The following is a 121,896-nucleotide window of genomic DNA, read 5'->3' as shown; positions in this document are numbered from 1 at the left end:
CTCTCTCACACACACACACACACACACACACACACACACACACACACATATACACACACAAAGACAAAGGAAGGGAGTGAAGACGAACATCTATCCACACACACACCCAGGGGTTAAATAAAGAGATGGGGGAGATAGGGGCGCTGCACGGGCCGGTCACATCATACCTTTAAAATCCCGAAGGCGCGGTCATGACGTCACCCATGTAAGAGAGAGAGAGAGAGAGAGAGAGAGAGAGAGAGAAACACCCCCAGCACCTCTTCTGCGGTACCAGTTTACCAATTAAGGCTCTCCCGGTGGAGGACCGAGAGAGAGAGAGAGAGAGAGAGAGAGAGAGATCGAGGACACGCAGAGGTAGAAAAGAGCAAAAGAGCGGAGGAACTATCTCTTTCTTTACTTAACGCCACCAGCACAACCAATACACCCATTTCCCCCCACCGGGACTGCGCGTGGGGAGGGAGGTCCGGGACCTCAGTGCAGCAGCACACACATACACATACACAAACACACACACAGTAACTGCGGGCTGCTGCGCGCACTGACTGAGCGGACCGGAGAGACACACGCACACTTGAAGATCACAGGCTACAACACACACGTAAGTTTTGTCCCGCTGTGGACGTGTCGGTGTCGGTGTCGGTGTGTGTGTGTGTGTGTGTGTGTGTGAGTGATGCTGCTTGACTTGTCACTGCGGGAGGTTTTTCTTTCAGATGGGTTTTACACCGAAGTCTTCTTCTAAGTTGAGTCGGGGTGGTTGCGGTCCCGGTTGCGCGCTGTGAATGTGAATGAATGAGGTTTTCTGTCATGTATAATACCGTATGACAGCCCCGTCAGTCCGTGTGGACCGGAGGGAGCGGGGTGACGGAGACCAGCGGTGTACCGGAGGGTCCGCTGCTCTCACCGGGTGGGCTGCTGCGTCGCGGTGCGCCACGCCACGCCACGCCACGCCTCACGCACCACTAACTTTTCTAATGTCTCGGAAGCTTCGCCGCTGGGTTCGTGGCTTCGGAGTGGTCACACATATATCGGTGCAATTAGTGAGACAGTCTGACACCGCGGGGGTCAGTCGGGACGTCACGGTAGAGGATGTAAACCTGGATGTATGGCTGGAGCTCATCCGTCCATCTCACTTCATCCCTACATGTACAGTTTGTTCGTGGGGCATCGCGCACGAGCACGCTGTTCCGCGTGCGCAGCGGCAGCAGTGGACTATAGCATCTCTCCGGTGTAACAATTAGGGGCTCCGCACCAAATAAGGTAATACACGGACACTGACTGCACTGGAGGCTTTTTTTCTTTTTACCGGGGGGGCAGAGTGGTGGCCGCTTGCGCCCTCCGCCGCCGGGAGCGGGTCTCACACCGCAAGTTCAGAGCGTTTGAACATATTCAGTCGGAGCTCTTCACTCATAAAAGTATGACAGGGGCTTCACTTGCTGTCGTTGTTAACGCTCTGCTTCATGTAGAGGACAAGCAGAGACTTTTAGACCCTCGCATCCTCCCATTTATAAAGATTTTACTTTTTACACGTTGTACTACATGTTTCTGATGGATCAGATGAGGAGCTGAAGTTGGGTGTGATGTTGCATTTTGGGGTGTGAACACTTTTTTCAGGAAGCAGAGCACATGTGGCACCTTGCCAGAGATGATTTAACACTTTTAAATGAAGACTTGACTTGTTGGAATCTCGAAAGAAGCAACTGATGACAAACTGTGTTTTTCCATATGTTGCTCTGTCAGACTAATAGGGCAACATCCTGCTCAGTGATGTATTATGATGTAAAATAATGACCCTGCTCGATGCTTTTTGTTGTTTTGTGGTGAGGACAGGCCTGAGAGGCAGTTCAAAGTCACATTCTTGGTCTTCATAGAATCAGATATTTCTTTATCCAAGAATGATTTATGTTTGCTATTTGCGACAGTAGCATCAGTCTCTAGTGAACTGTAGGGTGGAAATATAAAGTATAGGAGAGAATAATGTAACAATACAAATAAACTGTTTTGCTTATAAGAGTGCAGAAAATGTGACGTCCATGGTCCATCTCTGTTTCACCTGAGGCGAGAATAAACCAGAAAATATAGAAAAAGGTGCCAAGAATATATTTGGAAAATATATGTGACTAATTTCATAAAGAAACCAGGAACCATATGTATGGTCTAAAACAACGTTTTAATGCATACAGTATGTTGCTTATTTTCACCTAATAATTGTTCCACAAAAATCTACATCTTTGTGTTTTTACACCCATATGGCACACATTTGCCATGTCTGGGTGGGGTGTGATATATTTTGCCAATTGCTACATTATCAGAAGATGTCAATCTTCCAAAATATACGGTGAAATATTTTTCCCCAGTAGAGCGTTAAGAGCAACTTTCGAGCATAATCTCTTGTCTGAGGGTTTGTGCGTATTGTGGCTAATTCTGAAATGCAATATTATTGGTGTTCATGTGACTGGACCAATTGTTGCATCAGGTGAAAAAATAAGATGAGCTTTATTACTGTCATGAACCAGTAAAGCTGTCTCTAGTGGAAGTAGTAATGGTATCTTACCACTACATTCCTCATCATCTGCCCCCCTCCAAAGTTTCTCCTCTCTTTTAAATTTCTCTTTGGTGATGAGCCTGAAAGACTGGAATGTGCCTCCTTTATTCTCAAAGTGAACGTAACCAGTTGTTTCCAACCTTTTCTGGCAGGTGATTTCATACTGAGGTCATAACATTCCTGTACACCCTTCATCTAAAACACAGTTGAGAAAAATGTGGCTTTTCAGATTGCAGGCTTTGGATGTTTCAGCCAAACGTTTGAGAGAGAGTTATTGCAGCTTCTTGGTTTCATAACACCGTGATAATAAAGAGGCGGTGAGAGCCAGGAAGAGGGTGCTGGCATAGAAACTGTGCGATGTAAACTCGTAGACCAAACCTGTCCTTATTTGACTCCTCTTGGCCTACCTTCACCCAACAAGTGTCACCAAAACACACACACACACACACACACACACACACACACACACAGATGACAATAAGGGAAAAACCATAACTTCACTGTAATCTGTGCGTGTGACTCGCTGTCCCGCCACACCACTCTATAAGTGCATGTGTCATGTGGTTAGCAGCGTTCATCTAACTTCCTTTGGTGAGGTTAGCTCTGCTCGGCTTGCAGCTAATGATGAGAAGCTGCTGGCATTGCAGGCTGGTACAGTAATAATGGTACTATCACTGATCTCAACAATTAACTAAACTGCTCTAACTGTGTCTAATCTAATATCTGATATACACCACACTGGCTCTTTATCTCTCAGGCTGCACTCATTTTCTCATCACTTCATTCGCACCTGACACAGAAACACTGAAGCAACAGTAGTTGCCCTTAACTCTGCACTCCACCCTCCAGGTCTCTTGTAGTTCTTGTGATCCAGGAAATGAAGCTTATGCTGCTGTTGCACTCATTGTAAGCTTTGGCTAAAGGCCTGACGTGTAAACTAGATGTGAAATAACAGTGCAGGATTTAGGTCTGTTCCTCAGCTCACCCTCGGATTTGGCTCAGTTTCCCAAAACCGTAACAGCAGTGAGGTCTTCTTTCAGTACTGGCATAGTTGTTTTTGCTCCGTCTTACAGTAGCAACCTTTTGATCCCATATGTACCTCTTCGTAACCTGAGGTTCTCCATGGCGACCGTACTGAATGTAGGCTTAAGGCTTTGGAGCAGCTTTTAAATCTCATTTGAAAACCTACTTTTATATTACATTATATTGTTAGGTGATCTTTATGTGCTTTAGAGTATTTTCTATCAGTGATGGAAGAAGTATTCAGATCCTTGTGTAAAAGTTGAAATACCATAGTTTAAAAATACTCCTCTACAGGTAAAAGTCCAGCATTCAAAATGTTATTTGAGTAAAAATACAGAAGTTTTATCAGCAAAATGTACTTAAAGTGTCAAAAGTAAAAGTATTCATTATCTAGAAACACTCCTTTCAGATAATATATAGTGTTAGTGGTTATCATTACTTAATGTCGTAATTTGTCTATGTGCAACCAGTTTTAGGAACTTGATACACTACTGGGTAGTTTAATAGTAACGCACCATACTATAAGCATCATATTTTATAAGCTCCTAATGTGTTTTGCATGTAAAAAAACAAAAAAATAAATAAATGTAGTAAAAAGTACAATATTTCCCTCTGAAATGGAGTGGAGAACAAAAATACTGAAGTACCACAAACTTGTTCTGAAATACCGTACTTGAGAAATGTACTTAGTTACTTTCCTCCTCTGGCTTTTATTTCCCTGTATATAAATACAGATTACTATTACTGTTGAGGTACAGACAGGAAAATATCCAGAATGAGTCCAAATTACAGACAAAGAGGAAGTTGATACATTTAGAAAAGCAAAACTGCCAAGAGGTCATGAGAAGAGTGTGATTTCCAAAACACTGAAGAGAGAAAATGTAGCCCAGGAGCCAATTGAAAGAAGAGAAAACTGAACAATGTCATACCATAAATGCTAACTAGAGGGCACCAAATGACAAGCCAGAGAGATCAGTTTGATCTTCAGATCCTGAGACATTGTAATGTGTCTTTCTGTCCCCGCCCCGTGTTTTGTCTCCTGTTTATTTGGTGAATTCCATTGAAACAATAGGCCGCTATGCAGTGAATATTTGCCCAGTTCTCTCAGCTCTCACTTACTTCCAGGCAACACTTTATTGTGCTTTCTGAAGTTCAGTATGTGCTGAACCTACGGTTGATCCCTCAAAGCTTTCCTGTTTCTGTGTATCCATTCACTTAAGGCTTTCCTTTGTCTGTGTCTCCTGTGCCTCACTTCTCTCTTTCAATTACTTCTGCTGCTGTTAATCTGCCCTCCGACACAATCAGTATCCACTGCCATCATAAGTTTTATATTTTAATTACAGCCAAAGCCTGTAAACTGGCGTGACAAGTTTATATGTAATGAAAGTTGTGAAATGGAGCAAATTACGCAGCTAGGGGGACCAGAGCTACTTAAAACTATCTAAATCTATTGTTCTATTGTTTTAAATGGCCCAGTGAATAAAACGCATGCTGGTACCAGTGTGTGTGTGTGTGTGTGTGTGTATGTGCATGTGTGTGTTACATTAATAGGGCTCTTTTATTGGGGTATTATTAAGGCTGGGGGCTCCAGGGTTGTTATGGGGGAGAGGGGCATTCTTCAGATTCTCCCTTCACCAGACACACACAAACACACACACAAAGGCAAAGAAGTACTGATGGCTCCTGGCCACACTGTGGCTTCTGGCACTGAGCTCCTTATTTAGTCAAGAAAGCTGCAGAGTCACATCTCTCCCTCTGTCTCTACAGCCACTGCTGCTCTATTACTCACAGAAAGAAAATGTGTCGAAAGACATTTACTTGTATGTGTTTTGTTGATTTTTGGAAATGAATAAGTCATATTAAAGGGGCACGCCAGTGATTTAGTATTGTACTTTCACAAAGTTGGGGGATTTATAAATAAGAGATTTAAAAAAACAATGGTCAAAATGGAAGCAGAAGAGATTGAGATATCCTGACTTTTAGTCGCTAGTGTGAGCCGATCTTAAAAAATGTTGGATCCTACAATTCCCATAATGCAACTCAACTCAATAGACCAGCCTGTTAAATGCTCTCATCTTCCAACTCCATGCCACATGCTGCAACGAGAGGGAGGGCGGAGGCCACTCTCATGAACACACACGGCTCTTTGCTGTCGGAGTTTATGATGTTTCAACTTTTTCGACTTGCTGCTGTTGCTCGTCGTGTGACCACGGCAACAGCGGAAACTACAGAAATGGAAACGATAAAGGAGCTGATATTAGTGTCCGAGTTCCCTGAATGATTCACCTCTTCAACAGACAGATCAGTGACGAGAAACGGAACAACTGATAAACTGAACATCATGTGTAAAATTGTGCCCCTTTGATTGCTTTATTAGAACATGTTTCCCAGGAGGCTTTCTGTTGTATGAAAATAGAACAGAAATGACAAGACGTCTGCATTATAACATTTTCCACCTCATCCCCTCTTTATCTCCTTTCTGTCCTCCTTATGTGACGAAAAAAAACAATGAAAAAAAACAATGAAAATACGTTTCTAATGCACTGAGGAGAGATGTCTTTTTAACACAAATGCTGAAGCTATCCTCAAAGAGCTTGTAGTGGAAATGAAGAAAAATATCAAATTAACCAGCACATTGTTATATTTTGAGAAACTGCCGGCTGCTATAAAACACTCAGTCTGTCATTAGTACATCATATAGTGCATACTTGGTGTGTGATCTCATCCGGCTGTTTGGTCAGTACAGTGAAGACAAATAGAGGAGGTGGGTAAGGCTGGTGTCTAGACACTCAATGTCTGGCTGATCTGCACTGTAACCCTCTTTAAAGATAAGGCTGCACACACAGTGATGTCACACAAACATGCACACAGATGAAGGCAGAAATTTACCACAAATAAGCACACAGTCCATGCCTGCAGTCACGAACAACTGCACACAGAAGGAAAGTTGAACAAAGCTGCAATGCAGACCAACAGACACAAACAAACATAACTCTGTGACCTTATGAGGAGTCACTGACGCTCATATCCCTCTGGATATCTCAAATATTTACTTCACTGCCGCAGGGGACCCATGAACATGAGCTCATATGCTCACAGGGACCCTGAACGTGGGCCCTTCAACTCAGTTTGTTTCTCCAGCGCAGAAAACGACTCCCTTCTCATCCATATAGCCATAGCGTCATTGTGACAAATGATGGGAGGAAGGAGGAGGAAGGAGGAAGACTGTCCCCATATAATCAGGGAGAGACCAGGGCTGAGAATGAGGCTTGTGTTTTGGAAAGTAAAGCCGATCACTGCAGCTTCCTTATCTGTTAGACAAACAGAGAAAAGCCTAAAACACACTTTAACTATTGAGGTGAGTCAGGGGCAAGAAAACCCATTTTCTCTACTTAGTATTTCTATTTCAAATATCTGTAAAGTTGGATTCATCAGACCAATGTCTTGTATCTGGACAATGTTACGGTCATGTTATTTATTGGGAAATGTGTTGACTGTACTTTTCCCTCTGGTGTCTCTCCCCCACAGCTTTAGTTAGTCTTAAACTAATGGCTGCCATCTTTTACGAGTTCAGAAGTGAGTCAGTTTATTCTTAAATTGGGAGTCCTGGACATGAAGAAGTGCATCACCAGTTTCCTCCAAAATGACTCCCTTTTCTGCCATAACCGCCTACTTTCTATGCAAAATCTCTACCTCCGGGCTATAAGTCACTCTCTCATGTTCACTCCTTTCTTTCTTTCCCTTTTCTCTCAAACAGAGACGAGCTACAAATTGAGAGAGAGAGAGAGAGAAAAAAAAAGAGGGAGCGGCCACGCAGAGTTGAGCAGACTCCACCCAGAAAAAAAAAAAGCCAGCGAACCGAGAGACAGCCGAGACCATAAAAATGAGTGGTTCACACCCCCGGCTCCACCAGAGCGCCGCGCCCGCTCCCAACGCTCTCTCCACGGACAAGGACGCAGAAATGCCCGCCACGGAGAAGGACCTGGCCGAGGATGCGCCGTGGAAGAAGATCCAGCAGAACACCTTCACCCGCTGGTGTAACGAGCACCTGAAATGCGTCAACAAGAGGATCGGCAACTTGCAGACGGACCTCAGCGACGGGCTGCGGCTCATCGGGCTCCTGGAGGTCCTGTCCCAGAAGAAGATGTTCAGAAAGTACAACCAGAGGCCCACCTTCCGCCAGATGCAGCTGGAGAACGTGTCGGTGGCTCTGGAGTTCCTGGACAAAGAGAACATAAAGCTGGTGTCCATAGGTGAGTCAGATAAGTCTGTGCACACCGCAGAAACAGTGCTGAGTGTAATGAATGAGTGCCAGTGTGCCCGCTTTGGTCTAGAAACTCCTCTAACTCATCTCCACCTCCATTCAGGTGGCCTCTCCTCTCTTCTAAGTGGTTGTTTGATGTTCTTGAAGAATTTGGTGCTAAGCATCTAAATCTATTGCTAAGCAACCGATAGAAAGGACTGTAAGATAGATGGTGATAATTAAAAGAACAGTGCATGTGAGCATGCCTGCAGGGTCGAAGAAAGTTGAGCAAGTTGCTGCCCAGAAGGGAAAAAAAGTGTCACCTTGTAAAGAAAGAGTGGTGAAAACACACTTGAGTCCTCCTTTTCCTGTGAACGAGTGTTGAGGAAGTCTACAGGAAAGTTGCCGGTGCTGGTCACATTACCGAGCGTGTTTTCAGTGAGAAAGCAGGCGTTTCCCTGCATGGTGTCCAGGGGCACAGAGCTTTTGTCTCCGGCTGTCTAGATTTGATGGTTGTTTTGGGGGGGGGGGGGGGGGGTCTGACTGTGCAGAGGGGCCCCAGGCTTTCTGTGTTCCCCTGCCGCTTGAGCCGGGCTGGGCCGGTGCGAGCCAAACTCTGTGGGCCGGGGTGTAATTCAGGCCTAGTGGGATGGGAGAGCTGAACACACACACACACACACACACACACACACACACACACACACACAGGGAGGGAGGGAGGGAGACACACAGGGCTATTGTCTGTGCTCATGTCGTGCAGTGGGCTGGGACTGGGTCTCCGCAGCATTAGACAGGACTTGGCTCACGCTTGGTGACATAAAACTGGGTTTAATGGGCTTTGCCTACATGCAGCTGCTTGCCTGCTCACGACACGGGTGATTTTGCAGTTGTTTATCAGAATGCAAGTGAATTAAAGTCATTTTCTGCTGATACAAAACTAGCAGAATGCAGCCATCTGGTGTTGTGCTTTCTAACATCTCAAAGAGGCTCAAGGGTCCTTGATGGACTTGGTCCCAAATTGAATCTCGTTAAATCAATCCATAGTTGAGATTGCATAAGAATGACTAATCCTATCAGATGTTACACCCTCCCACACCTGGAGTTAAGACAGACAAGGCACCTTTGTCAACAGAGAGTCTGTGGTCGGAAGGAAAGGAAGAGGTTTGTGACTCTGAGTCTGTGTGAATCAGACATGAGTGAGTCCCTGTCATCCCCTGCAGGGGGAACGTCTGGCTCACTTCATGGTCTCCACACGCATGTTGCTGCTTCCCGCTGCAGCCAACAGGTGAGGTGATGGCACTGTTTGAACCTCATGTCAAATCTACAGCACCCCAAACTTCATCTTAGCTGGCAGGAAGAGGCGGAGCTGCTGTGGACAAATCACATCGCCAGTAGAGATTGTGTTTATCAAGGCTGTGGTTGGCGATATAAGATAACCATCAATGCAAACGGAGTTCTAAGAGTCCCCAAGTTCACATGCAATGTGCCTCAGAAATGTTTTCTTTTCTATTTTAGGAGGTTCATTTTTCGGACACAGAACTCTCACTCATTCCTAAAGGAGATTCCTTTTCCCTGCATTTTTCTGATCTTGATGCCAGCGATTAAACTGTGCTCTGGTGGTATTCAGGGCGCAGTACCCGGCACCAGAGAGCCATCCGAGTCAGCACTGTCTGTCTGTCTGTCTGTCTGTCCCTACAGCTGACTCACCCTCATCCTGGCAGTTCCTCTTGAGTCACTTAATCTGAAGATGAGAGAGGAGCCCGCTCTCCTCTTTTACTTCCTCCTTTCATTGCAGAAAGTGGGCACACCCAGCCAGCAACCCTCACCACAAATTACCAAAGTGCTCAGCATGATGCACGACGTCCCTCCCTCTGTCGTTGCTCTGAAGCTGTCTCTCTCTTTTCTTTCTCTCTTTTCTTTCACCAGTTTATTCACCAAACTTTATTTTCACAACACTTTCGGCCCTTTGGGTCATTTTACTAATTGATGACTTCTCAGTTTTTTTTTCTGTTGTATCTTGATGTCCACACCTCTTTCATTTCTCATTTCACTTATTCTGAGCTCGCTTGCTAAAAATGGACATGTATTGATAAGCAACAGCGCCCAGTTGTAACACTGTACACTGTCATCAAGACTTACTTAAGACAAGCCAGTAATTTGCTCCACCCGAAAAGCAATCAAGGCCACAGTAGTGGAGTGTGGAACTGGACTAGGGCTGCAAATAATAATCGTTAATCAATCATGGATTAGTCATTTATGCTATAAAATGTCTGGAAAGATTAAAAAGTAGCCAAAGATTCTAAGAGCCTGAGGCGACATCTTCACATTGCATTTTTATCCCGATGAACAGCCCAAAACCCAAACTTATTCAGTTTACAATGAGATAGAGTTGTGGTTTTATTGGCAGTTGTGTGCCAGGCTCAGTGACTTCCTGGAAGTTACTGCACCCACCAAAGAAATAGTCCCCGACGTAAAACCCCCAGTAAAACCACAACTTGTCTTTTTTTACACTGAGGTTTTTGTACGGATTAAACAAACAAGATATAACATGTTAATTCTGCTGGTAGGTGGATTTTGTTCAGACAGAGCCAGGCTAGTTGATCCCCCTATTTCCAGTCTTTATGCTAAGCTAAGCTAACCATCTCCTGGCTGTAGCTTCATATTTACTGCAAAGGCATGAGATTGGTATCAATCTTCTCATCTAATTCTCGACAAGAAAGTGAATACGTTTCCCAAAAAGTCAAACTATTGTTTTAAACGATTAATCACTTATCAAATTAGTTGGCAATTCAATTTCTATTGATTGACTAATGGATTAAGCAACTAATTGTTTCAGCCCTAAACTGGACTACAGAGCTACTGTAGCAGGAAGGTCACTTCACACGACACTTGCCAAACTCTTGTTTGTTTTATTTGAGAATCTCAACAGTTAACAGTACATCCAGCCACAGTGGCAGTCTCCCAGCACAGACTGCAGTTTAGTGTTCACTGTAATGAGGTTTCAACCCAACAGGTAATCTCTCTTTCTGCAGTTTTCACAAAACCCCACATGATCTGGCAGCGGCAGCAGACACATGATTGCTGATAAATCCAGAGGAAATGTATTCAGTCAGTCAAAGAGTGGCAAGGCTGCCATCTAGCAGGCAGTGGAGTGAATGAGGGGAGAGACACTGACTGTAGCACTGCTCAAACAGCTCAGGCTCTCAGTTATGTCTCGTACTGTCAAGTCAACTCTCCATCTGATTTGCATGGTTCTGTATAGTTGTGTGTTTAGTTAGAGGATGTTTTTACATTCATCTAATCTTTAAATCTTGAGTTCTGTGACAATTTGCTCTTATTGTGCATGTGAAGAGAGATAGCTAATGAGCATATTCCACTGTGCTCATCACACCCATGTTTGAACAAGCTCGATCATTTCACCTGGCATCATCCTGTTTATGCATCTGTGAGATGAAGCTTTAACACACACGAGCTGTTAAGCAGATTGAGACTCGGAGACTGTTTTTATTAATTTAATAATGTGCTCTTTGTGCAGACGTTTGCTCCAGTCTGTCAGCAGCCCAGCCCAGATTTAAAAAAATACTTATTTTATCTGTACTTGACTGAGCCTGTGTGGAGTTTGTTGAAATAGTAAGAAGTCCTCCAGACATCCACACGGGCAGGATGTGAAAGAAACCGAGCTGTGGTGTAACTTTGTACCTGGCTGCTCTCCTGTCTTTGCCTTGGAGCAGAGACAGGTTGAGACAGACACCTGTGTGGCAACAACCAGGGTGTCTCCTCCTGTCACATTGTTACATAATAATGAGATATATACTATATTATTGATAAAGGGAGATCAGCGGGCTTAGAGCAGAAGTTATCTTTGTAACCTTTTAAAGGAAATAATATATAATATATAATCATACAATTGAAAAATGTAATTCCTAAGCAATAAAACATACAATTGCAGAACCCATTCATTTCCCATTTCTGCTACAGTTCTAGCAGTGTAGATATTGCTAACAGTTATAACCTTTCTATACTTGTGCTATGGCTAGCCTATTTTTTTATTTTTAGCACAGATTAGCATTACAATGCAGTAAAACAAGAAATTAAGACATCATGTTTATTGGAATGTTTACCAGTGACATACTAAGAGTAGTCGAAGCAAAGACGAGGAATACAGTTTGCAGACTAACTCTGTAAATCAGCAACACAGAAAAATCTACCTAATGTTAGCCAACATTTTAGCCACCATTAGCTACCAGTAAACCCGACTGTATTGAAGTGAGCAAGGGTTTACAGTCACATATAATGAAGGATTATCTTGCCAGGTGTGCTGGGACAACCACAGCATGACACTACTGGTCTGTGAGGAAAAAGTGTCAATTAAGAGAAATAGGTGACTCAGCTGTGAATAACCCAATTTGGGGTAGCAGGTGTCTGATTCACTATGACTGTTCCTACCTGCATTGGATTTTTAGATGTGGACAGGTAGACAGAGCGGGTCAGTCTCCCTCTGGATGACACCATCTGCACATGGACATGATGTTCAGTGTTTTTGTTTAAATACATACAACCGGCCGTAGCTTAAAAGTGAGGGAGGCTGCTGCTAATCGCTCGCTGTCTGAAAGCACGTTAAGGGTTAGATCTCCGGTCCATCCACACGTCACTGTTTGGCTTGTTCAGCACGATCTATGTAATGGATGAATGAATGAAAGTGAAGGAAGTACTTGACAGAGTCACTACATCACATTGACACAAAAATCTTGTAAATTAAATATTGCTGTAAAGTTGTCCTTGTTATTCATTTGCAATATTGCTCACAATGACCAAATAAAACCAGGGATGTTAAAGAGACTGAGCTTGGTATAAATGGTATGTCAAAGTCTCTTGTAGCTGATACATTTCAAAAGTCTTACTCTGTACAGCATATCATCATATCACCAAACCCCTATTCATAGCAAGCTGTAATTAAAGCTGCTGCAGTCAATATTTTATATTAACAATGGATCAAATGACTGCGTGTAAAATGAAAAATGTCACTCGTAAAGACAAACCCAAGAAGAATTATCTGTAGCTCTGCAGTTTCCCTCAGCTCCATTGTTTTAACTCATTGTTTTGGTTTCACTGCCTGCAACTTGCAACTATTTTGTTGTTTCCAGCCAAAGTGGAGCATTTTGCAACTTAACAGCCAGACATTGCCCTCAGCAGTTGGTGGAGACATAAAACAGAGTTAAAAGGAGAGTAGACTTTGGACTTGCATTCGTCAGGTTGCTAGAAACACGACTCCAAATGCTAATTTCGCTACATTTTTGTCAATAAGCCACTGTTTGCTAACATGTTCACCATATCAGCTTCATAAGGTAATAATATGTGAGTGATGTGTTTGTTTGTGCTTCCCCTAAGCGGCCAAAACATCAGCTAATGCAGGTTTGAAATGTCCCTGAGTAATTACAGCAACAATGCTAACGCAACTCCCAAGACTCAACAACTGCAGCGTCAGCAATTGGATAATGAGGGAGCACTTTATAGACCCACTGGGAAACCTACATAGCCTGTGTACAGAGTACTTGCTTGTGTTAGGGATGTCCTGCAGCATCACATTTCATCTTCCGTTTCCAGAAACAAGATAAAAGTGAGAGAGTCACTGCAGTTGGGTAGGGCAGAGAGGAATGTTGGCCGGAGAGTGAGATAACGGAGAGTTTAGCCACTCGGTTAGGTCAAAATGGATCACTTCCTGCCAGCTCATTATCATTAGCATAACTTCCTGTCTGCACAGGCGAAAGGGGACTGGTCAAGTGGATACTGAGGATTAGCAGAGTGCACATTCCCATTCAGTACAGTGGTATTCAGGCTATTGCATTACATCAGAGTTGGAAACATGCCCCAGCACCCCATGCCTCATGTTCAGACCGAACAAGCAGACATAAAGCAACATATTCTTTAACTAACTTCCATCTACAGTTGTTAAGTGAGATATTTGAACAAATTGGCCCTTTGCATATAAACTGCAATGACACTGTTGCCTGTAATGTAATCTTTTTTTATATATAAAATGTCCAGAAAACTGCAGTGGACTATGTCAGTTTGAGTTTTTTTGCTGTGTGTTTTGCTTACTGTCATTATGTTACAAGATTTGACCTACAAACAGATACAGCCTCCCGTGCCAGAAACGCATCTGAAGGGAATCTACTTTTCCAGACCTGAATCATTTTTGCCAAGGCCAAGAACTATCAATTACTTGTAAACCCAAACTCTGCTCTTATGGTTGATTTTAGTTCTCAGATGTTTCCAGGAAACAAACAGTTGATTAAAGCCGCATGGTATTTATTAAACCTCCTCATTCATCATTTCATGTGGTGCCCGTGTCCTCCTCTCACCTCTTCAGCCTCTGTCTCAGCCTGTCCCTACTTGCTGCTCCCTGTTCTCTTCATGTTTTTTATTTTTCCTTCTTTGCCTATCCCCCTCAAACATCATTTTTCTCTCAGCCTATCTGGTCTCCTCACTCAAGTGAACATATCTCAGCCCATCCTCAGCGGGTGCTGTTGTCAGAGCGGGCTTTAAAAATGTCCCACACAGCACTTTTCCCTTCCTTTTTTTTTCTCCTCTCTTTTCTTTCTTGGCCCACCACCCCCTCTGACTCCCTTCCCTTCCCCTCCCCTGTCCTGTCCTCCCTCCTCCCTATGTCTGTAACCAGAGCCCAGGGAATGGGAGGCTGCCAAGATCCAGTTTGCTTCTGCCCTTTTAAGGCTAAAAAACCAGGAGGAACTTTTTCCAGCGGAGGGAGTGAAGAGAAGGAGAGCGGAGGGAGGGAGGGAGGATGACTGGAAGCAGTAGAAAGGAAAAGGAGGAAGTGTAGTAGCCCCAGTGTGGCTTGTTGCATGGAGTTAGAAGGGGGAAGGAGGAGAGGTGGGAGGGAGGGAGGGAGGGAGGGAGGGAGGGAAAGAAGAGAGCTCCAGGTCAATGATTTTCAGCTTTTGGATGTTTGAGTCTACAAGCTGAATACATGTCACAGTTCTAAAGCAAATATTTCTGATAAGTTATTTTATTGGGTTTCATGTCCCATAGTTCATCTTCAGTGTGTGTGTGTGTGTGTGTGTGTGTGTGTGTGATATGAGCAGTGAGGAATGTGTGACATTTCCTCAGAGTGTTCTGTCTGACTGGGTTTAGGTCACTCCAATCACTCCCCCTTTTCCAGGCATGGCTTGTTCTGTGTGCGTGTGCGTGTGTGTGTGCGCGTGTGTGTGTGCGTGTGTGTGTGTGCGTGTGTGTGTGGGGGGGCACCATTGTTCTGCTAGCCCTAGCACACTTTGACTATCTTAATGTATGAGAAGTTGGCCAAAAGTAAATTTGTTCAATATGTATGTAGTCTGTGCTGTACATTAAACATAACACGCTTAAAGCAAATGTTGTGTGGAGAGTGTTAAGTGCTCGGTGGGCTACCATAAAATGAATTCCATTACAATTGCTAGTTAGCTCACTAGACTTAATGTTCAAGACCTAATGTAGAGTAATTTATTCCAATTACTGAAATGAAAATGTACAAACTGTACATGTGAACATACTTTTTTAATATCAGCCATCAAAATCTATTTTTGGTAACACATCAGGTTACAGTTACATATATTAATTAGTATTAAAATGCATACAGCCCAACTGATATGTAAACTTTGAAGCTATGACACTTGAGAGTTTTTAAAATGCCAAAAAACACGGATACAGATATATTTGCAAAAAGCTAATATATCTGCCTGGCCCACTTATCAGTCTAGTTCTGAAGTATACAGTAAAGCACAAGCACTTGCACTGCCACATTTTGCAGTGTAATCAGTTAATTCAGTGGAATCGCCGCAATCAGTGGATTGGCTCACGGGTGTGAAGTAAATCTGTGTCAAAATTCCCCTGACAGTCCTGCGATTGTTTTTATTCTATTCTATTCTTATGTATCATATATGAATAAATATAAGGATACTGTGAGCGATGGACAGGGAAGGCAGACACCTCAGGACTATCTAGACCTGCTGTGCTGTTTCGTCCTGCGTCTTACAAGATCTCAGGATTAATCTGCTCCAGATGTTGCAGTTCAACCTGAATATTGTGCAGAGCCTTTCCTCCTGCTGTCGCTCTCCTCTACCCCCCCCCCCTCCCTGAGATGCTGGGATCAGGTCAGGCTGTGGGTCAGGGGTTGCGATGATGCCATAGCGTTGTCACTGGGGGGGCTGCAGCAACGAGCCAAACAGATGAGTCATGGGAGTTTTTGGGGCAAAAGGAGCATCAACCACAGACACGCTCTCTCTCTCTCTCTCTCTCTCTCTCTCTCTCTCTCTCTCTCTCTCTCTCTCTCTCTCTCTCTCTCATACAAAGGGGGAGGGGGCTTGTGAGTCAGCAGAGAGGGAGTCTGCGGCAGTCTGTGTCCGTATATGGGCTCCGTCAGGCTTGGTGCACTGTGGTCTGCCGGGAATGCTGGCAGATTCCTTGCATGTTTAGTGGCTTTGTGTGTGAGAGGCATGAATCAAAGAGCAACACATATACAGACAGATCAGAAAGTATGAGGGAATTTATGTCCTAACAGCACCTGTGAGTAGGACAGGCTGTCCACACTTAGATGATGCTCTGTCCTGGACAGCATTGATTATTGTTGACCTTTGTGTACATCCAAAAAACAGTGAGGCACTGAAACTGATATAGTTACAGTACATTGTATTGGTGGTGCTTGTGATGGCAGTTTTCTGCAATTTTTGACTTTGTATAGGTAAATGATTATTCAATTAACTGAAACAAACCTGCTCTTGTTCTTGTAATGTTGTGGTCCTGTTTTAGTGTGTTTGTAGGCCGCTACATGTGACACACCCCTACCTTATCTGATCTACATTCCTGTTGCAAGTACCAACCCGTGGGACACATACGCACCATTCACACCCTCCAATCTGTACAAATGACAGTTTATAGCTGTCAGTTTTATCTCTGTCTTCAGGCAACATTTCTCTCTCTTGTTCCCCTCTCTGTCTCTTGCTTCTCCTTCTTCTTTCCTACAGTTCCCGAGTGGACTGAGTTGCCCCTCGGTTGCTATAACGATCCGGTTCCCTCAAAGTTCCCATGGTGATGGGTCATCCAAACAGGGCCTGTCGTCTGACCCATGCTCTGCTTTATCACCATGTATTTTTCCACTGGGAGCAGCTGACATGTCATGTATCGCAGGGTTAGCAGCTTGCGAGCACATCTCTCAGTTGTAACATGAATTCAGATGAGCAGCCGACTGAGATGTCCCAGTTTAGTTCTGCATGTTTTGAACTCCTCTAATTTAAATTATTATTAAATGATTTGATGTGAAGCATGCATGTGTTTCTGTGCATTACATTTGCTTTTTGTCATGTCTTAACAGCCTTCATTTCCTGACTGGCTTGCTGCTCTGCCCCTCATCTATGTCATGCATGAAACCCCCCCCCCTAACTCATACCAACCTGTCCTCAAACTCTGGCCGCAGCTCTTGGCTTTCAGACCCTCCTACCGCAGACCTTAAATATTCAGCCTTTTCAGTAGCCCCAGCCCCCAACTGCAGCCCCTGCACTCTTATAGAAAAACATCTAAGGAAAAAAAAAGAATCATCCAAGACCTCATTGTTGTTGAGGTTGAGCTGCTGCTACCAACAATTATTCTCGTCTAGACAACAATAACAAAACAAATTAAGTTGACAGCGCCGGGATCAGAATAGGCGGAACCTCTCCTGTTTGTTATGCTGTGTTTTCAGCCTCATTCTCTCTGTCTTCATGCTTTCTGCAGCCCTTATTAGAGTGTTGAAAAATCGGAAATCACACTCTGATCAAACTTCCCACTGGACACCGCTGTCAGACATGGGATTCACACACCTCCAAAACTTTAACTTTTCAGACACCCTGCAGAGAGCCTAAGTCATGTCAGGCCTTGTACGTGCACCCTTCAGCACCTCGCGTCAAATCCTAACAAGAACCAGAGCGTTAACCCCCTTTTTTCCTCCCTAACTATGTTCCAATCGCACACAAACACACTGCTCCACCCTTTCCTCAAGGCTGGACCTGAGCTATCGTCCCTCCTGATCAACTGCTTCTTGTGCAACATGTGTGTGCACGCTGGAGTGTTTATGTCGGGTTGTGTGTGTGGTTAACTTACTCATGCTAGCTTCTGGTTGCATCACTTTCTCCTCTGCTTGCAGCGGAGTGTGTGGTTCTGTCTGACAAATGCCTCAAATGTAACGTAGAACAACCAGACATGTTACTAGAAGCACTGTTGTGTCATTCTGTTGCAATATGAACTGGTGTGTAAGTGAAGAAATCTATAATGAATTATCCAAAACCTTTTCCTACAACACGATTCATGTTAATATATAAGGAGGATTGTGGCTGTTCTCATGAATTTATTATATTTTGTAATAAAGTTGCTCATATTTCTGTTCAGATGTTCCGATGTGAACGTTTATATAACTCAATATGATTCATCTGGAAAATTTCCTCTATACTACAATCATGATACTCTTTCTTTCACACTTGGTCTCCCCGTCTGATCACCTAGATTGGTCTCAGATGGAGAAGGTTTTTCTACCTTTTTAAAGTTTCATGTCATTATTAGAATGTTTATAAGTTAAAGTAGAGACATTTAAGTTTATTTGTATAGCAGCTTTCAAAAACAAAGGCAATTCAGAGTTCTTTACACATTGCAAAAATGCATTAGGGAAACGTATAAATAAAATCTATTAAAATAGAATAAATTGAGATAACATAAAGTAAAATACAAATAGATGAGAAATAATAGATCATAGTTATTGTGCAGTTACAGTGCAGTAATGATGTTCCCCCAAATTCAGTAAAGGGAGTAAAAGTGCAGTAAAGAATCAATTAATCAATCACAAGCATGCTGTTTGTTTGAGGTGGTAAAATGCTGATTTAGTTTTTGTCTTGATGTGCTGCTGAAGCTCTTAAGTTTGAGTCTTTCCTCCTTGCTGCCAAATACGACTTCTGTCTTGTCTTTATTTCATTTGGTGAGACGGCTAAGTAAATCAGGGCGTCGTCTGCATAGCTGTGATGTGGCCGAGTGGGAGCATTTACAGGTTGAATGGTAGTGGCTCAAGAATCGAACCCTGTGGGACACCACATGATGCTTTTGAGATATGATATGAACCAATTGAGGACTGAACCAGATAATCCAACCCGTATTTCCAGTCATTACACTAAGACCAAGCAGCACCAGAACTGATGTTTTACCTGAATCAGTATTCAGATGAGTGTCATTTAATATGTTTATCTGTCCAGTCTCAGTGCTGTGATGTGGTCTGAAGCCAGATTAAAATCTTTACAAAAGGTAGTAAAGTACCATGTGGGAAGTCAACATAAACTACCGCTATCTCTCCCCAGACCAGACTAGTGATTTCTAGGTATGCATCCCACTCCTCCTTAAAGACGTAGTCATGCATTAGATAGCAGATAGCAGAGACACTCCTGAGGGAAATTTGACATCTGAAGCAGATATCATTACATATCCTCACTCACACTGAGGTTTAAGTAGAAGAGCCCTAGAAGAGTCCTTCCTGTAGTCAACTGGTTTTAAGGCTTTTCTTCTCCTCTCTACATTCTTTATGGTCATTTTGAGCTGACTTTTGAACGAGGGCTGCATCTTAAAGTCATCTTTTATCAGTCATTTTCAAATGACCTTCGATGCATGTTAAAAAAAACATTGTATTATTGTATTAAAATACCTTTAAATAACAAGATTCTGTCTGGATGCCAGTTTTTCAGGTTTGCATCAATGTTTAAACATGGTTACATTACTTCATATCTGCCCCTTCTCTCTCTTCCTCTGAACTCCAGACTCTAAAGCCATCGTGGATGGGAACCTGAAGCTGATCCTTGGTCTGATCTGGACCCTGATCCTGCACTACTCCATCTCCATGCCCATGTGGGACGAGGATGAGGAGGGGGATGACGGAAAGCAGAAGACGCCCAAGCAGAGGCTGCTGGGATGGATCCAGAACAAACTGCCCGAGCTTCCCATCACCAACTTTCACAGGGACTGGCAGACTGGCCGGGCCCTGGGTGCCCTGGTCGACAGCTGTGCTCCAGGTGAGGGAAAGTGTTTGTGATGTGTGTGTTTGGGAACATCTTTGTGTTCCTGTGTCTTGGAGAGGGAGAGGGTGGGGTAATGTTTTGTGTGTTTCTGGGTGTGCATGTGTTTCCCCCACAGAAAGGGTCTGAAATTAACACCAGCCAAGTACTGAATGCAAGAAACATTTATCTCTGGAGGATAAGAGCTGAGTTAGGGTCACATGAAACACTGGCAGTATTGTTAGATTGTTAGTATGTCTTTACCATCATAACTGTCTGCATACAACGGTGATTGACAGCTGCAGATCTGAGGTCAGGTCAGGGAAAGCTTAAGTGCGTAATTCTCATCTGTGCGAGAGTTAAAGCTGAGGACGGGTGGTGATGAGCTGAACAGAGTGGAGAGGAGGGGGAGTCCTGAACCTTCCCATTATGGCCTTGTTAAATTAGGAAAGTGGGGAGAGAGGAGGAGACAGAGGGGAAGAGGGATGTAGGTGAAGGAAAGTGAGGCATGAAGGAGGTTTCTGTTCACATGCTCAGGATGTTTGGCATACCTGTGGATCACCAACGGCCTCAAGCCGGAGATAAGGACTCAACAGAAGCTTTTATTTCCCTCCAGCAAAAGATTTCCAACAGTGTCCAAAAATAACAACCCTCAGAGATGAGGGTCAATTATGAACAAGTAAATAAAAAACTGCTGACACATTTTGCCAGGATACGCCCGTATGATAATGAAGGAACACCATGACATCTAATGCGTGAATTCAAGGGCAGACATCTTGATGAGCCACAGAGACAGATGTTCAACCCCTCACTTGATTACTGTGGCAGATTCACCTTCAAATAAAGATATGGCGTGTTTTGCATTCTCCCTTTATCTGCAGGATGTCACCAAGGCTGTAACTTTGGAGTCAACATGTAGGTCATAATTAGACAGACAGATTGGCTGTAACACAAGAAGCTCTCCATTTCTTTGAGTAGTGAAGTTCACGTTTACTTTAGTGTCCCTTGATCCAACTGAAATACTGTTTCACTATTTTATACTGAAAGCATTTCACTTCCTGACACGCCTTTTGATAATAATCGATTTATGTAGTTCTTGATGCTCCCTCTTATGCATTCACTTAGCAAGACAAAATGTGTGACTAAGATTGTAAGAGCCTGCAAATATATATGTATGTGTGTGTGTGTGTGTGTGTGTGTGTGTGTGTGTGTGTGTGTGTGTGTGTGTGTGTGTGTGTGCGTGCGTGTGTTCAAAAAGCGGCATCTCCTTTCTTTTGCTAGGCAATAATACAGAATATTATCATCCTGTGATTATTGTTGTGATGTGTTTCTACTTAGATATATTAAATGATGAGTTATTGCTTCCTGTAGTAAATCCAACTTACCTCCTTTCTGTCCCTCAGGTCTGTGTCCTGACTGGGACCAGTGGGATCAGACCAAACCAGTGGACAACGCCCGTGAGGCCATGCAGCAAGCTGACGACTGGCTGGGCATCCCACAGGTAAAATAAATACCATTACAGTGGACCAATAAGCTTCCTTTTGAAATAAGACGTTCTTCCTCTCACAAATTAAAAGTTCATAAGCAAAAACACTGAGGAATGCTGCTCAGCCTTACTGGGTCTTGTATGACCAAAAGCTTATGGTGGCTAATGTTAGCTAGTGTCGGCAGACTTTGGATATATATTAACATACTGCAACAATGCCAATGCCATTCAACACAACATCAACTCATTATCCCTATCCCTAAAAAAACGAGATTTGAAAGTGAAATCATCAAACGTAGTTTTGCTGCGCTGGGTGGCTCTGGTGAATGTCTGAGTTGGCATGATCTGCACAGCGCTGGCAGCTGGCACAGCATAGCGTGCTGACAGTTGGCTCTGTGGTCACCGCTGTTTCCGCCTTCAGCTCTGCTTCTGCTAAGAAACTGGCTTTTGTCCGTCCCCCTGTTGTCTTGTGGGTTGTAAAATCAGACAGTAAGTGTGTCTGTATGAGTGGGTGCCTGCTGATTTGCGTGTGAGTTTGTCTCAGGTGCTTTCTGAGCCAAGGAAGAGGTTGGTATGTGGTTTTGATCACTAAATCACAACACTACTCAGTTGATATTTGTGGGTAAAAGTCTCCATGGCAACTAATCGAGCACTACTTCAGGCTGTACAGCTGTACCCTCCCTTCTCTTTCATCAGAAAATATGCTAACAAGGAAAAAACTGCCCTTTTCTTTTGGAAAACATTGTTCTTCTTGTCTTGGTCTCTTAGGTGATAACCCCTGAAGAGATTGTTGACCCCAATGTGGACGAACATTCAGTCATGACCTACCTGTCCCAGTTCCCCAAGGCTAAACTGAAGCCTGGCGCACCTCTGCGACCCAAACTCAACCCCAAGAAGGCCCGTGCCTATGGGCCAGGTACACACACACACACACACACACACACATCTGCAGCTAGGAAACAAATGCAATTGTATTGAGCTGAGCAGCTGGATCAGTTTAGAGCCGGGGAGGATTCACGTGTTTAAAGCCATGGACCCAGAACCTGTGAGCTAGTCCAAGAGGTTGGACTAGGAATGTAAGCTCATCATTGACTGTAGATTGTTCTGGATACTTCCTTAAATGTGACATAGATGTTAAATAGCATGCATACCTATAGCCCTTTCGTCTCAATCCGGGGTCCTACATGATATATGCACTGGATATTTTTTGATGTATTGTCCCAACTCTCCTGCCACCTCTCTGAAGGTGTCGAGCCGGTTGGTAATGTTGTGATGAAGAAGGCCGTGTTCACCGTCGAGACCATCAGTGCAGGGATGGGAGAGGTGCTGGTTTACGTGGAGGACCCTGCAGGACACAGAGAGGAGGTGAGACACTGGTGATGTTGGGGTGTTTGGTCCTTGTGAGATACTGTCTTTTAACTTTTTTTTCAGTCACCATGGCATACTAACCTTTTACAAATTTCCTCCAGGCTAAAGTGACAGCCAACAACGACAAGAACCGCACCTACTCTGTCTTCTACATCCCCAAAGTCACAGGCATGCACAAGGTAAGCTAAGTTATTTTTAATGCATAAGGCTGATCTTAAATGACTGATAAGACTCTCTCAGGGGCCATGTGGACTGTTTACAGTGTCGGCCAGGGATGCTGGAATTCAGAGCTGGAAACTGAGTACATTTACTTTGAGATACTTGTACTGTATTTCCATTGTATGCTACTTTATACTTCTACTCCACTACATTTATCTGACAGCTGAGTTGCTAGTTTCTTTGTTTTTATATGACAAATAATCTGCAAAGTATGCATATATGATGGATTGTTCTATGAAAAAAGTTTTATTTTCTCCTAAAAAGTGAAAAAGCCTGCCAGTGTTATGTGAATGTTTCAACCTGATTTCAATGCAAATTAACTTGTTTCAAGAATTTTCTGAGATCAACTTTTTTTGTGATTGTAGTGCCGACCTGCCCTATTCTGTCTCGTTTCGAGATATAGATGCTCGTTAGTCAAACATTTAAATAAAAAACAGGTTGAGATATTCTCACTGCACACTGCAGAATACGTTTTATAGGATCCTGGTTTTTGCAGGTCTACTCCACGACGGCTCCACTTCAACCAGCTACAGCCAACATGCTGCTCACAAATTAATTCATCAGTAATAATAATTCTATCACATATATGACATGATTGGCATAACAAGTACTGTAACAGAAATTCGATGGCAAAAAGCCAAAGAAAACTGAAAACTGAAAACAATTGGTTTCACTTCTCTTTTTCTAGTCTGCTCCCTCTCTCTCTCTCGCTGTCTCACAGGTGCACACTTTCAATTTCTCCCTTTCTCCTAGGGGAGTCAATGAAATGACGTTTACACATCAACAGCTGGAAAACAAACATATTAATCATAAACTGAGAAGTTTTGATTTTGATTGACTGAAACAGCCTCCTGCAGCACGATCCACTGTCACAACAATCCCACCTTTAGTTAATAAGTGTTAAACGTCTCCTGACAGCTCGTCATTGGATACAAAAACATTTTCTAACAATACTGCCTGCAGTAGTTTTGAGGAAACTGAATTTAATGCTGCAGATTCCCTGTAAGGGGAACACAATTTTCACTCTCTCCTTTCTGCTTTGTAGGTGACAGTGCTGTTTGCAGGACAGCACATCTCTAAGAGCCCCTTCGAGGTGGAGATCGGCATGGCTCAGGGAGACTCCAGCAAGGCCACGGCCCAGGGACCAGGCCTCGAGCCCTCAGGAAACATCGCCAACAAAGCCACCTACTTTGACGTCTACACAGCAGGTAATAACACAGGCAGTGTGAGAGAGGTTTGGTTTCTTTGCTATCATCAAGTTAGAAAGTCTGCATGCATATGTTTTATCGTGTGTCTTAACTTAACGTTTTTTCCTGTATCCCATCCTCTCCCTGCTGTATTTCTCAGGTGCTGGTGTTGGCGAGGTGGAGGTGATTATCATGGACCCTGCCGGCAAGAAGAACACGGTGACTTGCACCATCGAGGACAAGGGCAACAGTAGCTACCGCTGCACCTACAAACCCACCATGGAGGGCCCGCACACCATCTACGTCACCTTCGCCGGTGGTCCGATCAGCAAGAGTCCCTTCACGGTCACCGTCGGAGAGGGTAAGAGTTATAGATTTGATTCCTTAGCAGCGCTTGTGCTATTACAGTATCACTAAGTAACCCTGTTTATAAGTTTAATCACTGAAATGACATGACTGGAAGTCCAAGATCTCAGCCTCTAATCAGCTATAAGTCCACTGTGAATCTGTAAAGGCAACAACCATGTTTTAATCCTTAAATATTATTTTTAATATTTGATATTATTTTTAATATTTTGCTGTCTTTTCCTGCCACTGTACTGGATGGTGTCCTCTCTCTTCTCTCTTCCCCTCCCTCCTTCCCATCTTCTCTCTGATAGAGGCCTGGTGGTATCTGTCCTCTTTCTGGAACGGCCTCTTCCTTCTGCTGTCATTTCCTGTTTCCTGGGATCTCTCTTGGGTACCCACTGTGTGTGTGTGCGTGTGTGTGTGTGAGATTGCATGGATGAGTGGGTGAGCTGTGTGTCCATGTAGATATCTGACTGCATTATCCTTTACTCTGTATGTGTGTTTTTGTGGAATTGCATGTCTTTACTTGTGACTGATTTCCCTCTGTGGACTTGCTTTATATGTGTGGTGTGTGTGTCATCTGCCTGTGGAGCTCTTAACTCAAAATGACTCCACGAGGAAATACACTACTAACAAATCCACAAACATATTCTCAGATTTCTGTGAAACATCACCACCATTAAGCTGTAGTCTGTATTTGCTCAGGAAACGTATGCCTCATTTCTTCCAGCTCACTAGTGGTCTTAAGTTTACACAATGACACAATTCACAAAGAATTGTATTTGAATTGCATGACCAGCATTGTTTGAAATATAGCTTTTGGCACAATGATTCATGTTTTCCAGGAATGAAAACAACAGATATGGGGAATGTAATTTGCCTCTCTGAGAGATAACACAACCTTAAAGATGCATTGGCCGTGTCCATGAAGCCCAGAAGACTTGTGTTAAAAGCAGAATGAGAAAGAAGAAATAAGAAAATATTGGTGAAAACATTTTGGTACCACTTTCTAACAAGGCACCCTTCATAAAGGCCTTATATGTGTCTAACTAATGGCTTTATTAATGGTTAATAGATCATTTCAAAATGCTTCATAAGAACTAATTTTAGGTTGCCAGGTTGTAAAAAGTGCAATTGTTTCTCTTTTTCATTTGCTGTTCTAAATTTTGGTAATCCATTAAAGTGATCCTACATAACTTGCATAACGTTACGGGATGATGGGAAATGCTAAATGCTAATGCTAAAATGTAGTTTGACAGTAGCACAAGTAAAGAAAAGTCATGAAGTCACAGAACTGACTCACTGATGTCAGATATCTATCTAAAGTTTACTAATATTTGCTAACATTAGCCACCATAAGCTACTGGTCATACCAGACTAGTAGTAATACTACAATAATAAATAAAGCGGTAGCATCAAAACATCGTATTTCTTCTTTCAAATATGTATAACTTAGCTTTAATGCTCATTTACTTTAATAAGTCAAGTCAATTTTGTTTACACGGCCCAACATCACAAATCACTATTTACCTCAAGGGGCTTTACAATGAAGTCTTCAGTCAAAAATGTTAATAAGTCATAGTTTAATCATCAGGTCTGCACTTGTAAGTGTTAGTAAGTTGTTAATAAGTCCACATCATCTGCTCTTTTCTAGACAGAAGTGGTCAAAGGGTCAAATTAGTCAAATTAGTTTTTTACTTCTTCTAAATGGCTTATAGCTGATCTATAAAGCATTAGTAAATCATTTATTAACCATTACTTTTAACCTAGAAGCTCTTTATAAGAAGTGCCTTATAATATAGGACAATATAGGGGCTTACTACCAAGGGTAATAACCTGAAACTAATCAGAAACAATTTTAACCACCAATGTGTTATATGATACGAATGTTTCTCTATTTGTAATGAATTATCATTTGTTATAGTGGTTCTGCCAAGTATACCAGACCTGCATGAGTTGCAAAATAGATTTTGAAATAATAAAATATAAAGCGTGCCAAGTAGTCCGCTCCCTGGAAAATATCTTTAGCCCCTTTCAGTAGCCTCTGTTCCTGTGGGGTTTCCTTTGCTTCCTGCAGGGCATCCAACTGTGACTCAGCAGCTCCTATTTTATACACTTGTAATCAGGAGATATGAAGGAAACTCCACTTCCTGTGTGAGGATAAAGGTTCACTTCCTTTGCTGTGGTCTATGAATTCACTCTGCAGGATAAGATAGTTGGATAAGAGGCACAGGAGGGGTGTGCAGGGCCGGAGGAAGGCGGGAAAGGACAATTGAAAAGCACTTAAAGCTTTCCAGCAACCCTTCATCCTTCTTGAAAATGATGGATGTACCATTCAGATGGAAATAGTTTTGGTTTCATATCATTCACCCCGCACCTCATTCCTCTTCTCCCCACTGAAACCACCACTGAACTCACATGTGGTCATGATGTTGGAGTCTCTTTCATTGTGTGCGTCTCTCCACAGCATGTAACCCCAGCCTCTGCAAAGCTAAGGGTCGTGGTCTGCAGCCAAAGGGCCTGAGGGTGAAGGAGACTGCAGACTTTAAGGTTTACACCAAAGGAGCCGGCACCGGAGAGCTCAAAGTCTCCATCAAGGGGCCCAGTGAGTAACACTGCAAACACCAGTCTTGTTTTTACTATTGCCAGCAGATTTATCAACTCCGGCTATGGTAACACATCACATTAGTAGAGGTCTGATGTGCTGCAAGTAGATTGTAAACCCATTTGAAGCATTGATTAACTTGTGAATACAATCCTCAGATAGAAAATGATACTAGATTTAATACTTGCCCATTAATGCTGAACTTACCAATATTTTTATATTAACAATGGCTCGGGCCACTTTTTGTAATGTGAGAGGAGCTGCTTGTAGTGACGAACCCACAGAGTTATTGTTTTGGTTTCATGGCGCTCAACTTTACTGTTTGTTGTGACCGCTCTCATCAGCCTTGTTTCCAGCAGCAGCAAGACGCTGTAACAAAAAACTCTAAAAATCCACTGCATGCTACCTGCCCAGCACTTAACTACAGACAAAGTTAGCTACTAACTGTTTAAAAGGTTTTTTTTGAGGAGTTAGAGACCAGAAGTAGAGCTAAAAGGAAAGTGAATATTTACAAGAGGAATGCTAATTTTCCCTGTTTGTACTTCATATGTAAATAAGACACTGTTTGTCATAACCAAGATGTTAGTCATATCCATTGCCAACTGTTTTCAATGTAAAGTAGCTGTAGCCTGTTCAGTAAGGTGCTAGAGGTTATATTTAACAAATTTACCTCAAAGGGCTTTACAGTCTGTACATGTATGACATCCTCTGTCCATAGACCCTCAGTTCAGATGAGGAAAAACTCCCAAAAGAAACTTTTCATTAAGTGGTAAAAGGTTGTGATTAAAGCTTGTTACATTGCCCCCAAGTGGCCAAAAACTCAATTATTGTAGGTTTAGGCCTCCATAAATTTAGTTTCAATAAAGCTTGAAATGATTCTTATGCTTAGAATATAGTTATGATGCCTTCCAAACTGTTGTTTTCTAACTTGGCTCCTAAAATTAGCAGTTAAGAAAAGTGACTTTAACGTACATCACTGTATTTACAGAGGGTCTCGAGGAGCCGTGTAAAAGGAAAGATCTTGGAGATGGTGTGTATGGATTTGATTATTACCCCACCACACCTGGAACGTATACCATCACCATCACCTGGGGAGGACAGCACATCCCCCGCAGGTACACACACTCACACGGAAAGGAATACTACTTTTGGACTACATTGACTCGTCATTGTGACTGATCGCTCTCTGCTCCGTTTAGTCCCATTGAGGTCAAGATTGGCGCTGAGGCCGGCCAGCAGAAGGTGAGGGCCTGGGGTCCAGGGCTGGATTGTGGTGTTGTTGGCAAATCTGCTGACTTTGTGGTGGAGGCTGTTGGAGACAACGTTGGTACACTGGGTGAGTAGGCCAGAGAGACGACAGGGATAACACGCGCAGTGAAATAATCCTGAAAGTATGTTGTAAGTTCCTCACTGACAGCTCTTCTAAGCTTGCTGTGTTTGTTTGTTTTTCCCGTGTTCAGGTTTCTCTGTGGAAGGTCCATCTCAGGCCAAGATTGAATGTGACGACAAGGGCGATGGATCCTGTGACGTGCGCTACTGGCCCACAGAGGCTGGAGAGTATGCCGTGCATGTGCTCTGCAACAACGAAGACATCCAACACTCTCCCTTCATGGCTGAGATTGTCAACCCACCGGCCAAAGACTTCTACCCCGACAAGGTATGCACACACCCAGAGACACATATTGTGCATCTGCAACAGAATTTAAAACTGATATCAGTTATTTATTTTAATGTTGAAATCATTTTTGTGTTAGCCCTTTAAATGTAGGACTGTATTCCTAAAGCTCCATGAATATCTTTATTCCAGGTTAAGGCGTTTGGGCCAGGCCTTCAAAGCAGTGGTCTGGCTGTTGGAAAGCCCACCGAGTTCACAGTCGATGCCAAGCAAGGAGGAAAAGCTCCTCTGAAGATTGCGGCACAGGTAGGGCTGTGTGTGTTTCAGCATATGACCAGAAATTTACTGCACGTGTAGGATCATTTCAGCCCCTCAAACACTTCTGTTTTCGTGTTAAACACACCTTTTGATCTATTCCACTTTCAAGTATTGTCTTATTCAACTCTTTGGTTTTCCACATCTGCACAGGATGGCGAAGGTACTCCTGTGGACGTACAGGTTAAGGATAATGGCAACGGCACATACGCCTGTACTTACACCCCACGTAAACCCGTAAAACACACTGCCATGGTCTCCTGGGGAGGAGTCAACATCCCAGACAGCCCGTTCAGGGTGAGTACACATACACAGACACACATTTAGGACATTTTATCAAAGAAAAGTCTCTTTAGCTGTTGTGTTTTTGACCACAGATGAACATTGGAGCAGGCTGTCATCCCAACAAGGTGAAGGTGTCAGGACCTGGGGTGGCCAAGACCGGCCTCAAGGCCTTCGAGCCAACATACTTCACCGTCGACTGCGCAGAGGCTGGTCAAGGTAAAGCGACATATAAGTGTTGCATCCTTTCACACAGTATTTTTCTTTTTATATAAACCATAAAAGTAGCTTTGACAAGAGATCTGTACTCTGTTTAAATCTGCAATAGTCAATATTCGTTAATCAGCAATGGATAAAATGAAATGAAATGTGAAAGCGGTCAAACCACAGATAATTATCACTCTGCTTTACAGAGAATTTTAGCGCCTTTCAGCTCATTGTTTTGTTTTTTTGGATCACAAATTCAGCTCCCGTTTTCTTTATAGTGTATTTATTTTTTGTTTTTTCCCCTTAACTCATTGGTTTAGACAATAGAGGCTGCATTGAATGGCTGTGGAGCAACAGCTGAAATCGTTGATGTGTTATGATGACTTTTGTCTCCTGTCCTCAGGTGACATCAGTATAGGTATCAAGTGTGCCCCCGGAGTGGTGGGACCCGCAGAGGCTGACATCGACTTTGACATCATTAGGAACGACAACGACACATTCACTGTCAAATACACTCCTCCTGGAGCCGGCAGCTACACCATCATGGTCCTGTTTGCTGACCAGGTGAGTGTGAATCATGCATCGTTTGTAGCGTGAATGAGAGACCGTGTGTAGGACTGAGTGTGTTCTGTGTGTTTTAAAATGCGTGTGCTTGAACACAGTATTGCTTCTGTTTGTTGTTCAGGCTATTCCAATGACACCCATCAGGATCAAAGTGGATCCTTCCCATGATGCCAGCAAAGTTAAGGCAGAGGGACCAGGACTCAGCCGCAGTGGTAAGACACACCTGTTCAGTGTGAAATATTTCCCTTTTTTATTTATCTCCATGTTTAAATCTGCAACTTCCTCTTTCCATTGTCTGTTAAGCTATGGTGGTGATCACAGCTCATGCCAACTACCCAGTTTTTCTATTTATTGCAATCAAACCTAAAAGCTTATTTCCTGTGAGACAGAGAATTTTCCAGAATGACTCAACAGGCACTAGATGAAACTGGATTAAAACAGTAACTGTAAAAGTGTTGGAGTTTGAGAAATAGAAATTAATATGACGATGTTGATTATTATTTTAGCCCAGACTCACATTAACTCTGATTGATCCTCTTCCTCTCTCTCAGGTGTTGAATTAAACAAGCCCACTCATTTCACCGTGAACACTAAAGGAGCAGGAAAGGCCAACCTGGACTGCAACTTCAGTGCCCCAATCAAAGGAGAGGCTGTCAAGGACTTTGAAATCATCAACAACCATGACAACACACACACTGTGAAATACACACCTGTGCAGCAGGTAATATGGGAGAAGCACTCTCACATACCAACAAGCAGATGCACATTTTGATATGGAGACACATCTCAGCATTATTCTGTCCACCCTTTCCTACATAATAATTTGTGTGATCACATCTATGTCTCTCCTCCCCTTCCTGCCCCAGGGTCCTCTGGGAGTTGCCGTGACCTACGGTGGCGATAACATTCCCAAGAGCCCCTTCAACGTTGGTGTGGCCCCCACACTGGACCTCAGCAAGGTCAACGTAAAGGGCCTGGGAGACAGTACGTACTCTCCTGTCGTCGCTCTTGTACCTTCGCACCTTTTGATTTCAACCCTCGCATGTACCATCATTTTGTGTTTCACATGCACTACATAACCAGAGCTGAATGGGCTCTCTGTTCATCTGTCATTTGTTCGTGAAGTGTGTGTGCATGTTGTTACTTTTGACCTGTAGCATTGCTCTTATGTATGGAAGCTCATTTCTGCCAGGAAAAAAAGAAAATAGATGAAAAGTTACACATGATAGATAATAATTATGAGATGTTAAGTCATAAGTTTGACACTATATCAACCATATAATGGAGTATCTGAAATAGTCTTTTTCCAACTTTCCAACTGTACTTTAATCTACAGCGCTCTCATTGCTTTGTGTGTCATTGTAGAGATGACTGTCGGCAAAGACCAGGAAGTGACTGTCAAATCAAAGGGTGCTGGCGGTCAGGGCAAGGTCGCAGCCAAGGTGACCGCACCATCAGGGAAGCCAGTGGCCAGCAAGGTATGACACATGATTTATTTTCTTCTGAAAAAAATCTTTAGAAGCTAAGAGTCCCAGTCCAGACCATATGTGGTCCTCTCAGAATAATGTATTAAATTGAATCAATCAAATAAGTCTTGCATCTCTAACATGCATACATGCTGTTAATATATATTTGTTTTAAATAGTAAAATCCTGTTCATATTTCTTGCTCCAGGTTGAGCCCGGGCTGAGCCCAGAGACCAGTCAGGTGAAGTTCATCCCCCGGGAGGCGGGGCCATACCAGGTTGAACTGACCTATGATGGAGCGCCGATCCCTGGATCACCCTTCAGCCCCACAGCTTATCCTGCCTCAGATCCCTCCAAGGTTAGCCAGTTACTGACAGACCGCATTGTTACACATCTATAGAAGGAAAAATATATGAATAAAATGTATAACATGTATATAATTAATTATTCACCTCTGTCCCTTCTCGCCTCTCTCCTCAGGTACGCTGCTCTGGCCCAGGCTTGGAGCGTGCCAAGGTCGGGGAGAAAGGGGAGTTCATTGTGGACTGTACCAACGCCGGCCCGGCTGAGCTGACCATCGAGATCATCTCAGACAGCGGCACTGAGGCCGAGGTTCACATCCAGGACAACGGAGACGGGACCTACACCATCACCTACATCCCTCTCTACCCCGGCTCGTACACTCTCACCATCCGCTATGGTGGCCAGGATGTGCCCAACTTCCCCGCTCGGCTCAACGTGGAGCCTGCGGTCGACGCCAGTGGAGTCCGTGTGTTTGGACCAGGAGTGGAGGGCAAAGGTAAAATAACCTGCTGCAGAAGATTAAAACAGATGTGGTTTTATGTTCACACATTTGTTATTTTGTGTTTTGGGATGTATTTATTTTTCAGTGATCTGAGGCAAAGACGATATTTGTTATAATTTTGCATATCCTGTATTATCCGGTTGTTAGCATTCTGCAATAAACATTATAGTTTTATATAATGTAATTAGGGATTCATCGGGTTAGTATCAGGTCTGATACTGACCTTTATAAAGCAGACCAGGTATCAGCCAGATGTGACTGCAATCAACATTAGAATATAGTTTCTTTGTCAGTGTCATTGTAAAATACAGTGTTTCTGCTTACGTTTATTCAGTCAAAGTGAGCTGCCTGTACAAGCTGCAAACACTTCACCAACATGCTGTATGTTCCCTGTGTTTTTAGGTGTTTTCCGCGAGGCGACCACAGACTTCACTGTGGATGCTCGTGCTCTCACACAGACCGGAGGGGACCACATCAAAACCCTCATCAGCAACCCATCTGGCAGCCGTACGGACGCCCTGATCACCGACCTCAGAGATGGAACCTACAGTGTAGAGTACACTCCCTATGAGGAGGGTGAGTTCAAACGTAGCTATGTGTGCAGAATTTGTGGGTTTGTTATTGGATTCTCCAATACATGAGTTTGAAGCTGTCCTTGTATTGTGTGTATGCTTCAGGCCCACACAGCGTGGAGGTTTGCTATGAAGGCTCTCCAGTACCTAAGAGTCCATTCCGTGTTGCCGTCACTGAAGGCTGTGATCCAGCTCGTGTTCGCGTGCATGGTCCTGGCCTCAAAGGCGGTATCACCAACAAGCCCAACAAGTTCACAGTGGAAACCCGGTAAGTGAGACAAAAAACATTTGCTTGGAAGAGTTCAAATGTCACTGAAGCATTTCCTGCTTGTATTTTTAATATCCACCATCTCCACTCTGCAGAGGAGCAGGTACTGGTGGTCTTGGTCTGGCAATGGAGGGTCCGTCAGAGGCCAAAATGTCCTGCACTGATAACAAGGATGGCAGCTGCAGTGTGGAGTACATCCCATACGAGCCTGGCACATACAACCTCAACGTCACCTACGGAGGACAGCCCATTAAAGGTACTTAACTGTTACAGAATCCGTGTTGGAAAACATTTCCATATTAGTGTCATGGTGTTTAACATATTCTATGCTGTATTTATTAAGAATTTAAAGTGAGTTAATTTAGATCTGATCTGGTTGCATTTCTGTACGGGAATTCTGTGAATACACTTCTGTTCGATTATCTGTAAGTCAGTTCAGATAGAGAGACGATGAGAGAGGAAAGTGTGGAGGGCTTTATGATTTATGTTTTGTTTTTATAAAACTTCAGTATCTCAGCTTAGGGCGCCTTAGAATACATTTTTCTAACTTTTCTGACGTCTTGTCTGTGCAGGTAGTCCATTCTCTGTGCCAGTCAGCGACACAGTGGACAGTACCAAGGTGAAGTGCCAGGGTCCAGGCCTGGGCAACAATGTGAGGGCCAACATTCCTCAGGCGTTCACAGTGGACGCCTCCAAAGCTGGAGTGGCCCCACTGCAGGTCCGCGTACAAGGACCCAAAGGTAAGCGTGTGTTCTAATGTTTCTAATGTATCTCTATTCATGATTAAAGCCTGTGGTTTGTGATTTGAGTCACACTTAGTATTTAACTTCTCTCTCTTTCTACCTATTTGTGTGTGTGTGTGTGTCTGTGTGTGTGTTTAGGTGTGGTGGAGCCCGTGGAAGTGGTGGATAATGGAGACCAGACTCACACAGTCAACTATGTTCCCACCAGAGAGGGACCCTATTCCATCAATGTGTTGTATGCTGATGAGGAGATCCCACGCAGGTAACGGAGCAAACAAAAGCATTTCAACACTCACAGATTCTGTGTACAATCAACACTTTCAACACAATCAACGTCTGAATATTTGTTCCTCTCCTCTCTCCCTCTTGTCAGCCCCTACAAGGTGAAGGTGCTCCCCACCCACGATGCCAGTAAGGTGCGTGCCAGTGGACCCGGCCTCAACACCACCGGGGTTCCCGCCTCTCTGCCCGTCGAGTTCACCATTGATGCCAAAGACGCTGGAGAGGGACTGCTGGCAGTGCAGATCACTGTGAGTGCTCACATGTGATGCACATAATAAAAAAATATATATATATTTTGGCAACTGTTTTAAAGCTTTGGTACCCCCCCCCCCCCCCCCCCACAAAGGACCCAGAGGGGAAGCCTAAGAAGGCCAACATCCGTGACAACCATGACGGGACCTACCTGGTATCCTATGTGCCGGACATGACAGGCAGATACACCATCCTCATTAAGTACGGAGGGGATGAGATCCCATACTCACCCTACCGTATCAGGGCCCTGCCCACCGGAGACGCCAGCAAGTGCACTGTCACAGGTATGTGCAGGACAGTAAGACTGTACACACATTTGTTCTCATATAGTGGGGACATTGGGAAAAATTATCTCGCCCACAAGTCTTACTCGTACACAGTTTTTACCTTGAAGAAGTAGCAGTACTCTGACCTATTTAGATTTACTTCGATTTTTCATGTTGTTTCTTCCTGCTTCTGTTTACCTCATTTTACAGTAAACTTGCAACAAGGGCAGCTCAGAAGATGGTTCCTATTTTGTAACAGAACATGTTTCAGTTTGACATATTAGGTAATGCACATAGTTACATGAGAAGATTGATCCCACTCTTACATCTGTCCATTAAATATGAAGCCAGGAGATGGTTAGCTTAGCTTAGCATAAAGACTGGAAGCAAGGGGACACAGCTTGCCATTATATCTTTTTTAAATAATCCGTATGAAAACCACTATAGCATGTCAATCAGTGAGCTTTAGAAGTGCTGATAGATGGATTTAGTTTCCTTTTGGACAGAGCCAGGCAATCTGGTTCCACTTTATGCTAAGCTAAGTGGCTACTGGCTGTAGCTTCACATTAATTTAGCCTCAGACAGGAGAGTGGTATCAATTTTCTCACTAACTCTCAGGAAGAGAGTGAATAAGTGTATATCCTAAAATGTCAAACTACTCCTTCAAAATTAACACAGATTTATTCTGATTTTAATTTTTTTGGAAAAGTGAAAACTAATGTTATGATTCATCCAAATGAATTTTGATGATGTGATTCACAGTAATCACAAACCACAATCTTCCTTTCTAACTCACATCTGTAGGTGTGAAAGATGATAAATAAGTTGTGAGAAATATCGACCATTTATGATTTCATCTCTCAGCGTTCCTGCTGCTTATATCTCATTTTTCATGCATTGTTGTGTTGTGTTCCTCACGCTGTGCTCCTCAGTTACACCCCCCTCCTCACCCAAGTCCTCGCTGTGTACACACATACACATACACACACACACACACACACACGCACACACACACACACACACACACCTCCCCTCCCTGCTTTACACTCCACCATCACCGTTTGTTTTCATTCAAGTGTTTGGAGCACAGTTATTGCCTCCCACCACCCCCACCCCCACCTGACTGTCTTTTATTTGTCACTTTTTTTTCTCTCGCTCCCGTGCTTCTCACCGTTTCTTTTATCAGTCTCAATCGGCGGTCACGGTTTAGGTAAGCCTACTGAACCACTTTGTAAGGTGGAAGAACTTCTCTACCTTTTCTTTCTTTTCTGTCGGCATGGAGGATAGTGGCACCAGCTTTCAACAGGATATCCCATTCTCTATCTCTCTCGCTTTTTCCACTTCTTATTCTCTTATATCTCTCTCTCATACCTTTTTCTCCTCCCATCTTCTTTTTCCGGTTCTGCTCTCATAACTGTTTAAGTTTCCCTCTCACATTTTTTTATTGGACAGACTAATGGACTAACAGAGTAAGTTAGATGGCATGGTGGAATGGCAAATTGGCTAATCTTGCTTTCAGTTCTACATGGAAACTGTATGATAATAACATATGAGTCATTGGTAACAACATATAGTAGTAACATTACAACTTTAACCTGGTCTCATGGTTGTGGAATGTGCATGCTGAATATTGTGTGTGTGAATGAAGAGTGTGCTATGGATAAAAGATCATTAACAAATATTACATCTCACCACTGACCCTTTCTTCTGAATCCTTAAGGAGCCGGTGTTGGCCCAACTATCCAGATTGGCGAACAGACAGTCATCACAGTGGACGCCAAGGCCGCTGGGAAAGGAAAGGTGACATGCAGTGTGTGCACGCCCGAGGGAGCGGAGCTCGACGTGGACGTCGTTGAAAACGAGGACGGCACGTTCGACATCTTCTACACGGCACCGCAGCCTGGCGAGTATGTCATCTGCGTTCGTTTCGGAGGGGAGCACATCCCCAACAGTCCCTTCCAAGTCACGGTGAGTGATATGCATTTTAACCTTTTATTTATACAGGGTAGCTTGGCTGAGCATACATGCTCTCGATGAACAAAACAAAAAAACTGATAATAAACAAGGAGCATGATCAGTCAAAGCAATCACAGGCAGACAGAAAACAATTATTAAGAAGCATCTTGAAGCTACAGAGAAGTGTTTTGAGTCTTGAAGTTGATTGACTATTCCCTGAGACTGCTGCAGGCGAAAGCAAAGGCACTTTATCATATAAATGCAGTGGTTAGTGTCATAATTATCACCAGTAATGAACCTGAGGGCAGAGTGGAGGCAACAATCAACAACCCTTTTCCTGCAGCTCAACGGAGAATAGCCTCTTCCTCTACAGCAAGCTTCTGTCGAGGTTTACCAACAAGGTCTTCTATGTGATATTTAAATGTAAAACTAACCAAGGCAGATGTATAGAGATTTGTATTCTGTGATCCTCTCAATATTATGCCCAGAATGTGAGATATGCATATCATTGTAATCTGTATCTCTCAAACTGGAGAATAGCATGAATTTAGTTTTAGTTTTAAATACTAATTTAAGAAGAATAAGTTCATTTTGAAGTGCATTAAAAGAAAGTTGTACTTTATCAGTGGTCAGAATCAGCAACGGCAGTATAAAACGATATCATCTGCATAAAGATGAATTTTACACTCTGACACAGAGGAGACAGTCTCATTTATATAAACGATGAACAGAAGTTTTTTGCATCAAATCCAAGGCTTTGAGGGCAAGTCCAGCAGCTAAGATCATAGATCCTAAGCTGTGGAAGCTGAGTCTGAATCAAGATCCAGTCTCCAGTCTACAGCTCTGGTGAACAGGACAGGGTCCAGAATGGATCCCTGCAGCACACCCTTAGTCACTGGGTACTGAGCAGCGATTCCAGGATTTTTGACAGCTTGGATATACTAGGATAACAAACAGAGCAACCAACGCACACTTAGCTCTGTTTGGTGTAAAAGTGAGAGATGCTGCATGGACCAAAGATCCTTGACGCTGTTTCTCCCTACAGAAGCTTCGTGATTGGGTCCTGTTGACGCCAGACATTTTCTAAATCACCCTGACTACTGTTTTATTCCCCTCCAATCCCTTCCATCTTTTTTACCCTCTCCATCCCCTACACCACCCCTACCTACCCCCTTCACCACCTCCCACCCCCCTCAGGCACTGGAAGGAGCCCCGTCAGACCAGCTCATGCAGCAGAGCCAAATGCCCCAGTACTACGCTCAACAGCCCTGGGTACCTAAAACATATGCCTCCAGCCTCTCTCATCCCTCTCAACTCAATTTTTGTTCAGCTTCCTGTATTCTCCCTTTTCTCTCAACTACATCATCATACGTGGCCTCCGTTCATCCGCCTGCATCAGTGTCTGCTGTCTCTTATTGCAGGTGTTTCATCTCTGAGGGGGCTTTTTCTCTCATTTCAATCCCTCCACCTCATAAACAGGATTCCTTAAACACATGGGCCGTGTAACAGAGCTCCACAATTAAATAAAAAAAGAACATGAATATTCTTCAACACAGGAACTATTTCCTTTGCAATTTGGGAATTAAATATTTCCATAAATCACTGTGCAGCCCATCTGTTCAGCTCCATGTCAACTCGCTTAGGAGACAAAAGCAGCCATTTTGAGAATCATCAATGTGGGCATAGCAGCTGCGCCACATTTTACAAAATGGCTAACTGTGCATCTTCATCCTCCCTTTGACCTACCAGTGTTTTTGTGCTCATTGCATTCTCTTTCGCAGTTTGTGTCGGTGTCATCATCCTGACCATGATCACCATTGTCATCTCCAATCATTTCACCTCATGATTGTCTCATCCCATTTTGTTTGTTGGTGTTTGGAAGCTTTTACCCCTCTGTCCTGCGCTGTGTTGATTTGCATCTGTGACGTATCCTGTTACTGTAACCACACCCGTCACCACTCACCTCTGCCCTCTGTCTCCCAGGCAACAGACAGACCAATGGGAATGAATGGTCTGGACGTGGCAGGGCTGAGACCGTTTGACCTGGTCATCCCGTTCACCATCCAGAAGGGAGAGATAACCGGTAACATGAACAAGTTACCCCCCCCCATTCTTTAGTGATGATTTCTGTGTTGCATGTGCCTCACTGTATGTTTCTGTCCTCTGCTGAAGGTGAGGTCCGAATGCCATCGGGCAAGGTGGCCAAGCCTGACATCACAGACAACAAGGATGGCACTGTTACTGTCAAGTACGCTCCCACTGAGGCCGGCCTGCACGAGATGGACATCAAATACGATGGCATCCACATCCCTGGTACAACTTACCTCTGAAGTGTTTTTGCAACCTCTGAGGTGCATGAAAAGTTTTGTTCTCTCATTCTCTCCCTCTCTTGTCGTCATTCACAGGAAGTCCCTTACAGTTCTACGTGGACTACATGAACAGTGGTAATGTCAGCGCCTATGGCCCTGGCCTCATCCATGGGACTGTCAACAAGCCTGCTGTCTTCACTGTTAACACTAAAGATGCTGGAGAGGGTACGTAGCGGACATATGGGAGTATACACCTGACTGTATGCAGCAGCTTGTGTAGAAATGTGTTGAGTCCATGGAGATACACAGGGACTAACGTAATCGCACAAAACACTGTCTGTTCATATCATGTCCCTCTAGGTGGTCTGTCTCTGGCCATCGAGGGTCCATCCAAGGCAGACATCAGCTGTCTGGACAACCAGGATGGGACCTGCACTGTGTCCTACCTCCCCGTCCTGCCGGGAGACTACAGCATCCTGGTCAAATACAATGACAAGCACATCCCCGGCAGCCCCTTCTCTGCAAGGATTACTGGTAATATCATCTTCTCTCAAATCCTCAATTATAAGGCTTATTTATTACCATTGAAGGCCATCGTGTGGCTGAAATTATCCTATTGGCTTGGATCCTTTTGTAACAACTCGAAAATAAATAAAACTTTAACCAGAATCAGAAATACCCCGGGGGGAAATTTTACAGTACTGGTGCTCCCATTCAAGATTAGAAAGCAGCATAAATTTAGAAATAAAAGTATGTACAAAATATAAAAATAAGAAATAGAAAATAAAAAATATACACATAAACTAATACCTGGTCTCATGGAAACCCAAAAGAAGAGGGACACGGAGACATTGCGCATGACCTGGGGGAAAAATGTAGAGTGAAAATGAAATTACAATTACATTGTCTTCTCTCCTCTGAGAGTGATTATGTCGTCAGCATGCGTCCTAACTGGCCTGTCACTGCTGTGTCTTCAGGTGATGACTCCATGAGGATGTCCCATCTGAAGGTGGGCTCGGCCGCAGACATCCCGCTGGACATTGGCGAGCTTGACCTCAGCCAGCTGACTGCCTCCCTCACCACGCCGTCAGGCCGCGAGGAGCCATGCCTGCTGAAGATGCTGCGTAACGGACATGTTGGTGAGTGTGTGTCTGATGTGAGCAAGGACAAGTGGACGTAAAAGATGGGTTATCTTTTTAATCCTTGTTTTAACCCCCCACCCCACCCCTCCGTGTCTGTCACAGGCATCTCATTTGTTCCTAAGGAGATCGGAGAGCATCTGGTGAACATCAAGAAGAATGGTCGCCATATTCCCAGCAGCCCCATTGCTGTTATGATCAACCAATCAGAGATCGGTGATGCCAGCCGCGTGCGTGTGAGTGGCCAGGGCCTGAGCGAGGCCAGGACCTTTGAGCCTGCTGAGTTCATCATTGACACTCGTGATGCAGGTACACACTTTGATAAAGATGTGGTTGTTGTTTGTTACGTTTTATTTTCAGCCATCCAGATTTAATATTTATTACCACTCCCTCGTGTTTCTTCCATGCAGGCTATGGCGGCCTGAGCCTGTCCATTGAGGGGCCTAGTAAAGTGGACATCAACACTGAGGACCAGGAGGACGGCACCTGTAAGGTCACCTACTGCCCCACTGAACCAGGAAATTACATCATCAACATCAAGTTCGCTGACCAACATGTGCCAGGTGCTTACCTTAAAACAGCCAGGCATTACAGAGCAGAGCGATGTTCTGAATTACTAATCTGAATCAATCATTCGTGTGTGTGTGTATGTGTGTGTGCACAGGGAGTGCATTCACGGTGAAGGTAACAGGGGAGGGCAGGATGAAGGAGAGCATCACCAGGAAGAGGAGAGCAGCATCAGTCGCCAACGTTGGCAGCCAGTGCGACCTCAGCCTCAAGATCCCAGGTGACTATAACAGGAAACTAATCTGATAATGATCTCTCTGTGGTCATGGTAGAAATCAAACTCCACATTATGACACAGTTGGCGTGCCTTGTTAGATGTGTAACTTTAATACTGCACATAACTTTTTTGCTTTTAGAATAGTTTGGAAAACCCTGGTGTGGGTGGGACCTTAAAGCGAGACCATGTAGCTTTTGGAAAAAGAAATAACACATTATTCCTCTCTCAAAATAAAAATATAAAATATGTACAGATGTGCAGATTTATGTACAGAATTATGTAGTGCTGTCTGATAGCAGTAGGAATGAACGGCCTGCGGTAGCGCTCCTTCGTACACCGTGGGTGTAACAGTCTGCTGCTGAAGGAGCTGCTCAGGGCCCCCACAGTCTCGTGCAGGGGGTGATAAATGAAATAAAGGGATACTTTACGTCCCATTATCATAAAAGTTACATGGTCTCACTTTATGCATGTGTGTTTTCAATGATTCAAACATCTGTCTGTCTGTCCCTTCAGAGATCAGCATAGCTGACATGACCGCTGAGGTGACCAGCCCGTCTGGCCAGGTCCACAAGGCTGACATTATGGAGGGAGAGAACAACACCTACTGCATTCGCTTCGTTCCCACTGAGACAGGGGTGCACACCGTGTGTGTGAAATACAACGGCGTGCACGTGCCTGGCAGCCCGTTCCAGTTTACAGTCGGCCCACTGGGAGAGGGCGGGTCTCATAAGGTTCGTGCTGGAGGGCCTGGCCTGGAGAGAGCAGAGGCTGGAGTACCAGGTTGGTGTGGTGGCTGGATTATCAGTGTTTGTGTGTGTGTGCTGTGATATGTAATTTTACACAGTGTACCTGACTCTGTTTTGGCCCCTGTGTTGTGTGTAGCTGAGTTCAGTATCTGGACGAGGGAGGCTGGAGCCGGAGGTCTAAGTATTGCTGTGGAGGGGCCGAGCAAGGCTGAAATCGCCTTCGAGGACCGCAAGGACGGCTCCAGTGGAGTGTCCTACATCGTGCAGGAGCCTGGTGAGAGAAGAGACAGGGGAAGGTGTATGAATAGACTAGAATTAAGCTGCAGATCAGTTTTATGCATCCAGTGAATGTCTTTTCTTTAATGCTTTGTTTTTTGTTTTGTTCCACTCCATATAGTTATACTCCATATAATTTTTGGCATGAATGTTGTTTTTTATGAAGAAATTGAATCTATATATGCATGTCGTGGTCCCTGTTTAGGGTTTGTGTGACTGCTTTAGTGACTTTCTGACTTGAAATCCATTCCATTGTAGGAGACTACGAGGTGTCGATCCGTTTCAACGACGAGCACATACCTGACAGCCCCTTCATCGTTCCCGTGGCCTCACCGTCAGACGACGCACGTCGCCTCACTGTTGCCAGTCTTCAGGTGAGGCTCTGAGACACACACACATCCGTGTGCACACACACCAGGCCACAGGACACTGCCTACTATGCAGCAGCAGCAGCTTGTAGTTTTACTTTTTGTACTAATACAAGAGACAGTTCAGTGATCGTGGTTTTAGATAATAGACAATCCACTCACAAGGACTTTGATAGTGTGGACTCGGTAACCAAAGCAGATGACACAGTCATATTCACCAATGTGTAAAGTAACACAGTTTAATAGTTTGTTTTAAGTTAAATATATATTGAGTGTTTTAGCAGCCAATGTGGTTAGGGGTGTATACGATAAGAGTTCAGAGGTACAGGCATAGGATCAGCAGCTGCTGCTGTATTGTTGGGCAGTGCAAGGGCTTCTGGGATACTAGAGGACTGTGTGTGTTTCTCGTGCCTCATTCTAAAGGCTCCCAACAGCCTCCCACCTCTAAAAGTGAGACGGGGCGCTAAAGGGTTAAAGAGGTCTGACATGGGCTGTTTCTCCTCTGTCTCTCTTCCCACTCTTCACAAGTACATACAACACTGCTGAAGACTATTTCCGACAGAAAAAAAAAAAAAAATAGATGAAAAGTTCTGCAGGATAAAAATAAAAATCCTCATTGTCTTTTCACCTATGTTTTATCTTGTTCTGGTGGAAATGGGCTTCCATACAACACTGATTTTCATACATTAATCTCTGTATCGCTGCATGCACACCGACCCTCACACAGGCACAGATGTGCTCACACTTGTACATAAACTGACAGATAAACCATCGACCCTCCACACTGGCTCGTTCTCTCAAAACACATGTCACTTTTTCGTTCTCTGTTCTCTTCAGTTTACACAAACACGTGCTTTCTCTGCCTGTTCACTGCACAGCCCTCCTCTTTAGCCTTGTTAGCGACCTCCAGGTAAGGTAAATGGTAGCATAAGTTATCTGAATATGATACTGTGGTCATCATAATGCTATTGAGTAAGCCAGTCTAGAGTAACAGTTTGTTGATTGTCGTGGTCGGTATAGTTATTAGTATGGTGTTAATTAATGGTGATCCAGTGTTGAGTGTGTGAGTATGTGTTGTCGAGCAGGAGTCGGGTTTGAAGGTGAACCAGCCAGCGTCATTTGCCGTCAGCCTGAACGGGGCGAAGGGTGTCATTGACGCAAAGGTCCACAGCCCATCTGGAGCTTTGGAGGAATGTTGCGTCACTGAGATTGACCAAGGTAACCCCAGGGATGACAACCAAACCCATCTAAACGCCTTCAGACTGCTCACACTGAAATTATGTCTCATTTTGGGGAGGCTTTTTGAAGTTTTCATGAGCTTTACCTTTCCCCTCCCCTCTGTTTGTCTAGATAAGTACGCTGTCCGGTTCATCCCCAGAGAGAACGGTCTCTATCTAATTGATGTGAAGTTCAACGGAAGTCACATCCCTGGTAGTCCGTTTAAGATCCGTGTTGGAGAGACGGGCCAGGCTGGAGACCCTGGGATGGTGTCCGCCTATGGAGCAGGACTGGAGGGAGGCACCACAGGTAACACACTGCCCCTCTACACGATAGAAGTAAATAGAGTTTTTTCCCTGTCCTACTAAACGGCTCTCTGCGTCGTCACCTCAACCCTCCCTGTTCTATCTTGTTTCCATCCAGGAACTGCATGTGAATTTGTTGTGAACACAAGCAAAGCCGGCCCTGGTGCTTTGGCTGTGACCATCGACGGGCCCTCCAAGGTGAAGATGGACTGTGTGGAGTGCCCTGAGGGCTACAGGGTCACGTACACCCCGATGGCTCCTGGCAACTATCTCATCTCCATCAAATACGGCGGCCCTTACCACATCGTCGGAAGCCCCTTCAAGGCCAAGATCACTGGTGAGGAAGGTCTTTGTTTTTCAGACAGACAAAATGTAAAATTGAAAGATTAAAAACTGAATGTAAATACCTCCAAGATTCATTTACACTCTCTTCCCCATCTTCCAGGTTCCAAGCTCGTGTCCAGCCACAGTATGCACGAAACCTCCTCTGTCATGGTCGACCCAGTGACCCGTGCCATCAGCTGTTCTCAGCAGGCGGCTCCCACCCAGTCAGATGCCAGCAAGGTCGTAGCCAAGGGCGTAGGCCTGACCAAGGGCTTCATCGGTCAGAAAAACAGCTTCAGCGTTGACTGTAGCAAAGCAGGTGTGTATGACTGTGATGTTAATAACTTATTTTTTTAGTTGTTCTTTTGTTCCTTTAGAGCAAAACAAAAATGGCATGACATGAATACATTTATTTAGCACAGAATAGAATTTTGTTTGCTCATATAAAGTTGCTCTTTGATCATTTCAAAATGTAGTTTATGTGCTTGCAAAAGTTATTTTTCTGTGCTCACAATGTCACATCGCATGCTAAGAATTGAGAATATAATGCCACATAAGCACCATGTTTTAAATCTTCTCAGTGGTCTCATTTATTTACAGTCGGTATACTAATCTAATAGTAATAATAATATATCTCGTCCTCGTCTGTTCTCTGTCCACAGGTCGTAACATGCTCCTGGTTGGTGTGGATGGTCCCAAGGTCCCCTGTGAGGAGATCCTAGTGAAACATTTGGGCAACCGCTTGTACAACGTCAGCTACCAGCTCAAAGACAAGGGAGAGTACATCCTGGTGGTCAAGTGGGGAGACGAACACATCCCTGGCAGCCCCTACCACATCACTGTCTAAAGCTCCAGCTCCGCAATCAGAAACTTAAACCACTGTTTAAAACAACTGAAATTCTATCTAGAGTCTAACCGATCATTGTTTACAGCTCCAAGTCCCTCCCATCTTTCAAATTAAGATTTCTGGCTTTTTTTTTGTTGCATCTTATTTTATAACTATTTAACCAACTACAAAACTAACTCCCACATCAGTGTTTACCCTCAGCCAGATTTCTGTGTTTTCCACAAGTTTTTAAAACCAACAACTTCACTGTAACCCAGTCCAGAATCTCCCAAAGATGAATGCATAGACACAAGAATATTCCTCTCTTTATGGTCATTCGCTCCGTTTCCTGTTTTCATTCTTCTGCTACAATCACATCAATCAGTAAATTTAGGGAGGAGAAAGATGCACCTTTTTTTATTACTGTAAGCCAACAGTCAATTGTGCCTTTTAGGGTTTTTACATTTCAGGACACAAGTGGACATTAGTAGATTTGTCCGAACATGTGTAGAGTGATAGGCTAGCATAGCGTAGTGTAGCAGCAGTCGATTTTGGCCCCGCTGAGTCCAGCATTTGGATGGAAGGTTACTGTTTACACTGGAGGAGCTACTCTTACATACATAAATAAAGGATTCAGTTTTATTTGAGCTTTTATATGAACAATCACAGGACTTGAACCAGATAGTATCAGAAATAATGTGCCATCCTGACCTTTGGTTCATATGTAAGAATGTGTAAAAGAGCTCTTTGGCGTAAGACCTTTAATTGTTCGTATAAAAGTCAGATGAACGGCTTGTCTGTTACTTATAACAACCAATGCTCAGCAATGACCCAGTCCACTCCAGCATGTGGTGTTCATGATGCTCTTTAACTAACCCAGTCGTTTTACCTGCTGCTAGTGTGATCCAATTTTAGGCACTGCTGTTCTTAAAGCCGCAATATGGATTAGAGTAGGGGAATAATTACAAAAGATTAAAGACACAACGACACACGTGAACCGGGGAGGAGAAAGACACATTTCACAGTAGCGTACTCGTGGTTTGTCTTGCACGTGCTCTCTTGACACCGCTGCTGGGGAAACGACGTGTTTTGTGTGTTTTTTTTAATGTGTGATGCCAACATGTGCTCTGCATGTTCATTAGGTTGTGAGACTCTTAGGATACAGAAAGCCTCTGATTCAGAATAACATCAACATGACACGTGGTGTGTTTGTGGTGGTTCACCTTTTGAGTATGGAACTTTTTTTTTTTTCATTTAAATTAAAAAAAAAAAGTCTTTAAAAAGGGAAGTTTCTAAAGCTGTGCTGGACAGAGGGGCCGGAGATAATGTTGTGGTTTGTCACGTCCTGAAAACACGATGACCAAAAAACAAAAGAGAACAGATGTTGCTTTGTTTTCCGCTCAGTGTTTGTATCTCACCCCCTTCAGCTGCCACCCCCCCCCCCCCCCCCCCTTATCCTTCCAGCTCGCTTTGTGCATAATCTATCTTTCAGAACAAAAAAAAATGAATCCTGTCCTAAATAAAAAAAGGCTTTAAAAGTGTTTGTAAGACAGTATTTTGATACACAATAAAGTTGTCTAAGTATTTTTCTGTCAATCTAATGGCTGTTTGTTTTGTGTCTTTAAACTTTTAAAACTGGTTCTCATTGAATGAATGGCTGAATTAAGATTCTAAACCATAGATTAATCAAAATGAATTGATAGTCTAACAGGGACTCGGTGTGCCTGTGGCGCTCTATACTGAGTTTATAATAAGCCATAAAAACCACATTTCTTAACCCTTCGTCAGTGTTTTTATCTAAATGTGAAGATTATTGTTCTCATCAGCCGCTTTAATGAAGCACAGAGTACGCATGGAGGTAATGTTAAGTGTATATCCACAGATGTTTCCAGTGAGTGGAAAATGTGTACATTATGGAGTCTGCAGCCAACGCCCTTCCTGGAAAACTCCAACTCCTTATTAGGCCTGCTTGGCTTTCTACCTCCAGAGGCCGCTGCAGGAGAGGGAGTCTCACTGAGAGTGTTGCATAATAACTTCACAACATTGCTTATGCAGAGCTTTGAACAGGCTTACCTTTTTTTTGTAATGAAACCGTTTGTTAAAATGATGTAATTGAAACCAACTTGTCTTGTATTAAGTCTAAATGCTGCTCAAACAGCCTCAGAAAGAAACCATATGTAGTAACAAATACATTTTAAGAAGAATACAAACAATAATTTGAGGTTTTACATAAATTGTCAGTGGATGGCTCTTTATCATTATCAATTTTAGTAGTTATACAAGGAAAAGAACAGGAGTACATACAAGGAGTGTCGATGACCATAGATGTAGATTATTTTCTTTTTTTGTTCACGTAGTGCTTCAAAATAATGACTCATCTCGTGTTTTTGGTGTTTTTCATGAATAAAAAACTCTGTAAATCAATCTTAGTCCCACACAGCATTTCAAACACGCTCTACATCCATCCTTGAATGTTTCACATGAATACATCCATAAAATAAATATATAATTGTTTCTTGTTGGATAAATGACATGTATGACGGATTATCTTGTGCGCACAAGTTATTATAATTAACTTGTCCACAAGATCAAAAACTATCACCTTGCGGGACTTTAGTGGCTCTGTATTTTTCTAACTTTGGTGGTGACAAAATATTTGTTTTTAAAGAACCTTATTCATTTTGTGTCAAGTGACATTTCTTTGCATTGATACCATTTAACATAGTATCTGCCTTTATCATCAACTGTACATCAGATTACTTGATGTCCTTTTTCACTTGTCACAGTTTAAACAGCACAACTAATGACATTAATGACGGCTCTGTTCTATTGAAGTGTCCCAGTAAGTCACGACAGAGAGACAGTGTGTGACAACATGAACGACACAAAGTCCCTGAAACTGAAGCAGCTAAATGGAATTCAGCCCTCATTCATTTCATTGTACCTCTGTTCTTTTGCTGCCTTTTCGTGACAGTATTACGTTAACACCACATATATTCTTTTGCAGATATACCACATTTCTTTAATAATTCAGTATAAGTCAGCATTGACCTTCTTTATCAAGCAACAGAACCGTATTTTCACCAGTAGACAGGCCGTAGTGCAATCTGTAGGTGTGCCAAGTTCCGCCGTCCAAATATCCAGAAGTTACACCCACTCCTCTGCTCCAGCCTGCTCACTCTGCTCCTGCCTGTTAGCCACATTTTCATTTTCAACCGCCAACTCGTCTGTCTTATTCAAAGGTAAGTGAGATACTTACTTACTTACTTATTCTTCTTTAAAACCGGCACATCCACCATTCACCTTTTTCCTTTATTCGCTTGCGTTGATTGCTCGCGCGAGATTAAGAAAAAAGCCGCGAAGTCCGTTTCACTTCGCTACTCTGCGAGGCTCTGAGTAGGCATTATGGAGACACAATAAAAGTGTTGTATGTACAGCATGTAAGAATAAAAATAACAATAAAAAAAGCCCGGAGCTTTTTGCTTTAACGTTCTCGTGTTGCCTTTACTGTCAGTCAGTGTAAACCCGGAGCTTTTTGCGTTTTCCTGCTGGATTACAAACTGGCGGGCAGTTTAACGATCCTCCTCCATTTTCTCCCTCTCCATGCTCCATCTATCTATCTATCTATCTATCTATCTATCTATCTGTCTGTCTGTCTGTCTATCTATCTTTATATATCTGTCTCTCTGTCTATCTATCTGTCTGTCTGTCTATCTATCTATCTATCTATCTGTCTGTCTGTCTATCTATCTTTATATATCTGTCTGTCTGTCTGTCTGTCTATCTGTCTGTCTGTCTATCTATCTTTATATATTTGTCTGTCTGTCTGTCTGTCTATCTGCAGATGTCTTTGAGTGGGAAAAGTGATGAGGAGATCGGCAAGTTGCTTGCTGTGTATGGCATCAAACATGGGCCCATAGTCGGTAAGACAAAATGCACACATTCATTATTTCATTCATTATTATTGTAAGTCATCACTGAGCTCATACCTTCATCCACTTCATCAAGTTTGAACAGTTGTAGGTATAAGAGTGAGAACTGTAATCGTAACAATAAAATAACTGTAATAGAGAGCAAGAAAAGTACAAAACTATCTATGTATATATAGAAATAAATAGATTGACCATGTTTTTATTTGTTCTACTAGTTCTTTACATTTTACTTTGCTTGGGCCTCCCTTTGTAAATACTCTGAGTAATAATCTGTCTTATCCTTTATTTTAGGAGGTATTTCACCTTAATGAGAGAAAAAAAAACATAATACATAATTTCATAATACGGCAGTTCATTTTAACAGTTGTTCATTTTAACAAGCACATTTCTCCATAGTCCCTCCAACACTTAGATGATGCAGACAAGTCATGTTTTGTATATTATTTATGTACTGTGGTTGTGATATTGAAGCTCAGTTCATGTGCTGGTGTGAATATAGACTCTACTCGAGGGCTGTATGAGAAGAAGCTTGAAAAGGCCATGAAGAGCGACACTGCAGTGAGACCCTCTCCTGATAAGACCTTCTACAGAGAGGAAGGTAGGATGCTGTCCAGTCTGCTGCTGTGTTCATTTGTGGGTCTATGAATGTCCTACAGCAGTGGTCCTGACCCCCATCAGGGGTCGCATATATATACATATATATATATATATATATGTATTTGATTAATTTGTATGAAGACAACAACTAAATTTGAGATTATTTATTTATTATAAAGCCAGGCTGGTTGGACTATTAAAACCATTGTATGAAAGTGAAATTAAAACCAAAGCAGTTTCAGACAAACATTTATACAAATTGCTAGTTTTCCTGCAGGTATTACGTTCACTATTTAGGTTAATTGTAGTGTTAATTGTTCTGTGCTGTTATTGTTTATTATGCAATCGATATAATGAATTATACATAAAGATATTTCAAAACAAAAAAATAAATGATTATCCTCTGGCCTGTATAATAAAAATGAATGCAATGGTAAGTAAAAAGACACATGTACACTGTACAAGTACCGTGCGCAATGATAAAGTCAACCACAAGGTGACTAGTCTTGATTTGTGTAGCGTTTTCAATCGTCCATGGTGCTCATGCGTACATTGTGGTCCTGTGGACCAGAAGCGAAGTCTGCTCAAAATGCAGGACTCCAATTAGCCAGGACAGGACTGTTGCTGTGGCTGGCCTGTCAGAGGTTATAGAGACTGTCAGAGGCCTTGAGCAGTCACAGATTTGGTTTTGGTTGGTTTTGTTTTGTTGTTCGTTATGTGAAAAGGGGAGTTTGTTCAGGTGCAATTAATTGTTTATTAAAAGTCGTTTAATGAAATCCAGAACCTGACTCTGATCTGTTTATTAACTACAATGAATTGACATTTTTAAATGACTATATAGCATGAAACATGTGCTTTGTCAAATCGGTTGAATCAGGACTGTAAAGCTTACTTGAACCTACTGTATTACAAAATATTGAACATAATGCCAAACCATGGAGAAACCACATAAGCCACATTACAAAGAAATTAAACGTGGTCATGGCTTGACTTATTGCATACACAGTGTTAGAGTCTGAAATAAAGTTTCATACCCTTTGAAGTGGTCGATGAAAAATATATGAGTTATGTCCACTTGAATACCTTGATAAGTTATGTACAGATCATGTAAATCAATCAGTGAATCATTGAAATGATTAATTTTTGCTCTGACTGAAGTGTCAACACGTGCATTACACCTATGGGAAAGCTGATTGGTTTGCCTGAAATCCATGTTACCCATAATATTGGTATTATTAATAACCATTGTAATACAGACCCATGTCAAGAGCAGATTATACATGAGCACCATGGACGAGACTGTCGTTTTGAAAACACTACACAAATCAAGACTAGTCACTGTAATCATTTTTATGATAGAGCATGGTACTTGTGCTAAGCGCACGTGTGTCTTTTTACTTACCATTGCATTCATTTTTATTATACAGGCTAGAGGATCCACCAAATCCACCATAATTATATTTATCATTCATTTTTTTTCATTTATGTAGTTAAAGGCCCTGTGCGGAGTTTTCAGAGAGTTGTTTTTAATGACACCGGTGGCCGTGAAGTGAATGGCAGTCAGCATCCTGTTGCTCGTGCCTGCAGTCTGGAGCTTAACGTGCAAGTTGCTTCATCAGCTAACATTACAAAGCATCCATGCTGCATAGCTACATTACAGCTAGCTACATTACCTTAGCTCGGGTTACAGTTAGTTGTCCACTTCTGCCTTGCATCGCTCTTGGCTAGTAGAAGGCAATTGTTAGTTATACACTAGGGTTGGGCGATATGTTAAGTTTTTCCAGCCAGCCACAGTCAGCCCAACAGCCGGCGATTGGGTCATTTTGGGTCCGTTCTTAAAAACAATAATGAAGCTCTGTGATTAACTTGCTGCTTGTTGCAAAGAGTGCATAACCACCTCTGTGAATAAGAGAAGACATCCAGTAATCTGCACAGAATACTGGTGTCTTTGATTTGACGCCTGCTGAATTGAGAGGAATATTTATTCCAACCCAGAATCGTGCTTATTGTGTCGGCCATATTTTTGAGTGTTGAGCTCTGAAGCATCAAACATCACAACAATAGAAGAGCTGTTCTTACATAACACACTGGTTATAATTACAGGCGTTTATGTAAATGTCAACCACAAACTTTAACACCTTTTTCTCATCTAACCTGCCATCTGCTGTTCATTCTCTGTGAACACTTTATTATTTCAGTGATCATCTTATCATATTGTAAAAAACAGTAGAGCCATTAAATGTTTATGTCAGTGTTTTTATTTCTTCACAGAGGAGGAAATTACCTACATCACATACCGCAGTCCGGTGAGTCCTGATAGTCTGCTTCTCCCTCTGTGTTTGTGCCAAATTCTTCTGCTTGGCTCTGTGACTGTAAATAATCTCACGAACCATCCTGCTTTCGTTGTCACAGGTCAGACATGAGGTTCACGGGGAAATGTGAGTACAGAGACACACACACACACGGAAAAAGCGCAAATGATAAACTATGTTGATGCAGGATTTTAACCTGTGAGAGGGCAAAACATCTGTTGTTGGGCCCATATTACACATCAGATGTTCTGGGGGACTACTGAGGATTTGTTGCCTCTTTTATAGGTGTTAAACAGTAAAATTCGTCTTATTTTTTTACTAAATGACCACACTGAGGTTTTTCCACGAGTAAAATGGGAAAAAGGCACCACTGCTGAACATTGAAAGGTCTCATGAAAGGTCTCATGTATATTAAGGCGTTTCTGTTTAGAGGTGAACATATGGGAAGAGGGAATGTAAATTCATGCAAACACTCTCTGCACCTGATTCATCACCGCAGACTGAAGACAGAGAAAACTGTCTGAAATTTAATGTCTGGAAAAAGCAGGATTAACATGTGCAGTACTATTTTATCAGAGAGACAGAGCGAAACATAAATTCGAAGATGCATTATAAAGATGCTCTTGCAAATTTTTAGTTGCTCCAAAATAACTAGTAACTACGCATAAGTGTCAGATAAATGTAGTGGAGTACAAAGTATGAAGTCTCCCTCTGAAATGTAGTGGACAAAAAGTATATGGTAGTTGATACCTAGTTCCTTAATTTTGTACAGTGCTTGAGTAAATGTACTTTCCAACACTGGGAATATGCTGCACATTGGTCTCATAACAACTTGACAGCAGTGAGTTTTGACCACATTGCGAGATTGAAATTGAAGTGTTCCTCCATCCAGGCTGAAACGAAGAGGCAACGTTGAGACAGATGAAGACGAGGAATCAGACCAAGACACAGAGTGAGTCTTTCAGAATAAACTAATGGTGCGTTCAAGCAAATGGATTCATCACCTGGTCTAAATCTCCTCTCACCTCCTGTGCTTCAGACCCCCTGTCCAGATCACTAACAGAACAGCCAATCACAGCGCAGTACGATCCAGAGAGCCGGTCAAAAAGTCCGGAGGCTGCATGTGGAAGGTGATTCGGCTGCTGCTGCTGGTAGCGGTGTTAGCAGCTGTCGTCTACTACGCCTACTGCCATGTGACAAACAATGAAGGCAATCCTGGGATTCAATGATCTGATTTGTCGTTAGGATGGCAGGGTTTTTTTTATCATTAAAGGCTTTTCTTCTCCATTAGTGGAGAGAGCTGGCAATATTCTATATTTCGTAGCGTCACCAAATTCCATCAAATGACCCAAACCAGACAAATTATACTCTGTGTATCACAGCCTGATATATCTAATTCCTCTGTGCCATAGAGCTCCATTGTTTTCCAGAAACTATTAAAAACACATCAGTGAGCCACACTGTTGCCCTGGCTGACAAGTTCCTTCTTTACCATGAACACACACACTGTAGTTTATTTTGACTCAACTCCACATACACAGTTCTGCTGTCCCAAATACTCACTAGGGCACCAAATGCGGATTCATCCGCTGCTGAAAATAGTCCCCCAAAAATGCACTATTTCTTCCTGTTTGGGTAAAAAAAAACGATATATTTATCAGCCATTAAAGATTTCCACCTTCAGTAGGAACCTGTGAGCTCGGGTCTGAGAGTCACAGACAGAAAAGGAAAGTCAGAAAGTATTGAGACGCAGACTAACACATGGTTAGTCTGATCATGGTTTTGGTCTTTTCATAGGATTTGTTGACAAAAAAAAGAAAGAACAATGCCAGCCCTCTCCTTTCATTTCTTTGCTTTCTTGCATAAATGTTGCACTATGTTTCCCAGCTATGCAGAGTTTTGTCTATTTGATTTATTTTATGCTAACATACTGTATGTGATTTCTTCTTATTTGTGAGATATACATGATGTCATGTTGCACAACTGAGGCTGTCCTCCACATCATGTCCATTCAAAAACCAAAGGCTGTTGTCTATGTGTTAATAATAAAATGAAAAATGAAATCAGGTCAGCCTCTCTTTGCAATATAGTGTTTGAACTTTCTGTAGAATTTGAGGGGAGGGAATTCTTAAAGGATGCAAAAATGTGAGTTAAATATTAACAGAATAAGAGATGTATTTCCAAACATACAAAACTGTCAAATTCTCTGTAGACATAAGTCATTCATTTATTTATTTAGTTACAAAAACAAGATCAATTCCACCAATCTAACATTTTAATAGAAACAACATAAAGCACATTTATATTTACAAGATGAAAGCTTTAAATAGTTTGGCAAAAAAGAAAAAACTAATTCTGTTCATTTGGTAACAGATTAGTTCAACCCTGCAAAGGTCAGGGGTCAGCCCACTGCAGTAGAGTCTGAAGGAAGATGAGGCAGTGGTAATGTATCCAAACTGAGGTTTTTAGTTGTCAATCTTTGGTCAAGTTGAATTTAACTGCTGTGATCCTGAGTTGAGATTGTGGTCGACGGTCTCTGAGGATAAGATTTTTGTGATGATATGGATCCAGTAAATCCATCAGGAGTCAAACATTTGTTCCAGCTGGTGAATCTTTGCCCAAACGAGTCATAATTTCAACAGGAGTCCACAACCGTTTGTCAAGTTTTTGAGATAACCGGTGAACAAGGTAATGCCTTGTTTTGGTCCAGAGGCTGGTCTAAAAGCCACCAGTCATGTTAAAGTCGTTGGGCAGAGGGGAAAGGTGAGGTGCTGATATTGACATGTCAGGTGCTACAAATGACCTGGGAAGAAAAACAAGAACAAGGTTTACAAGAGTTTACAACAGCAAGAGAGCCCACTGTACGTGTGTTCTGTCAGGGCCTACCTGACAGCATGTCCCTCAAATCCCAGCGCTGTGATGAAGATGTTTATGAGGACGGTGAAGAAGACAAAGACGGTCGCCACGTTGTTCATCGCGTTCAATTTGCTGTGTTTCCTGACGTCGTTCAGGTCGTACTTCACTGCTGGCAAAGAATGGCAGGACAGCAGAAACAAAATTATCTGATTTAATAAAGGAGGGGTGTTTAGTTTAGTTTAATTTAGTTTAGTTTAAAAAATGTAATTAATGTTGCAGGTACCAAACACTGCTGATATACACACTTGTAAAAAAATATATATATTAAATATGTATTTATATTACAAATAGAAAGAATATTCAAATCACAGAAGAGTGGAGTTGAGTGTTTGATAAGTCTGACAAATCATATTTGTAATGAAAGGCTCTTAATAAAGTTAGTGGATAAAGTAGTTGCATGTGAGGTATGGCTTGACTAAACTTTAATAAATATTTTGAAATTTTAGGAAATACACTTATTTGCTTTCTTGCTGAGTTAGATGAAAGGATTGATATCATTCTCTGTTTGGTATCAATCTTCTCATCTGACTCTCAGCAAGAAAGATAATTATATTGCCAATTGTTTTTGTCTATATTTTAGCCAAAGGACAGAGAATCTGGACTTTGAGTGCATTAGTTATGTATTAGTTAGTAAAACCACTGATGTTCACTTTAGCCTAGGTCAGGCAGACAAGTTGGGTTGTCTTCTCTTGATTCATCAAAATCTGTAAACCTCTTAAAAACACTTTGTATGCCTGCTTTGATTCTTTGCACCAAACTTACTTTTTAAGATCAAATGTATGTATTTAAAGTGCAAGAAAGATGGAGAAGGAGGAATTATAATAACGGTCCCTTGCCAATAAAGACGAGCAGCAGCCCCACTATGACCTGTAAGGTGATGGACAGAGACAGCAGGACAATGAGGGGGATGTAGAAACGGTAATGAGGCCCCACATAGAGAACGGTCTTCAGCTGGGACGAGTTGGCCATCAGCAAGGCAACGTCCAGCATGCTCTGAGCCGCTGTCTTCTTAGTGGCGTAGTGATTTATGTTGATGCGGCGATACACTTTTCCAGAGGGGACCGTCGCCGCCTGTGAGTGCAGAGAGGACAAGTTTCAGGTCAAGAACAAAGTCATGCAGATGCTATATTACAGCCACTGTTGCATTCATACAGATCCAGCTTTGACAGTAAAAGATAACATGATTTGGGGTTCTGCTCTCTGTACATGTGCTCACGCGTCACTATGGTTTATTCCAAACACAGAAAGGTGTTATGTATTTTGATACTAAGCACTCTATGTACTCAGGTGTGGCTGTAAGAGGAGAAGTGGAGAAGTGGAGGAGTGGCAGAGCGACAGGCGATGACTCACCGGGGCAATGAGAGGCAACAAGACACAACATGCTGTGGGGCGTACTCTTTCTACAACTCTAGAAACCTCACAATTTGTCACTTGAACTGATTTATGCTTGAGCAGAGAGAGTGAACTGAAACTGACTCTGTACCTGATGACAGGTAAACTGTTGTTCTGGGTAGAAAACTCATCCTGGTCACAATGTCCCTACCTTCATCTCCCTCTGCACCACTGAGAGGAAGTGACTTTTGTTTGCTTTAACCACATCGGTGGCGAATGCTTTTTCTCAGGACTTTGTCCAATCCTGTAGCACAGGTAGACGACAGACGTCACACCTGGGTGCAACTCCCTCTGAGTCACAAAGGTTTCATTCATCTCGATGCAAAGCTGACAGCTATGGAAAGAAACACTGATTTCACACAGGGTTATGTCACCAATGACATCCCTCCAAATAGGCACTAGAGCAGTGGTTCACAATCAAGGGGTCAGTTAAATCTGAGGGGCCACAAGACCTTCCTCTTTTTCAGACTTTTCTCTTATCTTTACCTTCTTTTATTGGGGATCACTGGATAACTGTAGGTGTTACTAGCCTTTTACAATTCTTCAAACTAAACAAGGGGGGAACACATATGCAACCAATTATAGGGGCTCACTAGTAGACACCACCGGTCACAAGCCCAAAAGTAAGTTTAGGAATCGCTGCTTTAGAGCACCAGTGGGACCCAATGTGGGTGCCATGGGCCATTATATATATATGTAAACATATTTTAGGAAGTAGACATTTTGCTGTGTACTGTAGTGTGATGTGTTACCAATGATCTCCACCAGCCTTTAGAGGATCTGATGTTTACATTCACATACAGGATTTGTCCTGCATGTGCCAGTTTTAAAATCTGTGTAATATTACAGTAATGATGTTGTATACAGTTTTGAGTTGTTTCTATCAAAGTCAACAAGTAAAACAATTCAGTGCTATGTACAGTAACAGGAACACATTGGGATACTTGGATGAACAACAATAAACTTCTCAAGTAAACATGTGCTTTCAGCAATTCCTGAACCTATCAGCTTTTTATTATTCCTCTGGTCTGGAACAGAACCAGAACACAACAGAAGAGTAAAGGGACAGGGCTTGTCCGTCTGTGTTGCTTACCTCTATGTCGCCCAGTTTATTCAGAGCTACGTCCTCTCCGTTCCGTCTGTGATCTGTGTCCATTCTCCTCTCTTTGATAACTCCACAGCAGCTGTGAGGAAAACGTCCTTCTGCTGTTGATGTGATGAATGTGGGCTGAGATGTAGTTTCAGAGCTCTCTGTTGAGCGAGCCACAGAAAAAAGTTGAGGGAGTAGACTTGACTAACAAGTCAGGCAACTCCTCCAGTTACACGGACATTAAAAGACCCCTCCCTCTATGTGTCTCTCTATTTAAGGTGAACTTGTTGAAACTAATGTGTTTTACTTTACAGGGCAACTTTAACTTTGACTTCATTTTCTCAGTAATATGTTCATGGTTATATTGTTAGGTTTTCCGTTTCTTCCCAGAGTGAATAATATAAAGGTTTTATTCTGTCTCCTCTGTATGTGCCACCTTACAAAAACACTCAGTATCATAAAATGTTGTTTGACATAATATTTGAATAATAAGAAGAATGCAGTCCACAAGTTTGATTTGGAAGCACCTTCGTCTTTCATTACTTATGCCACATTCAAGGGAGTAAATTTGCTAAAGTAAAGCCCTGTTTTAACAAGTAAAAAAGAAACAATGCAAAAGTGGTTAAACTTGTAAATGTATGTAGTACCTTCAACATTTCTTTTATGCATTTTTTTTAAATTTACATTGTCCAGTAGAGGCCACTTTGCTGTTTTACAGGTTTTTTGTTTTACCACAAATATTCTTAAATGCTTAAAAAACATTTGGGTAAAAAAATATTTTGCCAGCAAAATCATAGCCTACCAGATATTCAACCTTTTAACCTCCTTGTCCTGCATAAAGATTCTAAAATCAATGTAACTATATAGGATTTCTTTTTGCAATCATAAGTGCAACAAAAAACTGTCTACAAAAAACGTTTACAAAATGTGCAAATATACCTTCAATACTAAACTTATTTAAAATGCCCTTATTTTACTTTTGATGGAGGCAGAGATGTTAAATACTTCGTCCTAATTTTAATAATGTCAATTTTAGAGTACTCCTGTAACACTTTGTTCTGAAACCTATCTATAGTTAGAGCAGCTCGTTATATAATGGACCATGTGCTTTTCATGTTATGAATGTCTGCCACGAAAAGGATCCTATAAATATAAATAATTAAGAAAAACAAACACGGAATTGATTTAAGCTCTAAATATAATTAAATTATCATAAATAATATGTTTTAAAAATAAAATTGCCTAATGCTGCCGGAAGTAGTTGATTGCTTCCGGTCGTGTTGCTTCACACTGCTACACAACATGGCGGCCTGCTTCACCCTTCAGTCCACCGTGCTCCGCAGGACGCTGCGAGGAGCTTTCAGCCTGCACAGCCGGACGGCGGGGCCCCCTGCCGCCGCTGTCGGGCTCAGGTTTGTTTGTAACGCTGCTCCAGAAGAACGGAAGACGGTAATATTAGAGTCTACTGATGAATACAAGTTCGTAGAGCGGCTCATCCCACCGTCACGGGTCCCCGCTCCGCCTAAACACGCCGGTCCTACCCCGTCCGGCTGGAACCCTCCGGCAGATTCACCGCCTCCTCTGCCGTACATGATCCGCCGCTCCCGCATGCACAACATCCCGGTTTACACCGACTTCACCCACGGCAGCCGCAGGACGACGCTCGTACGAAAAGTGGAGGGGGACATTTGGGCTCTGGAGAAGGACGTGAAGCAGTACCTGCGGGAGGTGACGGGGAGAGAGCTGCCCACACAGGTCAACGAGGTCACCATGACCCTGAAGGTCAAAGGTTACTTCGATAAGGAGCTAAAGGAATGGTTGACCAGCAAAGGCTTCTGATTGAGCTCCCGGGACTGTTTCAACATCATGCCAAGGGGGCAGAGAGGCGTTCATGTGGAGGAGAGGACCACTCAACGCCTTGAAACACTGGACTACTGCCACTTTATTGGACTCTTGTTTGACACCAGAGAGATGTTGAAGTTATGGGATCGTATGAGTTAAACAGTGTACATACTTGTATGTGATGAGTGTATCATTAAATATAAAAACCCACTGCCTGTTGTTGTGTCAAACCTTTTTGAGTGTTTCTCTCCATCTGAGATATTGATATTTTCTGTGAAGGCAAATGTGATGTCATTAAAGTGCTTGCTCTATCCATCCGTAACATACCCCATTTTTAAATGATATAAAACGGCAGTGAAGCAGTACGTCCTCACATGGGCAAAGCCTGAGTTTTTACTGGATAAATTGCCTAAAACCCTTTATTGGAATTGTTGACAATTTTCTGCCAATCAACTTATTGTTGCAGCCCTAAAAGATTGTCACAAAATGAAAGAAAAGAAAGGAACAATAATTATCAAACCTATTGGGACTAAAATTTAAGTTAAAAACATTACATTTATTCAGTAATAAAATATGCACACTTATTGAGTACTGCAGTAAGGACAATACAAGTGAGGGTGAGAAACAAAAACTGAATTCTGATTATAAGACCACTATTATCCCAACAGAACAGACCAGGTATTATTATGATAAGAATGATACACAAAGCCTGTCCAACACCTCAGTGACACAGGGTGTGTGTGAGTCCATCAAACAGTGTTAGTTTCCTCTGACACAGATACTGTCACTGCTTAACCTTTGTCAAATCAAACACTAATTTCTGGTCTCAATTCTGTTTGACAGATCTAACACAACCACAGATTAGACCCTCGTCCCATTAGTCAATCAACATTCACTCTGATGGTTTGAAGGTTTTGGCCGGTGTCCGTGCACTGCATGACATACGAGATGCCAGCAGGGAGGAAAAGTCTCTAAGTTGTCTGGTGAGTTCCTCCAATTGGTCCGCTGGAAAATATAGAACAAAAGCAGAAAACATATTAAACAACGTGCAGCTAACTGTATGTGTGAGCGTGCATGTGAAGGAGAACATTTACTGACGTAACGTGCGCTTCTCTCCTTGGCTCCAGTAGCGAGGCTGTGTTTGGAGCTGGTTTACGTCCTCATTCATGGACACAGAAGCTTCTGATACTTCATTTAGCATCTCTAACTCCTGAGAAACGCGACACATGCAAGAGGAAAAAGCGTCAGTGGGACTTGTTTCTGCAGCTCAGGCTTGAGATGAGAGATTCTTTTGTATGTGTAGGTTAGCATCCATTTTCTACGTATGTGTGAGTACCGTGATGCAGGCCAGCAGTAGTTGGTGTATTCTCTGGAAGACGTCGGTCTCTGTGCTGAAGCTGGGGGGATCTCTGCTGCAATAAGCTCTCAAGTCTGTTTCGTAAACGTGGCTGAAAGTAGCCATCAGCTGCTGGAGGTCAGACGCCGCCACACGCAATGAGCTCGGAGAGAAGACGTCAGGAGTCTGTTCATTGTTCAGGAATTCACACTGAGGAGAACAGAGGGCGCACAGATAGCATTAGACAAATATTTTCAGTTCTCGTGGTGATAATTTAGCACAGAATGTTTAAATTGAAGGCTCTACAATACTGCAGGCATCACCTCTGACTGTAGCTGCTCCAGAGCTGACTGAGTCCGCTGTAGAAGGGCATCAATATCAGCAGCATCTTCTCTACTTGGCTTATGAGATGGCTTGGTGCCCTTGTTTAAAGCCCTGTAAGGTGAGGAAAAGCAGTGGGAGAGGTTGATGAGAAGATAAATATTAAGACAATGATGCTGCACAAAACAATGCAATACATCCACCAAACTTCTACGAATCAGTCTCTTATTGGGAGTATATTTAAAAAATGAGAATCACAACATGCAGCAGATTAAAGACGTGTGTGACAGCATACATACTTGATGTGTGCAGGCCAGGGGTTTAGCGTGGGTTTGAGCATTTGTGTGAGGTGCGGCAGATTCTCAGCAGCGAAGAGCTCATTCAGTAGCATCTCTGGATTCATTCTGTGCCCATCAGACTTCTCGCAGGCGGGGACTAGAGCTAAAAGCTGCTCCAGGAACTGAAGCTGCCTGTGGGGACTTGTATCACCCTGGATAAATGGTTTGACACATGACACAGACAAAACATGTTTCTGTTTGTATCTATATCTGTAAATCGGATTACATCTACACTTATTTTATGCAACCTCTCACTCTGATCAAGTCCAGGTCATCTGCTCTGCACAGCATCAGCTCCTGCCCAAGCACAGCCATTTCTGTTACAAAAGCAGACCAAAGACAAACGATGTAAATACCAACTACCCTGTGCATGCGCACATAAAGGTGTCTGTCAAAAGACATGCAAGACTGTAAACCATGTACCAGGAAAGTTAGACAACGTTACCTTTAATCAAAACATCTGGGTCTTTGGATCTCATTGACATCGCCTTGGAATTGGCAAAGTTTGGGTTGATACTGTAAAATGACAGGTCAAGACAGGCCGGAGGGATTTGTTTATATTCATATACAAATGATTTTTGATAGATGAGAACAGGGGTGATGCTCTATGTAGCTGATTCTACCTGCTGCAGATCCATGCCAGTATGTCAGTGCGGTGCTGAGAGGGAGCACACAGCAGCTGCAGCATGGTGTCTGCTTCCTGCAGGTACAGACCTTCCACCAAGGGACAGGACGCAGCCTCAACAAGACAAGACATAGACAGACATCAAGTTTACACACTAACTTAGTTCTTTTCATTGCAAAAATAGGCTTTTTAGCAACAAACAATAACAATAGTAATATGCCAGTGGCTCATATGAAAAAAGAAAACAATAAGGTGCAGCAATTCAGACATTGCTTTATTCAAGGTTTTGGTTAAGGTAGAGGGTTGAAATTGTAATGAAAAATCAACAAAAATATCTGGAGAAATCTCCAACTCCGAAACAACTGCATGCTGAGAACTATCACGTCCTCAACATCAGCAATAAGTATCAATGTCTTTTCTTATCTTTTGCCAATAATGTTTAGTTGGGTTGCGACATTAATGTCAAGGTCCAAACTTCTTTCCACTCTGTCTGTCTGAAGGAGGGATCCATTTTTCAGTTACAGGTTGATGAACATGTGTAACATCTTGTTTCCACAGACTGTGCTGCTCACTGCCCCGGCCTGTCAAATGTTTGATTTAAACGTCGCTTCAGACCTGGCCTAACATGTTATAATTCCGGACAGACAGAAAACACCCGCAGGATCACTGAAATACCAATTAACATATCGTAACTTAATGATTTAATTCCGATGGTTCGTAGGGGATGCTCTGTGAACGAATCATGTAAAGAAGTGCTAAATTAACCGATTGTGGCTAGCGAGAATAAGAAACATTACCCAAACTTCCCGAAAAGTGCGCACTGTATGTCTATGTAAAGTTATTTGAAATTATTTCCCCATTACTTTAACTTCTGTTACCTGCAATGCAGTATAAATATGTCGTTCAAGATGTTTATCTTTCAAGGCACCCGCCATTTTCCAAACTTCTTCTTCTTCTTCTTCTTCTTCTTCTTCTTTGGATTAAGCAGACTAGACGCTACAATGGCGCATTGCTGCCCTCTATTGTTTTTATTTATTAATGCTCCTTTTGACGGTTGGCCTATTTAGCAGGAGTTTGTGATGTGGCCTATATACCTGCGTGGTTACTACAATCTCTGTTGGTAGATGTGGAATTACTTCAAATTAAGGCAAGAAATGTGCAGACTAAGAGTCTGAGTTTTATAGTTATAACGAATGTAAATATACTGACTGTGTGCAGGTTTTTACTGATGGATCGAAGGATCCTATAACAGGTAATATAGGTTCTGCAGTCACTGTTCCTAGTCAGAATTGACATGCAAACAAACCTCAAATTTCTTAATATATTTACACTAGATTTACACCATTTTGATAGCTTAAGAATGGGTTCAACAAATCAAAGCAAACAATGTTCTAGTTTGTAGTGACTCATGTGATACATGTCTTAACTCAAGTGCATCCAGTTTTTCAGTCATTTGGGTTCCTGCTCATGTGGGCATTCTGGGTAATGAGAGAGCGGACAAACAAGCTGTTAAAAAAGAAAACATAGACATCTGTATTAAACTTTCAAAATCAGAGGGAAAGGACGTTGTATGGAAGATAATCAATAAAGAGTGGCACAGCATTGGGATCAGGAGATAAGGGGGGGACATTTACATTCAATTCAAAATAGAGTGGTATTGTGATAAATATGTGAGGAAATCAAACAAAAGACACCACATAACCCCCATTTTAGCCTCTTTACACTGAACTTAGTTTAAACTTCAGGATTGATTTTAAACTTTTACTCATTACTTTTAAAGCACTACATGTTGTAACTCCAGCATACATCTGTGAACTTTTATGGCCCTATCTACCTGCAGGCAGCCACAGATCTCACAACAAAACTTTGATATCAGACTAACACATCTAGACTTAAACCAAAGGAGGCTGAGCTCCTGCTGTCAGAGCCCCAAAACTCTGGAACAGGCTTGAGATTTGTCTTGCAACCTTGCTGACTGATTGCTATTAAAAACACATTTTTATAAACGTGCTTTTTTTGTGCATCAACTGTTTTATTTTTTATTTGTTTTGTTTTGTTTCATCTGTAATGGTGAGGGTTATTATTTCGAATTATTTGTGAAGCACTTTGTAACTGTATTTTTAAAGATTCTATATAAATAAAGTAAGTTATTGCTATTGTTATTATTAACAGAGCAGGAGTAAAGAGCAGACTGGAGTGCGGTGGACGTGGACAAGGCAAAAGATGTTGGAAGCTGTAGGCGTACAGTTCTTCCAGAAGGTGGCAGTGCGACACAAAGGACGCCGGCGACCGTTAAACATCGAAGAAGAAGAAGTAACCATGTCATTTCCGGGATGCGACACAATCGGTAGCTCTAAACACTGTCACGCTGCAATATAAAGCTGTTTTAGCTACAGATTAAAGAGAGTGACTGTCAGAGACATCAGTTTCTCGGCGTATAAGCACGTTATGTTTATACGGTGTTAACGTAAGTTTACCGTTCGCCACCTCCACCATTAAAATGAAGAAAAAGAGCTCAGAGAAAAAACGCCATGTGGTAGCATGGGTCAACAAAGCTGAGTGGGATCAAGTTCTGGAGTATCTTTACTCGAAGGATTCCGGCTTACAGAGGTATGCACTGCAGAGGATATCAGCGTGGAGAGGCAGGTATGCCAACAGCAGTCCCGTGGCAGTGGACTGCACAGCGGACCTGGTGAGGTGCCAGGTGCTGGACAGGTCAGGACAGCTGGACGGAAATGATCTGGTCCTGCTTTATGGAGCAGCCCTGGTGAGGTTCATCAATTTGATCACTGAGCGACAACAGGGTAGAATAGCCCGACCACTGAGGCGGCTGGCTGGGAACTTGAACATCCCAGGCTGGGTTGTAGACCTGAGGCATGATTTCACACACCGGAAGCTCCCTACCTTGAAATGGTGTCGAAAGGGATGTAAGGTGGTTCTGGACTGGCTCCAGCAGGAGTACTGGTCCAGGCAGTTGGAAGGAGAGCCTAATGAGGACTGGGAGTCACAGTCAGATGTGGAGGACGAAGAGATTGACCTGAAACGTCAAGATGATGAGCTCATTGCAAGGCAAAAAGAAATGGAAGCTTACAAGAATGCACGGGAACTTCTGATATCTTTTGAGAAGGAGCAGTTCCAGACTTTTGACGGGCTCCCTGAAGACAAAGGTAAAAGCTCGTGGCCAGCCCCCTTTGCAGACATGAGCTGGTTACTTGGTGAGATCAAGCAGTTTGCTTTGGAGTCAAGTGATCTGCTGATTGATGTGCTGTTGGAGGATGGATTTCTAGTTCCTACTGTTGAACAACTGGAAACGTTAGGCTGTGACACCTCAGACAATGCCTGTGCCACTGAACCCAGACTCCGTCAAACCTTCCTGCGTTTTTGGCTGCCCCTCCTGAAGATGCTCAACTCGCCATCCTTTATTCACCTCATCTTGGAGAAGCTCTTTGCTGAACTGAAGCTGCTCGCCAAAGAGCAGAATAATCACAGGGCTTTCTACCTTGCTGCTTGGATTTCAGAAGTCATCCTCTGTAACAGCAACAGATTTGAATACCATTTTGAAACAAAGGTACAGAGGAAGGCGAGAATGAAGGACAGGATTTTTGTAAACCGCATCCAGCTGAGGTGGCAGCAGCTGCTGTCCGCATGCCTGGATGCTCCCTGTATCAGCACGCCTCACCTGCTCCAGTTAATCCTGGACGACATGGAGCATCCTCTCCCTCTAGAAACGCGGCAGAGGCTGCTCCAGCTCTGCTCCATCTACACACAGACCGAACACTCAGAATTTGATACTTCTCCGCAGCAGAAACATCAGCCCTTATACACACTGGAGAGTTTGCATGAGAAGCTGCAGCATTCAAGGAGTCACAGCCATCTTTGGCGTTCCACGGCCGACTCTGAGAGGAGCGAGTCCTCCCAGGAGTACAAATGCGCAGATGCTCAGGCTGAAAAAGCAAAGTTGCTCAGAGGTTCACCATGGCAGGTGTGCGTTGATAAAGTTTTGTGGAAGAACTATCCTCTTGGCAAAGTCCCTGGACAGTCAGATGACCCTTCATGCCTCATGGTAGAAACCTACTCAACAATGACTGTCTTTGACCAGCCGGTGGACCTGGAGAGCAACACAACCCACAACGTCCCAGGAGCCTCTGCACCAGTGAGAACAGCTGATGGCCTTCTTTGGAACCACAGTGATGTTACCAAGCTGAAATCTGGACTGCAACTGTTTTGAGTCATGTTGTAATGCTGTGAAATATGTGCTTGTTTGGACATTTGGAAAAAAGAAAAAATATGTAAAACTTCAACACTGAGTTTGTTGCAGAATAAAACAAATATGTAAAGTAGTTCATTAATCGATTAAAGATGTAAAAGTAATTTATCAGAGTCATTTCTCAGGCAAGAATACCAAACATTCACTGCATTTTATATCATTTAGCATTGCAAATAATTACAAATTGCACTTGCAGATTATTTTCCGATTATAATTTCCCAGAGACCAAGGTGACGTCTTGAAATTACTTGTTTCATCCATCCAACAGTCCAGAAGTTTCTGACATGTAACAGGCAAAAGAAATAATTAGCAGATTAATTGATTTTGAAAATAACTGTTGCAGCCCTAACGTAAAGCATTTGTAAAAGCCTTGTGTCTGTGCATTGTGTCTACAATATTTACAATAGGTTGCTAAGGGCAGACATTTAACATCCTATAAAACATATACTGTTCATGGTAAGGCAAGAATGTGAGACAGAGTTGGAATGTGGTTCATTCATTATGATGGTGTTGTGAGGTTTTTTTTCTTACACTTGTCATGCAAGTTAACTTGCACTTATTACAGTTGTCGGTCCCTACAAAGGGTTTTGGAGTAGATGCCTTTTAGTTGAAAACCCTGACAAAGGGGATATTGTTGTAAGCACCAGGTAGTTTTGTGTAATACAGTTTCTTTTGTGCACTCATGTTTAAGGAATATGATTGTGTTCTTTTAGAGGGTGAGATTTATGGAGCTGAAATGCAGCATAATGGTTTGGAAAAGATGTCTTGGAGAATGGCTAATTGCAGCATGAGCAGGCTCTCTGTTCTCGAGGGCGTTCAGACTGAAAGCAGCACTGCGTTCAAAAAACTGTTTACTTACTAATTATATTTGTTCTGTTACTGCCTGCTTAGCCAATTTAAGCATGATTGTAAAATGGACCCAGTCAATTTATTTTATTTATAGTCAATTATATAGTTCCTGTGAATGGTAAAAAAACTAAAAATATTTTTGACCTTTCTGTTTATCTCTGTTTCTCTTAAAAGGGAGACCCAGTCAACATAGCAGCATTAGGACAAAGAAGTTAAATGACAAAGTACAAATTAAAGAATACAAACAGGAGAGATTCTTATGCATTTTTACAGTGACCTGAAAAATAGAAATGCCTGTAAAATGTAATGTCATGCAACAAATAACACTTAAAACATTTTTTTACACAGCTTATCATTTTAATTTATTTTGAGACTGTGTCAGAGAGGTATTGACTTACCTCCGACTGAGTTTGTATGACTGCGCCTTAGTGAAGTGTTGCTCTTGTCCACTCAGTAAATTTAAGTAGGACTTTTATTTTGAATAATTTGTCCGGAAGTGTCTTGGCAAACATGAGAAAGGGGGTTAGTGGGTCATATAATACAGGCAGATTTGGGAAATAGGGTATGATTTTATTTTTTTGTTATGTTTGTTTTTCTATAGAGTCTATAAAGTCAATATTCAGTTGTTCTGATACCCTAAATCTACACTTTCCGATACAGTAGGTGGCGGTATGCAGCTTTAAAGTTGGTTTGTGATCCGTAATAAACACGAAGAAGAAGTCGCCGTCGTCGTCGCTGCTGCTGCTACCGCTGCACGTCGTCGACTCGATTTGTAAGACCGCGCTATTGTTATTCCTTTCCTCTTCATGCTGTTAGTGGTTGAGAAAGCGTCCAGTCTCTAACACGGCTTCATCGAAGGACTCCAGTAGTTTATTTTTTTTAACGGAACGGTAAGTTATTGGTCGGAGGAGTACCGCTAAAAGATGCTGCGTCATACATGAATTATGTTGGGTAACGCTTCATGGCTTTATATAACGTTAGCTGTGTTAGCTGCAGCTATCGGAAACTGCGCGCGTTAAATAGTTGACGTTAACCAGCTAATTAAAATTGCTAATATCATTTTGGGTAGATATTGACTTTTTGTTTAATGCACCAGGACATCCAACAGGGTGACTTAATTTAGCTTAGCCACACTCAACTAACATTAGCTGGATGCTAGGTTGCTATAATAAGTGTGTTGCTAGGACAGTCAAGGCCTTGTTAGCAAGCTAATGTTAGTAAGCTTAACGTCACAAGTAACAGTCATTCGTTGTCGATTGCGCTAACTAACTACAAAGTAATGCAACTGTGGGCAAATTATGTACAGTGATATATATATGCGACGGGGAGTTACAGAGCTTTCTATGTAAAGCATCGTACAGTGCTAATGCCATTGGGCCTAGCTTAAGCAGTAAATCAGTTACGTTGATAATGCGTTCAGCCAACACACACCGCAGCTATTTCTGCGCCTGTAGGAAAATGGAGGACGTCATGAGTAAACTAAAAGTAGTTGTCACGGTCTAAAAGGTTTGGTCAGAAACTCTTAAGGGTCTTTGAACAGTGCTGCGCGTTTAGTGCGTTGAAAACACTTGATTGTTTTTATGTATGTACACGCTTGAGTGACTAACCTTAGTTAATAGGCTTCCCAGTTCATAAGTTACAATTCAAAATGCTACAACAATCATTTAGATCATTATGTGTCAGCAATCACTTATTCTCAGTTTACTGCAGAGTCCACAGTGAGCTATAGATTTGTCCAAAGTTCATAGTGAAAATGCAGAGCTCCTTGCTTAGTCTGTTTTATTTCATGAAATGGAAAAAAGCACTCCAATGTTTTTAACAGCCTTTACTATGCTACACTGACTAAAATAAGTGCGAAAACCATACATTTCTTTGATAAATTAATCTGTTAATTGCTGCAGGATTACACATTAATAGGACATTTTCTCTCCACAGTTGAGGAATAACAAGATATCATCTGGACAGCATCCTTGCAGATCCACTGTCAAACCACAATGATCACCAGAAGAAGAGGCCGTACCATGAACAACACAGAGGTGCAGTCTGTGGAGGTTGAAGTGGTAGATACAGTGGAAACAGACGAAGATCTCCTGAGTCCATCTGCAGGGTTCCCCTCTGAAGATATTGACACCACTGGATTAGAGCTAGAGGACCTGTTTGGAATTGAAGACTTACAATGGACACTTGAAAGAGATACCACTTCCCCACTCTTCGATATTGAGTTGGCTGATGGTGGGTGCAGTGCCCATGATCGAGATTCTGGGTTTGAAGTTTCAACAGCCTCCTCTCCAGAGAGACTGTCGTCTGATTTGAAGAACAGACAAAATCAGTCAAGCCATGTGAGCAACAAAAATGCCATTGCTGCCAGATTGAATCGTCTCAAGAAGAAAGAATATGTCAACAGCTTGGAGAAGAAAGTTGGTATCCTGTCAACAGAAAACAGTGTGCTCAAACAGGGGAATTCTCAGCTGACCAAGAGAGTGGAAGAGTTGGAAGATGAGACCAGGTACCTGAGGGCTGTGCTGGCCAATGAGAGCATGTTAGCCCAGCTCTTGTCCAGGCTGAGCGGTGTGAATGGGATGAAATTATCTTGCTCGCTTTTCCAGGGCGCCGACTCAAATGACCACGACTACGCCTTGCCAAGGAAGCGTGTGAAAGTGGAGGAGAAAGAGACATCTGGTGGCGTGTGTCTGCATGTGGACAAGAACCACGTCTCAGTGGAGTTCTGCACTAAGTGTGCAGAGAGTGCAAGCACATCGCTCAAAATGTAGGGTCAAGTACTTAACTCTGTTTTCAGATATTGAGACTGAACTTGATATGCCTCAGTGTACTGAACTTCTTCAGGGTGGATGAACACTGTTGAATTAGTTAAGATTACCTACGAACTGCTGAATGTGCATGTGTTTTTGTGTGATGATGGATTAAGTACACGTTACTGCTAAACCTTGTTGACAGTTTCTTCTAGGTAATGGTTGATCCACCATGCGGGATGAGTGGCTTTCTGAACACCTGCTTTACCTGCTTGACTCCATGGTAAGGATCAGAAAAGAAAAGACCTTTTTTTTTTTTGTTTCTTTTTCTCAGGCTTGAGGTGTTCAGCAGCAACCTTAGTACTTCGAATTTTAAACAGTTCCTCTTCCCAGTTAGTGGATTTTGAGTACTTTTTTATAATTTCTTTTGTTTATGGTTATAGGAAATGATTTGATTGTAGTTAACATGTAACTAAGAGTTAAATCACAGTATCCTGAATGCTAAGATGTTAAGATAAGGGTGAAGGTCCACAAAGAGTGATCTTGAGTCAGCTGTCGAATTGGAAATGCAAAAATCCATGGAAAAAGATAAGTCGGTGTATAATTTCTTTTAGTAAGAATTGATCTCTTTGTGAACCAGCACCATTGTACAAAAGAATACTTTCATTTAGCGGCACCTATTTTTCTTTATGCTAAAGTGGATTCTGCTGGTGGAAGGTGACGAGGCTGGACAAGCAGCTGCCAACGCGGCCTGGTATTTTTTTAAAGGTAGTATCGGTAACAAATGGTATAAGGTGATTATATTTGACCAATACTCCACAACATCTGTAGGTGTTTGTAAGCATAGCTCATCCAGCATTTTTGGGGGGCTGACTACAGCTGCTCCATTACTTGGAGACGCTACTAGAGGCTTAATAGTCTCATAATTATGTCTTGTATATATTCACATATATGTTCATTAAATACAAATGATCTGCTTTAAGTGGTGAAATTGCCAGTTTTGATCAAGTGTAACAAAACATAAATGTGTACATATCTTTGAATACATATTGTTTGAGGTAAATGACCTTTGAGAAATGTTGGAAAAATAAATCATATTTTTGTTAAGTTTGAATTACAAATATCTACTGTGTCTTGTTGTGTACTGTTGATATTAATGCATCTCTCTCTTTCTTTCTAAACAGCAAGCTCTCTGCCGATAAAGGTCTTACTTTTCCTGAACATTTGGGTCAAGTCTGGTAAAGGTTGTCAAAACAAATGACCAAGTCCTCATTTGATGGAAGTACAAAGCACGCAGTATGAGAGGGCCCACAGGGATTAATCATCCTGCCCACGTTATAGCCCATTTACTTCAAATCATAGTTGAGCCTACTCATATTCAGTCATCAAAGGTTTTTTTTGTAATTACAGTTAAAATCAACTAGGGGTTTTCATGTGCCTGAGGCAGTCTGCTTTAGCTGCGCCGTGCCAAGCCTTAATGGCATGCATTTCCACTACTGCCTCACAGCAGGGGATATTTATCCTGGTAGCCCTGCTCCCAAGCAGGGCTGACTCTGGCCCTCCTGTGATGGTCTCAACCCCCTGTCTTTCTGAGCTGTGTGGCTGTGCTGGTGGCGAGAGAAAGATCAGTTTCTGAAAGTTCAGTCTGCTCAGACTTTAGGAGATCATCCTTATTTTACTTTGTGTGTTAAGTGTCTGCTGATGCTGCTCCACAATAAAAGCTCTCCACTGGTAAATCAGTGGAGAGCTTTTATTGTGAAGAAGTTAGAGAAACGCACCACTGTTTGTGACCAAATTAGCGGAGCTTCATTAGCGGTGCTATTCTTGAGAGAAAACAGGTATATTTTGCAGGGAGGAATAGTACAAACACAAACGGCTACAGTGAGCTGTTAGATGACCACCTACAGGCGACAGACTCTTAATGTGGTCTGTGACCAGAACCTCCAACACATGATCAAGGTAAACACCTTTACCTTGCTGTGGGGTGCAGTGAAAAAAATGCATCGTGCCAGCATGGCTCAACTGCTCACAGCTGTGGCTCAGCTCGGCGCAACTAACCACCCCACCATGGAAAAGCCCTTCAATTCCACAGACCTACATCATTGTTTTTCTAATGCAGTTGAGAGCACATACTGTTTAGAAGTCTCCTGGGACGGTGCTTTGAAGTACTTGTATGAAGTTCTGATTCAGACTTAACGGAATAGTTCTGCAGTTTGGAAAATGCGCTAATTTGCATTCTGGTTGAGAGTTAATGTGAAAATCGATACCACTTATGTCTACATTAAATTAGAAGCTATGGCCAGAAGCCTGTTGGCTGAGTTTGGCATGAAGACTCAAGTTGAGGTTTTTACACTTCACTTTTTGTACAGATTAAACAAAATATATTAAAAAAGAATTTAGCGGTGGTAGTAGGTAGATTTAGTTGGAACAAAGCTAGGCTGTCTGTTTCCCCCGTTTCCAGTCTTTATGCTAAGCTAAGCACCACTGGCTAGCTTAGTATTTATCATACAGATATGAAAGTGGTATTGCTTATCTCGTCATCTGAACTCGTGCCAAGAAAGTGTGTTTCACAAAGCTGTTAACAGCTGAACAGCAACCGTACATTGGTTTTTGTATGAAATTGTGTGGGTATTTATATTTGGTGCAGACTTAAGATGGAAGGCACATCTTTTTGGAGATCTAATGTAAACATCAAAAAATCTGAATATTTAAAACAAACTACTGTTAATACTGGTAACACTATTTAAGTCCCCTATTTAGCTTGTATAATCTGTATATAAACATTTACTAAATCGGTTGTAACACTAAAATATTATTGTATATTATACAATACCTTTTACTGTATTGTCAGTCATGTGTTAATACAGCAGTCTCCATTTATGGTGCCTGCAGCAGAAGTTAGTTTTTGACAAATGCATTAATAAGCACTTATATCTGCTTACAAATATCATGTTCTAAACCATTTAGTCAATGTTTATGTACTGCTCATAAATGGCAAATAGGGTGACTTGATAAGATGAGACAGGAGATGTTTACATCCTGCTCTGCACTTGTACAACCCCAATTTCTGAGTTTGATGTGTTTCCCCTCCCCTGACAACAATGATGAAAGCAGTGCTGTTAGGTGGCTGACTCATGTCTCTGAATTCCCTTGAACACAACAACCCCCAGGACTTTTCAAGGCAGTCTGTGCTTTCATCTGAACACCAAGATAATGCAGCTTTGTTTAAAAACAAAAACAAAAAAAACTAAGCATGCTGTTCACTGTGACTGAATTAGTTAGAGAAGGTTTGAGTGTCAATACAGCAGTGAAATAAAGACTGCATGTTGCTAGGAGAGACGCATTAAAAACAACCGTTTGTGTTTTGTCAAATGGACAGCCACGTTGTAGTTGGTGTTCTCGTTGAAGTAAATGGGCTAAAACCTTGTCAACACAACAGAATGAGCCTTAAAGGGAGACCGCAGAATTTCAGCATATGTTCTTCCATTGAAGAACCTCTTAAAGGTTAGCGAAGACATCATGAAATGTTATCAGCTACCAAACGTTTATGCTAGAGAATGTAAAGTTTGAACCGCTATCGTGCCGATATCGGCTAACATGGAAACCAATTAAGGGATGTGCTGTGTCAGTATTTATTCTCCACTGGACGTTTGTTTACATGGAAAGTTGAAGGTCATCAGAATAACACGAGACTGGTGAAATGAAATGAGACTCCATTTGAGTTCCTTTAATAACTGATCAAGTCACATGTAGCATACCAAATTCAAATTTTGGAAAGTGGCTTGTAGACGACACCCTGTGAGTGTTTATGACTTAGCTTGTTTTTGTCAGCTCTGATGTTTGGAGGACAGTTAACTTCAGATGTTCATACTGTTGAGTTATTTCCTTTGACAGCAAGACAAACACGAACTTTCAAGGAATTATACCATTAAATAAACTCAACTGCAGAGATGAGTCATTAGGTTGTTTTGATTTTAAAGACAGTTGACCTCAAACAATTCTGCAGGTTGTTTTGCACCTACAAGCTCTTGTCTGCTTATACAAGTTATCAATTGCTGATTGGCAGACTTAAACAGATGACAAATGCTACCCACTTGCTGCAGCATATTAGAGAGCCAAGCCTCTTTATTTAGCAGTGTCTGTGGCATGTTTTTTAAAAAAGTACTGAATTTCAGAGTCAGCTGACCATGGCCCATTTGTTATGTGTTTAAATGCATTACTACAGTAGAGCTCGGCATTGTTTTCAAGTGCTTAAGGTTTTGGGGACACTTTCCTCAAAATTATAAACGCTGAACGCAGTATGATACTTAAGTAGCAAACAGTTGACGGGGTGTATTTACAAAATTCCTCTTGGACATAAAGAGCTGTCCCTCTTCGGTTTGTTGGTGCCAAAAGCTACGGGCATCATATATCAGGATCATATGGTATCTAATAAAGTAAACTTGGTAGACTGAGGGTTAGGGTTAGATGTGGCTCAGATGAATCACTGTATTTGTAAACCAACATACATTTATTACTGCAGATAGTTTGATCTGTCAAACAAAGGTGAAGTCATAAAAGCTGCATTCCATATGTTCCAGTTGCTGCTACTGGTAATAAATAATAAAATGAATGATGGCTGAATTCCATTTATCTGGTTAGCTGGCTTACTGGGACACTTGAACGCACCAGAGCCCTTATTTTTTTTCCCTACAATGTCAAGTCAAAATGTATATAGTGGCAAAACTGCTCAGTTTGCATATCTGCACTCCTAATGCCAGTGTCCATTCATGATAATGATGGATATGTGGTTTATAAAGAAGGGTTAGAAAAGTGGTTGAAGACACCACAGCGCCTTATTGCAGAGACACCACCTACTGGAAGATCTCTGTAAGTGGAAGTGATACAGGTCATCTCACCAAAGAGTCAGGTAGACTGGAAAATAACCCAATATTTCAGGTTTTCCAGTCACCAACACTGCTTCATTGACCAAAGTGAACAAATATATAATATGTACACCTTTAAAAGTGATGCTGCACATCTACATGACCAGAGCAAAGTCCATTAAAGGATATTGGCGGTGATGAGGATATTTGGAAACGAAAACAAAGATTCGAGCATTCCCTCCTAAATCAGCACTTGGGACATAATGCAGACGTTTAAGATAGACCCTGGTCACCACACTTTGAGGTAAGAGGATGAATAAACGGAGCCCTGGACAGCCAATATATCAGGAGAAGCACAGATGCAACAAGTAACATTAATGATCTGTTAAACTATCAGTAGGAGTGACCTGTAACCTATTCACCAACTTTAGGTATCTAAAGATTTTAACATTTATTGAAGCATACTCTATTCAAGTGCATGAATTACTTTAATGATTTACTTTTTATGATAAAGTCAATTTCTTTAAACAGCATTTGTGCTTTTATTCATTTTTACACATCCATAACAAAAAATCTACACATGGAAATGTGTTGGTGTGGGGGATGATTACCCCATAAAGAATTATTTGCATTTTTTATAAATATTGGAAAAATCAATGATATATTTGTTTTCAAACCAATTAACAAAACGGGTTAGCAAAATGCTGCTCCTCTGGCAAAACAGAGATCCTTCAAAACCAACAAGGAAAATTTTGATTACATTACCAAAAATATAGACATCAACCCTGATGGCAGTTACTGGGAAGCAAGTAGCATGTGGCATCTTGCCCCATCTTTTCAAGCCAGCCTTGAAGTGGCACACCTAAATGGAAAGGAGCCTCAAGTAACGTTGTTAATTACACCTGTTTGACAAGTCCCTATGTCTGCTGTGAATAAGGTCTAATGGAGAAAGACATTTGGCCCTGCACCTTCACCACAGCAGGTGTATTGGTTTGGCCCACTTAGAGTTAAAGGGAGAGTGAGTTTCACAAGAAGACATGACATTTTCATGAGAGAACAAACTCACATTTGCATGAGTACTGCACATTCTTCAGGCTCTGTTTGAGATTATAATTTCAAGTGGGCTTAATATGGCCAGGTTTCATGAATATTAAACGCTGCATCTCTTTCAAAACAACAGGCCACTCTTTCAGAGGTTTAAAGTGCAAGTACAGTCTTGCATCATTGTGAACAAACAACACAGGACCACACAGACTTTGTCAAAGTTATTATTGTAGAATACTTTGATGTATTTTTTTCTTTCATACAGACAAAAGGTGTTGGACTTAATTCCCATTAAATTCTCTTAGATTTCCATACAGATTTAGTCTACAGTATACAGGTGTGTTCTTTCTCATATATAGATATTTATTCGCTTAAATAACAGGCAGGTAACTCTTTAATATATTCAATAGTCTTTATGGGTTTTTTTTTCTTTTTTTTGGTCTTTTTTCATTTCAGCACAGTTAAGGCTGCATTTTCTGTCTGCAGAACAGCACTGCATTGTGCAAGAAGGGGGACCATTCCACACACAATATTTACAACTGTATGTATAATGAATAATGTAAAACCTTAATTTCTTCCCATCGCAACATGGCAGTAAATACTTGTAGCAGATCTAAAAGGGCAGCCTAAACAATGCATGGATGCATTGCACTTCTGCAGTCTCTAGCTCTGCATCACCCTCCAGTTCTCCATCCTCCCTGGGTCCCCACTTTGTCCAGTCCTTTAGATCATAATGAGGTACATTTGTATCTCCGGTTCTCTATTTACAGAGTGGTGTCTCTGGTCTTAAGAGACTATAAGCATCTCCACGCCTCTGCACACTTCAGGGGCTGTTCAGTGGACAGAAAACACAGCCCTCAGAATATGCTCAGGAGAATGTGCAACTGTCTTTTTCCATCAGTGGGCGCACCGGTGGAGAAAATCAAAAATAACCATAATAATAATAATAATAATAATAATAATAGTAATAATAATATACAAGCGCTTCCATTTTGTTGTTCCTCTCTTTACAAAAAGCAATAGGCTTAAAAGAAAGAAACATCAAAAATAAAAATAAAAAGTGTAACAGGAACATAGTACCTGTAAATCAAAGATGCACATGTGCACATTTGGGCGATCTGTACAGTAGTGGTGCAGTTGTACAATTTATAATTTTGATAAATATAATATATTCTTTTTCACATTGTGTTTTGCCTTCTGTGAAACTGTCTCACAACATCATGATGTAACGTGGCTGGACGGATGGACAGAGATGGCTGGAGCTGGACAGTCAAATTTATACCACTGTAGATTATCCGCCTTTTGCTCGGTGTGTGTGTGTATGCGTGTGTGTGTCTGTGTGTTTTTGTATACCGTAGAAAGCATTGATAGAGCTGTGCTAAGAGGTGCTGAAATAGAATAGGTTAGACTTGAACAGGATATGAGTGTGTGTGTGTGTGTGTGTGTGTGTGTGAGAGAGAGAGAGAGAGAGAGAGAGAGAGAGAGAGAGAGGAAGAGAGCAGATGTGGAGAGAGATCATAGCACACAGTAGTGACAGTAGCCTAAATGATTTACCAACACATAAAGAGTGACATTAATGATACCAAATGCATGCTTCAAAACAGACAGACCAATACAATGTCACCACCCGCCCGCTCCGACAGGTCAGGGTGGTGGCGATGATGATGGGCATTCAAGAAGACAGAGTTCTGTACAGGTAAGGGTGTTCCCAGAGAGCCCTGCGTGCATCCTCAAACAGAACTAGCAGGACAGATGTTCTCTCGCTGTGTTATCATCTCTGTTTGACTGTATTTCTAATCCTACGTCTGAGTACAGGTGTTGACATGGCAGTCTGTTGCATATTGTCTGCCCTTGCCTTTCTCTGGTGGTGGGACCAGTTGATAACTGTCAACATCAGTGGATAACTGAGTGGAGGGGGGAGGGAAGGAAGGGAGGGAGAGAGAGAGAGAGAAAGGGGGAAGGGGGGGGGTTCCAGGTTTGCTTTGCAGTCAAGCTCCGAGGCAACATGAAGTCAGCGGTTCACCCACACCTAGTGCAACATGGGATACAGGAGAGCACTCTCACACCCAGTCTGGAATATGATGCGGTGGTTTGGAATGTTATGTTCCGTGGAATGTTGAGGTGGAGGTCACGGTGGAAAGTGATATCACGAGCGCTGCGCCCGTCATCACATGGGTGGCTATCCAAATATTTTTCTTTTCCTTCTTCTTTTTTTTTTTTGTTGGGGTGGGCTCATGCAGCGTGATATGCCCTTTTACATCAGACAGCTTCAACATGATATGTCTTAAAGCACTAGTTCAACATTTTGGGAAATACGCTCATTCACTGTCATGACGAGAGTTAAATGAGACGATTGATGCCACTCTCGTATGTGTCCATTCAATGTGAAGGTGAAGACAGTAGCTTGCTAGCTCAGCTTAGCATAAAGACTAGAAACGGGGGAAACTGCTTGCCCGGCTTTGTCCAAAAGTACCAAAACCCTTCGACCAGGACCTCTAAAGCTCACTAATGATATCATAGTTTAAAAACGTGGTCTTATTGTGCCAGACTATTATGACAAGACTCCAGGAAGTTACTGAGCCCGGCCAAGCCATTCTAAGATGATGAGCTTCCTAGATCCTGTCGCTAGCAGTAGCGACGGTGTTAGCTGCAGGTCAGATGGTGCTGACTGTAAGTCAACCCACTGTCTCCCTTTTAGTTTATAAGTGTGTGATGTCTAGCTCTATCCCCCCGTTTCCACTCTTTATGCTAAGCTAAGCTAACCTGCGGCTGTCTGTAGCCTCATATTTAGCGTACACACAAGTGAGTGGTCAGTAAATAAGCACATTTTACAAAATGTCAAACTGTTCCTTTTGAGGTATCCCAATCAACTAATTGTACATCATGATGATGGGGAATGCACAGTATGTTGACACACAGACATGACACATAAGCTCTCATTGGTCGTACCTGATAGATCTGAGCGGGCTTTGGGCCTAAAGCTAAAACTGAACACTGACATTAGACATTGGCCGGATTGCTCGAGTGGTTGGTTGGTTGCTTTTCAACATCAAACAGTGATTCCTTTCTCCTCTGTAAAAATGACTGGATCGAACATCCAACAGATCAAATGAAACAATCTCTTTGTCCACAACAGTCATGGAGAGGGCACTGGTACATGATGGAGACGACCCAATGGCACGTGAGCAGGAGCGGGTTTGAAGTGAGTACACGTTAGTCTTAAAGGGCCATCGCCTGTGCATTGTGTGTTTGATGGCATTTAAAGGGTTAATGCTTCACAAGCATTCAGCTTTTTCCCTCCCAGAAAAAAAAGCTGACACACACACATGCCCACCGATGAAAGACCAGAAGGGACGAGACGAGACTAAGTGAGCAAAGAAAACAACAAAACGGACGGAGGAACAGCAAGAGAGAAGATGATGGAACACGTAACAGAAATGAAGAGACTGGAAGAGGACGTCAGCCATGGGCGATGTCCATAGATATTACCCATACATACTCATCAGTTTATCAACATGGCAGGAGGCTGTAAATAAAGTTAGTCCTGTAGGGGGCTAATGTATGGATACATGTATACATCACAATTAATGTGAGATCCCACACACTGTATCATCTCATAGCAGGGTGGACAGTATTACAGATAACAGGTCATGTGGACTTATGGGGTGGCATTCAAGGATTGGGTAGGTTGGGCTGGAGAAAGAACAGTGATGAACATGAAGAGTTCTGTGTTGTCGCTTCCCAAACATTCAAATTATATATACATATACATATACTGTATATATATGTATCCCCCCGCCCCCCTCCTTTAGTTGTTTTTTGCAGCCATTCTATTTACTATTAGGTTTAAATGAACAGTATCTTTGTTTGCAATTTCTGTTTTTGTTATGTTTTTGTTTGTTTTGTTTTTTTCAGAAGAGACAAGACAATACACATACACACATTGAAAGAGAGAGAGGAATGAAAGAAAAGAAAATATGTAAAATGTAAAACTTTCAGAGAGAGAGAGAGAGAAAAGAAAGAAATAAACCAATGTAAAAGAAAGAAATGAATGAGCACCATTATGTTGAGAAATAAATGAATCAGAGGATGGAATTGACTGAAGTCTAGTTAAAGCTTTAACAAAGCGTTTTACTTATATCGCAAGCAAAGTAGTGACTTAAAAGTGGCTGTGGATTCTAGCCAGATAAACGATGTTGTGGTGACGATGGTGCCATGGCAGGTAGGTGGGTAGGTAGGTGGGGGGGTGGATAATGACAACAACACTAATGATACACACCAATAGAAACAGAGTGAGTCAGCCTCTGGCCCTGACATGGCCCTGTCCTGCTGAAGCGTTGAGGGATGTGTTGTTTTTTTTGTGGATGTCCATCCCCCTCCCTCCCCAACCCACCATCGCTCAGGACAACGCAGCGAGAGCAGACCTGTGCGTGTGTGTGACGAGTGTGGGTGAGGTCAGGAAGGGTGGGGGTGGGCCGGTTCTTCAGGGAGGGCGACAGACCGGGGTGGTGGGTTCGAGGGTGAAGGGCGGGGTGGTGGTGTCAGGGGGTCAGACTGAGAGAGCTGGAGCAAGGGCAAAGGGAGGGAAAGTCGCAATGTTCTCAGGGAGTTGCGAGCAGAAGTCTCCAGCCATTGTCCACTCCCTCCTGTGCCTCCCTCGTCCTTCGCTCCCTCTTGTTAGCTTGCTGTAAGGGAGATTGGATGAAAATGTCATGTGTGTGTCCTCAGCCCTCTCTTCCACCCCCCCTCCCTCCCCAAGACCCCTTCTCTCCCCCCCCTCGACCCACGTTCAGCTCAGTTATAAGGAGGTCTCCACGCAGTAGAGATGGGCCAGGTGAGGGGCGGAGGGTTTCACCGGCCTGTCCCTGCCATGATGGGTATGGTGGTGTTGGTGGCGGTGGTGGTGATAGGGGCTCCGGTTGCTGGGGGTAACTGCGTTGGTGCTGTTTTTGTTGCCGTGGGTGACTGTTGAACTGATGCTGCTGCTGCTGCTGCTGCTGCTGTTGTTGTTGTTGTTTCGGTTGCACGGGGTCACCGGGAGGCTGTACTGGCGGTAGGGGCGGGTGGGGCGGACGCGGGCCGGGGGCTGGGGCTGGGTGGGAGGGGGCGGCGGCTTGCGGAGGGCCGGGTGCAGGTGCTGGTATCTGCTGAGCTCTGATTCGTCGTCCACGTCAGTGTCGTCGATCAGCGGGATGTTGTGGATGAGGTCGTTGATGAGGAACTCCGGGTGGGCCATGAAGTTGTGGATGGAGTTGCGGGATTCCGGTTTCTCCCGGCCCTCGTACAGCGAACTACGGAATGCTTTCACCACTCGCATCTGCCGAAAGGAAGGAAGACGAGGGACCACAAGAAAGAGAGAGGAGAAAGTCAGACATGAAAAAGACAAAAAAAGAGACATGGGAAACCCAGAGACAGACAGATTTGTGTCCTCCAGCAGACAAACAGAGTGACAGACAGACAGACAGACAGACAGACAGACACTCAGGGTCAGGTGGCGTCATTCAAAGTTTATACAAGACAACTTTTAATGGTCACATTGGCATTTCGGTTTATTTTATATAAAAATGTCTTTGACTGAGAGCCGCTCTGGAGGCAGAAAATGATCTTATTGGCAGGATCAAACCATGATGGGTGGGACCAGAGCGCAACAGTCAACTTTTGCTCTTTTGCCGAGAGTTAGATGAGAAGATTGATACCACTCTCATGTCTGTACGCTAAACATGAAGCTATAGCCACCTGTCGTTTAGCTTAGCTTCGCACAAAGACTGGAAGCAGGGGGGAACAGCTAGTCTGGCTCTGTCTGTCTACCAGCACCTCTAAAGCTCACCAATTAACATGTTATATCTCATTTGTTTAGGTTTTACAGACGTTACAGATGTGTTCGACAATTCCAATAATTTTTCAAATTTGACCTTCACAACCAAATATGCGCCTCTCTATGACGGCCAGCTTTTCACTCCACCTTCCAGTGTAGCTTTTTGGATCAGGTATAAACACTTCTGCGTTCCCTCATGGTCAAACAACACGTCGAACGAATTACTTATTTTTGAGCATAACCAGACCCTTAGAGGACTTGGCAGGTGGATTCTGTTGCCTTTGGACAAGGCCCGGTTAGCTGTTTCACCCTGCTTCCAGTCCATATGCTAAAGCTAAGCTAACTGGCTAACATATATCCCTCCACATGAAAGCATATTGTGTATTTCTCAAATAGTCAAACTGTTTCTTTAAGTAACTGGCAAATGTAAATGCCAAAGAGGGAAAGTTCTGAAACAAATAACATAAAGAGTGTACTCTTCATCATAAGGATTGTCATGTGAAAAGGTTAACAAGTGGTCATGTTTAGGCAACTTTGGACAAGATTTGAGCTAAATTTATCTGTTAATGGATTAATAACAACATTCATGAATTTGTTCAAACAGGATGTCTTGGCATGAGTTTGGAACTATGGCCAAATTTAAAGGCAAGTGTATCCACAATCTCAACCTGCTACTGTACTGTTCAATTTCATGATGTTGTCTGTACTTCAGTAATGTCTCCTCTATGTTATTCTTTCGGGAGGGAATTGGGATTTGCCCTCAGTTATTTTGTACAGGAGTGCATGGCTCCATTTGAAGATATCAGGTCAGTTCTTAAACTTTGTAATTGTATTACTGTAACCTTGGTAACATAAATATCTTGACTAATTCAGCATCGACAGAGCGTCCACCTGATCCCGTGTGTCTCCCAACAGACAAAAGTGAAATAAAATTTTAAAAAAAGTTTTTCAAAATGAGTTGGCTAATGATACGTTTTTTGTCAGTTCTCACACACCAATCAGACCTCACAAGACAAGAGCATTCAAAAGCCACCATCACAAAGACCACAGGAGCTGCAGAAGCTTCACATCAGACACATGTGGCGTGTGTGTGTGTGTGTGTGTGTGTGTGTGTGTGTGTGTGTGTGTGTATGTGTGTGTGAGTGTGTTTTGGGGGGTGATACAGCATGTGTGGGGAAAACACTCGTACCTCAGCTCACTGGATCACATGCATGCACACACAGATGAAGGTGTTGTTAGGCACAGATGGAGAAGAAGCAGGAATGGTGAGTGTGTTAGTTTAATGTACAATAAAATAAGAAATTGGCAAGAACCTATAGCAGTGACCACACACACACACACACAAATATGCATGCAGCAGCAGTGTAACTGAGTGAACCAACAGTTGAGTTGTTTCCACATCATAGGTTGATGTCTGCATGCAACGGGCAGGTGTCAATCATGGGTGCTGTTTGTTAGAGAGATCTGGTTCATACACTCGAACACACTGACAGCCAGACAGTGAGTTAGTCTGTCAGCATCTCTATGCACACGCACACACACACACACACACACACACACGCACACACAAACACGCACACACGCGCACACACACACTCACACACACACACACACACACACACACACACACACACATGCAAATGTGCAAAATGTACTGCAGCCATGCAGCAGTGAGAGCAGAGTGATTGAAATGATGATGATGCTGATGATGAAGTTGCTGCAGGATAGAAAAAAACAAGTCTTGCAAAACAGAAAGATGACATCACGGAGAATCAGCAGGTTAGAACAGCATGTGATTGGTTAGATTACTAGAAACAGAAGGTGATTGGTTCAAAGGCCGGAGCGAAGCTCGGGCGTCAGCCCTGTCACACATAGAGAGGCAGCCAGGTCATGCTGAATCAGATCTTTGTCACTTGCGCGCTCTCTTTCTGTCTCTCTCGCTCTCTCGCTCTCACACACACACACACACACACACACACACACACACACACACACACACACATCAGAGTGAGGTCTATGAGTGTACTTCAAGGTGCATTATGCAGTTTATGGTGTATGCGTGCGTAAACACATTCCTTTGCCATGGCAGTTGGTCCATGCACCCTTCCCCCAAGCCCAAACAGAGGAAAAGAAGCAGCATGAGCTCAAAAGAAACAGAGACAGTTCAGTGCAAATATACTGACAGGCACAGGCAGGCAGAGCCCTACATAGAGACAGTTTGGCCAAATGAGATCAACGGAGAAGAAGCTTTATGTCGACTGCAACACCAACCGGAGTCCAAACTGTGATTATGAGAGGTGGATGAATGGAGATCAGTGCTGCAGTTGGCCAAACTAGGAGGAGTCTCTATATATGACTCTGGCATATATGATAGACTGACAGACAGACAGACAGACAGACAGACGTACAGACAGACGGTCAAGCAGTAGGTTCAGTGCTTATCTGTTTTTCCAAAGAGCCTGTCAGACAGTAGAAAAACACCTCATGCAGACTGAGAAGGTTTCAGAATGTTACTCTCTCACTTCGTCAGCGCTTGATTTGTTTTCATTTTGTCTCCATGGAAAGAGTAAACTTTCGAGTATATGACGCCCACAGTGTGACCAGAGAGGCCTGGAGGTCAGGGCACTGCTGTGTTACTTATTTCTCTCACCCACTTTCTTTTTCTCTCTCCCTCTCTCCCTGTCGGCTCTTTCAGCAGTGCTTGATGGAAAAACGATGATGGTTAAAGTACGAGAAGGAAATAGGCGCTGGAAGGTAGAGAGGCTGCTGTGTGCAAAACAACTGCTGATGGGAAGAAACTGCAACATAAATACAAGGAGAAGCTGTGAGGTACATGACTGGTTAATGGCTCATATTTCCCACCGTGTGGCCTGACTCTGAGCAGCCCCCCCCCCCCTCAGATATGTGATGACTGAGCTCTAATCCATAGCAACACCTCAGCAACACCTTCCTCAATTCAATGCACATTCTCTCCATGTCTCCTGCTCATATCCCACTTAAGGAGCAAAAAGTGAGGGCGGAGGCTGAAACCTTCTTTTTTGAATATGAAAGAACTTAAGCAAAGAATTGAGGAGCTGAGGATGGATTTGAGATTCGGCTTATACATCCTATTCCCCATTATCTTTCCTTACCAAAGTTATAAAGTTATTCATCTCTTTTCTCAACTTAACTGTAATTGCAGGTGGATGAAACTAGTCCAGTCTGAAATGAAAACAAACTGGATCCATAGATCAGTTCTAAAGATCCAGAGGGATCATTAAGGTCCAGCACAGCTCAGGCGGATGAAAACATGAGAGACACAGAGACTTATCTACTTATATCATTTTGATATCTGTTTAATATTTTAGATGTTTCTTTGCGATATCCCCGGACTCTTTTCTGACCCAGTGATAATAGATTTGGTTGTAATCGTCAGGGAGGTGATGGTGTCGACGTCAGAACTTACGCACATCATACTGCAACAGGGCAAAGTGCCAAGTCTGAGGGCTGAGGCTGCTTTGCAGAGAACTCTGGGTAGTGGAGTAATTTAATGACCCTGAAACTAACTTTGGACGAGCAGCAGTAAAGGGGGAGCGGTCTTGATAATACGTAGGCAATCATTTGTGGTGTGTGTTTGTTGCTTGGGGATTCACATATCAGACCAAATCAGCAGATTTTAGGCAATCATAGGAAAGCACTTAAAGGGCAAGGCTGGCAATATTCTGTATTTGTGGTATTGTCACCAAATCCCGCAAAAAGACCAAAACCAACGTGTTAATACACCTCTCAATCTTTTCTGACTTCCCTGCCCTCACTCTGGCAGTCAGCCCCAAGCTCATTGGTTCCTACTGAAGATGTAAATCTTTAAAAAATGGTCATAAATGTAAAGCAAAGGCTAAGGTTGTCCTAAAACAGCGGTTTTAGCAAATGTTACTCAAACAGGGGGAAACTAAGCATTTCTTCGTGACTAATTTCAGTCATGGATTTGGTGCTCTAGTGAGTATTTGGGGCAGCAGCACGGTGTATGTGGGATTGAGACCAAATAAAGTGTGTGTGTTTGTGTTAATGAAGGAACATGTCACCCAGTGCAGCAGTGTGACTCACTGATGTGTTTCTAGCTAGCGGCACGGCAACTTCTCTAATATGACTAAATACCTGCACAGCTAATGACATTCCCATCAGCCTCAGCTGTACTTTGTGCTAACATGCTAAACTAAGACGGTGAACATGGTAAACATTAAACCTGCTAAACATATATATATATATATATATATATATATATATATATACACTTGATAGTGGGATACATTCATTCTTGGTTTTGATATGTTCATGGGATTTGTTGACAATAAGAAAACTATAGAATATTACCAGACATATCCTTTCAGTAAAATCAAGTCTGATATACTTTTTTGTGTTCTACTTTTTGCATAAACCCCATCCTGAACACTAAAGCAAACGGGAACACTTGTACATTTTATTTGACCCATGATTCAGAGAAGCAAACCTGGGTCACATTAAACTCAAAGTTAATGCTTGCTCCTTCACATTCCCTCCTTGTCCAAATCCATTTGGTTTGTCATCAGGAACTGAACCACAAGAGGATGACTTCAAAATGCAAGTATGTGTCATACTGCTGTTGAGTAACAGCTTTGGACACAACCAGCTCTTTGAATTAAGGGAAAAGAATTGAAAAAGCAAGCAATGAGCTAGCAGTGGTGGGACCTGAACCCTAGCTCCATACTTGGACTTTACATTCCTCCTTCCACACCTTTGTCATATTTCCTGTCTTTTCTATCAGGCAGTTAGTGTCCAGCTCTGAACAGTAATATAATACGTTTTATTGCATATTATATTGATGTTGTAAAGTGATGGAGAGAAGGATGTGTTTCCAAAGTAGTTAAAGAAAGCCCAGGTAACTCCTAGTGTCTGTGCAGAATGATCACAACAACAAGGCGTCAGCAGCGCCAACTTGGGCCTCTCTGTCTCTACACCTACAGGTGATGGAGCACCGTGAGGAGGAAGGCAGCGTGGAATGGAAGGGGGGAAGGATGGAGGGAAAGGGAGCAAGGAAGGTAAGGAGAAGCAACTGAGAAGACGGATGAAGACAATCAAATGAAGAGACAGCACAACCACACGCATGCGCGCACACCCACTCTTACACAAGCATACGAGGTGCACACACTCGCACACTGACAGAGAAACACACAGAAGTCAAATTACGGCTCTCGGATATGTCAGCAAATGCACACACGTAAACACACTTGCAAACAGACACGCGCGGAACTGACATACAAAGAAATCAAGAGAAAACATGAGGGGTGGACGCTACTCTAGTGAGGAGATGGGAGGATGACAAAAAGGGATGAGGTAAAGGACAAAGTAAGTTACAAAAAAAAGAGAAACAAATGAAGAGAAACCTACTAAAGAAATCTTATCAGTATGCTACACAAGAGCCTGTATTTAGATCTGGTAAAATCTAAATACCTCTACAAAAGAACAACTCTACTTATGAAGAACAATAAGAAGACATTTCACAGAATACATCTGCAAACAGGGAACCTGTAATATCTCATAAATATAGAAGAAAGAGGAGAGAACTGTGATGGAGAGAGAGGGGAAAAAACAGACCGGACAGAGAGAAAAAATCAGGACTTTTTGGAGACATCAGGGGGGCCAAACTTGTGACGTCGGAGCTGGAAATACTGTTACAGAAATAACCAGTTGACAACAATTGCAGCACTGGACAAAAGTGAGAGGAGCACAAGAAGGAGAAAAATAAGCAAGAGCGATAGAGGAAGAGGGAACTTTTTTTTACTGTAGTCTTGGAAACAGCAGTGTGTTATGGGGCTTTTATACTCGAAGGTTTACAGTTTAGAGAATTGCAGAAGCCATATGAAAGCCATTTGGTAATGAGTATGAATTCTATGGCAGTGAAATCTCATCGTAGCATTTTCTACAGTAAGATAGGAGTCACAAAATTGTTACAGCAACACTATATTCTTGGGTTTTTAGAGAAAAGAATTGACACCACTCCTTTACATGGGAGATGTTTACAGCAGAGGTCAACCACAGTAACCACGCTTGACCTCATTCACAGACAGGAAATAACACATGATGCAGGAGGAGCTGCCATTTGCTCTCTGAACTTTTGCGCCCTTTCCTTGTCGGAGTAAATCAAACTGTTTTCCGTTCCCTAAATTTCTTCTTTTCGTTCTTTTAAACATGAGTCACGTTCTTTCTTTGTAAACAATGCTGCTCCATTTCTGTCAGGACACCTCAGGACAGAGAGAGAACAGTGAGCCGCCTCCCGCACCCACCAACACTCAACAACAAAACAAGACTCTGGACTGGGACCGGGACTGGGTTTGGACCAGACCAGATTAGACCAGAACTACACAGCCGGTCAGGACTGGGTGCTGTTTGAGAGGGAGAATAAGAGAAAAGAATAGAGGAGACATTGCACACACACGAGCAGCGAGCGAGCCGGAGGGGACACAACCATTGAGAGTAAAAATACTGCAGTCCACGTGCCGTGCAGCAGTGTGTGTGTTTGTGTCTACGAATGAGTGTGAGAGAGAGAGAAAGTGACTGCAAGTGTGTATGCAGGTATACGTGTGTGTGTGTGTGTGTGTGTGTGTGTGTTTATGTGTGTACATGCGTTCGGCGGACTCACTCCCGGGGGCTGGGCTGGTATTGGCTGTTGCGGTGGAGAGAGCTACGTGAGAGGGGGTAGAGATAGTGTTTACGTCGTGGAGCTGACTGAGCACGGAGGAGCGCCGTCTCACCGCTCCCTGAAACGAACCGCTTCGCTTGAACGTGCTCACTACCTCCATCTGCAGGACAGAGACAAAACAGCAGCACTCAGTGAGGGCAGGAGAGGCCAGTCTGAGTGTGTGTGTGCATGTGTGAGTGTGTGTGGTCCCTTTAAAAGACTTCCTGTCACAGCAGAAATGATAGAAACAGCATATGAATTCCCTTTTATGGCAAATGTGCAATCAGTGGTACGCATCACAACTGCTTTCTGGATACTACTGACAAACAAGAATTATAAATGACGACTGTGTGTGTATATGAGGTTGTGTGTGTGCTTGTTGTCTGCACACTCAGACCAAACCCTCTCAATGAAAAACTGACCACTTTACGCAAAGACAGGCACTTAAGCAGAGAGTCTGGACGGGCTCTCTAACACCGCTTAGGAGGCTGATTGTTGTTCATGTTGATGCTGTTTTGGTGTCTTAACGTCCATCCTCGCACAAAGCAGTGCAAGATTCAATCAATTAAAGTAATCAAGCAAGCCAACAGTCTGTCTACTTAGCATTAGTACACATTGTGTAAACACTCATACACACAAGTGCCGCTGCAGCGACACACACACACACACACAACCACAGCATTTATCCGTCTCTTGTGATGTTTTATAAAATACCACTTTCAAGTCAAAGCCATTTTATGAGGTTTTGAGCAGGACAGAAAAGTGAGCTGTGTTGGAGAGAAAAAAGTGGAATGAAAGTTTGGCACAAGTCAGAACAACAACACTGACAGGATGAGAGAAGAACAAATCAGATACAGTGTTTAAACTTAACTAAAATTGTACATCTGTCAAAGAAGAGTCAGTGAGGAGCTCTTTCTTTCTTTCCAAAAGTCTCTCATGTTAGTGTGTAAAGGCCATGATACTGGCAGTTTATTTAGGCTGTGTTATTATACAATTCAGGAACAATACCCCCAGTATAATTTGCATTTCATCATAAAGCACTTGGGTTAAAAAAGTGCAAACATTAGGCATATGTTCTTTGTGATTCTTAATAATATTGTCTTTGGTTTTCACGTATCCTGTTTCAATCATTCCCCATCTATCTGTAATTCACCATAAACAAACTGCGTGTGTGTCATGACCACGTGCAGCTTCTGGTTGAGGTGTTGTGCTGTCTGGATATCTGTGTGTGTGCATTCCTGTGAAAGAGGTTTTGTTATGGTTCGTTTTCGGTGGTCCGGTTGAACAGTACCTGGGTTTGGATGCGGTTGAGGCCTCTGAACCACAGGATCTGTCCGCGGCGCAGCTCTCTCTCAGCGCAGTCAATCTCCTCCTCATCCTCAGCCATCTCCTCCCCTTCCTCCTCCCCGGGCTCCAGGCCCAGTCCCGCCTCCTTCAGGCATGGCAGCCGCTCTGTCGGCACCGTGGCGATCACCTGGAAGCCAGGTATGTTACGATGTGACCTGAAGAGGCTAGTGTGGCGTTTTACTGAGCAGCTGTGAGCTTTTCCAACCCTCTTACACTCATGATGGTTCAGAAAACACCAGATTGTTTCAACTGTTAATTTCAGCGCAGAATAGAATAGATCTAGAGGTGTTATCTAAGTCAGTGTGAAAATGTTTCCTTAGCCTCACCTCAGATAAAACTCTAGGTAAACCAGGCCTCCCAGCCTACACTTGCTCAGTGTGGTTTGACTCAGCACGCTGAAGAGCTGCTTACCTGCCCCCAAAGCAGCTCTCCAACTCCTACGAACAGACACCAGAGCCACTGCTCCATGTTGAGAGGGGCACAGCTGAAGGGCTTCCCTCCCCACTGCACAATCACGATCTGCAGCAGAAACACAGGGATGGACATCATCATCATCATCGTCACACATAGAAACACAGTGCGGAGGGAGAAACCAGCACTGCACCATCTATCTCTGCTGCACCCACCACAGTCTGGACTGTAAAATAAAAACACAATAACACCAGGATGTGTCAACAGTCAACACCTCCATCTTCTAGTCTGTCACGATTTCAAGTAGGAAATACAAGGTGGCATTATCACTGTAACCCCTGCTGCATCCAAGAACAATAAAACCAAGATGTGTGATAACACATGCAGACATTTTGTATTTTGAGCATTGTATTTAATTATTCATGACGTTTAGCTAACCCTTAATGGCTATTAAGATCATAAACCGTCCTTTCACAATCTGACTGGGCTAACATCAGGCCACGGAAACATATCTGTGTGTATATTTACTAGGAACACTGTAGGAGGACATTATGTTCTCTGGGCCGGTGTGTATAAAGATTATAAAGAGTAAAATCTTGGTCTTAAATGCTTCAATATTCTAAGTATGGGGTCATTTTAATCTTATGTTGCTAAGTGTTACGATATGGTCTTGGCTCCCGAATTATTTAAAGGAACAGTTCAACATTTTGAGAAATATGCTTATTCGGTTTCGTGCTGAAAGTTTGATGAAAAGATCGATACCACTTTCCTGTCTGTCTGTTACATATGAATTACATATGAAATGTGGTTTTACAGGGAGTTAAATGCTATTTCTCTATGGGGACATGGACAAACATGTCAACATACTTAGTCAGTAATGTCAGTTACACAGCAATATCTACGCAAAGTTGGCTACAATAGCTAACATTAGCCGCCATGCACTAGTAGTCACACCAGACCTAGCAGCAAAACACGAGTGTATTGAATTGAATGCAAGAGTGTGTTTTATTGTTTATTATTATGAATTCGACTTTTCATTTGTAAGAGAAAGATTTTGTTACAATGTGTTCTTACTTGCTTTATAAAGTTACCAAGTCACACATAAACCACATCCATATCAATTATAAAAAGTGTAAGTAAATATAATAATCCTGGTGAGTTTGAAAGAGCAACAATGAAAAACAAAACAAATGAGAAAATTAAACTAATTCTAAATATAGAAACTTGAATTGTGGGTAATGCAGGCCCCAGGTTTTGACAAGAACGAAGAATGCGTGGAATAAAAAAGATGATATCTCTGGTTCTGTTGCATCAATTTGGACCCTTTTTTTTTTACTGTCCATTGTGAGTCAGACAGTTTTACAGGAGTGCAAAGAGTCACACACAGACTTTGATCAAAGTTACTTTTAGCTTCTTTATATAAAGTTTCTAAGTCCTACGTTTTACTGAGAACTTTTAGACTCATAAGTAAACGTTTAGGGTCATTCTCAATATAATTCATACTAATCCAATCTATTTAACAGGAAATACAGCACACATTGTGTGTGGTGTTACTGTAATGCCTGAAAGCGAATTAGATGCAGTCTGACCTCAGCCACATTAATCATAACAATCACTCCACTCCAGCTCATGTCACTGTGTAAAAATGACACATTAAGTGAATTTATAGAACTAGTCTGTATTAGTAATGGTTCCAACATGATAAACGCAGCCCTGCGGCTCATTTCCAATCTGTCTCTTTAAATTTGGACCACAGTAACACCGTGCTCCTATAGGTCTGCTTGCCTCAGTGGATGTAGCGACAGCATTTTAAATAGCAACATGATCATTTACACCCCGAACAAGGCTTATCAGAGTGACACTATCATCTTGACACCAAACCGCACTGTCATAAATCTCACTGGGAGTACGATACAGTGTCTCACATACAGTAATAATATCTTTCTGCAGGGAGGAGGGATCCATCGTTCTTACTTATCTCTCTCTTTCACCTCTCTCAAGCTGCCTCCAGTCTTCAGCTCTCTCTCTCATCTCTTCTTTTCCAAATCCCTCTGAACTGTCTCTTCGTCGCTTTCACACTCCAAATCACTGCCATCCCCCTCCAGCTCTCTCTCTTCTCTTGTTTCTCCCCAGAGTACCACCGACAACTGAAGAGCTTTGGAAAGTATCCCTCTTCTTCTCTCTCCACCTCTCACTCTGTCTTTGTTTGCTTGTCTGTGTTTTTGTGTACTCACAATTCCCTGCTCAGTGCATCTCCTCTGTATTCACTGTGAGCCGGTTCAACAAACAGTCCTCCTGTGGTTGGTCGAGTTTGAAATCTTAAATCTAGACTTGTGTTATGGGACAGAATCAGGTTTTTTTTTATTAACAAGCTGTCAAGGCCTGAAAATGATCACATTCACTTTCTATACTTTTACAGACAAAGAAGGTGACCAAGTCAGTATTGCTTTAGAAATACAGTATAGTCACCCAACAACCACAATTTTTTCCCTCCTCTCTACGTCTTCTTTCTCTGCACTTTTCTCCTCACAATTTGCTTTTCCAACTAACCTTGCACTTTTTAAATTATGAACCTGTGCCAAACCACTGAGATGTCCATTTCCAGTAAAAGGGCACTTTCAACGATCTGCATAGATTTGTTTCCATTAAAGTGAAATAAAATAGATGTATAATAGATTTTAATTTAATGTCAAAAACCTGAGAAAAGCATTTTAACATACACATGAAACCTTTTTTAAAGATAAACAAATAAGAAAATGAACTATTGGTCATATAAAAATAACAAAAAGTTATGTAATTATGCAGTTTAGTCTTTGTTCTGTTTTCTTTTGGTGCAACAGCGCAACTTCTCTTCCTCCGCCACTTCTTCCTGAGGATTTCCACAAATCACTGCTGACTTATATTCAAGCACAAGAAAATGGAGTATTTCCTACACACTTCATTCTGGGCAGAAGTTGCAGCACCCCAGTGATCAGACTGAAGTTCATCCACAACTGCTATTATGCTTAAATGTTTTTTTTTTGAATGATTATTCATTTACCTATTGGGTCACTGTACATGCACTCCCTGGCCACTTCATTAGGTTCACTCATGCAATCTAATGCAATCCAGTACAACAGCTCTGCCCAAATTCTTCCTTTACGAAGCTTATAATGATCAGTTTTGTTAAAAGTATTTGCTTATTCAACTATATGTTTACAATTGAGGTTGTAGTTGTTGGTGGTGTTGAACTGGACCGCATTGTTTTGAAATGGGTTTCTAATATTCTTCTGTTTGTAAATGGAGTGGGCAGTTCAGTTCAACACCACAGCAAACTACAACGTCAATAATAAACATATAGTTAAATTAACAATTTAAACTGAACATTATTAGAAAGGTAGAATTTGTTTTGGATTGCATTCGTATTACATATATACAATATGCAGAGGAATAACATTAGATCTATCTTACAGACATTTTAAAATTACAAAAGATTGTTTACTATAGAAATATTCAGATTGGGTAAAATAAATAGTGAGCAATGTTAAAATAAATGTACCATTAATGGACTTCAACTGATTGATAAAGCATGTTTCTTAAAGCATTATTACAGGGGTAAGCATTTACATCATTCTGTTCAGTCAGCCCTCTGAATCTAAACTACATAAAAACACCATAAACATGCCAAGAGCCATTTTGTTACCCTTAAAGTCACCATCTCAAAAAAAACAATGGTCTGGTTTTTGAGCCTAACTAACTTCATGCCCAGTTAGGTTGAGTTAAGTACAACTAATTACTAATTTGAGATACCACAACTCACACAACAATGTTCTCTACCAAACAGTAGAGAAAACCATCAAAGGGCGTTAAAGGGTTTAACCTTACCTGCACGGCGAAGGTCCCCAGAACAATGGAGCAGAAGATGGGGTTGGCAAATATGCCGTCAAAGACGTTTCTCTCTCCGTGGATCTTGCGAGCGTTGATCTCGTTGAAAAGTTGCATGAGGACAAAGGTGTTGAAGATGATGGTGTAGTGCTCAGAGGGAGGGGAGTGGAGTGGAGCGTTGCGGCCGCTGTCAATGTTAAACATGCGCTCGCCTGCAGGGTGAGAAGAGGACATGAGAGGTGTCTTTGATCTGCTGCAGGACAGATAGACTTCTTAACACTGCATGTGTGTGTCTTCTCCACAAAACCTGACCGTGGTGATTACACAATACATCTATTAATCAAAGCCAGCTGTTTCAATATTGTGTGTGTGTGTGTGTGTGTGTGTGTGTGTGTGTGTGTGTGTGTGTGTGTGTGTGCGCGCGCACCTATGAACAGCAGCGTGAAGATGATGATCAGCTGGTACACTCCATGGCCCAGGATGTTCTTCATCATGGTCAGTGAGATGAGCGGGTTGTTCCGGCCGTAAGGTTTCCGTAGCAACAGGGCCTCGGTGGGGGGTTCAGTGGCCAGGGCCAGAGAAGCAAACGTGTCCATGATCAGATTCACCCACAGCATCTGCACCGCCTTCAGAGGAGAGTCCTGCAGAGAGATTTGCAACCACAGGCCTGTGTCACGAACCAGATGAGTCCAGCTTCACTGACACTGGATGTGTGGAAAGGCTTCTCTCTCTTTTCACAAGGCCCTGATTCCCATCGTTAACCTTTTTTTTGGCGTTAGTTTCAGTTAATCTGTTCATTTATCAGTCAAGCTTCTTTAATTTGTATCGTTTTATTTCTGTTCCATGGTGTTATGATCAGTTAAAATGGGTCAGTATGCTTACATTTCTAGCAGATTATCGGCTCAATCGGTGATATTGACAGTGAGTGACTTTGCACTGTCAAGTAGTAGAAGTAGGCTAAAGCTGCAGTAAATGACATTCTATAAGTGCCCTCATGTCTGTGCCTGTGTGCCCTTAGATAAATTGATTGTCAGCAGTAACAGAGGAGTCTTAGATGAATGCTTTGTTTGTTATTGTGTATTCCTAGAAAGTTAGCATCGATCTCGCTCATACCATGGCAACCTGAGCAGACGGTAGGCTCCACTTAGGTGAGGCTGATGCTGATGCAGTAACTGTTGGCAGAATGGGAAGAACAGGAGAAACACTCCTTATTCCGACTTGGCAGAGTGACTGATTGTAAAATTTATTTCTGTTATAATAAATCATGGAAAGAAAAGTCATTACAGGGGTCTGTAAAGATATCACATTGAGCACTTTTGTTCTTGAATGTGACATTTGTCACTTTAATGTAACTGCAGTGTTTTTTTTAACAACTTATGAACCCTACCTTTCAGCTAAAATGTACTTTTATCTTCATAACTTTTTTATGTAGTTCTAGGCAGCACTTTTGCAGTTATGGTGATAAGTAGAGTAGCAATGAATCTGAATGATTATTCTCTCGATTATTAGATAAATCGATCACAGTGATAAGTTGCTGGTGGTCTTGTCCCTTTTTCTTTTTTCTTTTTCATGTCTGTAAATTCATATTTGGGACCATGGTGTTCAGATCAGGACAGGGATTATATAAGGGTGGGTTGAATTGAACTGGCTTAGTTGTTTTGAGGAGATGACTTTAGAGGGTGAAAAATGGCAGAGAAAAGGGGGTAAATGTATTCTTTAAGGTATTGCTCTTTATGTATTTAACTCTCTTTCAATAAAAGTATAGTGCAAAACTATTTTATCAATAATATTGGATATATACATGCATATGCAAGTTGATTTTCCTTGCATATGAAACATGTAAATGTTTCTGTGTGTGTCAGGACGTTTATATTAGCTTGGTGTAAAAATGCATAAAGAGCACTTCAGCATTTGTTTCATCTTAGCAGATATAGGGTGAGTGATGCCCACAGAAGTGACGTCTGTGTGTCCATTATATGTGTGTGTGTGTAGGAATACATGTGTGTCAGTGTGTATGTTTATTAATAAATTTGTCTACCTGAGTGATGCAGGCCCCAGTGAAGGCCACTATGACAGCCACTACGTTGACCGTGAGCTGGAACTGCAGGAACTTGGAGATGCTATCGTAGACATTTCGTCCCCACATCACCGCCTTCACAATGCTGCTGAAGTTGTCATCAGTCAGGATGATGTCAGACGCCTCTTTAGCCACGTCTGTCCCCGCAATACCCTGACACAGAATGAGATAGAGTGAGGACGAGACAGAGACTCATGACGTGATTCATGCAAGCATTCAAGCATCCAAATTATTTTGGAGTGCTACTGTCTCAATATCGCGTTGTCCTGCCTCCGAGTGCTACCACTTGGCATGAGTAAGAGCTGTGGCCAAAATCAAATGCACGCTATACAAAAAATTGTTTTATTCGAAATAAAATACAATATATTTATAGTTTTTTAATACATTTATTAGCATAACATACTTGTATGTGCTTACTACAACACATGTAACTACAGGGCTTAACACCAAATAAACATTAATGGTGAATAATATATCAGGTTACCATGGCAAAGCCCACATCAGCCTTCTTCAAAGCTGGTCCGTCATTGGTTCCATCTCCTGTTACTGCAACAACCTGCCTCTGCTCTATGACTGTGCTGTCGATGATGCCTGGACACAAATAGGATGGAAACAAAGGCTCTAAGTGTGTGAATGAATGTGTGTGTGCATGTGTTTGGGTTAATAAACTTGAGACTCACCTTTAACCAGTGTGTGTTTGTCAGTCGGCGAGGATCGAGCCAACACACGGAGTTTGGGCCAGATTTTGTCAATGCGTTCCTGTTCAATCTGTCAGTCAGATGGAGTGGAAAATGAGTGTTTAATGATGAACAACATAACAGAGAAGCTATTGACTATTCTTCTCTTTCACTAGATGTCACTGTTGATCCAGAGTGTACGGCAGATGTAACTGTACACAGATGTGATGGAGGATAAAGCATCAAAGATGCACTGTGAAACTGGCTCTTATACAGAGCTCTCCTGTAATCAATTTAACCACACTGCGCTCTTACATAATGATAATTTACACGCAGCACTTTAGAGTGTAAATTTAAATTCACACTCCATGGACAAGCAGAGACTAACCAGCAGCTATCCATCCCATTAAGCATTCTGCTAAATTCAAGTTATAAAGTTAAGTGGTTTAGATGAAAGCAATGCCTCTGCAAATGTTGGCTTTAATAGTGTGCACTTACTACAGTGGATATCACCACATGATACATTATCTGGGACGGGAACCTCCAAACATCAGGCTGAGACTTGTGGATCTGCCTGTAGCTGGGACATTTTGGATGTACTTGCAGAACTGAGGGATTTTTGTATAATTAATTTATGTTTTTAGTTATGAAAACAACTAAGTAACATAACTAAGTAGATTTAATCAAGTTCTGTACCTAAGTACAATGTTGTGCTACTTTCAACTAAATTTAATAAGGAATTATTGTACTTTTTACTCCAATACATTAATTTTACAGTTCGATTTTACACACAAAACATGATAAGCTTATAAAATACAATACATCGTTCCAGATTAAATTGGCTTGTGACCTGTAATAAAAAATATATATATATATTTCACCAAAAAAACAAAGATTTGAGAAAAGTCCAAAAAAATGAAAATACAAGTGAACTTAAGTCAAATTTTAAATGCAGGACTTATGCAACGTAGCACGTTTACATTGTTGTACTGATCCTTTTACTTAAGGCTGAATACTACCTCCAACACTCATTCATGACACTCAGCAAATGGGAGAGATGGTATATTAATGTTCCATACAAACCTAAATTACAAATAAAGCTGATTCAACGATTGGTTGATTAATCGATTAGTTGATAAACAGAAAAATAGTATTTTGATAACTGATTAATTGTTTCAGTCATTTTACAAGCAGTAATGCCAAAAATGGCCAGATTATTAGAGGATTTGCAGCTTTTCTTTGTCAAATATCTTTGTGTATTGAACATCTTTGGGTTTGTTGAACAAAACAACCTATTTCAAGATGTCACCTTGGGCTTTGGGAAATTTTGTCATTTCATAGACTAAACGATTAACAGAAAAAACAGATTAATCAATGATGAAAACAATTGTTAATTGCAGCCTATCATGAAAACTCATGACAACAGTGTGGAGCCTCATGTGAAGCAAAAGTTAACCAGACACAGTCACAATTACATTCAGGCACACTACCATCGCTATAGAAACAGGTCGGTTTATTGGTCTCATTGTTGTGTGATTTAGGATTAATTTATGTTTCATTGGTAATTAGAAGATGATTTAAGGGCTGCACTTGTAAGTAAAATGGCCATCATTTCTGATGAGTTCTTCTGCTTGAATCATGACAAAAAACTTTTAGGACGGGAGTGTTTGTGCCAGATTTCATTTGTAGATTTTGGGAAAGTCTTTGCAATGAAATGTTATACAGTATGTAAGAAGTTATGTTGGTGACTATTATGTTTCACCACTCATTTTAATTCAGTACAGCAGTAGAAAACTTAACATGAATAAAATGCTATGTAAGATTTCCCGGCACTTAACCCACTCAAGACCCCAACTCACCTCTCCTTTCTCGTTCCTGATTCGTCGGTTGAAGTCTTTGCCCTCTAGACAGATAAAGTCATCCCCAGGGTGGATGATGCCACATTTAGCAGCGATGGCCCTGGCTGTGTTAATGTTATCACCAGTCACCATCCGTACTGTGATGCCTGCACGCTGACACTTACGGATGGCATCAGGCACCTTAGAGGGACACACAAAAACACAATGTCGAGGACTTATACAGGTTATAATCACATATTATGGATCGCACAAACTGACAGTACTGACAACAATACCGCACCTCAGGTCGCACAGGGTCCTCTATCCCAACCACAGTGATGCAGGTCAACTCTGTCACTATTTCTGCCTCGTTTTCCCAGTCTGGCTCCGGATTGCCCGGCAGGTCACGGTATGCAATGCAGATGGTCCTCAACCCCTCACATGCCATTGGCTCGATCACCTATTAATCAATCATTACTCTGGTCAGGAAGAGGTCCACAAAATCTCACCACCCATCACACCACAGACTGCTACAAAGATTGATGTTTCAATAGCTGACGTATAAAAACTGGATTTAATTGCTGGCGTACAGTTTGAAGTTTATGTGTGATGAGCTCTTGAGTACCTTTGTGGGAATGCTTTGTGACAGAGCTGTAGGGCAAAAGACCCCCAGCCTACTGCAGACAGCAGAGGGACGACAATATGATGTAAAGAAGAGGTGACATAAAGCTGCCACACTGCAAACTGAATAACTGAGCTGAAATAAAGTTGTGTAAGGAGGAGAGTTATTTTTCTCACGGCGCAAGCTGTGTTCATCATGAGCCAAATTTAGGTCAGTCAGCCTGTCAGTCATTGAAACAATGCTCGCTCAGCCTGCATGGGCGAATCTAATATATTGTATGTGGAACAAATACATGTGTTTTGCTGATAAATATTTTAGTTACAACTAGACTGATCCACCAAAGCAGTTTCATGTATAACAGACTTGGAGTGTATATAAGTCTCCACTCACACTGTGTTCAGTAATGCTTACAGTGTGATTATATTATCTATAATGTGTGAAAGATATTTTTGCTGGTGCATATTTAGGTATAAGCAGACTGAGTCATTGAAACAGTTGTCTTACAGAGTACAGAGCAGAGCTGTACAGTAGATCATGACAGTACCGTGGGTGAATGTTGTGGTTATCATGACAGTTTCAGGGTGTAATAACTTCATCTATGGCATCTTGTTCAGTGGTGGAAAGTAACTAAGTACATTTACTCAAGTACTGTACAATTCTGAGGTACTTGTACTTTACTTGAGTATTTCCATTTTTTGCTTCTTTATACTGCAACCCCACTACATCTCAGAAGGATATATTGTATTTTATGCTCCACTACATTTATTCCACAGTTATTATTACTAGTTAGTTTTCAGATTAAGATTTTTAATTTAAAAACAAACATGGCCTTATTAACACACAACACTGGCTTTGTTTTCGGCTTTTCAAAGTTTGCCTTGTATCTATATTCGAGGCACACAATGGCTCATCTCAGAAAAGATTCTAATCAATGCTAAATGAACGATTATTACATGAAACATGAGGCACTAACTGTGGCACCTGTACCCAAATAAGGTCAAACAGCACATATGATAAATAGAAAGCAGCGCATAGACTAAACCATGATCTCAGGTTCTACAGCCATTACAAAAATGCTGTAAACATAAAAAACATTTAAAGGAATAGTTTGATATCTTGTAAGTATAGGGTTACTCGTTTTCTTATAGAGAGTTAGATGAGAAGATTGACACCACTCTCATTTCTGTACAGTAAATATGAAGCTAGAGCCAGCAGGAGGTTAGCTTAGCTTAGCATAAACACTGGAAGCAGGGGGAAACAGCTGAGATACAAATGTACGCAGATGATACCGTCATTTATGTAATGCCACGACCAAACAGCTAGCTGCATGTAAGCTCCCAGCAGTGATGGTCTATGTCACACAGTGGCTTAATAGCTCCTGTCTTCAGTTAAACATAAATGTTAAGAGGTCAACAGGTAATCTTACACTTAATGTTGTGTTGCAGGGGAAAAGCTGACAAATAACTTGGTGTAACAATTTATTCTAATGTAACATTTAAAAACAAATTAAGATGTTAACAAATGTAGTAAAGTTCAACTTATACACTATATTTCAATGCCATGATCATGTCATATTTATAATACTGTTTGACTAGCTGGGCACAAGCCTCCTGTACAACACTCAAACCTGCACTGTCAGTCTACCACCAGGCTCTTAAGGTGCTTGACAGGAAGCCAAACACTCATCACCATTGTTACTGCCTAAGATATCTTAATTTACTGTGCTGGGACAATCTTATCAAATTTGCAGATGCTTGTCTTTGTCTGTAAGATTCTGCATGGCCTGGCTCCTCGCCCCCTTAGTGCTTTTATAAAGTAAAAAACAACTGATGACACACTAGGTCTGTGGCAAGAGGGGATTGTATAATACCTATGAGGAGGAGCAGCTCATACATGGAACAGTCTGCCAACACTTATCAGAGACTGTGACACATATTGTTAATTTAAAATGAATGTATGTGAATTGAATGTACTGAATTATGTATTGTTGTCCTTTTTTTTTTTTTAAGTATTTTATGTGTCCTTTGTAGCTGTCAAGACACCAGTCCGGGGACTGTCGCTGAAAATGAGCCAAGATGGCTAAACTGGCACATTTACAGAAATGTCTATTAATGTGCACTGTCCATGTAACTTTAAACTGTATAAATGTATATATAAGGTTCACAATATCAACTTGTTTCTGCTGCCCCCAAGTGGCCAAAAAAAAAGAAAAAGAAAAACCAATTATTGCAGGTTTCAAGCTCACCAATTAACATGTAATATCTTGTTTGTTTCAACTGGATAAAAGCCACAAAAAAACTCAACTTGTCGCTTTTTAAATTTCTGTTTGTGTACAGATGAAACAAGCAAGGCTAGCTGTACAGTTGTACAGTCTAAGCTAATCATACCCTGGCTTCACATTTAGTGTACAGACATGAGAGTGATATCAATCTTCTCATATAAGTCTCAGCAAGAAAGATGTCAAAATGTCTAACTATATAAAACTATATTTTTTTGCCTTTATGAGACAGTTCCATCCAAATTAATTTGAGAATGACATATTGAAGATACTATTCTCCACATCGGAGCTTTAAGTCTCACCTGTTTGACCATCTCATCTCTGTCACGTGGACGGAAACTGCGCGGTTCTCCATTAGCATCTTGGACGTAGGAACACCTGGAGAGAGATGAAGGACAGAGAATAGTGACAGAGATGAAAAAGACTCATGAGTTCAACTTATTTTGTCTCTTACATTCAAACCTTTCAACCCAATACCCTCTGAACTATTTTTGCCTCTATGTATCCACATGATCTAATGTCACCCCAGACCACCTCCACCTCCCTCATCCTCCACCGTCACTCACTTCTTCAGCAAGATCTCAGAGGCTCCTTTGCTGTAGAGGCGGAAGGAACCGTCAGGCAGCTTGATGACCGTACTCATGGATTTACGCACTGAGTTGAACGTATACACCTGAGAGGGAGACATGTATGATTCAGGAGAGTAAAACAAACATGTCCCTAACCCAGCTCTGAGTGTGTTGGATGGTGTACCTGAGGGTTTACACCTACATCAATGTAATAAACAATAGCTACTGACTTGAGAGGTTGAGAATCTAACATAGTGTGAAGGGGTCAAATGTATTTACTGTCAGTCCACCTTACACATGAACATTTGAATGTGTATATAAATGAAGAGTCATGTGGAAAACAAGATGATGCAAATAAAAACAAGGCAACATAAATGATAGGCTGCAGGAGGAAACTTTTAGAGCACTATAAATAAACTATAAATAACTTGTGAAGGTGGATGTGGTGCATGGTTTCCTACCTTGTACAGTCTCTCCTCAGGGATCTGATCTCTGACAGGGGTGTAGTCCTGCTGAAGGTCTAAAACAAATCCCAGCAGGCCGCACTCCGTCTTGTTGCCCACCTGCTTAGCCAGACCCCCCTCCACATCAGGCGGCTGATAAAGAGATTGAAACAAGTTGAGGTGGTAGATTAGAGAAGGCAGTGAGGAAGACAGAGAAGGAGACAAGAGATGGATGAGGCAAGAGAAAACGAAAAAGGGGGGACATTAAATCAAAAGCACAAACACTGACTAACATTAACTAAGCACTACTGAAGGGTCTGCAAAGAAAAGAGAATAAAGCCAGAAAATGACTCTCTGCAAAACAATGGCATCTCTGTCTGTGCATGACTCACTAAGATCTTGGAGGTGTAGGCGCTGTTGATAGCGATAGCATTGACTATTAGGTCCAGAGTCCGTGGGTTGATCTGTCCATGGTCCGGGATCACACGGTGGTGCACGTCACCTGGGCAACAACAATCTAACTTTAATACATATCAGTTACAATCTCTATACATTCAGCATACATGCTATGTCTGTCTCCTGTCTGTCCGTTGTAAATCAGATAATATGAACAGCCCATGATATTGATTAGATCCATGTATGTGGACACATTTCATTTTATTCAAATGACTTACAATAAGTGAATTTCAACCACGTGGATGCATCCAAGTACATCAACTTCATCAAATTGGAAGTAACTTATATACTAAAAAGTACTCCACCAATTTAGCATTGCACTCCAACAATATAACATTGTTGGAGTCACGATGGACAGTTTTAAAGAAAGTATTAAAATCATTGCAGCAGAACCAGAGATATCGTCCTACATTACCCACAATGACATCTGATGACATCAGCCTAACCTGGCCATGTCAGCTTAGGCTTGGCAGCAATACATTTATATAGAAAGTATGCATTACAAACTAGGGCATCGTGTTTGAAAGAAGGGAGATGCTATTGAGTTGCATTATGGGAAATGTAGGATCAATCATTTTTGGAGCTTGACCCCTAATGAGGACTAAAAGTCTGGATATCTCTGCCTCTGCTTCATCGATTCTGACAATCCTTTTTAAAATGTGTTTCTTGCTAACTAAACAAGACTGAAACTAAATCAAAAGTAACCTTTGATAACGAAAGCTATTTAAAAATGTTTTTGATTTTTCATCAACGAATAAAAACGAAACAATTCTGTGAAAGACAGATGAATGGACGAATGAACTAATTACTGTTAAAGTCTTCAACGACCTGCATGCATCTGCAGAATCACACACGAAGCTCCTAATCAGTAAAACTGTTTCCTCCACAGCCCAAAAATATCTCCTGTTCAGAAGTTGATTTAGCAGCTTGACCTGTTGCACCACCATTAATAAGAAGAATCCTGCATTCAGTAACGTTGTGTCTCTGTCAGTAATGTCATCTGATGTTCTTGGAGAAAACTGATTTATGTTCTACATTCATCCACAATCCACTGAGAATTAGACAAGAAGCAGCAACAAAACAGCTGGGACAAACCACCCAACCAATGTCATTTATAAAAAGATAAGCTAATGTAACTTCAACATCAAGTGCAGTGGATGTGGATGTAACATTAACATTACTTTCAGTCCGCTATCTTTCAAGTTCCGCTTTGAAAGTACAGGATTAATGTCGGCACTCCACCATCTAAATCTTCCTCTGGATGTTGGAAAGAAAGAAAATATCACAACGTCATCCGACATTTTAGCTTCTCCTCTCGAGCTGAACCCAGATGATGGACAGTGTTTTAGTGAATAAGTGATCTGTTGTATTACTGTAGAGCAGTGACACAGACACTGTGTAAACACGTAAACAGTGCCCTTTCCACTAACCTCGCGATAGACCAACACAACAAATATGGTAACAGACTAAAGACTAAAATACACTTTTTTTTTACTAAAACTAACAAAAATCAAATGTCTAAAATGTGTCTAAACCTAACATACATTTCGAAAACCATGAAAGCAAATAGCTTTTGCACATAGCAATGTACAGTATAATTTTCTTTATTTTGGATTTTTGGATTCAGCTCTCCCAGTTTTTAATATAGTGATTTGGATATTTATTGCTTAATTCTCCCATTTTGATATGTTTGAAAACCAAATATAGAAATGTACAGTATGTAGAAGTTAATGTATGTTGCCACGATTTTTTGTCTGGTGACATTATTTAAAATATACTGTAAAAAAAAGAAGATCTTGCACCATTCTTTTCCCATTCTTAAGGCACAAAGCACCTACTTAAGGAACCACTAATCTAATCAAGGCAAAGTAAAAATTGGGCCGCAAGTCTTTTGATTCCAAATCAGTGAGGATGTTTTTGAAGCTGAGTTCAACCCTAACCCCTTTTTCTCAACATTTATTCAATCTTAGCATTACATTGTGTTTTCATTATGGTGGATCACAGGCAGCACAAATCATCAATAAAGATATGCTTGGTGAATTTCATTTAATTCACATCATTTCTGAAGTTTTGCTTTTCACTCGCCTACAAAAGTCTGCACCACAGTCATGCGGTTGGTGGTGAGGGTGCCGGTCTTGTCGGAGCAGATGGCTGTGGCGTTGCCCATGGTCTCGCACGCATCCAGGTGGCGTACAAGGTTGTTGTCCTTCATCATTTTCTACATATGAGATAGTGATGGAGAGCAGAGGGATGTGTGAGGGGAGGAGGGAGTGAATGATGATGGATAGAGGGAAGGCAGAAGGACAGACGCAGAGAGAAATGATCGATGGAAGGAAGGAGAGAGGGAGGCAGGGAAAATTCAGTAACTGTTCACTTAAATTAAAATTCAGGGGCAGGCAAAATATTTTGGAAACATTGCAGTGCATATAAGTTGATGGTTATATACACCATTTTTATGTCTTTAGCTTAACATACAGACTGGAAACACGGGCAAACAGCTAGCTTGGCTCTGTCCAAAGGTAACAAAATTCCCTTCATTGATTAACACATTATATATTCCATTTGTTTAATCTGTACAAAATCCAAAGTGACTTCCTTCTCCTCATCACTGTGAGGTTGCCAGGCAACCAGTGGAGCCTCCAGGAAGTCACTGCACCTGTGTAAGAAATAGCCTGGCACATAACCCACCTAAAACCAAAAATTGTAGATTTTACAAGTTTTTCTACAGTTTTTAAACCTGCTGGCTGGTGGATTTTGTACCCTTTAGACAGAGCCAGACAAGCTGTTTCCCCCTGTTTCAAGTCTTTATGCTAAGCTAAGGTAACAGGCTTCTGGTTTTAGCTGCATATTGAATGGATAGACATGAGAGTGGTATCAATCTTCTCATCTAACTCTTGGCAAGAAAGGAAACAAGTGTTTTTGCCAAAAACGTTGAATTATCCCTTTAATATATATATTTTTTTACCTGCAAAAGAGGGGGAGAAGGAGGCCTTTAGATCTCTGAGTAGTGCCTGCAGCCCCAACAACCTTCAACAATCACAGAGTATGTAGAGGTGAAAAACCCCATAGAGCTCTCACTGCTGCTAGTGAAGCGTATTGCTTCGAGTGCACAGTAATAACTGAAGAGGAAATCAAACTGAGACTGTAAAAGTGAGGGGGGGGGGGTAGGATTTTGAAAGGCGAGGGGAACATGCCCCCCACCATCCCCAGTGGGAATTACACCATTGACAACGGACCCTGAATGCTCACACCTCCTCCTGATTTCACTTTTAAACATCTATATTAGTCAAGTCGGATTCTTCACCTCCTTCTCCAGTATTCACTCCTTCACCCGGCTGTTTCCAATGTGGTCTCTGTGCACATTGTTACATTAGTTAAAGAGCCAACAGCTCCTACATTTCCATTTGCTAAGCACTCATTAGACTGGATGGATCTACCTTGACAGAGTAAGCCAGAGAGATAGTGACAGCAAGAGGTAAGCCCTCCGGGACAGCCACCACCAGCACAGTGACTCCGATGATGAAGAACTTGACAAAGTACTGGATGTAGACCGGAGTGCACTCTGGCAACCATGTGTGACCTGCAACACACACCATACTGCATATTAAGGCCAAACAAATAGTCCACTTCAAAGAGTAAGTCATAGTCAGCAAAATAGTATCAGTTTATTAGTAGTAGTCAGTAAAATGTGTCCAGAAGTGAAAAGGGGTGCATTCTGAGACATGTATGTGTGTTTGTTGGGAAGTTGTATACACACGCACCTTCAACGACAAACGTGTTGATGACAAAGTACAGCACCAGAATGATGACGGTGATGGCCGACATCACCAAACCTGTAGGGAGATTAAAACGATTCAATTCATCAGTGTGTCACTCAGTCAGTCCTCATTCGATATCTCTGTTTTTATTTTAGGTTTGAAGTAATGCCTCCCGGTGAATGAAGAACCGCACAGTGCTTCATCATTTACTTCACTCCTTCACCTGCGTGATCACATTCCTCCACAGTTTATAGCACCTGAGAATATCATCTTTTACACGTCTGTCTGTTACTGAGCGGTAACATCAAATAATTCTAACTATGACTCTTCGCACCTTACGTGCAAAGTTTCACACAACTCCCACAATTCATTCCTCGTATTCAGGAAGAATCATTGCCAGAAAAGCTCAGTGGGACTGACGGCTACAGAATATACTCTCCGTGTTCATTTGTAGTGTAGAAAGCTCCTAAACGGCTGCTCAAAGAGTGTGAAACCTGCCAAGTTTAAGTAGACAGTTCTTTACCTGCTTTGCCAATCTGAACAGCCAGTTTAGTGAGCTTGCCCTGCAACACGCTCTTCTCTTTCTTGGGAACGCTGGTCTTCTTCTTCTCTCTGTCCTCTACCTCCCCTCCCTCTGCACTCTTCAGGGGTTGCATCTCCATGGCAACACCCCCGTCCTGCTTCTTGGCTGAAACACACACAAAACCAAGCATATACACTCTCTTAAATACTACACGTGAAGATGAAGTAAGCTCATCCCACATCCAAATCAAGCTTTACACACACACTCATGTCATGAGCTTTTACCTTTGTTCTGATTGTTCTCCACAGCTCCATCAGGTTGTTTTCCTGAGAGAAAGGGAGGGTAAGTCAGACAGAGGTAAGTACAAAGATAATGATCTTAGGACAGCCAAAGACACACTTCCAGAAACAAAAAAAACACAAAGAAACAATACTAAAGGGAGGAGTGATCAAGGAACACACATCTTCATACACTGGGTCAGGAGACTGAGAAACATATCTATATGTATAAGTCCATCATAGGTCACTGTCACTTTCACTGCACCGTGTACTGGGGTCCATTCATTGGCTGAGGAAAGGAGCAGGGCAGGGCAGACAACTTTATGCTCACATACCATTGGTGACTGTGCTGTGACTGGCTTCTGCAGAGATGAGCAACTGAGTACTGTCCTCTGTTTGGGGAATGTGTGAGGAAGGAAGGTTTTGGGGGCACATGAGAGGATTTGGCAAAAAGGGAAAACAAAAGAGAGCAAAAAGGGAAGAATAAAAAACTCCAGTAGTAAATGTGTTTGTATGCACAACTGTACTAGCAGAATGGTTGTAGGTGACTATATAGAATGAAAAAAAAATGAACTGAATATAACCTCAGTCTCAAAATGAGAGACAGATCAAAGAGAAAAGTAAACAGCCCCATAGCAAACCCACATTGCATGAGGAAAAACTAACAAGTTATGGCATTTGTAGAAGTCTTATGAATAATGTATTAGCTCCAGTAAATGACTGTCTGAATGATCCAGCCCACAGACGCTGCTGCACTGAGTGCAATACATCCTAGAGCGCAACTAACACTTTGGAAACAGAATGAGGACAACAAGCGATAAGAGTATTTTTTTTTTATAAAATAAGCATCATGAGCTAATTTGTCGCTGTCCATTTTTGCATTCCAGGATGCCACAGATGTTTTCTCCTTTTCAAGATGCCAACAATACTGCACACATTCCCATGCAGACGTGAGAACTGCAGTGGTGGAGGCACAGATGAGTGCACTGGTAATGATATTAACCTTAAGTGCATCTGAAAGTACGTGTATCCTCTGTTGTTGTCTGCAGCTCGACTCTGACTGCAGGGCCCTTCCAAAAACAAATTTGAGCATAGACTAATGCTTGATGCGTTGACCAACCAACACTCTTCCCTGAATCTCCCCGGCTCCCTCGCTCTCCCCTGCTCTTTCAATAATTGATTCAATCTGCAGCCTCTCTCTCTCTCTCTCAGATTAAGGTGGGGTAGGAGGAGCAGGGGAGAGCAAAGGGAAAGATAGGAAAGTGAAAGAGGGCAGAGGAATGGGGTAAACAAGAGACCAAGGGAGAGAAATAGAGAAAGATGGAGGTGCAGGGAGAGGGGGCATGAGAACGTAAGACAGTGGGGGGAAACGGAGTGGAGAGAGGAATGGAGAGGATGTGGGCTAAATTATTGATGAGGTTAAACTGGTGTGTTTCCTGTTCTTAGCTCTTATCTGAAATCAGTTAGGCACCCAACTAACTCTACACACTCCCATACACACACACGCACACTGTAATGTGTGCACATGGACAGATTATGAGACAATGGGCCCCTGGGCACAGACATGTAAAATACCCCCCCCCTTGATTGTTTTGCGTCTCTTTGTGGTCGTTTTACATGTCTTTGTGGTCATGCATTTAATTGTGGTTGTTTTTTGAGACTCTGGTCGTTTTGAGTCTCTTTGTGGTCAGTTTGCATCTCTTTGTGGTTGTTTTGAGCCTCTCTGCGGTTGTTTTGAGACGCTGGCTGTTTTGAGTCTCTTTGTGGTTATTTTGCATCTCTTTGTGGTTGTTTTACGTCTTTGTGGTTGTTTTGCATCTCTTTGGTGTTGTTTTGTGTCTCTGTGTGGTCATTTTGCGACCCCCCTCTTGTTTTGCATCTATTTGTGCTAGTTGTTTTTTCATTTGATTGACTTTCAAACAATAAATACTAACAGTCACTTCAAACAGAGGCTCTGACCCAGGTGCCCCTGACCCCATAAGCCCTTGGCCTGTGCCCAGTAGGCCCCTTCAGTAATCCATCCATGTATGCGAGTACATGTTAACTGACTCGAGATCAGTGTAAAGTATTCATCCATAAAGAGATGTATGAGAGAAACTGTCCTCTTTCCTGGGTTTTGTTAACATCCCTTTACTTCCTCTACAGGTTTAAATATTTCAACAAAGTATTTGTTCATCTTGCTATATGAGCTGATAAAACTACTAAAAAGCTCCAATGTATATCTTCAACATTACAGTCCAAAAACACCATTTCTGTAAATGTAGCTCTCTCCACTGGTTCCTCTCTTTCACTTACCTTTCTTATCCTTCCCTTCTTCCTCCATCTCTCCAGCACCCAGCAAGGTGAAGATGATGCCCGTCTGCGAGTTGACACCCACAGCTGTCACCAGCATCCTGCCTGAGCCCTCCATCACATGGGTACCTTTAACGTCCAAACAGATTACTGGTTTAAATTCAATGAAGAGACCAGTGGTGCTTGCAAAGTGCCCCCCAATGTATCCACATATTTTAACCAACATTTTTTATAAGGTTCTTTCTCTTTGTTTTCTTAATGCATAACATATGATAGGTCTGAGCTGCTCTCGCTACACAAGAAGTGCTGAGAGGTCATCAAGCAAGCAGAGGAAAAAGCAAACTTGTGGAGTGTCCCAAAAGCATAGTTCTGGCAAGTGATCCAGACAATACGTAGTTAGGTCAAATAGTTTTGGTAGAAAAGGAATCCAAACCTCGTTGTGTTAAAGTTAATAGGTCACCAAATAATGCGTAATATATAATAATAATAATATTCCGATAAAGAGTTACTTACCACTTAACCAAGACAAAACAATTATTAACAATTATTAATTATTATTTTGTTACCATTCAATACAGCTCATGACAGGACCATGAGGAGTAAGGATTTTAGAAATCCAGCAGAACCTCAGAAAGTTTTGTCACCAACTAAACTCCAACAAACATTTTAGTATTCAAAAATGTATACAATTTCACATTTTATTTATTCATGTAATCTTATTTTTTCTATGATTGATTGCCAGTTGTCGTATATGCAAATATTTGTAGGGCATTACCAATTATGCTAAAAAGGCTATGGATTTAGGTATGTTTTGCATTCATTTGTTAGCATTAACACCTGACAATAAAATGTATATAAGATAAAGTAATGTAGTTTGTGATGATGTGGTGTAGCATTATATCCTGTTACTTTATCCACCCCTTGTAGACATTGTACAAAATGCAGCCTAAAAGGTTACCATTGTCAGGAGTTTCTGTTAATTTGTCCACCCGAAGACTGTTAGTCCAGGATGTAATCAGATGATCTGTACAGGGATGACCTGTGGTCTATATATGATGTTTCAAGAATATTTTGGTATTGTGTTCACAAAAATGTGTCTATGCCATGATGACCATATGATGTCCTCCAAGTAGTACCAGGATGGCAAAAAGTAAAAATCATAGAAAACAAACCTGAGAGCAGCATCGGGTCCTTATCCACAGACTTGCGTACGTGGTCAGACTCTCCTGTAAGAGAGCTCTCATCTATCTTCAGGTCGTTGCCTTGGACCAAGATACCATCAGCTGGCAGCAGGTCCCCTGAACACAGACGTGCACAGATCAGCGTTTGATTTACCTTGTAGTTTATGTCCTTTTTTGTTAGGGACATGTCAATGCATGATGCTGATTTATTGTCCTACACATGCAGACTAACCCCAGTTTTAGCATTTTTATTCAATGGTGGAAAGAGTACTCAAATGAACGTTGATAGGAGACATTTGTTGAAATACTTATGCAAACATTTTTTTCTCTGCTGGTCAGAATAAATACTCTGATGAATCGATAGTGAAACTATTTATAAGTTGCTGCTCTTTTATACAGAAAGCATTTGTGATGGTCTCCTTACCGTATTTGACCTGGGCCATGTCCCCCACCACCATGTCAGCAACGGGGATCTGGATGACATTTCCTTTCCGCACGACAGTGAACTTCTGTTCTTGCTCAATCCGACTCTGCAGACCCCGGAACTGCTTCTCTTTGGACCAGTCGTTAAACGCCGTCACCAGGACAACACACACGACAGACAGCAGGATGGCTGCACCCTCAATCCAGCCGGTGTCACCCTCGCCTTCATCCTCTGCACCCCCCGACACGTTCCCACATGCTGGAGAGAGGGAAACGGAGGGATGGTTGGTTGGATATTTTGTGAAGTACACAGCTAAAGACGTGATATCACAGCTCTTGGCTAGTTTGGATAGGTTCACTATCTTTACCATAAGTTATCAAATGTAAGATGGAAAGCAACATTAAAGGGACAATCTATGATCCAAATGTAAATAAACTAGAGTTAGTGTTTATCATCATATAATTTACTACCATTCACAAATATAAAAAAATGTCATGTCATACAGTACATGACTACAAATGCTTATGTTGCACAACCCTACCTAATGAAATGAATATAAGGATGTGCTGCTGTTATCTAGGGCGCACTATGAGGTTTCAGACTGAACCACAGTGTCCGATATTTCCTCCTTCTGTTCACCGAGCCCACTTCCTCTCTATCAAGACCTCTTACTGTGATAAATACACCCAGAAACCCAACGGCATTAATTTGGCGATCCCTTTAACTTTTTGTCTCCTCATATTAGTATGCTAGAGATATGATTAGATCATTACATAGCACATCTTTCTGATTTATCCAAACAACAAGAAAATGAACAGTAACAAATCTGCAACAGATTCTGCAGCGGCATTTAAGTGTGAATTCAGCATAACAATGCAATGTCAACTCAGCTGAATCCTACGCGTTGGTAAAACTTGGGATGTGCTACATGAACACCTCAAAGGGAGATTGCAAATATTTTGATGTGTAACTTAGGGTGACCATATTTTCAAACACCCTGAACTATACCGCGTATGCATCCACTATCTACTATTATTTCAGCACTTAACACACCTACCAAGCATACCTTTCAACACCATGGACGCCATGAACGCAGCATTTTCGTTGTTATATACTTTACGAAGGAAGGAGTAAGCCTCCTGGAGCTCTTTAGAAAAGTCAAAAAGACCAACTTTGTCTTCGGCATGACAGCTAACTGTTAGCATACTGACAGGTTCTGTCATGTTTGTCTATGATTTGTCCATGATTCATAGCCTAGCAACAGCCTTGACAACGACACTCTGATTGATTGACACACATACAGACGTGTGTTGAATTCAGACACGCGGTGCATTGTTTATGTTTTTAGGTAATAACGAGTGGGACAGAACATGATAAACGTAAATGAAACAAGTATAATGTTGTTATTTTAGCTGTGGTGAAAACCGAGACAATTTGGTAATGAATGTTGAAAATGGGGACATTTTAGTGTTTTACACATATTTGTCGGGACTCAGGACACTGAGCTTGAAACCGGGACAATCCCGGACAAACTGGGATGTCTAGTGTAACTGCCTCAACCTTCTTCCCTCTTCACTTTCCACACTTTATACATTCTCCCTCTTATGAATGAAAAGTTTAATTCATAAGCCATAAAACACACTGTTGCTCAATTCAATACACTCGCTAGTTTTGCTGCTATACTTGTATGACACTGGCTAATGTTCGCTAATGTTAGCTAGATGAGCTGATATCACCGAATCAGTTTGCTGACTTTATAACTCTTCATTTGTGCAACTGTTATGTTATGTTGAGATTTTACATTGTCCCAATATTGACAAATTAAGTTGAAGTTCATTAGCAGTAAACCACATTACTATATTTAATACACTCAGGGGCTAATGTTAGCTAATATTAGCAAACTTTAGGTAGATATTGCCGTGTAACTGACATCACTGAATCAGTTTGCTAACTTTATGACTCTTTACTTTTACACTATGTTGTATTAATAGTTCATTAGCAGTAAAACCCATTTCTCAATTAAATACACTCAGAGATTTTGTTGCTACAGCCTTACTTGGTCTGGTATGACCATTTACAGAGGCTAATGTTAGCTAACTTTAATAGATATTGTTCAGTAGCTGACATTATGGAGACAGTTTGCTGATTTTATGACTCTTGAGTGTGAAAGTTAATTCTCAGAAATGGTAGTGTTACCAAATTATCTTAACTCAAGGTCCACATACTAGCTTTTTTTTTTTAATAACACCTTATAGTCTTTATAAGCGGATTGGATTTGGATGGATTCTGCGATACACTACATTTTAAAATGAACCTTCATCACGTAATCGCCACTCGTGGCCAATGTTGAGCAGCCTTTGCATAGACTTATTTTAATTCTCTGTTTCATCATTCTCCCTTTTCCTTTGCCCCCAACTTGCTCTATGAACAGCCAAAACTATTTTTCATCTCCTAAATTTCTCCCTTTCTTCTCTTCCTACAACCTTCCATGTTCCTGCTCTCTTCTTTAACCAGGATACTGGTGATAGGGCGATACTGTTTGGTGATGATGACTTGTCTTCTTCTACGATCTTGCTGTTTTTCACATCCAGCTTTGCCCAACATTTGATCTTACTGCCCACCTTCCTCTAACCCTCCCAAACCATCCTCCCCGCCCCCATCTGCTCCTTACATTCGCTTTCCTTTCCAGGAGGCTGGTAGAAAGAGAGGCCGAGGGAGATGATGGCGGCGGCCTCCAAGATGATGAGGGTGACGTCCTGTAAGGCCTCCCACACGAGCTCCAGGAAAGTCTTGGCCTTCTTCGGGGGGATGAGGTTTTGGCCGAACACTTGGCACCGATGCTCCAGGTCTGCCGGGTCCCCACTGAGACCTGAGAGATGGAGATGGAGGATGAGACAGAGAGAAAGACAGAAGTGAAAGACAAGCCGGGAGTGACATTAACAAAACACATCTGCACACGTAGTAGCACATTCACAATGCTCGTCACCTTCATGCTGCTTTTAACAAAAAGTTTGATTTAATTTCAGTGAGAATTCTGTGAATCAGTAACCATTTCAACGCTCACTAGGACACACAAAGACAGCAGACACTCACACTGCTACACAGATGCAAAATCAGTACAAAGAATCACTCCCAAAAAAACAAAACCTACGAGACAAACTTTCTCTATTCAGTAAAATGAATTTTGGCTGCTAGCTCCAAGTTTACTTTCCTCTCTCTCATCTCCATCCTCACTCTCCTCTCCCCTTCAACCTCACCCCTAAGTGATTCAGTTTCCATGGTGACCAGGATATCAGGTCCAGGGCTTCCTGTCTCTAACAGGTTTCTGCCCAGCAACAGGTGATGTCATTCCTCCAGTGTGCTAGGTTTGGAGAAGAGCTTTTTTTTTTCTTTTTTACTGATTGGCTGTTGGGGAGGGGGAACGGCAACTTGTATGCTGTGGTTGGCCAAGATCGGTGACTATCTTTGCATCCATTTGCCTCTGTGTGTGTGTGTGTGTGTGTGTGTGTGTGTGTTCGGAGACATCCTGGTCCAATGTGCTTGCTGTGGGGAGTCATATGTTGCTCCCAGCGTTGCCGAAGAGTTGTGTAGCAATATGACGCTCAACAGGGTTCAGGTCGAGGCGAGGCAGAGAGAGACAGGAGAGAGAAAAAACAGGTGACCTTATGCTGAGTAATCGTAGCGAGCTGTATCCTCCTTCCATTAGTCCATCCCTCCCTCTCTACCTCCCTTTCTCATCCATCCCTCCATTCTTCCCTTCCTCCTCATCCTCTTCCACAGCCTCTCTCGTTGGCTCTCCTCCTCCTTCTCTCTTTTTCTCCCTCTCTCAATCTCCCCTTGATGTGTCCTTGACAATGCGGCAAGCTGTTCTAGCTTTCCTTCCTCACCCCTTACACCCCCCCGCCCCATCACCAAACACACACACACACATTCTTTCTCTCACTCCCTCTTTCTCTTTCTCATCGTTTCTCCTGCTCCTCCTTTCTGTCTATTCAATGTGGATAGAAGGTCTCATACTGCAGTGCTGGTATCCATATCTGTGTGTGAGACAGAGAGACTATTGGTTTAACCCCCACTCTGTGTATCACATTACAGATGATGCTCAGCATTATAATGTATACACGCATGGTGCGTTTACCCCGGTGTGTGTGTCATACACTATCTATTTGTGTAGTACTGTTGCAAAATATGCATTTCTGTTGGCACAAGTATTTCTCTACTGTATAAATTCCCCATGTATGTATCTGATCTGCCAATTCATGTTCCTCTCTCCTCTGTGATTAGTTTTATTGTAATCATAATGAGCAGAGGCAGCAGCTTTTGTTGCACTGTCAAACGCCTCAGATCTGGAGCAGAAAATATCTTGAGCTGTGGGATCGGAGTGATCAGTCACAAGTTTGAGCAGCTCGAGTAATGACTTTAGATTTCTCCAAGGTGGGAAAACATCTTTCTGCAGCCGTGTTTGCACTTTGGCTGGCTTGTCATGCCAGATGACAGCATATGTAATTTGTGAAATTCAGCACAGCACGGTCCAAGTGTGTGTGTGTTTGTGTGTGTTGTTTGCCAACTGGGCTTTGTAGGGACAACTGCAGATACATGACTCTGTGTGTGTGTGTATGCTGGCTTTGTTGGGACCTGCTGCACTGATTCCTGACCAGCTCACAGTATCAAATTAGCAACACTCAACACAGACTTACTGTAACTCAACACCCACCAACTCTCTCACTCTTTCTCCATCTCTCTCTCTCTCACACACACACACACACATCTCAGAGTTTGCTTACACTTGAAAACACACACACACACACACACACACACACACACATACACACACACACACACACACACACACACACACACACACACACACACACACACACTTCCTCCTCCATTCACCCCTCTCTGTTCCTCACCATCTCCATCTCACAGCTCTCAGTCATCTTTCTCTCTCTTGCTGACTTTCCCAGCCAACTTCTCTCTGCTGTTGTGTTGCTAGGTTACAAACTAGTTGAAGGAGTGGGCGTAGTGTGGTACCACACCCCTGTTAGAACATACAAGTGTGTACATGCACGTCCACACACTTAAGACACAGAATCCCAAATTCTACCCTCAGTAGTTATTACAAATCTTTGATGGGCATAATTATATTAACTTGTTCTTTTGTGTGTGAGAGTTTGCAAGTTAAAGGTATCAATAAAATGTACAGCATTAGTGCAGAAACAATCAGTCGATTAATCAATTAGTCAAATCACGAGATCAGCCGACTCATATTCTGAGCTCTGGTCATTTTACCAGGGATTTGTCATTTTATAGCGCAGCAACTAACAATTATTTTCATTATGGATTAATCTACTTCTGCAATTAATGGTCTGTACATTGTCAGAAGATTCTTCAGGCTGCTTGTTTTGTCCAACTAACGAAATTCAATTTACGATGATAAAAACACTGATAAAAGCAGCAAATCCAAAATCAGAGAAAGTTTTTGTTTGATGAATGCCTTAAATGATTAATCAATTATCAAAACTGTCGCTCATTCGTTTTCAGGCAATCGATTAATCGACCGATCTTTCGGCTCTGCTTATTAATTATTATGTGTCATTAAAATGACTAAATGATTTGGAGTTGAAAGGATTAGTCAATTAATTGATTAGTCGATCATCAAAATATTACGTCAACTATTTTGATAATTGATTAATCATTTTCAAGCAAAAATGCCAAACATTTGCAGCTTCCTTGTCATAAAAGGTGAGGATATATATGTGTGTGTGTGTGTGTGTGTGTGTATATCTTAAATGAATCGGCAGATTAATCAACAATGAGAACAATCATTCGTTGCGGCCCTAACATGATTAATTGAAAGAATGAAAACAGTTGCAGTCTTATGCATGAACCCACAATTACAGACCAAGTCTGGAATAATTGCAGGTGTGCTATCTGAGATTCTAGTCAATCCCTGCACATTTTTACTCCATTCATCCATTTATTAATTCACTCTATCTGCTTTCCATCCATTCATCCACTATAATCCCGTCATCCATCTTTAATTAATTCATCCACCCGTGCTCTCCGAGCAGCCAACTCCACCACAACACCTACCTCCTATAGCCAGGATTATACTCCACCAGTGAAATGTGTTTTTACTGTTTGATGGAAGTGCTTTCATTTCATTCTGCATCTTTCTGTCTGAAATTGCTGCATTTTCTTGTGCATTAATAATGCATGAGTAAAATCAAATGTGTGTTGTCTTGGTCAGTTTTTGTGATCAAAACATTTTGTCAGCGTGTCAGATGACTGGTGACCACATCTGTTTTCACTTGTTTGATGATGATGACGTCAGGCAGATGATTTGGTTTGCAGCAACACCATTCATGCTGTGGTGTTTCTGTTTGACTCCAACCAAAAGTACAATGTCATCCACCCCTTCATTCAACTCATCTCAGTGTATCTCCATTCATCCTCTACAAATCCACCCATTCATGTGTCTACTCATCCACCCAAATATTCCCCCATCAATCTATTTACATAACTGTGCTCTCACCCATCCATCTACTTTTTTACAAATTCAACCATTCTTCCGTCCATGCCTGCTCACCATCAGTGGTGCTGGACTGTAGTCTCTGGCAGAGCCCCTCTGTGTCTCCGTAGCTGTCCTGGATCTTCTGCAGGGCATCGGTCCCTCGGAGCTCCATCAGCTCCCTGAGCTCCTCCACCGTGACCCCGAAGTCTCCCCCTGCATGGCTGCCATCTGCCCTTCCTCCTCCTCCGCCCCCGCCTCGAGTCCCTTTGGGATAAAACTCCACAGCACTGTTTGCCATTTCACCCATCGTGGCTGTTGTTGACATGTCAGAAAGGTTATTCTTATGTTTTGGTCCTCCTTTCTCTCCGTAGTCTCAGTTCTCCTTTCGTTTGGTTGGTGGAGGGTTGTTCATGTGCTCAACAGTCAGAATCTCGGTTCTGTCTTGATTTCGTACTTAAAAAGGTGCAAATATATTGATGCACCCAAACCCTTTTTTACTTTATTTAAGGGCAACAAAGGGGCGTTGGTTGTTAATTTTTTTCTCCTCACTATCTCGGCCTAGCCTCCCACTGCTCCTTTAATTCTCCATAACAGGAGGAGGAGGGTGAGGGGGATCAAGGACAGCGAGCAGGGGCACTTCAGAAGCGTGAGGTCTGAATGAATCCAGCTTTCTTTTCCTTCGTCTCCTCTGCGACTCCACTCTTTCCTCGTTTCTGTCCCCCTCCCTCCAGGGGTCACGGCCAGTCCATGGACGGACGGACGGACGGACAGACGAGCTGACGGACGGACTTACAGACGGGGATGGAGGGATGATGGACGGATGGAGAGAGGGGCGAGTGGGGCAAAGGCGGCTGATAAATCAGAGACAGGAAGTGGATCCAGTTCAGAGGTAGCTACTGCTGCACCACCAGGACCTAAGAGAGAGCAAGGAAGAGATAAAACATTACCACTGTGCTCTATTGATCTCACTCTCTGTTATTACATCAAATCATTTCTGAGGCAGAGACGATTTGAAACAATAGTTTGATGCAGTGCATAAAAATCTACCATTAATACACATTAATTGGTCTTGATCTAAATAAATACACGTATATACAAGTATGACTGGAAGTATAAAGTCATGTTAGAAAATAGTAGCTTATTTACACATCCAGCTGAGACTGTTACTCATTAGTATTCATTTGGAGTTTTTATGTTCACCAGCTAGTCGCTAAATAGTCTCACCCTGGCTTGTTTCCAATCACAATCGTCTTGGGCAGTGCTAAGCCCAGGATGCAGCGACACTGCCCTTGCAACAAGGTAACACGCAGTAGCGGAAGGAGAGGAGAATTCCTGAAATAGTCCGCCAATGGCAACAGTCTACATCCGGTGAGTCAGACTAGTCGCTAACAGACTGTCTGTCTGCTGTTTGGTGCTGGGTAGGTAGCGTACTTTTGTTTTTGTTTTTAGCCTTTTTAGCTGAAAACAGCTGCCTGCTGCGTCTGTAAACACCTCTGATAAAAGCAGTGACACTAAACCAAAACAGTGAGGTTGCAGACCGTAAAACAATGAATTAAAAGATGAAATGCTAAAATGGCCGACGAGATCAAAGGAGCTGCAGAGTTGGTGATAATTCTCTGAGCGTTCATCACTACAAGTGACACCTTTAATATTGTACATTGTCATTTCATCCATTGTTAATATAAAAACATTAATAATAGCAGCTTTAAATATTATCAAAAAAAGGAAAAAATGGACAAAGACTTATTCTTAAAGCGCTAACCAAGTCTTAGATTGAGGTTTGCATCATTGTTTCCCACCAAACCTGTTCCAAAAAGCTCCAAAAATCAAACAATCTCCTGAATGTTTCATCCACTAAGAATTAAACATGTGCATGATGGTATTGAGAAGAAAACAAATATGAATATGATCATATTTCATCTGATATTAACTGTACTGGATAGCATTACATCACTACCACCAGAATAAACTGTTACAGGATGGCGTTCATTCTATATTTTTCTTGTTGTCAAGAAACCACATGAGAAGACAACATGGTGGTCCGTCTCTCAATACTTTCTGACTTCCTGCTCTCAGCTCTAAGCCCATTGGTTCCAACTAAACACATCATAAATATATATTTTCATTTTTAATCAGTAATTTCCTTAAATAAGTTTTTATCAACTGTTACCCAAACAGAAGTAAATAGTGTGTTTGTAGAGGACTATCTTCTGCTGCGGACTAATACGCATTTGGTGCTCTAGTGAGTATTTACAGCAGCAGTGTGTGTGTTTATGGTAATGAAGGAACATATCATCCAACAAACAGTGTGGCTTATGGTGTGGCTCTATGGCACAATTCATTGTTGGTTTGGGTCTTTTGATGGGATTTTTTGATAATAAGAGTATTACCATCCTGTTCCTTTAGGTTAACCCAGGTAATATTACTTCAAACCAGGTACGTGCACTTTAACACAAACCATGCCATGCGAGTAAGTAATTCACGTTCAATTTGTTGAGTCTAATAAAAGGCTTGTGAGACCTGAAAGAGGGAGATTTCCTGAAGTGAGCCGCTCTTGTTGAATCCACCGAAAAAACAATTTTATAATCAGTGAATTAACATTTCAACCCATCTCTGGAACTGATTTAATTAAAATAAATCTGACACCGATAGTGTTCAGTACTGCCTAACAGAACAGCAACTTGCTTTCCCTCAGCCACACTGACTGAAGCTGAGACGAAGCTTCATCCCACATGAGCAATTAGCGCCGCCTGTAACTAAATATTCTCAGCATCACACATGACACAACGTATTCTGATTTCCCTATCAGGGTATTTTACATACGGATGAGCATGAAAAAAAAAACCCAGAAGTGAATCTCATCATTAATTCGTTTTCTCCTCCTTCCTCTCCACTCTTCGCTCTCCCTCAGCTCCCTCTGCCTCTTGCATCTTCTCCCTCCCTTTACTCCTCTCTGCCCTGCCATGCCTCTATCCTGACTGAGAGTGTTAGTTTATGACTGAGTCACCCTGCTCTGCCTTTGAAGCTTCCTCTCGCTCTCCATCTTTTCTTATTTGCCTGCTCTCCCATCGCTCTAACTGTATCTATCTCTCTACTCTATCTATAGGGGTTCACCGCCTGTTTGCGTGCCTTGTCTTGTGATGTCTCATTGCTTGTTATTATTTTACCTTCCTCTTTTCCCCCTCTCCTGACGCCCTCATTTTGTCGCTCTCCCTGTCTATCTGCTTCCTGCTACTGCAATCATTTATTTACTCAGCCAGTCGTGCATTTTCTTCCCAGCCCAGTCTCTTACTCACTGATTCTGTCTGATTTTATAACACTCACGCAAGAAAAAGCTCTTCTGTTCAGCCTCCCAACTATTGCGACTAACTCTGACCGTGTCTTTCTGCTTGTCTCGGAGCTTTGATGTGTGCAGTGCACATGTGAGTTTGCATTACATAGATTAAGAAAACCCACTTTGTTACCCAATTTGTTGCACATTCCTGACTCTTACATACAAACATACACACAGCCACCAGATGCAAGCATCACGGATGTACAGTAAACACATCACTTATATGATCTCTGTCATGACACAGACATACAAATGTGTCATACACCACAGTGCTTTCAAAATGAAAGTAAGGGGGGGGGGGCTGTCCTGGCTGAAAATGTGTTTGAACATGAAAAGAGTCAGACAAAAGGTCACCCCAATCCTCAGCGGCCTGCCCATTTATCCCGAATGCTTGCCCGGCTTCTCCGCACACCATCCCTCGGAGGGTCGGCGCAATTTGATTGTTTTTTTTCTTTAAGAGAAAGTGGCCACTCTTTTCCCTCTGGTATTTTCTCTTTATCACCGCAGAAAGAAGGTTGAGAAGGGTACAGAGTGGGGAAGACACAGGAGAGAGGGTCCTCACGGGATATGATTCTAGGTCAGCAGGGCCTCGTATGCTTTGTGACTGCATGTGTGTGTGTTTGTGTGCTGGATGGGGCAACCCAGACTACATACACGCACTTGAGCACATGTGACTAAACACGTACGTGTGTACTCATGTGTCCCTGTCTGATTGACTGTGTTCACATTACTGCTCTGTGTGTGTGTGTGTGTGTGTGTGTGTGTGTGTGTGTGTGCATGTCTCCCCGCCTACACTGGCTAGCCTGCAGTCCACCTGTGCACCTGCAGTCCTACTTTCTGACAGGCATCTGAAGGGTCACCTCTGGCGGGGCCCTTGTATCTGGGCTGCTGCCTGCCGTCGCTGGCTCGGTGCCAGTCACACACTTCTGTAAAGCCCAGCGGGAATAGCACACTTAGAATTCGACACAGTCAGTGGCTGGAGCCATTAAAGGTGGGCCGCCAACAGGGCACAGATATCTGCATTACTGTAGAGCACATTAAAGCAACGGGATGATGCTGA

General features: G+C 42.2%; 8 protein-coding genes across 9 annotated transcripts; 5 read left to right on the top strand and 3 right to left on the bottom strand.

Moving 5' to 3' along the window:
- The first annotated feature begins 364 nt into the window (after nucleotides 1-364).
- On the top strand, nucleotides 365-46,558 carry flna (filamin A, alpha (actin binding protein 280)). Of its 2 annotated transcripts, XM_070910418.1 has the most exons (49): nucleotides 365-598; nucleotides 7,323-7,818; nucleotides 19,628-19,879; nucleotides 21,265-21,362; nucleotides 22,116-22,263; nucleotides 22,594-22,712; nucleotides 22,817-22,894; nucleotides 23,980-24,142; nucleotides 24,282-24,482; nucleotides 26,937-27,074; nucleotides 28,063-28,189; nucleotides 28,274-28,410; nucleotides 28,535-28,731; nucleotides 28,882-28,995; nucleotides 29,158-29,301; nucleotides 29,382-29,505; nucleotides 29,897-30,057; nucleotides 30,179-30,269; nucleotides 30,609-30,778; nucleotides 30,924-31,041; nucleotides 31,423-31,535; nucleotides 31,732-31,881; nucleotides 32,004-32,322; nucleotides 32,731-32,904; nucleotides 33,006-33,168; nucleotides 33,264-33,424; nucleotides 33,741-33,908; nucleotides 34,050-34,173; nucleotides 34,285-34,441; nucleotides 34,540-34,729; nucleotides 35,898-35,921; nucleotides 36,432-36,679; nucleotides 37,865-37,939; nucleotides 38,651-38,750; nucleotides 38,840-38,980; nucleotides 39,073-39,201; nucleotides 39,337-39,510; nucleotides 39,954-40,115; nucleotides 40,221-40,424; nucleotides 40,526-40,678; nucleotides 40,780-40,902; nucleotides 41,413-41,679; nucleotides 41,782-41,919; nucleotides 42,180-42,295; nucleotides 43,375-43,507; nucleotides 43,640-43,816; nucleotides 43,931-44,149; nucleotides 44,258-44,455; nucleotides 44,799-46,558. In XM_070910418.1, the coding sequence occupies exons 2-49, from the start codon at nucleotides 7,449-7,451 to the stop codon at nucleotides 44,981-44,983; spliced, it is 7,635 nt and encodes a 2,544-aa protein (XP_070766519.1). In that variant the 5' UTR covers nucleotides 365-598; nucleotides 7,323-7,448; the 3' UTR covers nucleotides 44,984-46,558. The 2 variants fall into 2 exon arrangements, with proteins under 2 accessions (XP_070766519.1, XP_070766520.1); XM_070910419.1 differs by lacking the exons at nucleotides 35,898-35,921; nucleotides 37,865-37,939.
- A 1,565-nt stretch (nucleotides 46,559-48,123) lies between these two features.
- emd (emerin) lies at nucleotides 48,124-53,869 on the top strand. The gene is made up of 7 exons (XM_070910691.1): nucleotides 48,124-48,204; nucleotides 48,807-48,885; nucleotides 49,394-49,492; nucleotides 51,763-51,797; nucleotides 51,904-51,929; nucleotides 52,696-52,755; nucleotides 52,843-53,869. The coding sequence occupies exons 2-7, from the start codon at nucleotides 48,807-48,809 to the stop codon at nucleotides 53,030-53,032; spliced, it is 489 nt and encodes a 162-aa protein (XP_070766792.1). The 5' UTR covers nucleotides 48,124-48,204; the 3' UTR covers nucleotides 53,033-53,869.
- A 191-nt stretch (nucleotides 53,870-54,060) lies between these two features.
- On the bottom strand, nucleotides 54,061-57,383 carry LOC139289004 (ninjurin-1). Its single transcript, XM_070910494.1, has 4 exons — nucleotides 57,205-57,383; nucleotides 55,556-55,790; nucleotides 54,690-54,825; nucleotides 54,061-54,606 (listed from the first exon to the last, which is right to left on the bottom strand). Exons 1-4 carry the CDS (start codon nucleotides 57,265-57,267, stop codon nucleotides 54,522-54,524), a joined length of 519 nt encoding a protein of 172 aa, XP_070766595.1. The 5' UTR covers nucleotides 57,268-57,383; the 3' UTR covers nucleotides 54,061-54,521.
- A 1,120-nt stretch (nucleotides 57,384-58,503) lies between these two features.
- On the top strand, nucleotides 58,504-59,254 carry mrpl49 (mitochondrial ribosomal protein L49). Its single transcript, XM_070910902.1, has one exon. It carries the CDS (start codon nucleotides 58,504-58,506, stop codon nucleotides 59,038-59,040), a length of 537 nt encoding a protein of 178 aa, XP_070767003.1. The 3' UTR covers nucleotides 59,041-59,254.
- A 369-nt stretch (nucleotides 59,255-59,623) lies between these two features.
- haus7 (HAUS augmin-like complex, subunit 7) lies at nucleotides 59,624-62,598 on the bottom strand. The gene is made up of 9 exons (XM_070910968.1): nucleotides 62,542-62,598; nucleotides 61,662-61,777; nucleotides 61,484-61,554; nucleotides 61,294-61,355; nucleotides 61,000-61,190; nucleotides 60,703-60,814; nucleotides 60,380-60,589; nucleotides 60,142-60,253; nucleotides 59,624-60,048 (listed from the first exon to the last, which is right to left on the bottom strand). The coding sequence occupies exons 1-9, from the start codon at nucleotides 62,596-62,598 to the stop codon at nucleotides 59,936-59,938; spliced, it is 1,044 nt and encodes a 347-aa protein (XP_070767069.1). The 3' UTR covers nucleotides 59,624-59,935.
- A 1,565-nt stretch (nucleotides 62,599-64,163) lies between these two features.
- las1l (LAS1 like ribosome biogenesis factor) lies at nucleotides 64,164-66,009 on the top strand. Its single transcript, XM_070910924.1, has one exon. The coding sequence runs from the start codon at nucleotides 64,164-64,166 to the stop codon at nucleotides 65,889-65,891; it is 1,728 nt and encodes a 575-aa protein (XP_070767025.1). The 3' UTR covers nucleotides 65,892-66,009.
- Nucleotides 66,010-67,532: 1,523 nt separating this feature from the next.
- Nucleotides 67,533-70,607, top strand: crebzf (CREB/ATF bZIP transcription factor). Its single transcript, XM_070910710.1, has 4 exons — nucleotides 67,533-67,669; nucleotides 68,715-69,546; nucleotides 69,735-69,812; nucleotides 70,228-70,607. Exons 2-3 carry the CDS (start codon nucleotides 68,774-68,776, stop codon nucleotides 69,742-69,744), a joined length of 783 nt encoding a protein of 260 aa, XP_070766811.1. The 5' UTR covers nucleotides 67,533-67,669; nucleotides 68,715-68,773; the 3' UTR covers nucleotides 69,745-69,812; nucleotides 70,228-70,607.
- Nucleotides 70,608-80,236: 9,629 nt separating this feature from the next.
- On the bottom strand, nucleotides 80,237-117,827 carry atp2b3b (ATPase plasma membrane Ca2+ transporting 3b). Its single transcript, XM_070910314.1, has 24 exons — nucleotides 117,578-117,827; nucleotides 113,657-113,854; nucleotides 110,986-111,243; nucleotides 110,553-110,678; nucleotides 109,384-109,509; nucleotides 107,095-107,136; nucleotides 106,811-106,975; nucleotides 106,291-106,362; nucleotides 105,967-106,109; nucleotides 104,615-104,747; nucleotides 102,466-102,575; nucleotides 102,092-102,226; nucleotides 101,628-101,734; nucleotides 101,364-101,439; nucleotides 98,463-98,621; nucleotides 98,183-98,362; nucleotides 96,327-96,414; nucleotides 96,131-96,237; nucleotides 95,608-95,799; nucleotides 93,997-94,210; nucleotides 93,570-93,781; nucleotides 89,706-89,813; nucleotides 89,239-89,421; nucleotides 80,237-80,755 (listed from the first exon to the last, which is right to left on the bottom strand). Exons 1-24 carry the CDS (start codon nucleotides 117,825-117,827, stop codon nucleotides 80,237-80,239), a joined length of 3,903 nt encoding a protein of 1,300 aa, XP_070766415.1.
- Between the last annotated feature and the right edge of the window lie 4,069 nt (nucleotides 117,828-121,896).

Source organism: Enoplosus armatus, chromosome 8 (genome assembly GCF_043641665.1).
Source record: "Enoplosus armatus isolate fEnoArm2 chromosome 8, fEnoArm2.hap1, whole genome shotgun sequence".
Lineage (NCBI taxonomy): Eukaryota > Metazoa > Chordata > Actinopteri > Centrarchiformes > Enoplosidae > Enoplosus > Enoplosus armatus.
Note: the sequence above shows the minus strand (reverse complement) of the source record. Positions and strands in the feature narration are given on the sequence as shown.

Bases quoted from the DNA above. Each gene is read 5' to 3' on its own strand.
- flna (XM_070910418.1), top strand. From the start codon at position 7,449: ATGAGTGGTTCACACCCCCGGCTCCACCAGAGCGCCGCGCCCGCTCCC. The intron at 22,713-22,816 runs GTGAGACACTGG...AATTTCCTCCAG, and splicing joins CTGCAGGACACAGAGAGGAG to GCTAAAGTGACAGCCAACAA. The intron at 34,730-35,897 runs GTATGTGCAGGA...TTCTTTTATCAG, and splicing joins CAGCAAGTGCACTGTCACAG to TCTCAATCGGCGGTCACGGT.
- emd (XM_070910691.1), top strand. From the start codon at position 48,807: ATGTCTTTGAGTGGGAAAAGTGATGAGGAGATCGGCAAGTTGCTTGCT. The intron at 49,493-51,762 runs GTAGGATGCTGT...ATTTCTTCACAG, and splicing joins GACCTTCTACAGAGAGGAAG to AGGAGGAAATTACCTACATC. The intron at 51,930-52,695 runs GTGAGTACAGAG...TCCTCCATCCAG, and splicing joins CATGAGGTTCACGGGGAAAT to GCTGAAACGAAGAGGCAACG.
- LOC139289004 (XM_070910494.1), bottom strand. From the start codon at position 57,267: ATGGACACAGATCACAGACGGAACGGAGAGGACGTAGCTCTGAATAAA. The intron at 54,826-55,555 runs GCAAGGGACCGT...CTTTGCCAGCAG, and splicing joins GCTGCTGCTCGTCTTTATTG to TGAAGTACGACCTGAACGAC. The intron at 54,607-54,689 runs GTAGGCCCTGAC...TTTTCTTCCCAG, and splicing joins TTTGAGGGACATGCTGTCAG to GTCATTTGTAGCACCTGACA.
- mrpl49 (XM_070910902.1), top strand. From the start codon at position 58,504: ATGGCGGCCTGCTTCACCCTTCAGTCCACCGTGCTCCGCAGGACGCTG.
- haus7 (XM_070910968.1), bottom strand. From the start codon at position 62,598: ATGGCGGGTGCCTTGAAAGATAAACATCTTGAACGACATATTTATACT. The intron at 61,778-62,541 runs GTAACAGAAGTT...TGTCTTGTTGAG, and splicing joins ATATTTATACTGCATTGCAG to GCTGCGTCCTGTCCCTTGGT. The intron at 60,590-60,702 runs GTGATGCCTGCA...TGTTCTCCTCAG, and splicing joins TGGAGCAGCTACAGTCAGAG to TGTGAATTCCTGAACAATGA.
- las1l (XM_070910924.1), top strand. From the start codon at position 64,164: ATGAAGAAAAAGAGCTCAGAGAAAAAACGCCATGTGGTAGCATGGGTC.
- crebzf (XM_070910710.1), top strand. From the start codon at position 68,774: ATGATCACCAGAAGAAGAGGCCGTACCATGAACAACACAGAGGTGCAG.
- atp2b3b (XM_070910314.1), bottom strand. From the start codon at position 117,827: ATGTCAACAACAGCCACGATGGGTGAAATGGCAAACAGTGCTGTGGAG. The intron at 101,735-102,091 runs GTAGGAAACCAT...TCTCCCTCTCAG, and splicing joins CTGAGGAGAGACTGTACAAG to GTGTATACGTTCAACTCAGT. The intron at 96,415-98,182 runs GTGAGTTGGGGT...TCTGACTGACAG, and splicing joins TCAGGAACGAGAAAGGAGAG to ATTGAACAGGAACGCATTGA.